General features: G+C 32.9%; 13 protein-coding genes and 1 long non-coding RNA gene across 27 annotated transcripts; 5 read left to right on the plus strand and 9 right to left on the minus strand.

Annotated features, from left to right (window-relative positions):
- Positions 1-514: 514 nt before the first annotated feature.
- Positions 515-5,447, minus strand: LOC112326643 (uncharacterized). The gene is made up of 2 exons (XR_002980504.2): positions 1,336-5,447; positions 515-1,244 (listed from the first exon to the last, which is right to left on the minus strand). It is a non-coding gene; the product is annotated as an uncharacterized LOC112326643 (long non-coding RNA).
- A 2,495-nt stretch (positions 5,448-7,942) lies between these two features.
- LOC7457351 (probable E3 ubiquitin-protein ligase RHB1A) lies at positions 7,943-12,153 on the minus strand. 5 transcript variants are annotated; one of them, XM_024595746.2, is made up of 7 exons: positions 12,002-12,153; positions 11,826-11,928; positions 10,770-10,982; positions 10,366-10,492; positions 9,074-9,443; positions 8,811-8,920; positions 8,164-8,528 (listed from the first exon to the last, which is right to left on the minus strand). In XM_024595746.2, exons 4-7 carry the CDS (start codon positions 10,426-10,428, stop codon positions 8,499-8,501), a joined length of 573 nt encoding a protein of 190 aa, XP_024451514.2. In that variant the 5' UTR covers positions 10,429-10,492; positions 10,770-10,982; positions 11,826-11,928; positions 12,002-12,153; the 3' UTR covers positions 8,164-8,498. The 5 variants fall into 5 exon arrangements, with proteins under 5 accessions (XP_052306526.1, XP_024451513.2, XP_024451514.2 ...); XM_024595747.2 differs by lacking the exon at positions 10,770-10,982; XM_052450566.1 differs by lacking the exons at positions 10,770-10,982; positions 11,826-11,928; positions 12,002-12,153 and having other exon boundaries at positions 7,943-8,452; positions 9,074-10,219.
- Positions 12,154-17,402: 5,249 nt separating this feature from the next.
- Positions 17,403-20,944, plus strand: LOC7497213 (calmodulin-binding receptor-like cytoplasmic kinase 2). Of its 2 annotated transcripts, none has more exons than XM_024594981.2 (6): positions 17,403-18,158; positions 18,794-19,035; positions 19,118-19,286; positions 19,408-19,497; positions 19,625-19,926; positions 20,014-20,229. In XM_024594981.2, the coding sequence occupies exons 1-6, from the start codon at positions 17,909-17,911 to the stop codon at positions 20,068-20,070; spliced, it is 1,110 nt and encodes a 369-aa protein (XP_024450749.2). In that variant the 5' UTR covers positions 17,403-17,908; the 3' UTR covers positions 20,071-20,229. The 2 variants fall into 2 exon arrangements, with proteins under 2 accessions (XP_024450749.2, XP_002301367.3); XM_002301331.4 differs by lacking the exon at positions 20,014-20,229 and adding an exon at positions 20,236-20,944 and having other exon boundaries at positions 17,411-18,158.
- Positions 20,945-30,300: 9,356 nt separating this feature from the next.
- Positions 30,301-32,147, minus strand: LOC7457352 (uncharacterized). The gene is made up of 3 exons (XM_002302560.4): positions 31,779-32,147; positions 31,447-31,511; positions 30,301-31,292 (listed from the first exon to the last, which is right to left on the minus strand). Exons 1-3 carry the CDS (start codon positions 31,935-31,937, stop codon positions 30,605-30,607), a joined length of 912 nt encoding a protein of 303 aa, XP_002302596.3. The 5' UTR covers positions 31,938-32,147; the 3' UTR covers positions 30,301-30,604.
- An 8,910-nt stretch (positions 32,148-41,057) lies between these two features.
- LOC18096361 (uncharacterized) lies at positions 41,058-42,433 on the plus strand. The gene is made up of 4 exons (XM_024594185.2): positions 41,058-41,095; positions 41,185-41,266; positions 41,780-41,872; positions 42,173-42,433. Exons 1-4 carry the CDS (start codon positions 41,058-41,060, stop codon positions 42,431-42,433), a joined length of 474 nt encoding a protein of 157 aa, XP_024449953.1.
- Positions 42,434-44,273: 1,840 nt separating this feature from the next.
- Positions 44,274-45,116, minus strand: LOC7457353 (brassinosteroid-responsive RING protein 1). The gene has a single exon (XM_002302561.4). It carries the CDS (start codon positions 44,967-44,969, stop codon positions 44,472-44,474), a length of 498 nt encoding a protein of 165 aa, XP_002302597.1. The 5' UTR covers positions 44,970-45,116; the 3' UTR covers positions 44,274-44,471.
- A 9,144-nt stretch (positions 45,117-54,260) lies between these two features.
- Positions 54,261-66,390, plus strand: LOC7497215 (uncharacterized). Of its 3 annotated transcripts, XM_024595113.2 has the most exons (23): positions 54,261-54,628; positions 54,751-54,858; positions 55,398-55,546; positions 55,824-55,905; positions 56,033-56,448; positions 56,812-57,241; positions 57,333-57,556; positions 58,384-58,579; positions 58,735-58,877; positions 58,953-59,127; positions 59,260-59,313; positions 59,825-60,004; positions 61,444-61,556; positions 61,932-62,114; positions 62,848-62,905; positions 63,653-63,712; positions 63,809-63,850; positions 63,940-64,067; positions 64,168-64,303; positions 64,380-64,457; positions 64,895-65,011; positions 65,837-65,899; positions 65,993-66,390. In XM_024595113.2, exons 1-23 carry the CDS (start codon positions 54,482-54,484, stop codon positions 66,077-66,079), a joined length of 3,369 nt encoding a protein of 1,122 aa, XP_024450881.2. In that variant the 5' UTR covers positions 54,261-54,481; the 3' UTR covers positions 66,080-66,390. The 3 variants fall into 3 exon arrangements, with proteins under 3 accessions (XP_024450881.2, XP_024450882.2, XP_024450883.2); XM_024595114.2 differs by lacking the exons at positions 54,261-54,628; positions 55,398-55,546; XM_024595115.2 differs by lacking the exons at positions 54,261-54,628; positions 54,751-54,858; positions 55,398-55,546 and having other exon boundaries at positions 55,859-55,905; positions 56,033-56,105; positions 56,186-56,448.
- A 176-nt stretch (positions 66,391-66,566) lies between these two features.
- Positions 66,567-71,335, plus strand: LOC7457354 (mechanosensitive ion channel protein 1, mitochondrial). Of its 4 annotated transcripts, XM_024595116.2 has the most exons (7): positions 66,567-66,889; positions 67,115-68,009; positions 68,116-68,384; positions 68,964-69,064; positions 69,599-69,706; positions 70,118-70,339; positions 70,963-71,335. In XM_024595116.2, exons 2-7 carry the CDS (start codon positions 67,219-67,221, stop codon positions 71,074-71,076), a joined length of 1,605 nt encoding a protein of 534 aa, XP_024450884.1. In that variant the 5' UTR covers positions 66,567-66,889; positions 67,115-67,218; the 3' UTR covers positions 71,077-71,335. The 4 variants fall into 4 exon arrangements, with proteins under 4 accessions (XP_024450884.1, XP_024450886.1, XP_024450887.1 ...); XM_024595118.2 differs by lacking the exons at positions 66,567-66,889; positions 70,963-71,335 and adding an exon at positions 69,912-70,031 and having other exon boundaries at positions 66,899-68,009; positions 70,118-70,266; XM_024595119.2 differs by lacking the exons at positions 66,567-66,889; positions 70,963-71,335 and adding an exon at positions 69,997-70,031 and having other exon boundaries at positions 66,899-68,009; positions 70,118-70,266.
- Positions 71,336-75,531: 4,196 nt separating this feature from the next.
- On the minus strand, positions 75,532-77,191 carry LOC7457355 (putative UDP-rhamnose:rhamnosyltransferase 1). The gene has a single exon (XM_002302562.4). It carries the CDS (start codon positions 77,068-77,070, stop codon positions 75,667-75,669), a length of 1,404 nt encoding a protein of 467 aa, XP_002302598.1. The 5' UTR covers positions 77,071-77,191; the 3' UTR covers positions 75,532-75,666.
- A 9,076-nt stretch (positions 77,192-86,267) lies between these two features.
- On the plus strand, positions 86,268-88,622 carry LOC7497216 (probable polygalacturonase). The gene is made up of 6 exons (XM_002301334.4): positions 86,268-86,433; positions 86,570-86,893; positions 87,013-87,133; positions 87,261-87,435; positions 87,598-87,668; positions 87,819-88,622. The coding sequence occupies exons 1-6, from the start codon at positions 86,422-86,424 to the stop codon at positions 88,526-88,528; spliced, it is 1,413 nt and encodes a 470-aa protein (XP_002301370.3). The 5' UTR covers positions 86,268-86,421; the 3' UTR covers positions 88,529-88,622.
- Positions 88,623-89,175: 553 nt separating this feature from the next.
- LOC7457356 (mitogen-activated protein kinase homolog MMK2) lies at positions 89,176-93,744 on the minus strand. 2 transcript variants are annotated; one of them, XM_002302563.4, is made up of 6 exons: positions 93,446-93,744; positions 92,813-92,942; positions 92,080-92,217; positions 91,039-91,371; positions 90,266-90,449; positions 89,176-89,835 (listed from the first exon to the last, which is right to left on the minus strand). In XM_002302563.4, exons 1-6 carry the CDS (start codon positions 93,610-93,612, stop codon positions 89,669-89,671), a joined length of 1,119 nt encoding a protein of 372 aa, XP_002302599.1. In that variant the 5' UTR covers positions 93,613-93,744; the 3' UTR covers positions 89,176-89,668. The 2 variants fall into 2 exon arrangements, with proteins under 2 accessions (XP_002302599.1, XP_024450205.1); XM_024594437.2 differs by having other exon boundaries at positions 92,813-92,970; positions 93,446-93,610.
- A 7,592-nt stretch (positions 93,745-101,336) lies between these two features.
- LOC7497217 (protein BPS1, chloroplastic) lies at positions 101,337-103,683 on the minus strand. Of its 2 annotated transcripts, XM_002302564.4 has the most exons (3): positions 103,507-103,683; positions 103,186-103,244; positions 101,337-102,571 (listed from the first exon to the last, which is right to left on the minus strand). In XM_002302564.4, the coding sequence occupies exon 3, from the start codon at positions 102,557-102,559 to the stop codon at positions 101,504-101,506; it is 1,056 nt and encodes a 351-aa protein (XP_002302600.2). In that variant the 5' UTR covers positions 102,560-102,571; positions 103,186-103,244; positions 103,507-103,683; the 3' UTR covers positions 101,337-101,503. The 2 variants fall into 2 exon arrangements, with proteins under 2 accessions (XP_002302600.2, XP_024451215.1); XM_024595447.2 differs by lacking the exon at positions 103,186-103,244.
- A 1,165-nt stretch (positions 103,684-104,848) lies between these two features.
- Positions 104,849-112,196, minus strand: LOC7497218 (CAAX prenyl protease 1 homolog). Of its 2 annotated transcripts, XM_002302565.4 has the most exons (14): positions 112,028-112,196; positions 111,115-111,262; positions 110,910-110,994; positions 110,736-110,831; positions 109,887-109,952; positions 109,591-109,689; positions 109,251-109,364; positions 109,041-109,151; positions 108,408-108,470; positions 106,713-106,805; positions 106,148-106,261; positions 105,928-105,999; positions 105,789-105,854; positions 104,849-105,291 (listed from the first exon to the last, which is right to left on the minus strand). In XM_002302565.4, the coding sequence occupies exons 1-14, from the start codon at positions 112,056-112,058 to the stop codon at positions 105,175-105,177; spliced, it is 1,275 nt and encodes a 424-aa protein (XP_002302601.1). In that variant the 5' UTR covers positions 112,059-112,196; the 3' UTR covers positions 104,849-105,174. The 2 variants fall into 2 exon arrangements, with proteins under 2 accessions (XP_002302601.1, XP_024449908.1); XM_024594140.2 differs by lacking the exons at positions 109,041-109,151; positions 109,251-109,364.
- A 2,832-nt stretch (positions 112,197-115,028) lies between these two features.
- Positions 115,029-117,137, minus strand: LOC7497219 (uncharacterized). Its single transcript, XM_002302566.4, has 5 exons — positions 116,657-117,137; positions 115,880-116,034; positions 115,616-115,682; positions 115,467-115,518; positions 115,029-115,381 (listed from the first exon to the last, which is right to left on the minus strand). The coding sequence occupies exons 1-5, from the start codon at positions 117,021-117,023 to the stop codon at positions 115,285-115,287; spliced, it is 738 nt and encodes a 245-aa protein (XP_002302602.4). The 5' UTR covers positions 117,024-117,137; the 3' UTR covers positions 115,029-115,284.
- Positions 117,138-121,896: the final 4,759 nt, after the last annotated feature.

Raw genomic sequence — 121,896 nt, forward strand, 5'->3', positions numbered from 1 at the left:
AATTAACCTACTAAGTTCAAAATTCTTATTAAAATTTAAATTGACCACAACTAACCTACTAAGAAACTTTATTAAAATTTAAATTGTTAACATAATTATTAATGAAAATACTAAGTTAAAAACAATTTGACTAGCTGCAACTAACCATTTTAATTAATAATTATCATAATTATTGAGAATAAAATAGCGTTAATAATCAATTATTTTGATTTGTAATGGATAAATATTATTTTAAATTTTAAATTAAACTAAAAATATAATATTTTAATAGGTTACGTGTTCCCGACAACATAATATATTGAATTTGTTGTTTAAATTTATCTATATGGTTGTGATGTTCTTCACAATACATCCATCAATGTCTTTTCTCTGATTATTTTTTGAAAAATTAACACTATCATTTTATAATTTGTTCAAAATTGCATTGCCTATTAAATTTTAAAAAATTACAATTTACATTCTAAAATTTAGTTCACTCATAATAATTGACATCTTGTAATGACACATCCAAAAAAAAAAATCAACAAAAATTATCTAATTATTTACATATATACTATTATTTTTTATTTAATATCTAAAAAGTCTTTCCATTAAATATTACAAATTTCACATTAATAAAAAAGACCTAGTCATCTTCCTTCACTCATCTTCCTCTAAGATACTGTTTATTTTTACGTTTTAAAAATGTTTTTGAAAAATTTTAAATTTTATTTTATTTTTTTCTTTGCTTCAAATTAATATTCTTTTATGTTTTTAAAATAATTTAATACGCTGATATCAAAAATAATTTTTTAAAAATAAAAAAAATTATTTTAATATATTTTTAAATAAAAAACATTTTAAAAATCAATCGAACCACACTTAAAATCTAACTGCCACCTTTCTTTTTCCTTTAATCCCTCACCAGCCACTCTCTCCAACCATAAACCCATATCCTCATCAAACCCACAATCCAGCCGAACTTCATAGCCACCACCTTCACTTCAAATAAACCAGGCGCACCCCACCACCAAGCGACCCAGGTCCCGGTGTCTGTCCTGCATTGACCTTATTAAACCAAATCATTCCAAAAATGGAAGTTTTGGTGATGAACAATTAACTGCTGTACCAAAATTCCTTGAAGCAAAAGGTGAAAATTTGACGGATTCCAGAGAAATTCACAAAATCTATTGGCATGCCTCCTGCATTGATCTTATTATCAACCTCCTGGGCCAGCAATGAACTTGGAGATTGCTTTTCATTAACTACAGTGGTGGAGAATTCATAATTAATTGAGCTGAACTTATAAAGCAAGCATGCAATTGAACAAAAGACAGGACAAAACAAAGTAATTACCATCTCCACTGTAATCAGGGTCCTTTCTACAGCTAAACAATTTTGGCTTTTTGGCAGGAGATTCCTGATTTTCACTCCCAGAAACAGATTTATCATCATTCTTCGCACCTGGTGCTTTACCGCATCGATCTTTTTCCTTGCTATTTTTCGAGTTATCATGTCATTATGAAAAGAAAGACAAAATGATAATTGAAGAGAGAGAAATTCTGTTCGGAGGAAAGAAAATTTCGTATTTCTCTTTTATTTGAGTTTCTAATGTATATTATATATGGGATAATTTGATTTTTTTTATTTGATTTCAGAGTTTATGTTAACCCGGAATGCAAGTTATAATTTTTTTAAACCTTGATACCGAATTATAGATATCAAAAGTAATTTTTTTAAAAAAAATTAACCCTACTATTTTGTAAAAAAGAAAGAAAAGAAAGTTGGCAAGTGTTCCCTAAAATTAAAAACACAGAATTTTATCAGTTCAAAAGTTCCTGAAGTCAACAATCTGCCACCTCGTTTGATCTTATAGTTTCATCCGACTTTAAATATTTGTGTTCAATCCAGAAGAATATCAGGATTTTATATAGTTCTAAAAATTATGACACTGCAATTCTAAGCAAAACATGTTTTCAAGTTATATTACCCACTGCCACTGTTGAAATATAAGAATCCAATAAACCTGCTACAGCAAAGACCATGAATGCTTTGATTGGGACAGTCACGACGAGAGAGGCGGCTATCTCTGAAAGCAGCCTCTCTAACAAGCTACAGCAAAGACCATGAATGCTTTGATTTGATCTATGTAGCAAATCCTTTTTCTTTTTTTGAAACGGATGTAGGAACTTCAGTTAGTAATAGCTAGTCTCTTACGGCTTTGTAGTCGATTGTGGTGTGGTGATTCAAAAGCAGCTGAGTGACTACCCCTGGAGATCAAATTACATTTAAAAAGAAAAGAAAAAACATTTTGTGATTTTATGGAATCATTGTTCACACATATAAATTTTTACTATGAATTATAATAATGCCATATTTTGTTTTGTCACTCAATTCTTTCGACTCTTGAATTTTATCATTTCAAATTACTTGATTGTTTCTGGGCAAGGTTCTCGTAATTTTGAAAAAAAAAAAAATGCTTGGTTGATACTTAGATTTGAAATAATTAAAGTAATGGGAACTGAATTTGAACATCATACAAATATTCAACTCTTTTTTCTTAAAAGAATCGAAGACTAAATTGCAAAAACATAGGAAAAATCAACCTTTTTTTTATCACTTAATTTTTTTAAAAAAACTTGGGCCTTTAGCATTGAATTTTATTTAGGATTGAACTTATCAATGTTTCTTGATTGCCTAGATATGGGGATACTACGATGTCGAGGAAAAATCTTAATGGCCGCTTGATGCTAGGTTTTGCAAAATAGAGCTCCATTTTATTGATCTAAAACAATTAAGGCTTGAGAAGCCAAATATAAAACTGAAAACAATTACATGGACTAAAGCCAATGAGTAGTGACAAAGTGGTTGGCGCTAGTGTATAAAAGACATCATGCTCAAACAATGCGTGTGACAACATATGGTATTAGAATGTTGCCTTCCTTGGTGGCTTTGAAAGCTTCTTAACAAGCCCTTATCGGTGGTGCGACACGTGTATATAATATTGGCACATGGAGTCTTGTTTTTTTTTCTTCTTCTCTCCTTAATTTCCGCATAAATTCTCTAAAAAAATACCAATGTGTTATGTTAAATTTAATCCTTGTTTTTTTCCCTTCAAATTCTTTCTTTTTTTCTCAATTACATCCTTCAATATTAGATTGATTGTTAATTACGCTTCATGATTTTTTTTAGTTTACCTTCTATGAGGTAATCTCATATTAATAATTCGAGTCACAAGTTTAAAAGTTAGTTTAGGTTGTCTTTTAGTCTTTCTCTAAGGTTCTTTTTTAAAATTGATTTTTTTTTCAATTTTATCCTTCAACATTATTTTTATTAGGAATTTGATTTCATAATTTATTTCTATTTTCATTCTAAAAGGTTATCTCAATTTCATTACATGGATCGCGGGTTTGATAAATTAACCGACCCGATTAATTTTTTTCATTGTTTTTTTAAATTGATTTTTCTTTTTAATTTTATGTATTGAGTTGGCTTGGAAATTGAACTCTATAATTTTTTCAAAGTTGCTTTTCACTAAGTTATTTATGAATTAAATTTTAATTTATAAATAACAAAAAAATCTTTTCTTTGATTTTGTTCATATATATAATTAGTTATTCTTACAATATTATGTTACAATCCTCGTAAAAACCAATATACGCTTCTAACTTTAAAATTTTAATTTATAATAATGGTATCAATTAAGAACATATAAACGCACTACCCAAAAGGAGAAATCCCCAGTGGAGTCGTCATTCTATCGCACGTCACTCACGTGATGTCGGTTGGCGATTTTTCGTTCGTTGGTTTGTTCTTTAGGAGTTGCCACCTAGTATTTGATTGAAGGCTACTAGAAAACCTGAATGTATTGGTCTTTATCAGAGATTCACGAGTAAGGGACAGGTTGTGGCTAGGGAAGGTATTAGCACCCCTAGTGCACCCTACCTAAAGTAAGCTGCTTCATGGGTTTTTTTTTTATGTGTTAAAGAAGTTTTTAAAAATTTTATCTTTTTATCAGATATTAGGAATATATCTTACATGTAAGTTCATAATTCTTAACCGTGAGCAAATCAAAACATTAAATTCTTCTTGTCTTTGCGGCTTTATCATAAAAAACATCCATAAAAAAAATACAACACACATTCACTTTTACTATGTTTTTTTTCTTTTTTTTTTCTACATCCACATTTGCAGGCTATAAATTATAAAAATTCAAAACTAAACAAAAAGTACATTAAACAACTTAAAATTTACAAAATAAACCCTCTAAAATTCAGAGCAATGCTGGGAAGACTTCTGGATCTTCAGGAACAGTGGCGGCACTTCTTCTCCACACGCCACCGCCACTGGCGGCGCCTGGGTTCACGCGCCGCCGCAGACAACGCTCAAGAAGCGTGTGGATCTAGCCTTAGCTTCCTCCCTTCTTCCTTCCCTCGCCGGTGGTGACAAGCAACGTCACCTGCGAAGCAAAGGAAACGCAACAAACAAACAATTTTGTTCGGTTTTAGATTTGTTCAAAGCCTTCTGTTCTCTTTTCCTCCCAGTTTGTTTTTTCCTTCTGCCGATGGCAGATCTGGTTGTTGCTGTTGTCCGGGGCCGCTAAAGCTGCGGTGGATATGGGAGGTGGTTGTCCGATCAGGGGGTTCGATTGGAAATGGATCTAGATCTACAAGTCCAGCCGTGTGCAGGTTGATGCTGGAGGGTCTACTTCGGGTCTTGACAAGCTGACTGGTGATGGTGTGAAGAAGAAACAAGAGGGGAGAGTGAAGGGGAACGACTCTGGGTCTGTCAGGTCTTTGTGGAGGTCGGTGTGTATAGAGGCTGAAGAAGGTAAGACCTGCTGGATGAGGGCAAAAGGAAATGGGGAAAAAATAGAGGTCGGTCTGTGGGGGGAAATGGAAAGGGAAACAGGGGGAAAGACTGCAATGGCAGAGAGGGCTAGAAGCTTTTGATCTCTGGTTCTCTTTGGCCGAAGGGAGGGGGGCGCTGGCTTTGGGAGGAAAGCCCGGTGAGCAAGGAAAGGCTTTGCTGGTGAGAGGGGGAGTGACTGTGAGAAGGAGATGGTGGCTGGAGAAAAGGAGCGACCAAGGAAGAAGAAAATCCCAAAACTAGAAGGGGTGCGGCTGCTTTTTTTGTTTTGCCAAGTGGGTGCAACCGGCTGGTTTGGAAGAGATGAGTTTTTAGGGTTAGGGTTTTTTTTGTGTTCTTTCCAAATGTGCAAAATTACCCCCCCTTGTGTATGTGTTGGAAACTTCTATTTATAGGAAAAAATGTTGTTAGGTCCCCAAACTTGGTCCCTCAACTTCTTTCTTTTTTTGTAAATTTGATTTTTCTTATCAACATCAACTCGAAAGAGAAAAATCATTGATTTCAAAAGGTTTTCTTATCAAAACGCATTTGACTTTTCATTTGTTATTTTTAAAATCAATGATTTTCCTCATTCGAGTTGATGTTGATAAAAAAAATCAAATTAACAAAAAAAAAGAAGAAGTTGAGGGACCAAGTTTGGGGACCTAACAACATTTTTACCTATAAATATAAGTTTCCAACACATACACAAGGGGGGGCAATTTTGCACATCTGGAGAGAATACAAAAAACCCTAACCCTAAAAATTCATCTCTTTCAAACCAGCCGGTCGCCCCCTCCTGGCCAAAAACAAAAAGTTGTCGCACTCCTGGCTTTGATTTTTCTCTCCCAAGCCCAGCACCTCTTTTCTTCATCCCCACACACGCCCGGCCACCACACATTTTCCTTTCCCAGTCGGCCACAATACAGCCCCTCACCAGACCTTCCCTCTCATGGCCAACACAGACAGAGACCATCTTCTACACCTCCCTTTCCCGGCCGGCTCACCTCAAGCCTCCCCTTTCCTACACACGGCTGAAACCGTCAACCCCACAACCATCCCCATCTTCAGACCAGCCAAGGCAGCCCTTCACTTTTCTCCTTCACCATCACCGGCTAGCTTGACAAGACCCGAATCAGACCCTCCAGTAACAGCCCGAACACAGCGGCGCCTGCCTTCCAGCCCGTAGCCAACAGATCTTCCCTCTTCTACCGGCCACAGATCCAGCTCCACTTCCAACCAAAATCACCGACCGAACCAGATCCCCCTTCATTCGGCCTCCGATAGCAATTGCCGACACCAACCCAAGATCAGACCAAACACAGCGGCGCATACAGACCCAGATTTGTCCGCCTTCTTCCCCCGCAGCAGCTCCCCCTCACAGCAAATCGAGGAAGAAAGAAGACCAAGAACAGATCTAAAAAGGGAAAGACAAACTAAAATCAACTAGTTGTTGCGATTTTGTTGTTTGTGCAGGTCACCGCCGGCGAGAAAAAGAAACCAAGAGGAAGCCTTTGCAGATCCCCCATGTCGCTTGTCTTTTACGGCCGCGCATGGAGAGAACGCGCCACCACGTTTCCTACAACCTCACAGGGCTGCCCGGCACTATTCTGAATTTTTTTTTGGTTTATTTTGTAAATTCCAAATTGTTTGATGTAATGTTTGTTTAGTTTTTTTTGAATTTTTATAATTTGTAACGTGCAAATGTGGATGTAAAAAAGGGAAAAGAAAAATGGTGAAAATGAGTTTTGTTTGTATTTTTTTTTTATTTATGGATGTTTTTTTATAATAAAATTGCAAAGAATAAAGAAGAATTTAATGTTTTGACTTACTCACGGTAAAAGATTATGAACTTACATGTAAGTCGTATTTCTAATATCCGATGAAAAGACAATTTTTAAACCTTTTTATCACATCAAATCGCGAAGCAGCTTACCTCAAGTAGGGTGTTAATACCTTCGTAAAGATGGGTTCTATTCATTATGTGAACATGGGTAGGTTTTCTACCTGGTCTCAAAAGGGTCTCATATCTGCCTAGTGACGATCTTCATAAAGATAGTGTAGGGGTGTTGCGAGAAATGGTTAAGGCATGTATACTCACCATTACCAAGCAGACACTCAGATATGAGTTGGGTGTTTCACGCATCTGAACCCTGACCAATAGTCATATGACAAATCGCTAGTTCTTCACCTAACTTAGAAGCTTGTGTGTGCTTTCAAAAATTAAAACATGTGATGCATGAGACAATTCTATAAAATGCACGGAAACAGAAACATTAACAAAAAGATAAAATTGCAAAAACTTAAACACATCAAATACACAAAGCTTAGTCCAATATTGTCATAAACAATACCTTCCCAAGTGGAGTCGTCATTCTGTCACGCATCACAGTGATATATGATTTTCCATATATTTTTTCAAAACACATGATATAAAGTTATTGATCAAATGATAAGCACATAACTAAACATTTTATAAACATAAAAGATATCTTGAATGGTTCATGTATACAATCATCCTGATTACTATTGATGTACTACTTATCATAAATCACTAATATATTTAATAACATAATTTATATTTTTATCACATGTATTAATTTTTAAATGTGATTTAAAAAAATAAAATTATTGGTCACATTTGTGAGATTCTTTGCATAAATTTTTTAGAATGTAATTTCATGATGTGCTAAAAAACATTAAAGAGATCATTTTTTTTAAAAAGTTCAAAAAAATAAAAAAGATTGTGTTGGGTACCTCAATAGGTGAAAAAAACACTTCAACTCCCCTGATTCGATCGGAAGTGAATGATGGTTATGGAGTTACCCAAGTCAGGTGCGAAAACATTAAAAAAAAAACACTGACCCAACCTGACCATTGACCATCCCTTCTACCAAATATCAAGGCCAATTCTTGAATTTCGGTTCAAAAAAATGTTGGAAAGAAGTTCCTAGAAATATGTTTCACTTAGTTTCCCAAAGAAGATCGTAGATAGAAAAGGTATTACAATTTTTATATAATACCAGAAACAAGGAATGGGAGGAGCTTATAAATTTGTGATCAGGCAATTGAAAGATACAAGGAATTGATATGCAGAAGCATGCATCTTAGGGGATGATACAAGATTTTTTCTTAAAATTAAACAGTAGACATACATCTAATGCCATGTCAATCTGAATTCACACAGTATACCTTTTTAAAAGAACAACTATACACAGCATACAACAAGCAAATAGAAAAGAATATGCAAAAGAAAGAGAAATATAGTATGCTAAAACAACATGGAAGACAGCACTGACCATTTGCTTTTTAACTTGAAGGTACATGGTTTGCATGTACTCCCTCCAACAACCGTGTAGTTATCTGCAGATCCATTTCATAACTAGCAACCGAGGTATTAACATGGTTATAGAGGCACAAACAGAGGAAAACCAGTTTCTATATAGTCCTAAAAGTTCATTCCTTTACTACCACTGAACTTCTCAAGAGGAGCCACACAAAATGATAATTTGACCCTTCAAACCAAGCAAGACCAAATTAAAAATGAACCTGTGGGCACTGTACCAGCCAGCAGTGAGACAGAATTGACACCATCCGCAGCCCACTAAAGTTGGCAAGCTGTTAACTGAAACAGCAAAAAAACCTCCATCTCAAAAAGCATTAGACAGCAACTAATTGTAGGTGTGGTCAATTATTACTTCCTGTAACATAAAAAAGCATAGTGCAAATAAATGTATAAAAAAACCATGAGTCAATAGCGAGTAGTAGAGTCATTCCACAAAAGCATGAAGAGTAAATTTTTTTCCCTCATATTTGCTTCTATCTTTTAAGTGAAACAACCAACTAAATAGCATATTCCTCAAGGGGATAACAAAGCGGCTATTTAGAAGGAATTCCAGATTACATCAATCATCTCATAGGTAATAAGAGAGCACTAAGATCATCCACTGACAGCACATAAGGTCATTTTACAAGAGGCAAACCTGGTCACATATGGGGCAGATGTCACTCCTTTCCATCCACTCTAGAATGCAGGAAAGGTGAAAATGATGTTCGCATTTCGTGATGTGTTTTGGATTCTCCAAGTCATACTCTGCAAATGCAAGCAGACAAAGCTGACTAATTACTTTTGGACAACTACACATCAATTCAGGAGACCTTGATTTACTTCTCTTTATCCAGAAAAACTGTAAAAACATAAATTGAAAACAGCATTTATCTCGTATGAGAAAAGGCACCACCACACCTTCAAGGCATATCGGACAAGCATCTTCTTCTGTTGCTGATGCAACAGGTTCATGGAATTTTTTCACGTCTGACTTCCTTGGGGAGAAAAGAAATGAACTAGCATGAGTTTTGCAGTCCAATTCTTCAAGATCTTCACATGTTGCCAAAGTTTCAAAACTACTGCGACTAATTATTTCCCTAACAGACTCAGAATCTGGTGATTGTGGACATCCCAAAACCACATCATATGGCAGAGGCACAGGAGGGGGGCGGAAAGTATCAGGCGTTGATGTATTCAAATTCAATTCAACAAGGAGACCTGCAGTGAATGCAGAGGCTGCAACATTGTGAGATGTTAAGGAGACATGCTCTTCCAAAGCTGGCGGACACTGCACAAGGATGTTATAAATTTCAAGATGATATTTTGTTAGCCAAAAGAACCTATATGAGCCCATTTTCAAGATATTTTGCTTGAAGTGGTAGTAGTTTTAGGCTATGTCATTGTAGAATGGAGTAGAAAAAAAGTGCAGAATACAAACTTTGAGTATCAGTCTGTTCTAAGAATTATTTATAATTGCATCTTACATCAGTTCTCTTACAGAATCTCAACAATAAAGCTCCCTCAAACCTATAGATTACAATTCAATTAAGCAATCATTCACAAAAATTGATCAATCAAATGGCACTTTTGAACAGCATCAAGGTTTTTCTCTATTTGGCTTGCTGTCATTCAAGGAACGGATTGTGAAATAGTGCAAGAATTAGAAAGCTAAAATTAGAGGCATGTTTTTAAGCTTATATTCATGGCTAAAACAACTGAGTTATAACATGTTCTGTCCCCTATATGTGCAACGTTGACCCTAAAATTCTCCCATTATCGCATAAAACATTCTCAAGAATAGCCTTTCCTTTCCCAATCCAAACTGATTGAACACCAAAGTGTAACATTTCACAGGTGTAACAGCCATTAAATAACCCCAGCTCCACTTCAAAACTATCTCTATAGCAGTGCATTTATATGAGGATAAACTGTAGCAAATGGGGAAAACCAAAAACGCCATCTTGTATGATAACAACCCCACCCAGTTTAAACCTCAAAGAGAGATCCTAAAACTCTAGCTAGTTCCGAATCCTATGCACAATTCCGAAAAGCACAACTTTCGCCCTGCAAGAACCCACATCCACTTCAACAGAAGCAAGAAACCATAATGACACAACATTAATGTCAACCAAAATCTACTAGAACAAACATGACCGGCAGATATCATATACATATACTTAGAGAGTAAGGATAAAGTAAATATTACTAACATAATAATAAACGGGCGTTCCGTTTAAATGAGGTTTCCTTGAAGAACAACAGCAACCTCCCATTCCCTGCAATCTTGTTTCTGTTATTCAATAAATGGTACCAATGGTTGTGGCATAGCTAAGCTACCTGTTATTTCCCATCAAAAGAACAGTATAGTTTATACGTGTCACTAATATCATCACCTTAAAAATCACAAAAACTAATAATACATAAGTTATTAGCAGACACTATCATGCGTCAAATTCGGAACCCAAATGGGCAAAGAGAAGAGATAAACCCTAATTTGAAAGGTCACAGAGATGCCTATATTAGAAAGAAAACTGTAATTTAAAAAGTTAAGAAAAAAAAGGAGAGGGAGAAGGAGAGTCTATCAGTACTAAAAGATGTGAAGGATGAAGCTTACCTGAAGAGAGACGCCGAAGCAAAATACGATTCGGTGAGAAGAAAGGGAGGGGAGGGGAGGGGAGGGGAGGGGAGGAGTGACTCTGCTTTTTGTAATTTTGTCTTTGTTGCTTTATACTTTTTTCTGTTGCTGCTTTCCTCACTGCGCACTCCACTCATTTTGATAATACAGACTCATTATCCCTGTGAGTCTGAGTTGAGTCGAGTCTTTTGCCTATTAATTAATTAATTAATGGAGTTAAGGTTGTAAAAAACATATTTTTAACACGGTATAAAAAATATAATATAAATAAAATAAATTGTAAAATCATAAGAAAATTTTATATGTATATAATATTCAAATATCTTAAAATAAATAATTTAAATAAAAATTTATACATGGTTCAAATACTTAAAAATATATAATTTAAATAAAAATAAATATATAATTTAAAAATACAATATAATTATCCATGTTGATAAATTTTCATTAGCTAACACTTAAAACTTCTGGAGATTTAAATTTTGCTTGATGATTTGAAATATAAAAAATTATATTACTTCTATGTTTTTGCACTCTCTATTCTCTCACAATTTACATTCCACATATCTAAGTTTCTTCCCATTTTCAAACTTCAACCAGAATTTAACTTTTATTGGATCTCCACCTTCTCCTAAAAAAATCACCTGCAAGTTTTCAAATGGCCTAAACCAAGAACGTGGAATATGGTCCCTGACTCCCTGGTATACACAGAATGTAAACTTTTTGACATTGCAGCAACAAAATCTATTTTTTCTTCAAGCATTTATGACAAGTTTTCTTTCCTCTGGAAAAGACACAAAATAACTGATAAATTTTCATGAGGACAAACTAAGTAGAATGTTGAATTAGTCCGTAGATAACAACTGGGATGCATAAAAGCTCAGATAACAACAACAAAAGTAAATGCATAAAGCTCATGGATCGACTGGCAGATCTCTCTTCATGATAATCTAGATCAGTTAATGTTTGTGAGGTTAGAAAGAAATGGAGTTATTATCTCAAAAGTCATAGGCTTTTGAAACCAGCCATTTAGACCTGCTTCCATGAAAGTTTGCTGTTGATCAGGAGCCTCAGCAGTACTCGAGGTGTAACCAATAATGTTGCTCTCCACACCCAAAGCTCGCAGTTCCCTTATTTCCTGTTTCAATTAAGAAGCAGGTGAATATGATGTTGATTGCTTCAGATGAGTAAAACTTGACAACTTGCATTACTTAGAAAAGTCGTTGATAATGGGAAAAAAAGAGAGTGTTGTTGATGAAGAGGAAGCCGCCGATCTCACAGTAGCTGGTTAATTGTTGAGAGAGCCTGAGACTGAGAGAAAGAGATTAGGGTAAATGTTGTATGTGGTGTGTGGCTATTGGCTGATGCTGATGTGGAGGGCTAGAATACTGCTATATATGTTTTATTTCGATGAAATCGTAAAATCGGTTTTAAACTCGTGATTTTATCAGATATTACCTGATTTTATTGATTTTATCTAATTTTAATTTAATTTTATTAATTTTTGAATTTCTAAAATAATTTAGCAACCTTAATATAAATTGACTTGTAAAAATATACGATTTTACAAGTTAACTAGTAAGTCTAACAACCTTGAATGGAGTATATTTTACAAAAATTACTACAACTTGATTATTATTAAATGGTTTAGCATTAACTGGATATATTGCATGTATTACACGTGTTAGTTAAAAAATTCAAAATAAAAAATATTAAGAATTTTAAAAAAAAATTCAAGTTATTAACTGAATTAATAATTTAAATAAAAATTACAACAACAATAAATAAACTAATAAAAAATAATAACAAAAATAAATTAGAAAACTCGATTTGAGTCCATCCGGAGTATAAAAAAATCTAATGTTAAAGGGTGAAACTAAAAAAAAAAATTAAAAAAAGCAAAAATCATCAATTAAAACAACCTAACACATTCAACTCAATTTTCCATAACTAAATCACAACATGCCAAGTTCCAAAACGCATGAGAATCATAATTAATCAATGTAGGAGTACGTAGTTCTTGCCTCTTACTAACAAGAATTCAAGAAGAAATTTGCAAAGAAAAACCATTTTTCTTCACCTTTTTTTTTCTCTTTCTCTTTCTAATTTCAACTTTCTCTTTCCAAGCATAAAAACTCTAGAAAAGCTTGAATCCCTCCTCTTAATCCATCGAAAACTCTCTTAACCACTTTAATTTAACTTATTTTTTGTGTTTTTCTTAAAGATTTATAGAAAGAAAATCAAAACCCTTATCTCCCCCCCTCTCTCTATTCTTGTTGTCGGTTATAAGGAGAAGAAAAAAACATGTATTTATAGGTTAGGATTTTCTTATTTACCACAATGCTTTTATGTCTAGTTCAGTATTTTTCATTTAACTCGATACCCGATCTCGACCCCTTTTTAAATTATCGAACATAAACATCTTTCTCCCTAAAGTTTTATTTCTAATTACTTAGAAATATTCCATTTATATTTCAAATTGACTTGTATCATTTCTGGGTTAAATGTTTTTTTTTTTAACTGGGGGTTTACAAAACAAATATGATGGGTTAGAGTAAACATGTAGTGCAGATTGGTTGGCGTGCGTGTTATTGATTACTTTTTATAAAAACTTGAGTTTAATTCATTGTAATCTTCTTATTAGTATAAGGTGTGATAAATATTTGTGAGATATTATCCATTATGAAAGTGTAAGTGACAATAAAACCACTTGAAAAAATCTTAGTTGTGAGCTATTGAAATGTTAAGATCTTAAGTCTTAAAAAAGATCATAAGTGTAGGGTTTTTTAATCTTAAACTCATGAAAAAATTAGATTATTTGTAAGGTCTCACTCACAAGTAGATCATGAGTGATTAGTGAATAATTGAACGATGACTCAATTAATGGAGTAGGCAAGATTGATCAAACCATCATAAATTTGATGTGTCTCTCTCACTCTTTATCTCTTTTACTTTATACACTTATACATTGAATAATTATACATGTGTATGATTGGTTATTTCAACAAAGTATAGGATATATATCAAGGAAAAATTTTAGCATACAACAAAAGAATATTGAACCTTAGTTTTGGCATTTTGAGGAGTTAAAGAATAAAAAAATTTAAGATATTAAATCTTAAATTAAGCTCCTAATTCACCTCTCTCGTAAGTGCTTTTAAAACTTTTGTTTTTCACCTTTCTAGTGATTATATAAAGGTTGTGGTTTATTGATCCAAAAGTCATACTCCCGCAACATCTTAATTGCAACTCAAACTTGTTATACAATAAATATTGTTTTTGTACTATATATTATTATGCATTTGCATTGTGGATGGAACTATTTGGTGAATTTTTGAACTATATATTACCATACATTTGCATTGTGGATGGAACTATTCGGTGAATAATGTTTTTTTTTTTCATTTTGATCATTGCACTTTATTATTTCTCAATTTCATCATTACATGTTATATTGGTATTTTTTTTTGTTCAGATTTTCTTTTCTTTGTATATTCTTATGAGTTCAAAATGTTTGATAAAAAAATCAAAACATAATTAGAGCTCAATTTAATGGAATCTAACTTTAATTTATAGTATAAAAAATAATACTATAAATCACTTTGATCCATAAAGATTGAACCTGTAAATGTTTGATCCTTTATATTTTTGTAATGTGTGTTTGACCTTAAACTTTATTTGTTTAACATTTTAATCTTTGTGTTTGACAAAAGATAGAGAAAGTCATTGGAAAAGGAAGGGTTAGAGAGAGGTCGGTTTGTCCCATTTCAAGAATAACAAAAGGATGATTTTGGTGTCAATAGGTTCATCTTGTTGAGAAGAGTGTCATTAAGATGTTTTAGAGTTTTTATCTCGCTAGTAAAAGTAGATTGGAGTTTGAGATATTTTTTAATTTGATTCAATTTTGGTTTTTTAAATTGATTGAAGAATGTTTTGATGTTAGACACAGGTTTAATAAGATTTTTAGAATGCCTATTATGTATTTTCGAGTGAAAGGGTTGAAAATAGTTTTATGAGGTTCCAAAACTTGGACTGAGAACTTCCCATCCATTGGTGGTGACTGGAATCTAAACTTGTAGACGATGCATCATACTACCAATATGAACTTGTCATTTACCTTTAAATAAATAAAAAAGGCCAAGCAAGGAAGGTTGTCTTTCTTTCCATTGGGCTAGTATGCATAGGCTCAACCTCTTAAGCCTGGACATTTAGCATTTGCTTGTAACCCTTTAGATCTTTTATTTTTCAAAAAAAAAATTAGATTTTAATTAAAATATATTATTAATAATTTGTAAAAAAAATGTTAAAACTCTTTCCATTCCTAACGTCTATTTTTTAATGTCAATTATTGATCCCACCATTCCATTCTCTTATAAGCCAAATATGCCATAAAAGATAACAACTCATTTCTGTTTTTCCTGATTGACTCAAATCATTAACAACCATTCATGAGTCAACCCACTTAACTAATTCTCACTCAGTCCATTATATCTACTCCAAAGTCCTAAAATTCACTACCAAAATGGGTTTTATTTACGAAGTAAAATGATTGCATTCATAAATTATAAATTTGAGATTTTATAATGTATCATATTTCCAAAATCATCTTGAATATTTATATGAAATGCAAGGAGATTAATAATACACATAGATTATTTGATGAAATGCTTGGGAGACATAATGTGGAATACTTTATTTACTAGCTTATTGATTACAAGCGTAATGATTATGAGTTAAGTATCTACATGGTCTTTTTTATTTTATAAAAATATTGTTTGATAAGATAGGTTATGATGTGATAACTATTAACAAGTTGCTTCACATTTCTTGAGTTAAATGATGTTAAGATTGGTAGAGAATTGCTTTGTTTTATAATGAAATTGGGTTTTGAGTTCAATTGTTTTATTAGTACTCTAGTTGATTTGTATGGAAAATATAGACCAATCAATGAAGTGAGGCATATTTTTGATGAAATATTATGTGAAGATTTGGTGCAATGATATGTGATATTTTTTAGCTACTGACAAATTGTAGTAAACCTCATGGATCTAAGCCTATCAATGAAGAAAATCAGGTTGTATGATTGAAGAAAAAGGATACTACCAGAGGCTCGCAAACACCTGTAGAAAAAGTCTGTTGTGTTGTTTAGGGGCCCTTCTAATACTTACAATAGTAAGATTATGAGGGAAATGAAACCTTAGAGACTACGTTTTATATTGAGCTTTTATGGGTATTTTTACATAGAATTATGAAGAAAAACAAGACTAAGAATGTAAGAAGAGTGTGTATAGTTACCTTGTGTTTCATGGATGCATATTTATATCTATCAACCATATCTACTTTCATGGTGATAAAGAAAAAAATAGTTACACATAGGCATATGGCAATCATTTGAGTTGATAGCTTCTAATGAATGGTAGTGTTTTATTTAAACAAAATGATCTTGTCATAAGGGTCATTAACTAAGCTTAAAACGATTCCAACATGATTGTCACAACTTGATGGGTCAATTGGTGATAAAATGACATGCATACCATAAAGATAAGTGGCTTTATTTAGGGTTGAGATACAAAGACCAAAATGCATGGCTTTAAAGGCAAAAAAAATCATAAAATCGTGATAACTTAATGGAAAGCGAATAAAAAAATCATAAATTCTAATTTTCAACCAACTAAACTCGTGATCCAAGTCATAAGAACATGATTACCCCAAAGAAAAAAAAAACATGAAGCTCATCTCTAAATCAATCTATTGTTGAAGGACAAAATCGAAAAATAAACAATTAAAAAAAAGAAAAAACAATTTGAGTCATCTCGAGTTAACCTGACAAACCACAACCCAATTCATGAGACTAAGATAACTTAATAAATAAATAAATAGAAAAAAAACATGAAGTCCAATTCTCAACAAACCAAACTCGCGACCCGAATCAAGAGAACGAGATTATCTCATAGAAAGTAAATAAAAAAAAATTACAAAGCTTAGCTCTAAACTAACTCATTGTTGAAAGAAGAAATCATAAAAGAAAAAAATAACTCGATTCAATCTAGGTTGAACCAATAAATTTATAACTTAGGTTGTGAGACCATAATAATTTAATAGAAAAAAAAATCATGAAACTCAATTTTCATCCAACTAAATGTTAAAGACTAAAATTAAAAAGAAAATGAATTAAAAAAAACCCAGAGAAATGAGAAGGAAAAAAAGCAGTATTAAGAGATAATAATAACCTTATAAAAAGTAAATTATAAAAAATTATAAAAATCAATTCTTAATCAACCTACTATTAAAAGATAAAAATAAAAAAATAATTCAATTATTTCGAGTTAACTCATAAAATTTAATCTTTAATTTCTACATGATTATTTCATTTGAATTTACTTTTTACAATATTATTATGTTTGGGTCATCGATTTTTAAAAGGTGTGTTTAGATAAGAGATGTAATGACTTTTTTTTTTAAAAATGTATAACTCTTTTAAAGCATACATCACATCTTCTAAAAAATAAAAAATACATATTTTTCATTAAAAAAAACCACGCTCCCACCCAACCACACATTTCGACTCTAGACACCACCACCACCAAGCAATTCGATAAGAACATTTGCCTTCTGGGATTTTTGTGGTTCAAGCAGACAAAATTTCCCACAGTACTTCCAGCTACCAACGCTTTCTTGATTTGACATCTTTTTCTATTTTTTGGAGTGTTGATAACGTCAATAGACAAACACCATGCTTTTTTTTCTTTTGGTGGAATATCATTGTGTGAAATTGGCAATTTCTCAAGCTGAGTTGAATCTTTCCACGCTGATTATTCCTGCCCTCTCTGCTTCTTTCTTTATCAAGTTATTTTCTGAATTGCCGAGTCTTCGAATAACGTATTAAAAAAAAAAAAAGAGGGTTTCCATGAGAGAAAAAGAGAGGTAGCTTGCTGGCCTTAATACATAATCACTGCTACTAATCTTAAATGTAACTGGTGCTATTGCCATTCATAACCTCAACGGCTCACGTAGCCACACCTACCTTTCAAAAACCGAAGTTTCCCTCTCTTTTTTTTTTTTTTTTTATTAACACAACTACTACCGGCCATTTCCACCGCGCTCTTGCTCTCTAAACAATGAAAAGCCCATGTTCTCCCTACGTTCGCCGGACCCCAGCCTCTGGCGTACGGTCTACGTCGGAACGTATTCCTTACTCCCCTACATCCTCCTCCTACTCAGGCAGCTCCGCCGTGAAGAAGCGGGACCCATTGTTTGCGGTAGCGAAATCGGTGGCCGGAGTGTTTGGTGCTTGTTTAATGCCCCCCGAGCCTGAGCCGAACGATTCAAAGGCCTTTGGTTCCTCTGAAGAGTTAAAAGCTCCCTCTGGTAAATTTCTTGCTTTTTTCTTTACCTTATTACTGTCTTGTAGTGAGTTTTTGCTAAGAGAAAAGGTTGGAAACTTGAGAGTTGTAGTTCTTGATTCATAAGATATATATAAAAGTCTTTTGGGGATTTTTTATTTTTGAATTTTGTGGACTGTAAAGTGTGATAATAATATAGAAATTGACATTATTATTATTATTATTTTAAAATATTATCTTTGCAAACAAATCACAACTTAAATATTTTGTTGGGAGCAAGTGATCAGATGCTTGTGTGTGTGTGTGTGTGTGTGTGTGTGTGTTTTGCTTGTTTATTCACACTAAAGTTTGATTAAAACGTCAATTTATTGCTATGGTAAAAACAAAATACATAAGCAGATTCGGTATTATTCCAAAGCATCAGAAACTAGGGTTCAGGTTATTGGCCCAGTTGAAAACTGTGTCATTAATCTAACAAAAAAAAGAAGGGAGACTTGCATATCTGATTTTTAAGTTTTTTTACTAAAGAAAATATAACAAAATGCTTAGTTTCAGGACATTGACGCATACTTGCAGTATTTGATGAGTTTTTCTTTTTTTGCCTTTCTATACGAAATGAATTTATAGTGTTAATGAACCGCTCATATTTGTTCCTGCCAGTTGTATCCAATACTTCTGGGAGCAGTGAAAGAAGGCAAGGTTCAAATCGAGGCATTTATAGCAGTCCGTTCAATTCAGTCCGTGAGAGAGAACCTGGGAGTGTAAATTTTACCATGGAGGAAATATATACAGCCACAAGGAACTTCTCCCCGACGTTCAAGATTGGACAAGGTGATTTTGGGACTGTTTACAAGGGGAGACTCCAAGATGGAACCGCTGTTGCCATCAAACGTGCCAAGAAGGTTGGTGAAAGTTGCAATTTATTTTTCTTTTTCGCTGAGTGTTCTGGGGTTTCACAGATTGCTTGGTTATCTGTGCCTGCAGAGTGTAAATGACAAGCATTTAGGTGAAGAATTTCAAAGTGAGATTCGAACACTGGCACAGGTGGAACATTTACATCTAGTAAAGTTCTATGGTTATTTGGAACATGAAGATGAAAGAATTGTTCTTATGGAGTATGTTCCCAATGGAACTCTCAGAGAACACTTGGATTGTGAGTTCTTAGCAACCATATATATATATATGTATGTATTGTGTTGGATGTGGCGGATGGAGATGTATATATGTTTGCAAATGTGGGAAATTTTGTTGATTCAAGAATGGCATTGATGCAGGCATGCATGGAAATGTTATTGACCTTGCTGTGCGCGTAGATATTGCAATTGATGTAGCTCATGCAGTCACCTACCTTCACATGTACACAGGTTTTCTTTAATGGCAGCCAACCTAATTTTACTTGTTTCAAAGTTAGAGCTTCTGCTATTTCTCTGCCACTTGCAGCAACGTTGTCAGAGATATCTTATAATTGGATCATTGTTGCTTTCCATGTAGATCACCCAATTATTCACAGGGACATAAAGTCCTCCAACATTCTCCTCACAGAAAACTTTCGAGCCAAGGTAGCAGATTTTGGTTTTGCTAGACTGGCAGCTGACAGGGATTCAGGTGCCACCCATGTGTCTACCCAAGTTAAAGGAACTGCTGGATACTTGGACCCAGAATACATGAGGACGTATCAATTAACTGAGAAGAGCGATGTTTATTCATTTGGTGTGTTGCTGGTTGAACTAATGACAGGTAGGCGTCCTGTTGAACCGGAAAGGGAAATAAAGGAACGTTTAACTGCAAAATGGGTACAATCCTCTTTCCCTCTGTTTCTCCACTCAATACTAGTATTGCTAAATTATTAATAATGTTCTGTAACTGCTATAAAACCACAGCTCTATAGTTATCCAACGCTTGCAATATCTGATGGAAGTCCTCCACCGAACCAATAAAGCAATCCCAGAGCTTCCATCTAATCTCAATATTATTGGAACTTGTCTACCAAGATGTCGAAGCAATTAATACTTTTGTCCAAGAGATCAAAGCGATCACATTTACCTGGAGTAATAGCAAAGGAAGGTTTCTCTCTGTTCTGATTTCAGTTGGTTTACATGCAGGCAATAAAGAAGTTTGCAGAAGGTAATGCCATTGTAATCTTGGACCCGAAGCTAGAGCGAACTGCTGCAAATAACTTGGCCCTAGAAAAGATTCTGGAACTAGCATTGCAATGTTTGGCTCCTGGCAGACAGAGCAGGCCGAGCATGAGGAAATGCGCAGAGGTTCTTTGGAGCATTCGTAAGGATTACAAGGAACAATCAACCTCAGATTTTTGTTATCTTATTTCTTCTAAATCACAGGGGAGTTTTTCAGTTATAACAGAAGAATAAACAAATAGCTGCCTAGTATTGTGGAAATCAACCCCACACCAGAAATGGTAATGTAAAGAGAAGCAAGCCAAAGCAGTTGCTTTTCAAGACGAACAAGTGATTTGAGAGTAACAGCGCAGGGTGGTCAGAAAGGATTAATAGTTTTCCATAGAGCATTGCCAAGATGACGCAATATTGCTTAATAAGATTCAGTGCTTGCAAGATCATAGGAGGAACACTACTTGCGACGTTATTAAAAAGCTGTAGGTTGGGGTCTGCATTTTTGCTGCATATTTAAAAATCTTAAATATATTTCTGGCGATCTTGAACTATCATTCTGGGAGAGCCATGTTCGAATGGTTTTGTTTTTTTTTTGGGTAAAACTTTGCGAATATTGTATATTGATAGGTTCGCAATATTTATCACCACTTTCTGAAGAATTACACAAACATTTCACTCATGATCTCCATTTGCATGCAAACTGCGTCTAACTTGGAAACTGGATGCCTGGTCCAATCTGTTTCCCGCGTCGTTTATTCAGATTGCCAAAAGCAGCTGGCACTAATTTTCCAGTTTGTTAATAGATTCAAACATTTCTGCGGCCAGCTACAACTCAAGATCTGATTTGCAAGTAGTAAAGAGGGAATAAATCCATTCACATATGTATTTCTATGATAAATAAGTTAAATCTTATTAATAATATGTATATATCAAATAACCAAAATAATCCTAAATGACTGGATACCCAAGAAATTCAATCTCAACGCTGGCTCTCCTCCCCCTAAATCTTTTCAACTACATTTATATCTTTCCTCAATCCACTAACCTGTTTATCCTACCTTTGCCTGTACATACACAATTACAGAAAGTCAAAAGAAAAAAAAATACTGCAGAAAAAAGGGGGAACAATAATGAGTAGAGAAGCAGCTCGTGGCTTTTGTTGCTATAGGACACAGTAGATTTGTGTCCATTATTTTTTTTTACATAAAAAAAATGTTAAGAAAAAAAATCTAAGATTCGAGATCCGAGTCATCGAACCAATTGATAATTTAAATAATATAAAAACAATAATGATATAAAAAAAGTAAAAAGAAAAACTAACATGAGCTTATTTGAAGTATATAAAAGGCTGATAAAATAACAAGGATGCAGAGACCTTTCAAATATTTTTTTTTAAAAGATGATGTTTAGTGACCGGATAGCTCCACACGCGCTGCTTAAACGATGCAGGGGGCATCCACATGCTGGCATGTGCCATGCACTCCCCAGCAAGATTTTTTTAATTATATTTAATAAATGTAATTTACAACAATGCTCTTGAGTACCCTTGAAATTTACAATTAAAACACTGTAAAATGACAAAAATAATCCTTGGATGAGAGTTTTGTTGGTTTTGTCTTTAAGAGCATCAAATAATTACATTATTATAAAAAAAAAATTAAAAATGCAAAAAAGTCCTTGAGTAATAAGCATTAGATTATTTTATTTTAGGGTTATATGGGTAATTTTACTATACAAAAAATAAAAATACCAATATAACCCCATATAATTTGTAAAAAACAATTATATCTCGGTAAAAAAATCATTTTGCATCCAATGCCTAGTTCAAAGGTTTTTTTTATCCAATGATGATTTTGTATCCAATAAATAGTAATTTGTATCTAGAGGAACAATAATTTCTCCTTTAGTTTTTTTAATTCAATTTAACTTAATGTTTTGCCTTAGTAAGAGCTGCTCTGGTAGATGCAATCAAAGAAGTCTTGTTTGGTATGGACAACTATATTTTCTCATATGTACTGGAGATAACTTATTTTCTTCCAGGAATAGAGAGCTAAATTCTGCCAAAATCTCTTCTCCCTCTAACTATGGTTCAACTCTTAAAAATGAATCATGTCGTGTTAACCTATAGTTTGCATCTGGAGTGGTTTGATTTTCACTATTTATGATGTCTACTTTTGAACATAACCTTACCCCTGTCTTCCCACTGCAAGACCACCCCCTCTTTCTCTCCACCCCGACAAGCCTCAGATATGTTTTTTTTATGAATTACGTTAATTAGCCATAAAATACATCGATTTGAGTTGTTAATTTTATTTTATTTTTTTAAGAAAATTAATGGTTTTAAGTTGTTGTTGATTGTTAATTAGGGTGAGGGTTAGGGTTCTTTTAGGTTAATTCAGAAATTTTGCCAAATTAGATATAAAATATGATAATTAGCTATGAAGTGTATCAATCATCAATTTGGGTTTTCACCACACATATATGTTATCGTTAGAGTTTTGTTGATAAATTATGTTATCCATGAAATGGAATGATTTTTATGCCAACCCTTACACGGGCACTACATGTCCGTCCTCGAGATGAACAAGTTGATGTGGTGCAGGCCCACCCATGAGCTCCAGACCCGTTCACTAGCTTGAGTGATTTTTAGATGTAGTTAGAATGTAGGCTTTAATGTTTTAAGAATTATGAATTTATTTTAAATTTATTTCATTGTGTTTAATTATGAATTGTTAAATTTGATGAATTGTTGTGTGTTGAGTTATTAATTGCGTTGGGAAGATGAATTGCGAATTGTGAATTGTGTTTCTAAATTTTGATGTATATGTTGGGTTGGTTTTTTGTTACAGGGAATTGAAAGTTGGAAAACATCCCTAAACATATTTTTTAACAAGTCTCATACCTTATATGTCAAACTTGTTGGGTTTCTCAAAACATATAAACACAGAGAAAACGATAAATTTTAATTTTATCTGGAGTCCCAAGAATCTCATTAGATAGATCTAGAATTAGTTAGGATTTATATGAAGATTACCTGAAAATCATATGTTATTTTTTGCTTTGAATAATTGCTTTAAGGTGAGGTTGTTACAAACCACAAGTCATCCAAGAGTCTGATCTCTAACGGTAATTCACACAAACGACTGGTGAGAATCTCCTAAATCTTTTTAGGAGAGAGAGATTACTATGCCTTTGAGTTCTAACTCTTTTCTTTTGTGTTTTTCAAGTTTTCTATGTAATGTTATATTATACAAAAAATAAGAGGCATGTCATTATATTTATAGAGAAACCTAAAAACTCTATAAATAACAAAATATTAATTTGTTCTTTAAATAGTATCACATACATTATTTTAGGATAATTTTATAAATTTATTCAATCAAGTCCCTACTTGATTTTTCTAGATCTAGAATTGTAATTCCTTATACAAATTGCATTCTAGTCCTAAATATCTAAAACTTATTTACAATCAAGTTACAATTGATTAATCATCTCATTTTAGTTTATAACTAATGATTCTTATATGTGTGACCCATTAGGTTCCCTAATAAGTTGACCCAAATATAAATCACAATCCTATAAAAATATGATTATTCAAATTAATTTATTATTAGTTTAACAATTGATTGATTTATATATGAAGATCAAGTACAATGTCTAGTAACTTGTCATGTTTCTCTAAATATTAGAAAAGTCATAAGTAGTTTGACTTAACTTTTTAGTAACTAGTTTTTCAGTGTAATTATTATCTCTTCATCAACAATATTTTGATTTAGACATTATAGCATGAAATGTGTCTATTCTGTCAAGTAATGTTTTTTTCAACACCATAGTCATTGATTTTTTGAATAAGATCTGAAACTCTTTCAAATCTCATTTCACCTTACACAAGGATTTACAATAAATATTATTTGATAACAAATGAAATATTTTTCTTAATTCACCTAAAATGGTGAATCCTTTCTTGATTACTCAAATACCTTTATATAATTCATGTTATACATAATATCTGCTTGTTCGTTACCCTTGATTAGAATAACGCGTAGCAAGATCAAAACATAGCATTCTCTCTATAATATAACTTAGTGATCTTAAGTCTAAGGATCACTTACATAACCATCACGTGAGTTTTTGCATATATACAGGTGATCTCTCCGTACAAATTTCTCACGCGGGTCAGTTCAGCGTATATGTCATTTGACAAGCACCTACATATTAGTTTTAGGTATCATTCATACCTCAACTTATAAAAACAATTGTTTTCTTTTGTAAAGAAAAGAATATAATATGTATAAGTTTTAATAGCTCTAAGTAATATACAATCTTAATAAAGTAGTTAATTTATATATAAATTATAATTTTCAGCAAATTGAAACTGAAACATACTCCCATTTTAATATGATTCCTCTTTATCATGGCAAGTTTCCATCGAGTCTCTTCGAAGTTAGCATATTCAATTCAATGCTGGTGCTTATCAATTTAAACTCATCTCTCTGTGCTCTCTCTGGAATCTTACCAATTAGTTAGTAGACGCCAAGCATTGCTGGTGAAATCTTTTAGGATGATCCTTTCTATCCTGTGTTATCTTTTTTCAGAGCACATTTGAAATTTTTTGATCCTGTTTTGTGATGAACACCTATTTGTTCATATTAATCGTTCGAGTTGGGGTTTTGTTTTCAAATTTTAAAAATACTATTCAAGTATATAAATAGTCTTAACTCTATCACTAAAAAAGAATTTATATTCAATTTTATTTTTAAGATCAGTTTGTTTTGGGTAAAATATTTTACAATTGAAAAATATTTTTCACATATAAAATGTTTTCTCGTAAAATATTTTTTAATGTTTGACTTGAAAAAAGTTTTACCTAAAATTTTACATGTAAAATATTTTTCAATGGTAATGATAAACAAGAAGATGATGGTGAGATGGTGGTCATGGTAGTGGTGAGATAATGTTGAGGTGATCGTATAGGTAATGGTGAAAGATGTGGAAGTTAAAATAGTTTGATGATATTGTAAGTAAATTACTATTTATAAAATATTTTACGGGACTTTGTTTACCGGTCACCTGGGATGTCTTTGGTCTGGCCAAGTTGATTGTGTCATATCAAGACAACTCTCACGCAATTTGATTTTAAACTCGGTTAAATAAAGAGTCGGACCAGAAGGTTTTAAGGTCGACCTGCTGAGCCAGTAAAATATTATAAATAGATTAATATTCGTAAAATATTTTACGAGATTTTATAAGTTAAAAATATTTTTCAATAAATAAATTAAGTTTGAATGCTGATTGTAAGAATATTTTTCAATTACTATTTTTCCTGTAAAATATTATACAATAAACAAACACAGAAAAATATTTTTCATAAACAAATATAAAAAAATCTTGAAAATATTTTTCTATAAAACATTTTATGCAAAACAAACAAACCCTTAGACCTCATTCAAAGTGTATTTTTGTCAAAGAACCATCTCAACCTAAAAGCTTAAGCTGTTAGGTGAGGTCCCAGGATATGATTTATATTATTCTCTAACACACCCCTTCAAGTGAAAGCCCTTTGGGCTTGAAACTTGCACAGACCCATTTTACCTTGTGCTTAATTTTTATCAAATAAATAGGGATGGTGAGATTTGAACTCGTGACCTCTTGGTCATCAAGGCTCTGATACCATGTCAAAGAACCATCTCAACCTAAAAGCTTAAGCTGTTAGGTGAGGTCTCAGAATATGATTTATATTATTCTCTAATAATTTTATATATATATAAACGATATCAGTTTATAAAAATTTAACGTTTTCTATTAAATGATTCTAACATAATTCTTTATTGAAAAATCAAAATATTATAATAAAAAAATTCATAAAAAGAGTAGTTGAAGTATAAAATCGAGACTATCACAATAATTTAGAGTTGTTTTTGAAATTTGCAAGGTAGTTTCAATAAAAAAAAGGAACGATTTTTAAAATTGTTTAGAGAAAAACTTAGTCTATGATAATATCTATTAACATTGAATGGAAAAATAAAAAAAAAATAATAGCAATTGAAACAACTTTCAAAGCATAATTTAAATTTATATTTAAAACATCTACTATAACAGCTCCTTGCTCTTATTATCCAGAAACCAAGAGCTCCCAGTTTCCCAATCGGAGCCCTATTGCAACCCTGATTTAAACGTGGGATTTTTCTTCTTCCTTTTTTTTTTTTTTTTTAACCTTTTCAGAAAGATTTTCAGATGATTAAAATGCTGTTACATTTATTTAACTGTCAATTAATCTACTGTGAAATAAAGATGAGCCATCTGATTGCAGCCTTTTGATGACATGAGCCATCCATTTATGCTCCTACGCGCGCATGAGGAGCGTGCTCGGCTTTTCAACTTTGGCCCGTTAAAAGAAAGGGATTTTATCCGTAAATTTTAAAGAAGAGAGTGGACGTCCCGTTTGGTGACTTGTCTGTCTTGTCCCCTTGAATGAAATTCAGTGATTCACAAAAGTTGGGTCCATAAATCGAGTATTTTACCGTATCTTAATTGTGTATTTTAAAAGTGATATTTTTTATGTTTAAAAATATTTTTTATTTAAAAATATATTAAAATAATATTTATATTTTTTAAAATTTATTTTTAATATTAAAATGATTTAAAAACATTAGAAAAAAATTAATTTTAAGTAAAAAACAAATTTTCTAATTTTAGACAAATAGTTTTTTGGCCGCACGTTAAATTTCCCTAGCAAAATTTAAAAAAGGTTTTGGGAAAATGATACAAGTTAAAAAAATATTATTAAAATAACAAAATGTAAACATGATTGCTATTGAAAATAACAATTTTTTTAAAATTCATATCTTATTTAAATTAATTAACATGTACAAATGTCAACTCAAAATTTGAGACACATAGGGACTTTATTTTTTACACATTTAGTATCACTAGAAAGATCTTGACGGAACGATTCTAACCATACCTTGAAAGACCACCAAATAAGGTTGTAATTGGTTAGGGATTTTATTCGGGATTAATTATGACCGAATTTGGTGGTCTGCTAAAGTGCAGTTAGAATCATCTCGTCGAAATCTTTTTAACAGTACCATGTGTATATAAAACAGAGCTCTAGTGTGTCCACGATAATTTATTCTTTCTTTTTCTTTTTTTATTCCTCTATTTTTTGGAAGACATACATTTTAAAATACTACTAAACAACTGCTATTAAAAATAATAATTATATACATAAATAATATTTAAAAATATAGTATACTACTTTCTAAATATTTTTCTAACGTGTGTCAATCTCTCAAAAATTTCACAACACTGTTAGTTTTCAAAAAAATTCCCATAAAGCCCTTTATCATCCCGAGTCTCGACATCCCAGGCAGTCGGTGGTGTGTGAACTCAGTTTCTTCTACTTGGCTACACATACCATTTCCATCATTTTATTTTAGGATTGATTCCAAATCTTTTTTTTTTCTTTCAAATTGATGAATAATAGCTTTCTGGGAAATTATTACACTACTTGACCTCGTTAGGTTTTTTTAATCAATTAATGAAATTATAAGTAACCATTAGGAAAGAAATTTTAGGTCTGAAATTCAATAGAAATTACAAAAAAATAATTTTTTTGGCAATTTACTAAGCAATTAATCTAATCAAACAACATCACCAATACTACAATGACATTCTCATAGAAATCACTAATATTATTCAAACAAAAGCTAAAAGAGATATGTCTTTTATCATGCATCAAAACATAGTTTATTATTAATTAGAGCAGTAAAATGATTATTTTTTAAAAAAAAAATCATTTCATTAGCTATTAGGAGCAAAATAGTTTTTTCCATATAATCTATTTGTCGTTCTCATATTGATTGATGACAAATCAGTCTTTTAATATTTTAAATGTACAATGAAATAATTTAAATACACTTAAGAACAAAAAAATTACAACTATTATCCAGGAGCTTTTTGGTCTTTTAACAATTTGATTGCACAATAAAATGATTATTTTTTCTTTAAAAACCAAAAAATTAAAACTTCATCTAGGGTTTTCTTGTATTTTCATCATGATTTTTTTTTTAATTATAATCGGTTTGAATGAGTGGCAATTCAATCTTTTAACAAAATATAAATATAATTAAAAAGAATAAAAATGTTTGGTGGTGCTCCGCATGCACCAACGAGTGGATGTTCACACTACCTGAGCAATGCGTTCAATGTCTCTTACCAATCAAACACTGTTTTCCATGACAACATTAGAAGTGTTGCATTGTCCTCTTCACAGTAGTCAGGTGTATGTTCACAATAAAGTAACGATTGGGCTCCAATTGACCTTTTTTTTCCTCCTTTTTTTTCTCTTCTTGCCTTGGATTTCATGACAGCCCCTTCAAAAATTAAACGTCTTGTCAATTTGTATTTGTATTAATTTTGATCATTATTTTTTTAATTACTATTTGTTTTTCTTTTAATGTTTTTTTAAATTGATTTTTTTTTTAATTTTTCTCTTCAATATTTTATTTCATTTAATTTTTGTATCCAATTTAATACTCATTATTTTGATTGCTATTTTTTTATCTCTTTCTTGATTTATTTTATTTTTCAATTTAGTCCATCATTGTTTTTTTTTTTTCATTTAGTTCTTATACCATATTTGATCTTTATTGTTTTGATTACTATTTATTTTGTTTTTTAATTTTTGAAGAATAGGAACTTTGCTTCGTAATTTTTTTGTTTTTGCCTTTTATAAAGTAATCTCAGTTTCATTACTTGAGTCACTAGTTTTTAAGATTAGCCTTATTTAACTTTGATATTTTTTTTTGTTTTTTTTTTCAATTCTATCATTTGACATTAGGTTATTGGACCTTGAATTTTATTTTTTTCTGCTTTTCTTTTAATAAGATTATTCCGATCTCATTTCTTGGGTCGAGTTAACTCAATTTTTTTCAATGTTTTTTTTTAATTTTATTTTTCATTATTTATTTTGCTTATGAGTTTACTTCCATTATTTTATTTATTTATTTATTAATGTGGTTATTCTAATCTCACAATTGAATCATGAATTTGACATTCTAACTTGAGTAAAGGTTTCTTTTATAATTTAAAAATTTGCCCAACAATATTTTCTTGTGATTGGGTAATTTTTTTTTTCAAAAATATAATACGCGGCTTTAGCAACGACATATTTACCGGGTTGAATGGCAAGGAGAACCCGTTGCGCCACATTCATTGTCAAGCTGAGTAAAAACGAGGTTAGGGGCAGAAGAACTGCATTGAAGACGAGGGGCCATGGAACCCAGATTTGGAAAACAAATTACGTTTCAGTTCTATATTTTTAATTTTTTTTTAATTATATCCTTAAAAAAAGAATTATACATGTTTCGCACCTAAAAATCATGTGTTATCCAATTGGCACTTCCTGAATTTCTAGTTTTGTCCCTGAATTAGGGTTTTTTTTTTTTTTATGGGGCGAGAAGAATCTGTTGCATTGTTAAATAGGTTAATTCACATCTAAAATTTAATCTCATATTTGATATTTTCTTAATCAATAAAGGTGACCTCAAAAGAAATAAGCAATGAATAATAATAATAATTCTCAAAAGTTTCCTTGGTTGATCATATCCTAGAGTTAAGGATTTGTTTTTTTAAAACGTGTGAGGTGGAGAGAGCCACAAAACTCAACCTTTAAGATTCGATCGAGACATAATTACCAAAAAAAAAAAAAATTCTTGTTTTTTTTTTAAAAAAATATCATGGAAACTTAACCACCTAAATTAGGGTTTTTAAGTCGTAAAGTAATGTCAACTCTTATTATTATTATTATTATTATTATTATTATTTATGATGAGAATTCAATTGTTTATAAAAATAGAAATGTTTACATGCTAAAAAAATAAAATTGAAATGAATGATTAATCGGGGACTGAAGATTGTTAACATGCATGGGAAAATTACAAAATATGAAGTCCATTTAATTTAATTCCTTAATCTATTCGATCATAAGATGCTCCGGATCTAAAAAGATCTGCGCACTCCACTCCACAGCTGTTGAAAAAGATAAAACGAGAGCTTGAAATTACATTACTACCCTTTCAATCAAATGACCTGCACAATCTCTAAAATTAAAGTCAGCTACTCACACACCCTACAACCCTCCCTACTGTCATGTTACAGAGAAAACATTAATTTCACACATAGCAAAACACAACAACACGTGCAACAAGATTATCACCAAAACCTCCCCTAACCCTAAACTAAATAAATAGATAACCCCCGATAATTTCAAAAAAAAATTTGGAACACCAGCAGCAGCCACAGCATCTTCTCTTCTCCTGCCTCTCCTCCAAACTCTTCACATAAAAGACTTTAGGGACCGCGCTTTCACGGGTTTCCGCATCCGTTTCTTGCCGCTATCCTCCTCTTTGTCGTCGTCGTCGTCCTCCTCCTCCTCGACATAATCAAACTGCCGATTATTTTCAATTGGCGAAGAACTTGAAAACGGTGTCGTATTTTGAGTCATGGAATCAATAATGGTACCGTTGTCAACATCTTTGTCCTCATTCTTGTTGACTGCATCTCTATCTCCTCTTCTCTTGCCCCACAACGGCCCAAACCCAGAATAGTAATAAAATTCATACGGATTTGAGTTGGATGATGACCCTTTTTTAGCTGACTTTGCCCGACCACGGCGTGCCCCGGTAATACAAGTACCCTTATCAGGTTTTTTTGTAGCAATGGCACTGCCATTAATGTTGCCGTTGTTACATGATGATGATTTGAGAGATGTCAAATGATGATGATGGTCGCACATAGGGAGCCCATTTCTAGTCTCATTCTTGCAATGCCAACCTTTGCCATCAGTCTTGTTGCAATTCTTTAGCTCGAATTCGCTATCTATTTTCATTCCTTCGTAATCGTCAAGCATCTCTGATCTCCTGTTACCTTCATTGTCATGATTATCGTCAATAATAACCATATTATCGACCTTCATTTTAATCATTCCCTTCTGTTCCGAATCTTCCATCATCATCGACGCCACGCTGCGCGTAATTATATAATCCAACAATATTCAACCACAAGCTCACCGTTCCATAAAAAAAGTCTCAACAATTGCTTCAAAAATATCGAGCTATTCCAAAAACCCTAATGCTAAACAATACGATATATCAAAATTGGCATTAACGATTAAATTACCTCTCAACAGCACCGATAGAATCGCCTAAGCTACCATTTCCATTAAGGCTATCTTCTCCTTCGAACTGATAGAGAGAAGAGCCACAGAGAAAGAAATGAGAAAGACCCATTAACCTAATCGGCTATTAGGGGAAGAACACACGACAAGACCAAGAAAATTTAGGGTTTTAAGGCAACCCTAATGTTTGATGTCAGAAAAACCCTAAGAAGAAGAAGAAGAAGAAGAAATGCAGGTAAAGAGAGGATAAATAGAGAAAGGGTTTAGATAGATCTGTCAAAAAAAGAAGAAAAATGAAAGAAATGAAGAGAGACATTCCATAATGAAAGCTTACCTGGCTGGGTGAAGAAGACGGGTAATAAGTTTCTTGAGAGAAAGAAATCACATCCCATGGTGACTGGTTAAGCTGGCAAACGTGCGTCTGTAGTGGCTGAGCTCCTGAACCGTGCGAGAACACGAGAGACGATAGCTTTGCGTTCTTTCGAATCCTCATATTTGAAGAAATAGTAATTTTGGGTTTATATGGTTACCAGGACAACTTGTTGTGTCTATATATTAGATCCAACGGAGAGCAGGTTTTTTGTTTCAGTGGGAAGAGGAAGGGGAAGAAGGAGAGGGGGCTGTCTTCGCTATTGTTTTTGCTTGCTGCAGATCTCACAGAACTCGATAATGAGGGTTTCTTATTAACTTTCTGTTGCTTTCTTGGCCCTTCATATGTTTCGATTTTTATTTGTATTTTTTATTTGGACATTTTTGTCCTTGGGCTGGGTTTTTATTTATTTATATATATATATTATTTACAGTGCAGTTTCAGAAAAAGGGGAAGAAGCCTGCCGCTATTACACGTCATGATACATGTCCAAAGCCTCTAAAGAAAATGATTTATAGGCGGTCACTTTATCTGATGAGGTTGTAAGTCCTTGCTAAGGTGTATCTGCCTTGCTCCTCCCTTGAGATTTCTTTCTTTTAACGACATAAGTTGGAAAAGGAAAAGTCAACATGGTACCTTGTCAAAATGGAGATCATACTCCGGTCATCTGAGAATCTTGCATGCAAATATATCGTAATTTAATTAGCACCATATCTCTGATATAATATATATATATATATGATAATAGATAAATCTAATTAATAATGACTCGATATTGCTACTATAAGTTTAGATAATTGCAGTGACACAGAGGGTAATATTATCAACCTTGTCACTCTCATTTATATAATGACCTTTCTCATCGGATGATTTCATAGAATGGCATGGAGCGTGCTCACGTGGTTATCACTCGGGATTTGAATAGGATCAAGGTGCGGTAGCTAGCTTGTTTTAAATAGTTTTTTTTAATTAATTTTTTTATGATTTTAGATTGTTTTGATGTATTATATTAAAAATAGATTTTAATAAATAAAAATATAATATATTTTCAAAAAATATATATTTTGAATCGTAATATTAACACAATTTCAAACACTATCCCAGTTATGTCAGAAGATTGACGGCTCTGATGCACAGGGAAGATGATGGAAACTACCAAGGCTTGATAACACACAATCCGATACCAGAGATTGGATTATGGGAATTGTTTGGAGGAGGCGGTCATACGTGTCACTTCGAGGTAGGTTTACAGAAAAAGCATGTTAGTGGAATACTTTTGAGAAGTGAAAGCATAAGAATTCCATTCTAGAATGCATAATGAGGAAAAAAGAAGAAGAGAGAGTTGTCAATGGAGCTTAAAAATAAAGACAATTACAGTAACAAAGTCATTGTAGATCTTGCAACTTAACTATAAATGAACTCAATTATATATATACTGGGTAGGTGTTTGGAAATACGTGACGGGCTAAATTTTTTTGGCATAAAAAATATCAAAGAAAAAGTTAAAATTCAAGAATATTGAGTTTATCTGCAAAGCTAAATTCAAGAGCTTTAGGTCTGGTTGACTGCAACGTCTGACGCAAGAATAATATTTATCATATTAATTATAATACCAATGGTAACATTCACAATACAAATAATAATAATATTAATATTAATATTAAACTTGTCTGACCCAAGTTTAAGTGGGTTTGGCTGCTACGTCATACCCAAAAGCCTTGAATGTGAGTTTAGCTGCAAGACCGTGTCATGAAAATATGATAACTAAATAGAAAAAAAATTAATATCAAAGAATTAAAATAAACAAAAAAAGATTAATTGAAAAGAAAAAAACAAAAAAAAAATCAAAGTACTATTCCAATGAATAGTGCTTTGAGAGGAGGGGTATAGACAACCCCCTCATGAGATCAGGTTAATCTAATGAAAAATAAACAAAACAAAATTATAAAGATTAATTATCAATAAAATCGATATTAAAAGATGAAATTGGAAGAAAAAAACTAATTAAGAAAAACATAAAAAATCTGAGTCAACTGGGTTAATCCGCCAAACCAAGTTAACCCGTCAAACCTGGGATCTGTGTCATGAGAGCATGAAAACTAAATAGAAAAAAATAATATTAAAAAACTAAATTAAACAAAAAAAGATTAATTGAAAAAAAAAACTTATAACTAAAAGGCATCTGCCTTTCACTGTGGATTTGAACAGTGAAATCTATAGTGAAAGGTTGATTTCTTTTAGTTATAATTAATTAATATATATACACTAACTATTTGTTATATATATATATTATTTTTTTTATTTAAAATAGATATTTATAAAATTAAAAACCAATAAAATATTAAAGTAATTGGAAAAAAAATCAAATCGAAACAAATTACATTGCCTAATTAATAATCAACCAGATATTAAATGATAAAATTGAAAAGAAAAAAAAACAAGAAAAAAAATGCAATTGTGATGAAGAAAAAAAACAAAAAAGGCTAAGTCTCTTGAGCTAGGAAGACCCAAAGATCTTGGGCCTCATGAAAATTGGATTGATCTGTTTTAAATTAAGAAAAACTCATTTTGGATCATGTTTCAACCCGAAAAATTTTATAAAACACCATTAACACCTTGTAGAACATGTTTATAGCCTTTATCAACTCAAAAATTGTCTCTATAACGTACAATCAACTCGAAAACAAAATTATTTTTAGGTTCAAATCCATAATTTCAGGCAAGTTTAAGAGAAAAGCAACACTTTGTATAAATTGTACGCATCTAAAGAAACTTATTAACACAAAAATCATCTATTTTAGTGGCCGAAATCATTCTCAATCTAGACTCTCTTTCTATCACCTAAATTCGGTCACTCTATTTCTCTCTCTCCTGTCTTTCAAATCCAGGACAAAAAATAAAAAAAAAATAAAGTTTGGAATCAAAATTGAACTTCATAAATTGTTAGGGACTAAAATCTTATAACATAAAAAGTTAAAGGATTAAAATATACGTCTAGCCACAATTTAAAAAAAAACCATTCATTTTTTTTTTGTGGTTTTCATTTTAGCCTCTTTTCTTTAATTTTTTTTTAATAAATATGCTTTAATTGCTCATTAATTTGACCTATAAAAATGAAATTAAAAAAAACAAAAAAAAAAACAAATCACTATCACAATCAACAATTATTTATCTCATGATGAACAATGAGTGTGTGTATTATATATATATACAGCAAAAATTAAAAGATGCCATGGAGGGTTTTGTTGCTTACCTTAATGTGTCGTTCCAAAAGAAAACCTTCATGTTAATGGCTAGATAGGATTCCAAGATCTAAATATATATAGCACAGAAAAATTACTCGCAATACGTACGGAAAGAGCTTGCTCGCATGACCCTATTCTTTCGTTTCCTTGCAGGCAATTCACACTATTATTTCCTTTACGGATCTTTCCATCCCGAGGCATTGGTCAAACTTCTAGCCATGATTATGACCGAACCTTCAGCCATGGCAGTAAATTTCTAACACAAGAAACACAGCACAAAATGGATTTTGCCGTTTCTAAATGGATCACTTGCAGAAAACTGTAAAATTCTAGTGCAAGAAATATGAATATGACCGCTAAAAATCACCACAAAAGTAACTACAAAAATCTCTATGATCAAAATCTAAACCAGTTAAGCGAAGGCATTCTAATAAAATACCTTTCTTTTTTATCCACAGCAAGAGCCATACCTAAAGCTCCAGACAGTGCAAAATAGAACTTGGATGGCTACACCATTTTGAACTGCTTTTGAGCATATTGTGTCCTAGAGAAAACGAGCGTTGCTTTTTTCAATCACTGGAAGAACCATGGCCAGAATACGCAACACGCATGCAGCTACGGATAAACCAATTAAGCATGTTGTCAGCAAACCTGAAGAGCTGCAACTCATGCTCCCCTGAGGCCTGAAGAGACTATGGGAAATGCAGAGTCTTTCCATGTAAAAATAAGAAAGATCCGGTACTACTAAAACACAAAAATAAGGTTAGCGATTTTGATCTTTTGTTAAAAGTTCTCTAGTAATTGAAAGCTCCACAGCGTAATTAAAAAATAGTTAATTTATCAAATATCTATTGGGATTGGCTGAATGGCATTTGTTTTGTATCTAATCTCCCATTAGAATTTGAAGAAAAATACTATGCCAAGAACCTAAAACCACAAGAGGAACCAGAGGACCGCCGTTTATTTTATCCTTACCTCTGTCTGTTCCTGTTTCAAGATGAAGATGTGCATATACATGGCCAAAAGGAAAAGGATGAAGATACGTTTCCAAGATCCCAAAAGCAACAGAACAATCTTCATATTGGCATTGGTAAAAAGTTTTTCTAAAATTGATTTTTGAAAGATCGTGTTATATATTAATAAATCAAAAACATCATAATCAAGCATTTAAAGCCAATGAACCTTACCACAGTCCATAATTCCTTTACCATATGCTTCCTGTTCATAAATATATTCATTAATCTTACGTTACCCGAGAATCTTACCGCAGTCTTGATCACTTTCGAGAGAAGTTGTATCTTTGTTGGTGAAACATCAATGAATATACAGTGGAAAGGTTCTGATGAAAGCCCTTTTCTTCGAGTATATATCCTTTCTTTTCTCTCTTTTTCTTTTTTTTTTCAGCACATGATATGACGGCTTAATCTTGCCTCGCAATATTATCGACCTCTTTCTTCAGGGAGCCAAAAAAAAGGCATTTACTCGAAGCATTTTACTGCAGAATCACTCTGTCATTGTCACCTGTTGATTTACCATATATACCAGAATAACTGAATCGCTTGCAGCAGATATCTGAAGATTTTATGACCTAATTCTGGTTTAGAGCGCTTATTCTTTCCTTTCCAGAAATTGAAAAGGAGATCTGCAGCAGAGTTATCTATTTTCTATATCACAGCATTCTTTTGTTGGTCATCCCTGTTTTCAATGCACGACTTCAATACCAAGTTCTTTTTATCTCTTGTTATTCTCGCAGAAATTTCCCTCCACTTAAAAATTACACAAGAACAATATCATTTGTCCTAGAACATGTATGTAGAGCCTTACTCTTATTTATTCTGTGAAGTATTATCCGATCCAATTTTTTTGTCATTCCTGCTCTTCATTGATATCCCTATCGAAACATGAGCACAGAAAATTAACAAATCAGCTCTTCCAAAATCCTGTAAAGAAAAAGGAAAGAAACCAGGTTGAACTGCCGAAAAGTAGCCCAGAGAAGAATGAAACATCTCTGAAGTTTGAAAAACGAGATCTCTTTCTTCATAAGTTGTTTGTTATAGCCTGTAAATGAAGGCAGATCTTATACAGTGAAATGAAAGGAAGCCTGATACTATCGACAAGATGGGCATGAAAGCTGCATTCCGATCGTATCCTGGAGAAAACAAAGTTATGCTATGTTGTATTTCTTTTTTATAAACATTCCCTGCTTCATATATACGTTCTCGCAAAAAGTAACTTAGACACTTCGTATAGTGTATGCTTCAGCTTTTCGCTACGCAGCATTCGTGTTTCTTGTAGCAATAATTTGCTAATGAAACTTCAATCTGATTTCTTCTCTTTCTCTTCACAGAAACCATTTAGGCTACTCTGTTAAATACATGTAACACTCACTATATCCTACTATTACTTTTATGAAAATAGTTCATGAATTGTATATTTTATGCTCCTCGTATTTTCAAATTTCTTGGGCACTGCCCAGATATATAGATCTTCGGCAGCTGCCAGTGACATATCTGATATCTATAACACAAGTACTATAATCATCAATCAACCACCCTACAATGATGAAAAAAGTAAAATTACAGGAGGTTTATATGGGGTTCATCATCAAAAGCGTAAGAAAATAGCCCAGGCAAGCAGGTAACCCTAGAACCTGAAAGCCTAATGAAGAATATAAGATGGTTGAAAAAGAGCCAAAGAAAAAATATGTAGATTCATGGAAGTACCAATATAGACAAAGGAGACCAGGAAAGGAGGTCAGGACAATTGGTTACTATCCCAAACATAAAAGATAGAAATAGTGGAAATTAAAAAAAATAAGAAAAAAAAAACAAAAATATAATTGTGTGGGGGTAGTGATGTAAAATACAAAGTAATTGTCTTTATATCTAGTTTGATTGTAGTGTACTAAACATAATAAATATTAAATAAATCTATTTTACTCGTATGTATTGTTATCAAATTTATATATTTTAAAAAATAATTAAATATTTTTTCACTTTAGTTTATATTGAATATTAAAATTAATAATATTATAATCACTTTGATTATAAAATCAAGATTAACTTGACATGTTGACCCGAGATCTGGACTGATACGAGTTAAAAAAATAAAGAAATGATTGATTTGACTTGACCCGGTCAAAAACCCAAATCAACCCGGGATAAAACACGGGTCAAAATCCGTTGACTTTTTTGAATTTTTTTGTCAAAAAAATTGCTTTAATTATTTTTTTAAAAAGGTTTTGGATCAGTCGGGTAGATCCTCTCAACTTATGAGATGAATTTTACCTTCATCAACTTTTAAATTAGATTTTAAAATTATTATAATAATTATTTTTATTTATATATTTACTGAGTAAATAGTTTAATCAGGAAAACATTATTGTTAACATAACAAGAAAAAAAATCTTAGAAAACCTTTTATTCCCGACATTTTTGAGGCATTGTTAAACTTTTTTTTCCGACATATTTGAGGCATTTTAAAGTTAATTTATGTGTTATTTGAAATTAAAATTTCTTTTATTGAATTACTTCTTTAACATTAACCCAGTGCATAGAGATAAAATTCCAACAATGTCGTTGTTCCAAAATTCAAACTCAATTTTTTAAAAATGAAACAAACTTTTTTTCACCGTCAGATCTTACTCTAGAAACAATGGAAGAACAGAAAATTATTAGATAAAATTTTTTTTGTGTTTTTTTAAAAACAATTTACCTATTATGATAAGTTTTTATATAAATAACTAAATTTCTAATAAAAAAGCATTGTTCATCGAAATAATAAAAAGCTGAATAAAACAAGAGTTATGTCTAAAAAATATATTTTTAAAAATTTAAATAATTTATATTTTTATGAATATCTATTTTAATTGTTTTAAGTTTGTACTAAAAAACAATCATGTTATTAATAAAAAAAAGTCATGAGTATGACAAATTAAAAAAAAAACATAAGAAAGACAAAGTTTTAACTAAACAAATATATTTTTTAATCTAGAATTTAAATTATTAAATTTTTTGAATATTTAGTTTAATAACTATAGAATTAAATAAAATGAGTCTTGAAAATGGTACCAGACATGCATATCACTATGTCCTTGAGATTCAACAGCGGTTAAGGGTCTTATATATTATAATAACTGTGTTATAGATTATATCAGCTGGGCTTTTAATGTTAAGCTTAGCGAGGTGCATGATACATATATATTAGCATGGGTTATTAAGGGGGCGTTGTAAGTATATTAATATCAGTGATTATTATTTTTTTTAAAAATAAAATATATAAAAATAATATTTTTTTTAAAAAAAGTTATTTTTAATATGAACACTTCAAAATAATTCAAAAATATATTTAAAAAAATAATAAAATTTTATTGAAACTCCTCCGTGCAAACACAGCACAAAAAAAAAAAAAATCGATCACCTCAATTGTTTCATTACAGCAAGGGCAATCGATCACCTATTGATGGTTTAAAATGGATGTAAATGAAGCTAAGTACAATATGCCCACATAAAACAACAATTGTTTCATTACAGCAAGGGGCAATAGCTCATCTTAATAAAAATCTAAACCCTAATGATCATGTAAATCTCCAGTAACTCTAAAATTTATGAGACTCGAATATGTAATTTTTAAGGAACACCTAATAAATAATTTATTTTTTTATTAACGTGGGTGTCCGAGCCAGCTTACGCGCACCTGGACTAATCTCACGAGCCCTAAAGGTAACAATCAGGTAAGCCTCTAGTAGCCCTGAGATTTGTGGGACTCGAACTGGTGACTTCTAGAGAGCAAATCTAGGGTCTGACCAGTTGAACTACACCTCTCAGGATTATTATCACATTATTTTTTATTTTAAAGGGTGTATAGTTTTGTTTATGTAAAACTTTTGTATATGCTATTGTGTTTTGTAAATAAATTTTATGTATGTAAAAATGATTAAATTTAAATTTTTTGAGATGTATTATTAATTATCATGTTTTAGTTTATATTGTGCCCATATGCATTTCCTACTATACTATACACAGGTTATGGGTAGCAATTGTTGGAGCGGTTTGCCTGAGGCCACCTAGTTGTTATTGTGATAATTGCGGATGGCAAGCCAGAGGCTGCTTTTATGTGAAGATGGATCATTGTTGTGTTTACATGTATTTTTTTAATGCATGATAAAATTTCAAGTAGTGGTCCTGTGAAGAGAAAATTATTGTGCTAAAATTTTATTAAATAAGATAGATTTATTAATTTAAACAGAAAATCCTTTGCATGTTGATACGAGCGTGTAATATATTTCAAGTGAAACAATATTAAGCTAGAAAAGAAAATTATCCCATTTTTTTCTTAAAGTGCTTATAAAAAAAATATGAAACTGCATTAAAAAAATTTAGGAATTGTTGATTATTATTTTTTTTAATTATTTTTTTATAATATCAAGTTATGGGTTTTTTTTTATTTTTTAAAATGCAATCACAGGCTTCACAGCGTTTCATCGTACACTAGAATAGACTGTTTAGAAAACACAAGCTACAACTTAATATACAAAGACTGAAATTGTTTGCTACTAAAATCAAGGAGACAATGAAGACATTATTGTTTGCATGCATGTTATAAGATTGGGAGCGCGATCAAAGGATGTTTTCAAATGGATATGGTTACAAGTCTGTTTTGTTTTGTTATTTAGTTTTTAAGCTAGTGGGATTTGGTGTTTATGAAGCTTTCAACTCCAAGAAACTGAGCATCTGATATGAACAGAAAATTTTTCCTCACTTGAGAAAAGATCGCTTCTTTATTGTATAAGAACACTCACCGGAAAAACCCCACTTTTCCACTAACGAAACTAAACTTGAATTGTCACTGACTCACGCTTACTCTTAAGGTACTATGTGATTACCACTGTTGCTTTTGCTGCATTTTAAAATTTTGAATTATGTGAAGGAAGTAAGCATATTTATCAGATAAAAAATCCATTTGTTTTATTTCTGGTAGTGGACCATGTGTCTCATACATGCTGCGCAAAGGAGCTCTTTACAATGATATGCCAAGGTAATTGCCGTTGCTTTCTCCTTGGGTTTCTACTCAGACAAGGAATGAAAGTGAGAACTAGCATAATTTTCACACCTGCTCTCCTGTAGGTATGTCTGCTGTGCTGGCAATCTTCCAAGTAGTGGGAAGTGTGGAGAAAGTCAATGCCCTGAACTTTGCCTTTGCACTGAGGTTTGACATTAATCTGATCTTTTTTCATCTTATCATGGTGTTCCCTGTATTCTTTTCACCGACCAGATGGACAGGCATAGAATCTCTTGTTTGGACTTCATGCATTATCAGAGTTTTTAACATGCTTTGTACTGGACATTCAGTATCTTTAATTGTTAATTTCTCTTCCTGATTCCTGTTTTCTTCAGGTAGTCTGCTGCTTTTGTAATTCAGTTTCCTCAACTCGCTTCCTATTGCAAGATGAGTTCAATATACAAACTACACAGTGTGACAACTGCATTTTTGTACTGTCTATCTCTCTCTCTCATGGATAATGTTTTGGCATGCGTAGATCTTGCATTTTTTAGACAGTGATCCCAACTATGCCATACTTCCTTTTGTAGGGATTTATGTTCTGCCTGCAGCAATAGGCATGTATATGTTCGTTAGTTGCTTGCATAACTGGAAATGATGAAATTGGAGACATTGCCCAGTTGTTGAGCTGTTTGTCTGATTTGGTTTAATGCACGTAAGGAATTAGTGCACTTATTCCAGCAGTTGAGACTTGAGAGCGATTACAATCTTGAACTAATACTTTTCTGTGGCAGGGTTTGCGCATGTATTCAGGTATGCTATAAATGAAACTTTAAGTGCATACTCAAAGGATTAGCAAATTACTGCTTCTTGGGTCTGCTTTAGATCGTCTGGGATTGTTGAAATAATTTATTTGTATAATCTATAAGCTTCTCTTCTATAAAAAGCAGGATTCAAAAGGTTACACATTACAAAAATCTCGATGTTCAAATTTTTCAGCCAGTTGCTTGTAATAGATCTAAATTGACGAATCTTACTCGTCTAATTCCTTGGTGGATTAAAAGAATCATTTTACAATCATGATGTTCTGCACATTCCTGGTTAATAATGCAGAGCCAGAGTAAGATTGAAATGGACAAGAGAGATGGTAAGTTTGGGCCACAGCCTGCTGTGGCTGTACCTCCAGTGCGGCAGATGTCACGTATTGATCAGCCAATTCCTCCACATGCCGGCTATGCACCTCAACAAACATGTGGGCAGCCTTATGGCTATCCTCCAGCCCCACAAGCTCAAGGTTACCCTCCTCCTGTTGGATATCCCCCTTCTGCCTATCCACAGCCTCATGCATATCCTCCACCTGGCCATTCAAGATGATCTGGTTGAATTAGTTCTTCAATGATCACGAGTTTGAGTTATCTCAGGGTTATTAGAGACTTATATAATCGTTAACTTTAGATCCGTGGGATTAGTCGAGGTACACAAAAGCTGGTCCGGAGAAGATGTTAATAAAAAAAAAAGATGATACGGTTGAAATGCAATCGCATGCCAGTGAAAATTGAATGTTCTTTCCAATCTCCCATGATTATGAGCCTTCCAGTTTCTTTTATGCTCATTATACAGATACTACTTATTGGTTCAGTCTGTCTCTGGGATTGTCCATTATCATATAACTTCATGAACATTTTGCCTGAGGATATATTGCTAGAGAAGTTTAGTCGTGAACTTCAAATACCTTTATTGATACTGTTCATACTTGTTCAGTGTTGGTTAAAAAAAAGTTGCTTGTTCCGTGTTGAATTTAGAGTAAGAAAGAAGGATCTGGGCTTTTCTAGTTGAATTTACTAGTAAATCTTACGCAAAAGCTTTTACATTATGCTTTCTGTTATTTAATTAATCTTGAGGGCTCATATTTTTTTGTGTTTAGTAGTGCGGTAATTTTTATAGTTATTGTTTGAAAAAAATTATTTTATAAAAAGTATTTTTTATTAAGATTAATTTGGTATTTATATATGTTTGGTTAAAACTATAATTAAAATTAAAGTTGAATAAAAAATAATTAAATGAATTTGATTAAGTGCCTATTTGACACTGGAGCTGCGGGTAAGGTTGATTATATATCATAAATATTAATGTTTGATTTAATTAAAAAACAAAGTTTTTTTTAGGTGGAACCACCACACTTTCATTTGTGACTCAAATTTAACAAAAATGAAAAATTATTGCTTCTGCCTGTGTTCCATCTTTATGTGCAGTGAATAATTCACTCGGCTGAAGCAATAATTTTTTGCTTTTATTAAATTTAAAGCACAGTCACAAGTCACAAGTATGGTGGGTTATATCAAAAAAAAAAAAAAACAAAAAAACTCTTTTTCTTAACTAAATCAAATATCAATATTTATAATACATAATCAATCTTACCCGGCAGCTGCAGTGCCAAACGGGTTAGACCTTGCTTCCTTATGATGTTTTTTTTAATGAAGACAAGAAAATAGAGATATGTAGGGTCTCCGTACAAAGTCTTGTCAATTATACTTGGTATTCGCACTGTATCAATGTCCTGTGCGTTGGAACCCACTGAACACGGACCAGTTTGAAGGGTGCTCGAAATGCAGTTATGGTACTATCATTTTCATCACCATTCATTCTGATATGCTGTGCTTCATTGTTAGCGATAGCTTCTGGAATTTCGGAATGGTGATCTTATAGAACATCTTTCTTTGCAAAAACGACACCAGCAGCTGCTGCTTTTGCTGAAACATGAAACCAGCACTGTCTACTGCAGATTTAAACGCCAATTTAGCTTGAGCGTGAATAATTGGAGACATCGAAGAAGTCTGATCTGGGATCATAGTCGCATCTGTGCTTTTGACCTTGGAGAGACTCCCAAGTTCTAACTGTTTTCCCAAGTCCTAATTCTTTTCCTTTCTATACCCATGAAATATAATTTACCATGAATATTGACCCGAACCGAGTAGGCAGGTTTGAGACCTTTCAGTTTACGCAAGCTATGTTTGCTGGCACAGCAACAGAGCCTCGAGCCTGAGAGAGAGATGGGTCGAGCACAGAATCCAATTTCATTATCATCACCAGACAAAAATATCAGCGCACCCCCACCAGCTTCCTTGCGGCCGGCCCTTTCTATATGTTACACATGTATGCACCCACACACAAAAGTTCATGGCCATTTTTAACAGATAAGCTTAAGAGGACAAAATTTGATGGACCCAGATCAATCATGTTCCATTAATCATACGAATTAAGGCTCATGTAACAGATATTCATAGTAAGTAAGAAAAAAAAAACCTTATATTTGGCTGAATTGCCAAATTTCCATGTATATGTACAAATGATACAACCACAATTAAAAATGAAAAAAAAAAAACCAAGCTCTCTGGAAAACTGATAGTGAACTCTACTCACAGTAAAAATCACTAACATCATTATTTGCAGCCCATAACCGTTGATTAAACTCTTCCTGCATCTCATCAGGCACAAACGAGTTCCTGCAAAGTGGACACGTTTTCCTATCATGATCCATCCAACGGTCCAAACAAGTCCTGTGAAAAATGTGCTTACAATTCTTCAACCACCTGATCTCATCCTCTCCCTCAAACTCATACAAACAAACAGCACAACTCTCCGGCAAGTCACAACAACCACCATCCCCAGTAACCAAATCCTCGAACTTGATGACAGGCAAGATTTCCCGGAGAAGGGCAGCTGATAGAGGCGGGTAGCAGGACATTCGGATCGGGTTGTCGGGCCAAATATTGTCTGTTTCAAGAAAACCTGACAACCCCAGATAGTTGAAAAGACACAGAATGAGGTTTCTGATAAAACCCAGAAAGGAAAGTATGTGTACAAACAACTTTGGTAAGAAAACCTCTGAATACCCAACTGGAAACCCCATCAGCGGGAAAAGGAGAGAGAGGGGGGGGGGGATAACAAAGAAAAAAGATTGTTTCTTTTCTGAGAGATAGTGAGAGAAAGCTGGGCCTTCAAGAATTTATAGAGTTTCTTTGAGAGAGAAGGGAAGAGAGAAGGGAAGCTTCTACTTCAGCGGCTTCAGTTTTGGGATGTAAGAAGTGCCTCTATCACTTTTAAATTTTTAATACAGAACATAGGGAGTGCAGTGAGAAAGGTGTAAAATTACGAGCTGTGATGCTCGGTGTTTCTAATATGGCCCATAGAAAAGGAGATGAGTGGGCCCTTTTGGTGGGTCCCAGCACTTGAATTGGATTCGATTGGTCTGTGATAATGGTGATTAGCGGTCGCTTGGTGATTTAGATTTGGTGGAAGGCTGCGTAAAAGTTAAAACCGTGAGTTATTATAAAATAGCCACCGGTGCTATCAGACAGAACGCGGACATTTAGCACACGTGCCACGTGCTGTTATTTGGGAAAGAGAGAGGAAACTATGCTGCTGGCCTGCACAGTAAGCACTAAGCAGCCATCTCTATCTCCTTTGCAATTTGCTCTCTTTGATTATTATAATTAATTTGGAGCTGCGAGCGGGTAAGATTAGGAAAAGGAATTTGAAAAATTTTCTAAAACAAGTTGAGAGAGTTAATTAATTTTAACGGAGACGGAAATGAACGCTAACGGAATTGTTATAAATAAAAATTCTAAAAAATTAAGGACGCACACGACATACAAAATATTTAATTTGTATTTATGCAATTCTCAATCACTATTACAGCTTTTTATATAAAAAAACTAAAACAATCTAATAATACTAAATAAAATAAATAAATAGGAAAATTATTAACTTTAATAGAAAAAAAACTAGAAAAATATAACAACACTGAATAAAAAAATAAAATTAGTTAGGAAAAATATTTACTTTCTCAAAAAAAAAACTTTTACATCAATCTCTTAGAGCTAGAAAGAACTTGTCATCAAGTTTAGATTTTAGTTAATAATTTTCTATCATAATTTTTTTTTTATATGTAGATCACCCGATCGTATGCCCCCAGAACCTTTGTCCAGGTCACCCTATCGTAAATCCCTGAAGCAACTTTATATGGGTCATTCTATTATAGGTCTCTACATACTACACCTTTGTGTGGGTTGTCCCATCTCAGGTTCCATCACCAGGTTTTTTATTTGTCCTCAAATTAATTCAAAAGCCAATCTAAACAAACTAAAAATCCAAAAATAAAAAAAAAGTAATAGAAGTCATAAGAAAATTAGAAAAATAAAATAAAATTATTAAGTATATTATTTCATTTCCTAAACTAAATAGAAGAGGATAAAAATAATTAAGAAAGACTATTTTTCCTAAAAATCCTCTTGTATCAGTCTTTCTTGGTTGAAAAAACTCATTCTTAAATTTAGATTGTTCTTACCTCTATATTATGGATGTACAATCCAAGCTCTTCAATCCTTTTTCTTTCTTTACTTCGAGTTTCATTAACTTTAATCCCTTCATTTTAAAATTTATATAAGAAACAACAATTAACAAATTATTTTTCTTCTATTAATTTCTAGAGTAATAAATTGCAAACCTCAAATCTATTTCATTAATATATGTTGTATCCACATAACTCTTGAACACATTTATCTTATCTATCTTTGTTAACCATTTTTAAATCTCTTTTTCTAAAGTTAACCATTTTCTAATAAAAAAAAAACTGCAGCGTTGTTGAAAAAAAATATCAAGCCCAACTTATAGCAGTCACGAGCAAATTGAAATCAAAGTCGTCAATTATGTTCATGTTGTTATTTTGTTTTTTTAATTGAAACAATATGTTTTAATTTCCGAGATTTCAACGTATTATTTCAAAAGTTGATTTGATATAACTCGATCAACTTAACGGGTTCAAAAACAACTTGAACAATTAATAAAAATATAGTTCGATTAAAAAATTCAAGGCAATATCTATTTTTTAAAATATTAAACAATAATATATTAAATCAATCTAAATCATAACATCATAAAACAACCTAAATTTACCTAAATTTACCCAAATTAGCTGGTAAAATTCATGATTCATATACTGATACTGAGATGATTTAAAATAGATGATGTGGGGGCAAAACCCACTTCAAAAGTCCATGCATGATAAGGGAGCAAGGCAAGAAGAATCCTGGGTCCATGAAAACTCGGGAGTGGTGGGTCAGTGGGATCAAAGGGGAAAGAGGGAGGACAAATATCGTCGGTGGTGCGAACCCTGGCCAACCACCAAACCCTCATGGCTGGATTAGGAGACCATCTTCTACCTCGAGTTTTTTTTTTAACATTCAGCTGATGAATGTGAGCACCATGAACATGAAATCCTACCTAACACTTGCAATTGCCAAGACTCTAAGCTGTGCCTGGCTAGGACAAGACACTCATGTCCCAAATGCTTCGATATCATTGTCCGTGTTTTTAACTATTGTTTTACGGACGGTAGTTGAAATGTCATAAAACTTGAAGGGAATACCAAAATCTACAAGTAATTAAACAAAGCATTCAAACTTCATATGGGTGCATATAAATTTTGATAGAATGGCAAAATGTATATATAGTTAACTGTTACAACTTACAACTAAAGTGAAACTAGTGCTTCACTGTTTATAAAACAGTAAATCACCTCTTTTTCCTTCATGATGTTTTTTCAATTTAATACTTTAACATCTAGTTGTTTTTTAATCGGTCTTTATAATTTATTTCGGTTTATTTTTTATTAAGTTATCACGATATCAAATAAACGTGCCAACATTTTGGTTTGTGCTCGATTTTGTATCATATAATTAAGTAAAAATAGTTTTTTTTTTAAAAAAAAATTATCAAAATCCAATGGAGTCCATGACCCAAGTGGGTTTGATGGGTTAAATCGCAAAGTCAAGGACAATTCAATATGTTGTCGTCTCAATATTAAAAAAAACATATATCCTTTTGAAATCTTTCTTAAAACCAAACCATACTTTTTAATGGTCATTGGATGTCTGTACACCCATCAAGTCGACTAGATCACATATAGACAACTTATACATTGTTTAATTTTAAAATCAGGCTAGACAATGAATTGAGCTGAGAGGTTTCATGGATGACCTGTGTCATAAGTTTGACAGATTAAATCATAAAGTCCGGAAATATTCAATATGTTGTCATCTCAATATTAAGAAAAAGATACTTTCTTAAAATCTTTTTTTAAAACCAAACCACGCTTTTTAATGCTCATCGGATGCCTTTTCAACCATTAAGTTGATCTAGTTATGTCAAGACAACTTTTACTTAATTTTAAAATCAGACTAGACAAGGAGTTGAGCTATGAGGTTTCAATGATGGCCTATTAAATCAAATTTAATAATAATATCAAATAATTTCATATGTTATAAATATTTTTTTTATTTAAAATCTTTTCGACCGGTACCACAACATAACATGGAAATATAATTTAGTTATATATAGTATCCAAGTAAATAGTTCACATTCATAAAACACTGTAGTAGTCATCCAATATTAATCACGAGAAGTATGGAGGAGAAAGGACTCAAGAATCTACTTCTTCTTTAGATATTAACTAGTTAAGGGCTCGCGTAATGATGTACGCCGACCCAAATTGTTTTCATTGTAAAGCATTCCTAAAATATAGGCCATTGAGCAGATTTATTTAACAACCTTGACTAATTTCAATAATACAATTAAAAAATATAATAAAAATAAATAAATAACAAAAAATATTAACAACCTAATAAAGGTAAATAAAATCCTAATTAAATTTATTCAGGTTAACTTGTCAAATCTGCAATATAATCATAATATCAAGATAACTCTGTTAAAAACAAATTAAATAAAATTATGAAACTCAATTATCAAATAACCCAATGTTAAAGGGAAAAACTAAAAAAAAAATTTAATTGAAAAAAATTAATGAAAAAAAAATTAAATCAACTCGGGTTAACTTACTAACTCCACAATCATGAGTATAGGATTAAGATAACCCCAAATAAAAGAAATTAAAAAAAAACACAAAGATCAATTTCCAATAAATCAAATATTAAAGACTAACATTGAGGTGCTTCCAACGTTGTCCTAAAAGGTAGTATCTGGAGGTGGTACAACGCCATATAAACCAATAATTTTTTTAATAATATTTATATTAATCAAAAAATCAAAATGCCCCATATCAACTTATTTATTACAATAATTTCAATATGAAAGGATAAAAATGCCCCTAAATATAAGTTTAATATTTTTTGCTTTTAAGTGTAATATAGTTTTTATATTGGGCTAATGTAAAAATATTAAATTACCCTCATGTAACTTTTTTTTAAAAAAATTATTTTTTAGAAAAATACAATCATTACACTATACATTTGAAAGATAACATCATTTGTTTATATTAATTTTTTATTTATACACAATTGATTTAAAATATATGTGTTGAATGATAATTTTCAATAAATCTTAACTTAAATTGTGAGGGATTCCATAATTAAATTTGCTTCAAATATATTTTTATTAGTAATTATATTTTAAACCAATTTTTCTAACCCAAAATCCCAAGATGAAAGAATTTTGAATTCTAAAGCAATTCAAATCATCTTCTGTTTTTTTTTCTAAAGGAAGATTTCCATGTGCATACTCTGCACATAATATTCAGCAATGCGCATGAATAGGGCAAAATCATACCTCCCAAAGTCTGGTTCGATTTTCTCATAATCTAGTTTGGTGCATGTCATGAATAAAGCTGTAAGTTAAATTTTCATAAGATGTTTTGATGTGAAGAATGGTTTGATTTTCCTGTGTGTCTTCGAAATTTACTGACAAGAGACCTCATGCAGAACCAAGATGTCTGATCTCTGTCTCCTATCTACCTGTCTATAGTGCATGAACACCTAGGGGTGAGCAAAAATACCGAAAAACCGATTAAACCGAGAAAACCGGAAAAAAAATAACCGAAAAAACCGAACCGAAAAAAAAACCGATTAAACCGATTAGAATTTTAAAAAAACCGGCCGGTTCGGTTCGGTTTCGGTTTGATAAGCCTGAAACCGAAAAAACCGAACCGAACCGAACCGGTTCAGTAAAAAAAAAAAAACTATAAAAGCCATTTCTAAACTTTTAAGTTGTAACCCTAGCATTCCCTTGCATCCAGCCGCCGCCCCCCCCCCCCCCCCCAGCCCTCAAATCTAAACCTCTCTCTCAAATCTCTCAAATCTTCTCACATCTAAACCTCTCTTCTCAAATTTTCTCAAATCTAAACTTTTAACCCTAGCATTCCCTTGCATCCAGCCGCCCCCCCAGCCCTCAAATCTAAACCTCTCTCTCAAATCTCTCAAATCTTCTCAAATCTAAACCTCTCTCACTCTCGACCTGATAAAAAATTAATTCTCCATCACTTTACAAAACTTCATGGCCAGATCTAGACTTCTAGTCATCTAACAAAACTTCAACAAGGCTTCAATCTTCATCTTCAAATCTAACAACCCAGGGACTGGTTTAGTGTATGCTTCAAATCTTCATCTTCACGGCTTCAATGTTCATTTCCTCTCATCGCGGTTTTGGGTCCCTTTTTTTTTTTTCTTTTTTAAGGTTGACGCAGCTCCTGATGTAATTCCTGCTAAGGTCGTTTAGTTTCTTTCATAACCATTTTGTAATGCGTGGAGACGATTTTATGGTTACTGAAGATGGATTTAGAATAATGGAATGGTTCTTTGCTGTATTTTATCTGCTTGCAGTTATTACATGTTTGAGATTTGTTGTTTGTTGAGTAATTGGACTTCTGAAATTGTAGGGTTTGTACTTTGTAGGGAAGAACAAGAGGGAAGCTGGAGAAGCTATAGAGAAGATTGTTAAAAAAAACCCGGTCGGTTTGAATATAGGTTTTTCCGGTTTTTATGTTAAAAAAACCGAACCGAACCGAACTGAAATTAATCGGTTTGAACCGGTTTTCGGTTCGGTTCGGTTCAAAAAATTAAAAAAAAATAAAATCGGTTTGGTTGTTTATTTTGGTTCAAAACCGGACCGAACCGGAAATGCTCAGCCCTATGAACACCCACAACCCAGAAGCTCAATTATTATGTTTTCTTCTCTGAATCCGTGGGCTTCGACTTTGACTCCTGATCGGGTTTTTTTATATATATATCCACGTAGTCTTTTATTCTTTTTTTTTTATATATATATATAACCTGGGGTATCCGGGTCAGCTTATGCGCACCACAACTAATTCCCGGATTCACTGAACACCCTATAAGCCCAGTGTACACGTAAAACATTGCGAGGATGACATACATGCACAAAGAGAATTGAATCTAAATACAGAAAAAGAAAACAAGTCCTTAATCTATTCTTCACTGTGGGTTTGGTATTTGAAAGTTATGTTGATTTTTGTGATTATGATTAAATTTTTTTTTTAATGATATCCATGCAAATTATAGCATATATTAATTAATTAAATATTTTTAAAATAATAATAATAATCATGGTAAAATATAATTTTAATTAGACCTCACAACACCACTAAACAAATCCCTAGTATCCATTTCACATCTTTCTTTTATCTTTTTGGTGATTTTCTCTTCTTTGGGTTGTTGGCTGTGGCTACTATAGTTGTAAAAATGCTTGGTAATAATAAGTGATGTTAAATTATTTTTACATCAAAAACTATAACTTCTAATTTTTAGCTTCCAAGTGACTTTTAAGTAGTTAATCCACATTCTCAACTAATATATTTTTTCCTTGGCTTTTGAAAAAAAAAATTAAAAAACTAAAAGTTAATAGTTTCCAGCTGTATTCCATGTACCTTTGGAGTTTTAAGTAGTTAATCCGCATTCTCAACTAATATATTTACAATAAATTATTTTATTATAGTTTTTTTTTTAATTCAAATCCTATATGAATTGATGACCATGGTTTGATTTGTTGGAGGGTTTTTTTTTTTTCACATTTATTTTGTTGCTCACGACAACGCTTCAAAATAAACGACTTTATTCCCAAGCATGCAGCCCAAACCATCGTGTTTTACACAAGGAAATGGGGGTACGAGATATTTTGGGGTTGTTTGAAAATATAATAATGGTTTTAATTTAAAATGTTTTTTTTGTTTGAAAATATATTAAAATAATATTTTTATTTTTATTTTTTTTATATTTGCATGTCAAAACAATCAGAAAATATTAAAAAATTAATTTTAAGTAAAAGACTATCTTTTTAATTTTTGAAAAACACGATTTCAACCGCATTACTAAACTCCATGTAAAGGCTGTGGTTAATCATAATTATTTGTTTGTGTGTGTTAGAGAATAATATAAATCATATCCTAGGACATCACCTATCAACTTAAGTTATTGGGTTAAGATGATTTTTTGACATGATATTATAGTCCTGATGATTAAATGGTCACAAGTTCGAATCTCACCTTCCCTATTTATTTGATAAAAATCAAGTCCAAAGGGCTTTCACTTGAGATGGTGTGTTAGAGAATAATATAAATCATATCATGGAACCTCACTTAATAGTTTAAGCTATTGGGTTGAGATAGTTCTTTGACAGTACGTCCATACGTCTATTGCAGTTATGTTTCTTTTTTTCTTTTTTTCTTAGTTTTTATGTTTTTAAAAGATTGAACTGGGAAGGTTTCATTTACGTGGAAACAGGATCCAACTCATGCAATTATGGTTCCATACAATATGATGTAAATATGAGATAAAGAACATGTACCTATCTAATCTTGGCCACCACAAAATGTTATGTTTCAAGAATAGCAAATTTAGTATTCATGTGGAGGACCAAATTGTAGAGAATGGGAATGGAAAACAACTAATAATAAATACTCTTTTGATGTGTAATCTAACATTTTAGGCATTATTGTAACATAAATGATCCCGGCTGTATCAAAATCTCTCCTTCCTCTTGGGGTCTTTTATATTTTTACATAGTCCGGTAATTTTTCAAAATACTTTTTATTTGAAAATATATTGAATTTTTTTATTTTAAAATTTATTTTTAATATTAGCACATCGAAACAATCTAATCGTAAAAATAAATAAATCTTAATTTACGGACTGCAATCTTCAGGGCTACGAAACATGCAGGCTCCTGAGTCATTGTTTAAGAATTAGCTCTGTGATTATGCTCGTATGCACAGTGAGTCCCATTGTTCTCAGAGGGCAGAAGAAGCCCGGATCTTATTGTCTGGTGATTTTCTTAATATGTGGTAAACTAGTAAACTGAACTGCATTAGACAATTGATTCAAAACTTTGGAAATGATCCCATGCTAATAACCCTTCTGCCTGTTCTTTCTATTAGATTAGAAAAAATGCCTTCTGTCGCCTTGTTTATATATGAAATCAATTGACCTAACAACATTTCTCAAGCCGGAGGTGGGGAAAAATAAACCAAGCTGCATTGCATCCAAGGGCTGGATCATAAGTGAACAGAAGACCGATACATCCATGGCTATTGAAGCGTGCTAGAGTTGGCTCGCAATGAGCTAGCCAGCGGACGGAGACAACTTGGCGGGATAGATCTTCCCCATAGGCCCACGGGTTAGCAATTTATCTTAGCGGTGGAATAGATCTTCCTCGGAGGCCCATGGGTGAGCATTCGAGCAAATCGAATGAAGAGTAACTGGATACGGTCCCGCGTGAATTTTTTTTTCTTCCAGAAATCACATTTAGAGGCTTGGGCTTTTGATAATCTAAGTTACAAGTCAGAAATTTGTGTTTAAGCGTATTTTTCACGGACGGGTTTGAGTCAGTCCATGGAGGCCTAGAACTCTTGTACTGCATTAAGAAACTCAAACATATTTTAATATTTTATAAATATTTTTTTTTAAAAGATGTTTGAGGTTTTGGTATATAATATTTTTTTAAATAAATTTTTATTTAAAAATATATTTAAATGAGTTTTTTCCATATTATTTTTATATTTGATAGTCCATCAAAACAATTATAATGTATTAAAAACCGAAAGCACTTTTAAAAAATATTTAAATCTCGGAGTGTGGCTAAACAGTTGTCGGTTAAAATTTATTTATTTTATTTAAAATTAATTCTTTTATATTTTTAAACAGTTTTAAAGTATTATATAAAAAAATAAAAAATATATTATTTTAATATATTTTGAAATCACTTTACAAAACGCTTACGGAAAGCGGAAATAGAATTGGAGAGAAACTCCCTCTGGTTGCGTGCAGGTGCGACGTCGTTTTTTCCATAAAGAGATCAAGACAAAAAATGATGGCATAGACCCGAAAAAACAATCATCATCACTTAAAATTAATGGATCTAGAGATCTTACCTGAATGGAATGAAAAAAATATAATGAAATGCTGCTGCATCACTCACTCTCCCTGGAAATGCTTCAGATCATCCTCTATCTCTCAAACCCTAACAACCTCTCCATCAAATTCTGCAAATCACTACCAGAGCGATCTCTCCGAATAAATAAATTAATAGACAAATCAAGGCACCAAGACCGAATCAAAGATGTATATGGCATACGGATGGCCGCAGGTGATCCCTCTAGAACAAGGACTCTGTCCTTCACAGCAGCGGATCATTTATTTCAAAGTCATCAATCGCCTCTTCCTTGTTGTCTCTCCTTCTCGCCTCGAGCTCTGGAGCTCCTCTCAGGTTCACAAGGAGCTTATGATCACTTTCATGTGCTTATTTTTGTTTCATCGTGGATAATTAGGGTTTTTAGATTTGTGAATTTTTGGTGGTCTTTATTTTTATTTTTTTGTGATTATGTGCAGCATAAAGTGAGGTTAGGCAAGTATAAGAGAGATGCGGAGTCGTTGGAGAGAGAAGGCGAAAATATACAGGCTGTGTGGAGTCCTGATACCAAACTGATAGCCATTCTTGTAAGTGTTTTTTAATTTTGATTTCTTTTTGTATGTTTGAGTTTGACGTGCCACTTCATTTGTGCTTTCTCGCCAATCTCGATAGTTTTCATGTAAGAAACTTTGCATGCATTTGACAATTACAGGAATAGGCAAATGCTTTTACGTAGATTCAGTCAACTCACACTATAGAAATAATGTGGTGCACCTATCCCTATTTGTCAAAATTCTATTGAAATTGGAAGACCAGTAGACGCTGAGACGACTGTAGCTAGTTAGCTTCACTAGATGCACAGTTGGAGCTAGAAGTTCGGGCTCAATTATTGTAATATTAAATCAGTTTTATGGGGACAATCTTCTGTTTTCTCTAAAATTTTTATATGGATAATGATATAGACAAAATGGCATGAAGAGTGGCTCGTCATTAAATTGTTTTAGTTGAACCCTTTTTTTTTTTTTTATGTCTGGTCTGGAAATAAAGCCTGGATGCGTTGAGTTTATGAAAAGTGAATTGTGATAGTTTTGCTTATATATATATATATGCTTTCTATTGTGTGCAGACAACATCTTTCTTTTTACATATATTCAAGGTTCAATTCTCTGAAAAAAGAATACAAATTGGAGGGAAGCAACCATCTGGCTTGTTTCTTGCTAATATAACTCTTGTTCTTAATGAGCAAGTGCCCTTTGCAGATAAGGAATTGACAGTGTAAGTAACCTTGGCTACTCTTTCCTATTTCAGGGGAGGGTGGGCTGATTCCTAACTGACTCTGGTTTTGAACATGTAAATGCAGATGTGGAATTCGCATTCCATACTGTTGTGTATATGTTTGCATTGTACATAATGCTAGTTTTTTATGTGTGTGTATGTGTGTGTGTGTTTTAATCTATATGATTCCTGTTTACTCTCATATACTCTCAGGTTTTTTATAAGCTTTTACTCTTGATTTTCATAGTAGTCCTCTAATATTTTTTTTTTGTGGCAGGAGCAATTTTGTAAGTGATAACAAACATATGTTACTAGGACTTTCCAATGGATCTCTATACAGTATCTCCTGGAAGGGAGAGGTAATCATAACAGACTAGGCATTGATTATAATAACTCACAATGTTTGTTTTATTTAGATGTTACAAGTCTATTTAAGATAAACTGTTGAGTGAATTCTTTTTTGATTGTATCTCAATTTCTTAACAGTTTTATGGAGCTTTTGAAATTAATCCCTATTCACGTGACAGCAGTGATACCTCCATCTCACCACATTCTTTAGGTAACGGTTTTGCTTCTGGAAGGGCTTCTTCAGGTTCTGTATCTAATCATAATATCACCAGGAAGACTGCTATTGTGCAGCTGGAACTTTGCTTGCCGATGAGGTTGCTGTTTGTCTTGTATTCTGATGGACAACTAGTATCATGCTCTGTAAGCAAGAGAGGTTTAAAGCAAGTTGAATATATCAAACCTGAAAAAAAGTTAGGTTCTGATGATGCTGTATGTACTTCAGTAGCTTCAGATCAACAAATCCTTGCTGTTGGTACCAGAAGAGGGGTTGTTGAGTTATACAACCTAGCAGAATCTGCATCTCTCATTCGTTCTGTGTCTTTGTCTGACTGGGGGTAAGTTTCTTGCATCCTGTCAGCAGGGTTATTGTAGGGGTGAGGTAGTTCAATATCACTGAGTGTTTTTTCTTTAGGCATTGAACTCATGGAAAAGTATGAAGTTGGACTAAGTTGGAAACTTTGGGAAATTTAAAATTTCTGAATTTCTGAAATGATCATTTGCTTCCACCTATTAACAACGTAAAATGAGGAATTCCTTAAAACTTATTCACCTCATTCAAGTTTTTCCTGACTAACCTCCTAACTTTTAGATGATCATTTCCTTCTGGTTTGTGACTTGATGCTATTCATGTACTTCTTGTGTTTGGACTTTGAGTTCATGAATTTCAAAAGCTTTGTCATGGTCTTATTATTTTGCAGCTATTCCATGGATGAAACTGGTCCTGTCAGTTGTATCGCGTGGACACCTGATAATTCTGCTTTTGCTGTTGGGTGGAAGTTAAGAGGACTTACAGTATGGTCTGTATCTGGGTGTCGTTTGATGTCAACAATTCGTCAAATTGGTTTATCTTTATCTTCTCCAAAGGTTAAGCCAAACCAAGAATGTAAATACGAGGCATTGATGAATGGCACCTCATTGATGCAGTGGGATGAATATGGTTATAAGCTTTATGTGATTGAAGAAGAGTCTCTTGAGAGAGTTATTGCATTTTCATTTGGCAAATGCTGCCTCTCCAGAGGAGTTTCAGGAATGACATATGTTCGTCAAGTTATTTATGGTGAAGATCGGTTGCTTGTTGTACAGTCCGAAGATACTGATGAACTCAGAATTCTACATCTAAACCTTCCAGTTATGTGTTCAAATAGCACAAGTTATTGACTGTCATCATTTACTTGTCTTTGTAATTTATTGAGGCTGATATGCACTTTCTTTTGCTTAGGTTTCCTATATCTCCCAAAACTGGCCAGTTCAACATGTTGCAGCTAGCAAGGACGGAATGCACTTAGCTGTTGCAGGCCTCCATGGGTTGATCTTATATGATATACAGCTGAAAAAGTGGCGAGTGTTTGGAGATATTACTCAGGAACAAAAGATTCAGTGTAAAGGGTTATTATGGCTAGGGAAGATTGTTGTTGTCTGCAACTACATTGATTCTTCTAACACGTGAGTTATCAATCTCTGTTTACAGACATGCTTGGTTATTCAAACTTCTAATTTGGTATATTTTTGTAGAAACAAAACCAGTACTTCATGAATCTATAGATTGCAGAGGGAACCATCTGATTTTGAGCCATTTGACTAATTTGCATCAGATGGTGCCCACTGCATATCTATTGATTCATGAAGTGTTAGTGTTTGGTGTTCTATGATACACTCCTGAATTATGATTAGGTAGATCAACCCTTTTAATTCACTGGGGTGGTAATTGGGACAGGTTCCGAGGTAGGGTAGCTGGTGAATATGGAAATTCTGAATTATTTTTTTCCTGTGATGTGGGACGAATTGGGATTTATATGATAGGTATGCAGGCACAGCACTTGACACATAGCTCTTTGAAATAAAATCAAATACCTGTAAGTCCATTATCAAAATTCTTAGGAAACAACTTTGATTGTATAGGCGTTTACGAACTCTAGATTCTTCCTTGTTGTTTAAGTACTCGGACCGGGTACTACCCAGAAAAAAAGACAGTAAAGATCAACTTCAAATAGAAGAATACTTGTTGAGAAGTTGAAATTTCACAAAGGTTTGACATGCCATCGCTTCAGGATTCCACTATAGAGAAGCCTCTCAAAAAGACCTCCAAAATGATTTTCCCTGTTTGTGCAACAAAGTGTTTAGGCAAGACTTGGTACAGGCTGGGCTGATTTCTTAAGCCATTCCTCTGTGGCACTTGTCAGTCTTGGTTTATGTATTTGGGTAGATTTACAATTTTTATCTTTTTTAACCCTGCAATATAGTTTATTATTCAAATAATTGGTTTTCTGCAGGTATGAATTACTTTTTTATCCAAGATACCACCTTGACCAGAGCTCCTTACTTTGTCGAAAGCCATTGCTTGCTAAACCAATGGTGATGGATGTCTATCAAGACCACATACTTGTCACATATCGCCCGTTTGATGTCCACATATTCCATGTGAGATTGTTAGGTGAACTGACTCCTTCTAGCACTCCAGATTTGCAGGTAAATGAATATTTTCCAGCTTCTTATTATTAAATATTATAACCAATATATGGGAATATTTTTGATAACCATGTCCTCTTGGAGTTTAATTTTGCACTTGAGTATTTTAGTGAAACTTTATTCTTCATACTTTGAAGTGATAAAATGACAAACAGCTTTCTACAGTACGAGAACTTTCTATCATGACTGCAAAGAGCCATCCTGCAGCTATGCGTTTCATCCCTGACCGGCTTCCAAGAGAGTTGGCCTCAGACAATCATATTTCATCGTCAGAGTTTTTGGACACAGAGCCTGCTAGGTATTCATCTTTGCAAATACTGATGCAATTTCTTTTGTGTACCATATGCCTCTGAATCGCTGCACACTTTGCTAGATGTTTGATACTGAGAACAAATGGGGAACTTTCGCTTTTGGATTTGGATGATGGACATGAAAGAGAGCTCACTGACTCTGTTGAATTATTTTGGGTTACTTGTGGTCAATCAGAGGAGAAGGCAAGTCTAATTGAGGAAGTCTCTTGGCTGGATTACGGCCACCGAGGCATGCAGGTAATTTAATGCTAAGCTTCATAATCTCTTTCCTGTACTCCTAGCTATTATTTGCTTCTATAATTGGTTACCTTTAGTGTCTGTCTACTGTACTTGTCTGATGTAGATCTTCTTGGAAGCTTTCTTTTACAGGTTTGGTATCCATGTCCAGGTGCTGATCCTTTTAAACAGGAAGACTTTTTGCAGGTATGCATACAATCAGTAACATTAAAGGTTCTTTATACCATGGTATTTGACAGATGATATGGAGCAGGACTTGTGAATTTTGTATACTTACTGGATGCAAATTCATTTTCTTTTTTTGTTGTGAAATTTCTACGCTTAATACTTAGAAGACGGAACTTGTCGGTGTAGCCCTCAAGTTAAATTTTAAGCATTCTTGATTAGCTTTGACCAATTCAGTTTCTTTTGAAGTCAGTAAAATGGACTTGGCTTTGTTTAAATTCTGGTTTGACTGTGATTTTAGCACTTTGGTTATATGTCTTTATTTATAAGGAAGCTATATCCTTTTCTCTGTCTATATCATTATTTGTTGCTACATGTATTTGGTTTAGCTTATTTTGTACTCTATCCATCTATGTCGGTTATATATATATATTCTTAACAGCAATCCTTTTGGTTTTCAGTGATTTCAGTCTGGTTCTTGATTGATGTTTCCTGAATAGTCTAACTTGACATGTTATGATTTATCTTTTAGTTGGATCCAGAACTAGAATTTGATCGTGAAGTGTATCCTCTAGGGCTTCTTCCAAATGCCGGGTTGGTTGTTGGTGTTTCCCAGAGAATGTCCTTTTCAGCTTGCACTGAATTTCCATGTTTTGAGCCATCTCCTCAAGCTCAAACCATACTGCATTGCTTACTCAGACACCTTCTTCAGGTATCACTGCTCTTTTATTTCTACTTCTCTTTCGTTTTGCTTTTGATTTTTACTTAGGTGGTGTTTGGTATGGGGTTAAAAAATGGGGGTGAATTATCAGAGTAATTATTACAAAAAGCAATTTTTAAGGGCGCAAGAGTTAGTTTTTAAGGATGTTTGGCATGTTAATAAAACGAAGAGTAAATCATTTACTTGGTAGAAAGATAGAATGTAATTAAGCTACTAGAAATGGTTGATGAGAGAGTAATAAAAACTTCATCTGATGTGTGTTTTGGGACAAAGAGGAGACTGAAAAAAAATGCATGGAGTTTAAATTTTACCATAAAAATTATACCACTTTAGGGTAACGAGTATCCCCGTAATAAGTTATCTTTTCCAAAACTAGAAACCAAACAAACTAAATTTCACCAGGGTAAATTATAACTCCCATCAACCTCCAATCAAACATAACCCCATAGTGGATGCAGAAGGGGAAACAATTGTTGGACTTGGTATTTGAAAACTTTGTAGGACGCCGCTTATGCTTTCTCCTTTTGGTATTAGAAGAAGGTTACTTCAGTTCACATGCAACCTAATTTCTGTGTATGAACCATCAATTTAGTTATTGCATGAGACTGTTTGGCATTGCGTTTGTAACTGTGTTTCGTTAAATTTTGAATTTTTTTTTTTTTTTGCTAAAATTGAGTGCGGTTTGTACTTTTTGGATTGTTTTGATGTGCTGATGTCAAAAATGATTTTTAAAAAATGAAAAAAATCATTGGCATGTATTTCGGCACGAAAAGTTATTTGAAAAGCACCCGCAACCACACTGCCAAACACGTTGTTAATTGATCAACTAAGCAGTTATGCTGTGAGCTGGGGCATATGGCAAGCCAGCACCTGGAATTCTCTCTGGTTTTGGCTTTTAGCACTTAGCTTCTGCAGTGTTTTTATCACTTTGGTGCTAGAAATAAATTGGTCCTGAGATGAGAAGTCTTTTTTTTTTCAATTAAGTTTTAGATTTCCATAGATTCACTGTTCACTGATAACCCTGAGCAAATAAAATGCTAGTTCCAATTTAGTGTTTCTGCTTTTTAGTCACCAATTGTCATGATCCAGGGTCTAGGCCAACATAACATGTCAAAATTATAGTACTGTTGATTATATGATGGTACATGCCATAGTGAAGTTGTAAATGCCATGAGGTGTTTACCATGTGGTAGTACAAGAAGTTTTTACCTTGTGGTGATTACCATGATGATGCAATTCCAAAATAGGCCCTTCGTGGGTTTTTCCATTATGGTAAAAAGGTTGCTTGTCTGTATGGAAGTCCTGTTTTTATCAGAAAAGAAATGCTAGTCCTGTTTTAAAGCAAACCAGCTGCTGAAAACACATGCTCACATTCCTTCTAGCTTTAAGGCATACTTTACTTATTCTGTTTGTGATTCTTTGTCTGCCAGAGAGACAAAACAGAGGAGGCTTTGCGGTTAGCACAATTATCAGCAGAAAAGCCTCACTTTTCCCATTGCCTGGAATTGCTCCTTTTTACTGTATTTGATGCAGAAATTTCAAGGTATGTGTATTTCATAAAGAGAGATGGAACCATGTCATGCATGATAACTAGAAGATCAATGCTTAGAATTGTTTTCTGGGAGCCAGATATTAATGAAATATGCAATCAATAAGCTTCTAAGCCAACTTTATTCCACATAACTGTTGTTTGAACGCAACGACCATAACCAAGAAACTTTGGGGTGACAGCTTCAATTGTATTTGTTTGTTCATGGGCACAATCACATGGCTGTTTGATTTGTCTCCTTGGTCAACTAAATCTTAGTTGTTTTCAATTTGGAATATATGTGGTTCATTGATATGTCTATATTCATTGATTCAAACAATTAGCACGGGCTCTGTTATTGGCTTTCTAAATTAAAGTACTCCCTTGCAGGCAAAATGTGATCAAGAACCAGGTATCTGTCCCTAAACATGCTGGCAACTGCTCTCTTTTGGAGAAGACCTGTGATTTGATAAGAAACTTCTCAGAGTATCTTGATGTAGTTGTGAGTGTTGCAAGAAAAACTGATGGTCGATATTGGGCAGATTTATTCTCTGCTGCTGGAAGATCAACAGAGTAATATTCTGCTCTTTGCAGAGATACCTCTTTTTGAGTTTTGTCTTATGTTTTTACCGTAATTCTCAAAGATATTTAGACAGGAACATTGTGCAATGAAGAAGGTTGGTATTTACACATGCATCAGTTTTTGAAATGTGGCTTTGAAGTCCTTTTTTTTTTCCTCCCTGTTGTTGCCTCCTACATTTTGGACAATTGTGTTGGTACTAGATAGGCATGGTTGGGTAATTTCCTGCAAAGTCTGTGCCCTTTTTAGCTCATAGTTTAGCCTTCACAAGAAAAACTAATTTATTACTTGGTATTCTATCAACACAATTGTGGCTTGATGCTCACTGCACCCTTTTATCCTTCATTTTTCTACGCATTATTCTTCATTGATTATTTGATATAATTAGGGATGAGCAGCATTCTCATTTGGGGAAAGGTTTAGCCCTCTGCTTACAATCAGGCTATGCATTGGGTTACTCTGACCCTTTATTAATTTATGAAAATCAGGGAGTTGGATGTTTTGACTTTTGATGTTAGTGAATGGAAAGCGTTGAAATATGGCTTTCTTCCATTTTGCCCTATCAGTTTGTGATGAAATTACAATCTTGATAGATATTTAGTGTCATTTGTAAGTTTGAAAGGTAATATGTAGTGGATTTCTCTTATTTTATCCCATTTTGCTCTGGGGTAGACAATGCTGTCATCATTTCATATTAATGCGTTTGTTATTGATTGTGTGTTTAAGGTTGTTTGAAGAATGCTTCCTAAGGAGATGGTATCGTACTGCAGCTTGCTATATACTTGTAAGAATTGCAATTTTCTCTTGTGAATATCTCTCTGTTATATTCTTTCTTTCTGTCTGTCCGTCCATCCGTCTGTCTTTTTTTTTTTGATGTATAGTAGCTCTTTGATATAAGGATTTAATGGTTTTTTTCTTTTTCTCATTTCACGTGTTAGCCAAGAAAGACACATTCTGATCAACTGACTGTAAACTTAAGCATAGTTTTATGCCATCGCTTGTAGTCAACACATACAGTCAGGTTTCTTTGATCTCATAGGGATTTTTTAGGGTGATGAATAATACTAGAGATATTAAAACTTCTGCAAACATTTTTTTTACTAATTGACGTGGTGGTTGATGATAGGTACTATATTATTTTTTTCTAATTTTGTAGTGATAAGTATCTGATTAAATACTTAAAAGTCAAATCACTATTATTTAAAACCTTTATCTTTATTGTATCATGGATGCCATGAGTTAGTAGAAGGGTGTTGGTATCCCTTGCATTACTCAATGTTTATAATCTTAAACTATCTTGTGTTCTTTAATATTGGATTTGTTGGTTGGGAGGACACATTCAAATCTTTGCCTGAGAGGTGCAATAATAATAAAAAGGATAAAAAGAAGCTTATCCATTCTTACAAGACCATGATTTATGAAGAGGATTCAAGAGCTACATTCTGCTTTTTATGCATGCAAATTGGTCGTGAGAATGCATTGTAGTTAAAATTGTGCTCACTTAAATTGTTCCTTTTCATGAATGTCATAGGTGATCGCGAAACTTGAAGGTCCTGCTGTCAGTCAATACTGCGCCTTACAATTATTGCAGGTAGGCAAATGCTAGTAGCTTACCATAGCCACTCTCCTCTTTGTTTGTTGTTTTCTTTATGGTTCATCTCTGACAATGTTTACCAACTTTATACAGGCAACACTTGACGAATCTTTGTATGACCTTGCTGGAGAACTGGTATTACTCCGGGCATGATTATTCTTCAGCAAATGATACTCAAACCTAACATGGGGCAGTACATTTATTTCCCTTTGTTTTGTTATTAGGTGCGCTTCTTGCTGAGGTCTGGAAAGGAATATGACCAGACATCGACTGATTCAGATATGCCATCTCCCAGATTTTTGGGTTATTTTCTTTTCCATTCCAGTTACAAGAAGCCATCATTGGACAAGAGGTTGATATATTCATCCTGTTCTCTTGTACATTTTTCAGACCCTTGTAATAGTTAACTTCCGAAAGTTACTAACAAATCAGGTGCCTTTTCTTTGGAGCAGTAATTCCTTGAAAGAGCAAAGTGCTCATATTGCTTCTGTGAAGAGCATCTTAGAAAGCCATGCTAGCTATTTGATGTCAGGGAAAGAACTTTCCAAGCTTGTGGCTTTTGTAAAAGGCACTCAGTTTGATTTAGTGGTAAGCAAAACCTACAGTTTTTTTGAAAGATGATCCGCTCCTTGTACAGTATTTTAAGATTGTGAATTAATTGCAGGAATACCTTCAACGAGAAAGATATGGTAGTGCTCGCTTAGAGAATTTTGCATCAGGGCTGGAATTGATTGGGCAGAAGGTGAACATCCTAAAATTCCTCAGTGCTCAACACTCTTAATAGATAAGCTGCATACTGACTGCTTAGCATGAATCTCTCTCTTTCATAAATAGCATACTGGATTTCCTATATAACCTCCTCCTCATTGCACATCTTTTGTGGAAAATTATATCACTTGTTAAAGCCTTTTGGTGGTGTACCTGCAGTAGTCTCTGTTTGAATCGCACTATTCTGAGCTGGTAACAAAATCTTTGAAATTAAAATCCTCATACATGTATCAGTAGTTAAGACTCTAACAAGACATCTCACATATCTTGCATCAGTACTGATATCATTTTCATATTTGCTATATTCCCTGAAGCAATATTGAACCATGATTAATATTTTAATCATTATTACTTGAAAATTTGCTTCGCCTTTTATTTTATTCTCGTAGAACCTTTATTGTATGTTTTCAGCTTCAAATGGGAATGTTGCAAAGCCGGTTGGACGCAGAGTTTCTATTGGCTCATATGTGTTCTGTGAAGTTCAAGGAATGGATAGTTGTTCTGGCCACACTTTTAAGACGAGCTGAGGTATAACCAGCTTTCTTTATATATATACACACACACACACACACACACTCTGGCATTTATTGTCGTCTCATGAGTATGCCATCTCACTCTGTATTGCTTGTGTTTCCTTCCATATTTAGGCAAACTTTTTTGAAGTCAGATTCTTGTGGTTTTGCTTGAAGCTTGTAACTTATACTTTTGGGGTTGTTTGGGAATTTGCTCAACCTTAAAAGGTTCAAAATGCTTGAGTTATTGGGACAATATCTCTGTAATGCTAGTTGTGCGTTGGAAGTTCAAACTTCTTTTCCTGTAATGTAATACTAATAATTAATTACTGAACTAAAGAGATACATTGATGCATTAGAGAGCATGCTGGGTGTTATTCCATTCGATTGACTGGGTTAAGACATCGCCAATTATTTGTTCTGTACTCACATGCTCATGATTTCTGTTAAGATTGTTTTATCTAGGCTTTGTTCTTGTAACTGGATAACCCTTTCCTCAATCTCCCTCCCTCCTGCCACACAACTAACCACACTTAGAAAGAGAGGCATAACTGCCACCTAGATTGCGTTTGGTTAATGTCCCGGGATAAAAGAGATAGAGACGAAGACATAAAATAAATTTATCCTTGGGATAGTTTTGGAGTTAATTTCTTTATTTTCAAAACAGGAAGTACAAAGAGACATAACTCCTTTGTGCTCACTATCTTCTTTTATGTCCCTATACAGTAACCAAACCCTATCTTATAGTTTCATATAATAGGCAGATGGACAGAAAAGGTCTCAGGCCAAGTTCGACACATGGTTTGTCTTCCAAGCTAATTTGTTGTGATGCTTTCAACAGGTTCTTTTTGATCTTTTCCAGCATGATATCAGGTTGTGGAAAGCATATAGCATCACCCTTCAGGTATTCATCTTTCAAAGCATTGCTGATTAATGAAATTAATAATGGTGGTGTTTTTATGGGAATCTTACCCCGCCTTCCTGATCTGTGCTCCAGTCACGCCCTGCATTTTCTGAATACCATGATCTGCTTGAAGGCTTGGAAGAGAGACTCTCATCTGTCTCAAATTTGCAAGAGAAATGAGGGTGGGTTTGCATCTCTAACCAGATTTCCTGGGAAAAAAGAGATGGTATTCAAAGTGACCCTTGTCATGGTTGAGGTGTTCTCGAGCATCGAGTTCCGTTCGAATCATGTTCCCAGTGGATAGATGAGAATGTGCGAGTTGATGTTCGGAGTGACCTTTTCATCATAATAACCATTTATCTCTTTGAATCACAAAATCTTTGTAGATATGAGTTCTTCTATAGTCTTCACCTGTGTATAATCATTTTTTCTATTGTATGACATGTAAATAAAGGAATTTGTCCAAATAAAATTACTCAAGTTATTGGGTCTCCTGCATAGTTACTGTTAATTTATATGTTCGAACCAGTTTGGTTTTGCCGTCAATTGTGCGAATCCTGATTGGATCATTCATTTCATCAATTTAATGATTTTTGTGTCAAAGTATTTAAAAAAAATATTCACTCAAGGATTTTTTTTTTGGTTTTAGTTTCAACTCATTTTGAAGAGCACTTTCAATTACATTTGAGCCGTGCTATCCAAAATCACTAGGTAGAACGGGGTGGTGCCTGCCTTGTAAATCTTGTCAGTCAACATGAGCTTATTCCCGAAAAAGAAAGAACGTACTTACACCTTTTGTGTGCGCTTTGGTTCCGAATTTCACCGTAGTTGAATAGCTATTTTATTCCGTCCCTCCACTGCATGGAGTCAAGGGTTGCTCTGAGAAGCAGGATCCGTTGGCTTTGAAAGCACGCTGGTTTTTCTCTGCTCACTTTGGAGAGCTTAATGGGCCATAGTAGCCAAAATATCTAAATCACCCTGCGCATCTTGGTAAGCTACTTCTCCTTTTGTAAAACTTCGAATTATTGAAACACGGGTTCTGGGTTACAGGATACTTTTGTTTTTTTGTGTTTTTTTAATATTTAATATTTTATTATTTGCTGTTTAAGTTAGTTTATTTTAGTTTTTAGACCCAGATTTCTCGGTACTGTTTCTTAAATTCTTGTAGTCAGTTTATCTGATTCCTATCCTTTTATGTTTCTCTGTGTTTTGCAGGTTGATACTTTTGACATGCTCTTACTTGCAAATTGGTATTAGATTTTATTTATTTATTCATGAATTGTTTTTATTGAATTCCTCTCGTGTTGTAAGTTGCTACAATGGCTGGACTTAGGCTTTCAATGCTAAAAAATTCGCTCTGTATTTCCATTAACTCCCTTTCATGGCAATCACTTCAGTTTTGTAATGTTCATGGAAGTACTCTAAGATCAGCATATGCTATCATAAATCGTGGTTATTACAAAGATGAATCAAGATTGGCTGGAAATCTGACAAATTTTAAAGTTGTGAGATCTGACACTTGTGTCAATAGCCAATCTTATAGGATTGAACCCGTGAGAGGATTTTCGTCAACTTCATCGAATGTGTTGTTTCGAAGTGCTGTTCCTTTCATTTCAATGAGACCCGAGCTGAGCTATCGATCATTCTCTTGGTCATCTGGTGCCAAAGTTGATAAACCTGTCGGTAATGAAGTTCCAGCTTCATCCGGTGGAAATGATGTGGATGTTAGTAACAGTGGTGCTATTGTAAGTGACTGGATTAATAAGGTTAAAGAAGCTTGGCAAAGTACAGTGGATGCAGTAACTTATTCTGGCCAAAAGGCTATAGAGACATCCGATGAACTGACCCCATATGCTCAGCAGTTGCTTGATTCACATCCGTATCTTAAAAATGTTGTTGTTCCAGTTGGTTCGACTTTGACTGGTACCGTAGTGGCTTGGGTGGTGATGCCTAGACTTTTGAGGCGATTTCACAAGTATTCATTGCAAACTCCTGCTGCTTTGCTATCTGGAGGCATATCTGGGGAGCAAATTCCATATGAGAAAAGCATATTGGGTGCTTTGGAAGATCCTTTGAGATATTTAATCACCTTCATGGCATTTTCTCAAATGTTAGTAGTTCCAACTATAATCTTTTCCGCTTTATGATATTTGAATGTTCATGTTTTTGTTATATTTTTCAATAGGCGACTAGTATATTTGGACTTTCACTTGCAGTGCTGTGATGGTGGCACCTACTACGATTGCTTCTCAATATATAGCACAAGTATGGAGGGGTGCTGCTATTCTTTCTTTTGTATGGTTTCTGCATCGGTGGAAGACAAATGTGTTTAATCGTGTGATAGCTTCAGCAACGGTAGATCAGGAAAAGCTGTTAACTCTTGATAGAGTTTCTTCTGTTGGTCTTTTTGTTATTGGACTGATGGCTTTAGCTGAGGCTTGTGGGGTAGCAGTGCAATCTTTTCTGACTGTGGGTGGCATTGGAGGTTTGTTAGTGAATGGCCTGTGCTTTTACTCCTATTGTAATTATGGTGATATGATTATTTGGCATGAAAATTCCCGTCAATGAACTAATCTTCTGATTTTTTTTCTCGTTCTATTTTATGCTCCAAACTCCTATTTATTTGTGGTCATGGTGCAATTTTAACATCCTAATTTGTATACTTTATCGTGTCTTGTCTTTCTTTTCTTTTTTTTTCGCTCTATGGGTTTCTTGAATGCATTTGTTAGCTCAAGAAGTTCTTAAATCAAAGCTATCTCTATTCTCTCTCTGTTTGTTTACTTCCTTTGTCATTTAGTTTGGGCTGCCACAACTTCTATACTCATAACATTGTTCTTTTTCTTCAAAAGCTCTCCATTTGTATGGAGAGCTGTTATTTAGTTATGTTGTCACGACTTCGACCTGCCATCTTAATTAGGTTTCTTTTACACTAGTGGTTAGAAAGACTTGAATTATGTTATTTGTTCACCTCAATATCCTCGTACCAGTTTTATTTTCATGTGAATACTATCTGCTGCTTTATATTTTTACAATTCTCATTGAAAACGAAATGCATCTTATGCAGGAGTTGCTACTGCTTTTGCTGCCAAAGATGTCCTTGGGAATGTTCTCAGTGGGTTGTCTATGCAATTTTCAAAGCCCTTTTCACTTGGAGATACAATAAAGGTGAGAACATGTCATTTGTCTATATTTGATTCAAGTTTTTGGCTTTCGATAGTGAAAAGTATCCATAAGGAAATAGTCTATGAGTTATGATCAGATTATGGTTTTCTCCAAAATGTTCTTTGAAGGTTCTTTTCACAATGTACAAAAGCATTGTTTCATTAGACATCCATTGCTTAGTTTATGCTTTTATTTGTTATTACTTTCCTGCTGTTGGTCTTGTGATAAATTACACTACCAAGCACCTTTCATCCAGTCCCTCATTACTAGAGGCCATGAGCATGATAGTTGTTTAGATAGTATCCCATCCAATAATCACTGTTATTATAAAAATGAGTATCCTATCCATTCTAGTTTTATTTGTCAATGCACGTGAAAAATGGAAAAGAAGCTATTCTTCCTGTGCTTTTGTTATGATTTCAACAAGTTTACGCAAGCTTGTGAAACTGAATGTAATGTATATACAATATATGCATTTGCTATTATTTTGTCTTGTCTCATTTTTCTTTAAAGAGACATTGAAATTCTCTGATGCAGGCTGGGTCTATAGAAGGTCAAGTGGTTGAAATGGGACTTACAACCACTTCCTTACTGAATGTTGAGCAATTCCCTGTACTCGTTCCAAATTCTTTGTTTTCCAGTCAGGTAGGCTGTTTTCTTTGCAAGTCATATTGTGTATTTTTAGGGAACCATGGTCGAAAGTTGTGTTACCATAGATTTCTATCTCTCTTTGTGCAAGGGTTATTGACATCACATGCTTAATTGGTGATGGTATCATATTCAAATCTTAATTGGTGTTTTATTTTTTATATATGTATTCACTCAAATACCTTACTTTATCCGCAAGAAGCTGCAGAAGCTTACCATCTCTATCTCTATGCTCACATGTATGTGCCTGTCATATGTGCACTGCACACGCGCGCTTGCGCACACAGACTATAGTCGTGTCTAATAATGAGCTGGCATCTTGGTAATGTATTTCAGTTAGCACCATCTGCTCTCTTGCTTTGCCACTGTTGACCGACTAACCTTTGATGCCTGCATGTAAAATTATAGGTAATTGTGAACAAGTCTCGTGCCCAATGGCGTGCAGTTGTCTCCAAAATTCCTGTGATAGTTGATGACATGGAGAAGATACCCCAGATATCAAATGACATCAAGAGCATGCTAAATTCAAACCCAAACGTTTTCTTGGGAAAGGAGGCTCCTTACTGTTACTTATCTAGAATAGAAAGTTCATTTGCCGAACTGACTCTTGGTTGCAATCTCAAGCAAATGGTAAGATCCAATCCCCCCCCCCCCCCCCCCCTCAATTTTTACTTTTGATGCAGGACAGAAAATCAACCATTTTGTTTGCAGATTAGCTGTGTTTTCACTAAATGATTTTCATCTGTACCAAGCATTTATTCTTTGAAATTTAAACATTAAATATCTAGCTTGCTGTTAATTGGAACTGTCTTTTGTGCTTGACTCCAGTTTGGAAATAAAGACAAGACAATACTATATTCTTATAGCTCTCTCTATTTGCTAATAAATGCGACTATAGTCATGCATAATCTACAATGATATCAGTCTAAATAAGAATTATGGCATCAAATTCAGTTAAGCTTTGTAGTCAAGAATTGTATTTCTAAAATGCCAAACAATTTCAAAATCTTGCCAGGAAAATGTAAGGCAATTGCAGAGAACAGTTTTCATCATTGATCTTCTTTTTTTTTCTTTTTTTTCTCATGAAGCTTTGTTTTGAATCTCAATACTGGGATACTTCGTCCTATCATAAAGTCCATTATAAATCAGCACAAAAGGATCAATATAGCCGACCACAACTAGTTTGGGAGTAAGGCTTGGTTGCTATTCTCGTTGTTCTTACTACTATTTGTTGTATTGCTATGTGAGTGCAGAGCAAAGATGAATTATACACTACGGAGGAAGACATTCTTCTGCAGTCAGTCAGGATAATAAAGGAGCGTGGTGCTAAATTAAGCAGCACATGGCAGGACAGTACCGGTCAGTGATACAGTGACAATGCTGATAAATGAGGTTCCGTATGATGGAGCTCGGACCCTTCTCTTCATACACTGAACTTTAACATCATACTGCGCAGAAATGTGAAGTGAAAATGGGTCTGTCCACAGTATCAGTTTCATCATGATTTTGATTCCTGTGTTGTTTTGGTCCATATGTAAAGAAGAAAAGAAAAGATATCATTTGTAAAGGTTGACAGGATGCTAACTCAAGTTGACAGAAAAACAGGTTTTTAACTTTCTTGACCAACAGGAGTTAGTTTTGAATCCATTTATGCAGCCGAAAAGGAACCATTTCCTATTTTTTTTCCTCAAGGAAAAAACCAAAAGGTGAAAACAGGTTTCATGCGAATTATTCTCATTTTGTGTAGCCATAGACTATTATAGCGTTTTTAAAGAGCAGCGACTTCAGATGCTGCTTATTGAACTGAAATAATGCATGATGATAGTGTACCATGCTTATTGAAGACAACATGGAATGCTTAACTAGCACACCTTAAAATAGGACGAGGGTCATAGATCACGCAATTTGGGAATGTTTACACTGTTTCAACCAGCTTTTGGGTTATCTAAAATATATACATAACGAAATTAATAAATTTAAAATTTTTCAAGAGTTGTAATATTTTATTAGACAAATTTGTTTAAGGTTTATATAAAAATTACCTGAAAATTAGATGTTCTTTCCGTTTTTGAATAATTGCTTCAAAGTTGGGTTGTTGTAAACTACAAGTTGTCTAAATGTTTAGCCTTGAATGGTAATTTACATGAATAATTAGTGAGAAATATTTTAAATTTTTTTAGGAGAGAGATTGTTATGTCTTTAAGTATTAACTTTTTTGTGTGTGTTATTCAGGTGTTCTGTACTGTGTATTACTACGTACTTCATAGAAAATAAAAGGAAAATCTGAAAGCTATATATATAGTAAAATATCAATTTTTCTCCTTAATAATATCTCATATATTATTTTACGATAATTTTATAAATTTATTCAATTAAGTCCTAAATTGATTTTTCTAGGTCTAGAATTGTAATTTTCTATATAAATTACTTTCTATTCCTTAATTTCTAAAACTTATTTACAATCAAGTCACATTTGATTAATCATCTTCTTTTAAATTCTAACTAATAATTCTTATGTGTATGACCCATTAGATTCCCTAATAAGTTGACCCAAATATAAATCATAATCCTAAATAAAATATGATTACATAAATTAAACAAATTAATTTATTATCAATTCAACAGTTAAATGATTTATATTTGAAGATCAAATACAACGTTTAGCAACCTTTCATAATCTCTAAAATATTAGAAAAGTTATAAGTGGTTTGAATTAACCTTTTAGCGACTAGTTACTCAATGTAATTATTATTCCTTCATCAATAATGTTCTGATTTAAATATCATAGCATGAAGTGTGTCTACTCTGTCAAATCATGTTTGTTCTCAACATCATAGTCATTGATTATTTAAAACTCTTTTCAAATCTCATTCCAACTTGCGCAGGGATTTATAATCAATACTGTTTGAGAACAGATATAATATTTTATCTAATTCATATAGGGTGATGAATATTTTCTTGATTACTCAAATACTTTCATATAGTTCATGTTATACCCAATATCTATTTATTTGTTACCCTTGATTAGAACAATGTGTAGCAGGTTCAAAACATAGCATTCCTTATATAAGATAACTTAGTAATCTCAAGTTTAAGAATCACTTACACAACCATCATATAAGTCTTTCTATAGACACATGATCTCTCCATATGAAATTCTTATGCAGGTCAGTTCAGTGTACATGTCATCTGACAAGCACCTTATATTAATTCTAAGTATCTCTCATACCTCAGTTTATGAGAAAATTTGTTTCCTTTCATAAAAAAAAAAGAACATAATATTTATTAGTCTCAATTTCTCTAATTAATGTTCAGTCCTAATAGATCATTGATCATGAACATTTAGAAATAGTGTTTCGATGCAATAAGAATCTCATAATTATAACAACTTTATAATTTTCTTTGCAAAACATTTTTGTCCTAATAACTTTATCCTTACTCTAGATTCATTAATCAAATTTTAGATTTAATAATCAAATATTTGATGAATCATAAAGATAAATAAGTCTTTATTAAAAAAAAAATATGTTTACATGAATAAAGTCAATGCTAAGTGTAACCAACTGATTGACTACAATTCATATACAATAACACTCCACCCTTCAAATATCTGACAAACCTATCGATTTAATCTCTGTGCAACTTTTTGTCATCGAATAAGTGAGAGACTTGTTTGTTCAAGCCCTTAATTGATTTTCTTCCTCTAAAAGCATAGCTATTCTCAAAGACTTTGCCATATCATGTCTAGTAAATGAACTATTCCCCTTCATGTCTATCTTAATAACCAAGTCTCTTTCCACCAAGAACCTAACATTTATTCCTTGGTATAACACTAATGGCAAAACAATCAAACAATGCCCATGATGCAGAGTTTTTATCACATAACTCCATCCAACATGGTTTATTAATCCTCCTATTAATAGATATGCTAGAACTTTCAGTTGTGGTGCCCACCTATGACGTCAATCCTTTTCTTGGATACCCTGTTATTGAATCCTAGGGGTTGAACATCAAGGTCTATTGTTGCCCAACTTGGTTTCTTAAATGCCTATAAAAATGTCAATCCTAAGAGCTCCAGTGCTAGTGAATATGTCATATAGCCAATTGATTGTTTATATGTAGCACTAATTTTATTCATGTAAAATATATTTATTATTAATAAATATTTTTTATATTTATTATTTATTTATATTTGATTAATGAATCTAGAGTAAAGAAAAAATGAGAAAACAATATTTTGTATAGAAAATTATAAAGTTATTATAATTATGAGATTTCTAATGCATCAAAACATTGTTTATAAATGTTTCTGATCAATATTCTATTAAGAATGAACATTAATTAGAGTTGTTGGGACTAATACATATTATATTTTTTTTTTATGAAAAGAAACAGTTGCTCTCATAAGTTCAGATGTGAGGGATATATAGAACTAATATGTAGGTACTTGTCGGATGACATGTATACTGAACTAACCCTTATAAGAATTTCATATGAAGAGATCATATATATATATATATATATATATATATATATATATATATATATATATATGAAAAGGCTCAAGTGACAGTTGTGTAAGTGATCCTTAGACTTGATATCACTAAGTTATCTTATATAGAAAGTGTTGTGTTTTGATCCTAACTATATATTATCATAATCAGGGTAATAAATAAATAAATAAATATTGGGTATACCATAAACTATATGAAGATGTTTAAGTAATCAAGAGAGGATTCATCACCATAGATGAATTAGAAAAAATGCTCCATATTTTCTCAAATATTATTAATTGTGAAATTCTTGGCCAAGATGGAATGAGATTTGAAAAGAGTTCAGATTTTATTCAAAGAAATAAATATTATAGTGTTGAGAACAAAAATAATTTAATAAAAAAGACATACTTCATGCTATAATGTCTAAATCAAAATATTCTTTAATAGATAAAAGACTTAATATTTGTTTATCAAAGTGATTTAAGTTATGCGACTTTAAAAATATTTGATTTTCATAAAACATATATGACACTTTAATAAAATCTCAACAACAAAAATACACTAATTTATAATTTATCAAAGTGCATTATATATAGAAAAAAATAGTCATTAAGTATTGAAAAAATAAATGATGAGAACCACGAAAATAACATGTTAAATACAAGTATAACAATATTTGGTAAAAGTTGTAATAATAAAGATAATTTATTAATATAATGTGTATGATTAAAAAATATATAATTTAGACTCGTAAACTATACATATATAAAATCATTTTGGGGTTATTTTTAGTTCAATCATGGAGCTTTCGATTCATTCCTTTATTTTCAATAAGTAATTATTGTTTTTCTTTCTTTCTTAATGCATCTTATAAAAACTAGTTATATAATTTAACTTTAATGCAACAAGTTTTAATATTTTTTTAAAAAATATTTTTAGATGCAATAATTAATAATATATCAATCTAATATCCATAATTTTTTAAAAAAAATACATTCTGTTCATTGAATAAAAAAAAAAGAAAAAACTAAAAAAAAATGAAACAACTTCTTTTAGCACAAATGTTCTCATGAAATGTGCCGAAGAACAATTAAGGATATGCTTTTAACATGTTATTGAAAGTAAATGGCCTAGCCATGAGATCACAATGTGCACGCGTCTAACACGTTTAATTTATGTAATTAAAAAATAATAATTTTTAAAAATCTTTTTAGGGCACTTTGAAAATGTTCTCAATAATAAAGACATCAACAATTTTATTCCAAATATTTTAATAGTGAGAGGTTTTCTTACTTCAATATTTTTTTTAACTCTAAAAATAAATACTTCTCACAATCAAATGAAGACTTTATTCCCAAAATAAGACACATTATTTATCATAGTTGCCCAAATATTTATCCTCGCGTAAGATGAGGATAAAGACAGTGAGAGATCGGACAATCGGGATACGTTTCGACAGTTTCAAGAAACTCCATCCTTCAGATACTTCACAAACCTATTGATGTAGTCCTGATGCAGCTTCCTATTCTGGAATATGGTAGCGGCATCTTTTGCTCGAGTCTTCAGCTGACTTCCTTCCTCCGAGACCATAGCTAGTCTCAAAGACTTGGCAATATCATGTCTGGTAAATGATCCATCTTCCTTCCTGTCTACCTCAACAGCCAAGCCCTTCTCCACAAGAAGCCTGGCATTCAGCCCTTGATCTGCGATAAATGGCAAAACAATTAAACAATGTCCATACTGCAGAGTTTCTATTACGGAACCCCACCCGGAGTGAAACAATGATCCCCCTATTGATGGATGCGATAGAAGTTCTAGTTGTGGTGCCCATCCTATGGAGACAATCCCTTTCTCGGAAGTCTTGTTATTGAATTCTGGGGGTAGAACATCGAGATCTGTTGCTGCCCAATTGGGTTTCCTAAGTGCCCAGAGAAATGGCAATTTTGATAGCTCCAGCCCATAAGCTATCTCATAAACTTCATCTTTGGTCAATTTACACTCACTGCCAAATCCAACAAATACCACAGATTCGTGTTCTTGATTGTCAAGCCACTCGAAGATCGTGTTCCATGTCCCATCAGTTATTTCTCTTTCCTCTGGTTTTTCTGGAGGGAGCAAACCTATTGGAATTACCTGCTTACTCATGATTTTCTGGTATACATCCATGTACTCACCTTCAAATTCAATGCAGCTACGGACAGCTATAGCTTGACATCCACTTACAGTCTTTGCTACCCGTTCGGCATCTCTTATGCCTGAGGCATTCTCCCCATATATCCCAGGATACATGTTTTTTGCCTCATAGCTTCGGAAAGCTACAGACGATGGGAAGGTTATCCACTCCGGTGGTGAAGTCAGAGATTCTGGGGATCCCCAATACCTCTTCTGGCCATCGCCAACAAAATATCCTGGATGCCCCATAAACGCTCCCATGACTCCAGAGAAAATCGACAAGTATATTAGCGGGATACCATATTCTTTTGCAATGTCAACAGCCCAGTGAGAACAAAAATCAACAATTATCCAATTCGGGGACTTCTCAGCGACAAACTGCTTGAAGGGGTGTTGTAAGAGATCATAGGCGATCTTCAAGTATTGGATTTTCTCAGCAGGAATGTCCGCTGTTGCCTCAGCTCCTTCTGGCAAGCCATACTTAACGTCCAAAGCTGGAAAAGGAAGCTCCACTAAGTTTATTAGCGGTGCTAAGGTTGGTGATATTGCAGGTAGTCGCTGTATATTCCTGGGAGTTGATACAAAGGAGACATGAACTCCAGCTTCGGCTAAAGCTTTGGAGAAATGGAAAAATGGCAATATGTGACCAAAGGCCGACCATGGAAATATTACTATATGCAAATCACTTGCCATAACTATGTCTGAATACTGAAATGATCTGTAGGGAAGTAATAAAAGGTCTATCCTGATTCCGAGAGTGCCACAGATATTTAAGAAATTGAAAGGAGGCAGTCCACTAATCGAAGCCCAAAGTTTTAGAGTTATTATTGTCAATTTTATTTTTGTTCCCATCTTCAAAGGTCTTTGCACTCCGTGTCACCTTTTTTGGACAATCCAGTAATTTAATACAAAAATCAGCCATTGCTTCTTCCAAGGTGAGGATAAATTATTTTCAGGTAATTCCAGCTTTTGACTTTATGACCAATTCAACCTGCTTTGCGGGCTGTATGTGTTGGAAAAGTTGGTTTTTTATATATAATTTATACTAGGAATTAGTCGAAGCACCCAAAGCTATCAAAATTTTCATAATTTTTATAGTGTAATTGCATTGTGGTAGTTTTTATGTTTGTTGTTTAAAAAAATTGTTTTATAAAAAATATTTTTAGTTGAGATTGGTTTGATAAAATATTTATTTGGTTAAAACTGTGATTGAAATTGAGATTGAACAAAAAGTAGTTTAATGTGTTTTGTTAAGAATATTTTTCAAATTGAGATTATAAAATAACTAAAAAAGACATCTATTAATATTGATAGTTTTTAATTGAAATATTATAGATTTACCTACTGCTATTACATTATGAAATAAAAAATACTTTATATAAAGTATTTTTTATTGTTCCATTAAACTATCTGCAATTCCATCACGTACGAAATCCATGCGACAAGGATTACAGTTTCCATGGCGTCCTGAGCGTGCAACAACATCAGGTAAAATATCATCAAGAATAAAATTGGGATTGCGATCAAATTCTGCAAATGCTATGTCATCATGCGATCTCCTTCTAATGTAATTATGTAGTGTCATTGAATAATGTTAAACACTAGTTTTTCAAATAAAACACAATATCTAAGCAAGTTTTTTGGATTTTTTTTATTTTACTGGGTTGGACTCGGTCCAATGCATTTAGGTTTGGGCCGAACCAGTCCGGCCCATGAACAGTGGAGACGCTCTCCACTGTTCACGTTGCAGAACAGTAAAGACAGGGAAATGCAGCAGAACAAGAAGAAGGAGAAGGAGAAGGGAAAGAGAAGGCTACCCTGCACGGCGGTGATGTCTGGCTGGCGGTTGCAATGGCGAAGGCCGGTGGTGAACTGAGGGAGTTGCTTGGCCGATGGACGGTGGTCCTTCTTATTTTTCCTCTGTTTCTGCTCTTCTTCCTTCTCTCTTTCTCTTCTACTTTCTAGTAAATCTGCATTGTCGGTGAAGAAAAGAGGAGAACACGCCCTCGAAAAGCAAATCCAAATTGCTTTTCAAGAAACTGAGTTTCAGCTTCAGTTTCGGGTGGGATCCACAACAATAAAAATATAGTTAATATCTAACCAAACATTTATAAACGGTGTTTTTCTGTAAACACAGTCGTAGCACCGAACACGCACTTAGTTGTGGGAAAGGCTGGTGTTTGCAAAGTGATTCTTTCGGAAGAGATTTCACTTTCAACTTGTGACTTATCGATTTGAGCATGTCCTTACTAATTTTTTATCTTTTATTTTATCTCTTAGTAATTTCCCTTTAATTGTGGATTTCAATCCTCACCCTCTTTATTAAAATAACTATTAATAGTTATATTGTCAAACATCAATTAAAATAAATTAGCTTTCATAATTGAAGAAAGAGAGATTAGAGCATTACTTTAGCTTTCATAATCGAAGAAAGAGAGATTAGAGCATTACTTTAGCTTTCATAATTGAAGAAAGAGAGATTAGAGCATTACTATAAGATAATATTAAAGTGTTTGAGAATGTAGTGATAATTGTTTTTTAAGATATTTTTTATTCAGAAATGTATCAAAATAATATTTTTTTTATTTTTTAAAAATTATTTTTAATATCAATATCGATTCAAAAATATAAAAAAAATTAATTTTAAGTGGCTAAATGCATTTATGTGGCTGTCGAACCTCAAGTTTGATTAATAAATAAGTCAAAATGAAATGGCTGCCAACCCCACTAATTAGTGATGGAATGCATGTATTTACTTTAAGCAGGACACGACTAAACTTGATTAATTTAGCGAATATCCTTTTCAAATGGTCCTTTGTTCCAATCGAGAATAAATTAATTAATTAAGATAACAGTTTCATTAATATATAATAATATTATGATTTTTTTTTTCTCACCTAAAGATGGCCCAGCACAGTATGGTCAAGATAAAACATTAAAAGAATCATTTAGGTGGTGGTCCAGTAGTAAGAGCTTGGGACCAAGAGATTTGCTCCCTCTGTGGTCTCAGGTTCGAGCCATGTGTTTGCTCATATGATGACCACTGAAAGTTTACATGGTCGTTAACTTCAGAGCCCGTGGGATTAGTCGAGGTGCACGCAAGCTGGCTCGAACATCCACGTTAAGCTAAAAAAAAGATAAAACATTAAAAGGATGTGTCATTGATGAAAGAATTGCTTATACGGAGAGCGTGCTTTTCTCAATATCAAAAGTTTATGCGACAAAAGTGTTTACTTTTCATTTTCCTTGTTTTTCTTGCGTACACAGGCTGTGAATATTTAAACAAAGATCGACGTCCGTCAGCCAGGTTTTTTTTTTAGAGTGCAGTGCAGCATATAAAAGTATTTAGAACATAGAATATTTTCACTTAATCGATAATGAAAATCATGGTTTTATTAATGAATTGTTAATATGAATAGCAATTGTATTAAACAATTATTACTGTCAATAGCGTCATAATTAAACAATAATTATTGTTAATAGCAGTTAATATTTTAACATCAATTTTATTTATTAATTATAATCTCAAATTAATACATGTTATTTTTAAATATTGTTTTTATTTATTAATTATAAATATAATTAAAAATGACAATAACAAAACATAATAATGTGCATTTTTTAACATGTAAATGGATAATTTAAAATTTTAAACAACATGTTCACCAGTTAATTAACAATTTTAAATCATGCTTATCTAAAATAAGTATAAAAATACATAATATGCAAGGCAACATTAAAATCAACATGATAATTAACTAAAACAATATTACATAAGTGATACAAATAAAAATAATTCTCAACTAAATAACACAACATAATAATACATCTGAGTCGATCTATGTTTTTTGCGATGATGAGTCGACGGGTCGGCTTCATCAATACCATAACTTTCACTTATCTATGTGGTATCATCATCTAAAACAACATCATCTAGGCTCAATATCTCTCATAACAAGTCAAGTGTAATACAGCATGTCTCGAACCAAGAAGATGCATAATAACAAGCTAGTCCATCATCATCTTCGAGATCACGAAGATCAGTAACAACACATCAACTATCATGTAACAATTATTCAACCTAATATGAAGCGAATTGAAATTATTAATCTAAAAATAAAATACAACGAGTTTGTCCAAGTTTGTAAAAAGTATTTATAGCATTCTGAATCCGACGTACATGTGGCTAATACTTCATCTCCTTGCGTGGAGAAACCTGCGCTGAGTTTGGTGTAATGATTCGACATGTTATGCTTAGGTATCAGCTCATACAACTCCATCATGTTCGTTCCACTTTGGACGAACAATTTCATCATATTTCTAAATTCCACATCACATGCAATCAATATCAAAAAAATATTAATGCTCCTTAACAAGAGACCTCCAAGTGATATTTATTTTAATATCATTATAATTCAGCCTAAGTCTTCCACGTATAACTTTTTTGATATCTTCAAATGACATATCTCTAGTAGCATTCAAGAACATAGTACTTCTATTAATATAAGTGAAATTATTATTTGTATCGGGAATAATAGTACCACCATAATAATACAACATAAAGACATATTATGTAAAATAAGAACATTCATTTCATCAAAATCAAATTATTTCACAATTCAATGCAAACTTTAATTGACATTACTTTGACCTTAATAATATCAATGAAAACATATATAATTGCACCAATTAAAAATTAAATGATCTCAATTAAACAAAATTAAACTCAGACTCTAGTTGTTATGATTTTGACCATAGTTTTATTAATAACATCAAAAAATCAATTATCTATCATCAATTCAAACAATATTTATCCCAAATCAAACATTTATATTAAATATAGCAAGCAACACAATAATCAATTTAAAATTTAATTTCTCTAATTCAAACATATTTGATTCAATAAATAACATCAATTATATTAAAAATACATAATTGCAACACTCAAAACCCAAGATTATCTCAACATTAACAAAATATCTAATTATCAAATACAACACAAATAGTCATAAATCAAAACTCAAAATTCATCAACTCAATAATGAAACCTATAAAACTAAGAGACAATGCAGTTGTTATACCTTGATTTTTTTTATGTTAAGTGACGGGGAGGTTGTCTAGGCTAATGGTTTGCAACAAAAACTTAGTAGAAAAACTTGTGGAGATAAGAGGAAGATGATTCTGGTGTTTTGATGGAGGATTAAAGATTGGTTTGGGCAAGGGATTTGCAATTCTTAGGGTTTTTCTCTTTGCAAGAATGGCAACCATGGAGAATATGTGGAGAATTATTTACTTGTCATAACTGCAATTCTAAACCATGATTGTATTATGTAACCTTTATTCAGAATCGCAGTTATAATAAACATACAATTTTAAATCGTGGTTTTTATTAAAGTCATGATTCTGAATAGCAGTTCTAATATAAAAACATGATTCTAAATAGCGGTTATGTAAAACCTCACTATTTTTCAAAAAAAATTCAAATTATATTATATCTCTAAAACTTTCTTATAATTGAATCAATTTTCAAAGATAAAAACCAACTATTCGCTATAGAACACCACCACATCATCAACAACAATATTAATAATAATTATGTGGATGAAAAACCGTAGCCTTTTTTTTTTTTCGTGGTCATTTGGTCAAAACAATGACTACGGGAAGCACATATTTCAAAATTCATTGAATATTCGTATTAGGTTTGTGTCTAACATCACGTTTGATCCAATAATTCATGATATGCTAAACAAATAAAATAGTTTTTTAATATATAAAAAATTATTAAAATAATAGAACTACATTTCAAATATTTGAAGCTATCTCAAAAATAATTCTTGATATCAATTTTAAGGGATGGTTTGTTGGTTAAAAAAATATGTTTTTTTTCTTCACTTTGTATATTTAAATCATGAGGTAGTATTTAGAGAAATTTATTAAATTTATTTGAATGCACTAGATTGATATAATTATTAAATTTAATATTTATAAATATTTATGCATGTTTTTTTTAATTTTACCTTATGATAAAATTTACATGGATAACAACCCATAAATATTGTTACAGAAAATTATAAATATGACTTCAATACTTGTATTACAGGTGTTAACGTAGTTTTGTTATAATTTGATTATTTTCATTTATATTTAATACTTGTTTTGATACTTATCAATTTAACACTTAAAAATGTAATATAATAAATACATATTTTTAATCGATACGTTTTATTCTAAATTTCCAAGAACTGGATAATCAACGTTTCTGCAGGCCCATCAGCATAAACATAATGTTGGCCCAACTAGATTTCCTAAAACCCCAGAGAAATGGGAATGATAGATCAAAGCCCATAAACTATCTCGTCTCTCCCTAGGACTAGCAAGCCCAATAGAGCGAAGCTTCTTTTCATAAATCCTATTCAATATCTTTCTCCATAAACATTGTAGTGGTGATTATTTTCATTTCGTTTTAATTTTTATATAAAAAAAAATTAAATTGATTTATTTTTTTAAAGAAATTGAACCGAAACCGGTTCAAACTAACCGGTTTTGGTTCGATTTTTTAGGACAAAAACTAGTTTGGCTCGGTTTTTCAGTTTTGAGCTCGGTTTTTTCCGGTTTGGCTCGATTTTTTTGGTTTGGCATGGTTTTCGCTCGGTTTGCCTCTGTTTTTTTTTTTGGTTTTTCGGTTTCGGTTTGGTTTGGTTTTTTGATTTCAAGCTTATAAAACCGAACCGAACCAGTCAATTTTTTAAAATTTTAATCAATTTAATCAGGTTTTTTTCACAGTTTAATTTTTCAGTTTTATCGGTTTAATCAATTTTTCTATTTTTTTCTCACTCTTAAATTTCTCTCTTTTCCCTGCTCGCTAGGGAACAGAACCTGCCGTAATCAATGGGTTTTGAGTCTTTTGACTCCTTTTCTCGTACAAAAGTAGTCATTTGTGGATTTCTTAGTCGGAGTAAAGGAGAAACGGAAAGATAACAATCACAATATTTGTATAATTGGTTGGTGCCTTTTACTATAATAGCCTACAATCACCTCCCTTTACATATTACTTTCTTGATGCGTATCGAATTTAAATTCTTAATTATTTCTTAAAGAAATACTTTTGTGTCACTTGATTTAGTAGTTTTATGGAGAGAAAAAAATTAATTAAAAAATAACATGGGATCAAACGATTATGCATAATTGAACTTCTATAAATTCATGAAGAATGTTGATGTGGGTTGATCTAGTATAAGAGATGGTCTTCTTGATTTTTCTCCCTTTATATCTTGCTTAAAAATATATTTAATATATGTATCTTAAGCTAAAGCTTATGATATGGGCTATCAATTTATTTAAATATAAATAATTTACAATAAACTTGTTTTAAAGAATCATGAAATTCTGTGGTCGGTAGTAATAGTATTTTTGAGCTAATTTTTATGTATAAAGATTTAATATCTCATGCTGAAACTTGAATTGTAAGAACATGAAGAGAACAGCTCGAAATTATTATTTTTAACTTCGAAAAATAACGTGTTCTATTGCAATTTAAGAGAGTAGATATTAAAATTAGTCATGATCGAGTGGCTGTTTCCGTCTTTTTCTCAAATCTCGAAATTCTTTAGCATTAACAAAATTGATTTTTTTTATAATACAAGCTCAAATATTAGTCGAAACAGCAACATTCGGACATGAGTTTGTTATACTTTTGTTGATTGAATATGGTCCTCTTACAGGAATGGATAATGATGATGTAGCAAGGTATTTAGGAACAAGACTCCTGCTGATGATGGGATAAATTAATTGATTTTTGCAATCTGCTTCACTTTCCTTAGCTTGTTTAATGTTAAAAGCCATATACCTGCAAATTAAAAGACTCATCTTTGTTGTGAAGAGATAACGCAATAATATTCTAGATAAAAATACTCTGGAAAAAAAATATATATATATATATATATTTATTTATTTATTGAGAACAAAAAAGTTATGAATCATTTGGCTACGAGCTTTTTTTTTTTACTAGAGTTGAGAAACTGGAAAATCATTTTACTTTTAAAAATTAATTTTGTATCTTAAGTCGTGTTCCACTAAGCCTATCCAAGACACCACAACCATATATCTATTTTCTACTAAATTTATTAAGCTAAGAGATAAAGATATGATATACTGCGAGATACTTTGTATAACTAGTGATATATGGGGAGAAGGGTGAGGGACACCAGACACAGAGACTAGGCCCAGTAAAAAAATCATGAAGACTAGGTGTTGGATTTAGGTTATAAATCCAAGCTCAAACAATACTCAAGATTGGGTCTGACATAGCTTCAGGATCATGGAGCTTCAAGCCTGACGAGGTGTCAGGATAATGAAGCCCATGGAACCTCAGGCTTAGCGAGGGGTTGGGATCAAGTGACGCAGGCATGGCAGGGTGCCATACCTAGATAGATAGGCCCAACAGTGTATGAGGTCTAAGGAATTGGATTTGACATAGTGCCAAAACTGTTGGACGTGGTAGTATACCGAAGCTCACGATGGTAAATCCAGAAAAATCCTATTCCATGAGATAAGTTTCCCGGCAATCTAAAGTGCCTTTTTTTCCCAAAAGAAAAAGAAACAACATCCAGAGTTGGTTCAGTCATGGGGAAGTTGTTTCTAGAACTAGATAAAGTGCTTACGAGGAAGAATGGACTCAAGGTAGTACATTTGATGAGAGGGGAGGGGGAAGGTAGGTCCATTAACAAGAATCTTGTGTGGACATTATTTGATTTGAAACGATTGATGTACAATGCTCTCGTGACTAACCAGTGGCTGATTAGCAAACAGAGCTCGGAAATATTTGCATGGTTTGCATTTTGATCCTCACTAAAAGTTTTTTTTTTCTTTTCGATATAACGCTTACGAGTTACTTTGTCTGTTAAAGTTTCATGTAGCCATATTAATAGTTGAATATTCGAGGGATGACTGTTAATGATGAGAACAAAGGTGGGCCTCATCATTTATATTTCACATTTTCACCCGTGAAGTGGGTCGGCAATAGTGGGGTGGTGGTGTGCTGTGAGAGGAGGAGGCTCACGAGATTGAAGACTTCGGTGCGAACCCCAAGAAAGCGAAGTCATATGGGACCCACTAACTACTTTCCAACAGAAGAGGCCAACGAGCAACCACCACACTCCAAATTCCCTCGGTCACATGCTCTCTGCTACAAGCTCGACAAGCTCACAAGCTCAGAAGCTATGGCACTGGTGGTGAGCCTATCCTAGTTTAGCACTATTCGAAAACATCACCCATTTAATCTCCTTCATAAAGTGGGGAAAAAACAAAGTTTCGGTGAAAAGTGATGCTTTAGAAAATGGTTAATGGGAAGGAGTGCAGTGGGAGGGTGGTGATAAGATGAATATAATGGTGAGTGGCATATAAACAATGGGTTCTCAAGGGATGCTAAGATCCTGTCAAGATAATTATGCTTAATTGGAACGTCTTTTTGTCAGATTATGATAATATTTTATTCGATGCTTCAAAGTAATGAAGTTTAGAGCATAAGCATATACCGATTAAGGTCGAAGAAAAATGTTTTAACTAAGCACCAGGTTTCCGACCCATCTTCTCAGCTATGTAACCATGTTTCAGGCTCTTTTGTCTACGAGATTTCATCTTTCGATTTTAAAAAAATAATAATAATAACATGAAGAGGAGCAAAACTGGACAAATGACTAGTGATTCCTTGTACTACAACACAAAATATTGGTAATTTGTCAAAGTTTTCTGCTTCAAGACAAGTCACAACATTTTTGTCCAATCAGACACTCGGATATTATCAAGATTTGTTATCAAGTGAATGGTGGAAATTATATTTCTGATGTGTATGATGCCAATACAATCAGCAATTTTAGAATGCAATCACGGAAAGCATTGCTTTACTTCAAAGAACGACAAGCAACCCTACAAGGAGAATCCAACAGCCTTAGCTTTTTCCCTATAAATACCTCATTTTTCATACGAATTCTCACAACAAATTCTGCATTTCCCTCTCCCGTGATAGAATTATTGTCGATAAGCGGCATGGAAACTCGAGTAAATAACTCTATACCCTTTTCCATTCTAGCAAACAAAAGAAACACTGCTTGTGTCTAGTATTTATCTTTTCTTGACAAGTATTAGTGCTAATTAATTAATTCTCTTTCTTCTTTGCCCCATTATGAGCTTGCAGGTGGTTCTAGCGTTACTTGTGGTTGCCTTCATTAGCTTCAGAGGTGCTGAGAGCAGAAAGGCGAGGATTTTGGACTCCTTTGAGTACAGTGCCATAAATTGCAGGGCTCACAGTGCATCATTAACTGATTTCGGAGGAGTTGGGGATGGAACAACATCGAACACTAAAGCATTTAAGGATGCAATTGATCATTTGAGTCAGTTTTCATCAGATGGTGGCTCTCAGCTCTTTGTTCCTGCTGGAAAATGGTTGACTGGTAGCTTCAGTCTTACCAGCCACTTCACACTCTACCTACACAAGGATGCTGTGCTTCTTGCCTCTCAGGTTTGCATGGTTACACCTACGCATAGACGTAGAAGTGCCAACTTTTTTTTCTTCCTTAAAAAATTTCTCGCGCGTCTTCTGTTTTGTTGATTAACCAAGTCAAGAATGGAATGGTTTAGGACATGCAAGAATGGCCAGTGATGAAACCTCTGCCATCATACGGCAGAGGGAGGGATGCAGCAGCTGGAAGGTACAGCAGTCTCATATTTGGAACGAACCTCACTGACGTTATTATTACAGGTAATGCAATGCAATTTAAGAAGTGATGAGCAAGATTTAAGAGCAATTTTACAAATTATAACAAAATCATGCGCTTTTACCTGCGGTCGATCTTACAAGTGAGTTGGTGACAAATTTGAAATGTCAGGGAACAATGGCACAATTGACGGCCAGGGAGCTTTCTGGTGGCAGAACTTCCACAAGGGCAAGCTAAAATACACCAGGCCTTACTTAATTGAGATCATGTTCTCAGATACTATCCAAATTTCAAATCTGACACTCCTGAATTCCCCGTCTTGGAATGTTCATCCTGTTTACAGCAGGTATTCTATACCCTGCTGTATGTCATCACATATATGATCACATCTCTCCACATTACACACACACACACACACACACACACACACACACATATATATTTAAGAGAGACTTTCATGACTATTTTTGTCCTCTTCTTAATTTTTTCTTTAATCATGGGATTGCAGAGATATTCTTGTGCAAGGCATTACCATCATCGCTCCAATCTCATCACCAAATACCGATGGAATTAATCCAGGTTTGTATTTCCCTGATTTCTGATTCGCTTATAATTGTTCAACCATCTTGAAGTTCAAGAACTTGAAAGCCGAATACCTTACATCCAATGTGCCTAATATTTTGCACGAACAACTTGGGCAGCATTTAATTCTGTGGTATGACGTTGCAGATTCCTGTACAAACACTAAAATTGAAGATTGTTACATAGTTTCTGGAGACGATTGTGTGGCAGTTAAAAGCGGTTGGGACGAGTACGGGATTGCGTTTGGAATGCCCACAAAGCAACTAGTCATCAGACGGCTCACGTGCATCTCTCCATACAGTGCCACGATTGCTCTAGGGAGTGAAATGTCGGGTGGGATAGAAGATGTTAGAGCAGAGGATATCACAGCCATCCACACAGAATCTGGGGTCAGGATCAAAACTGCTGTAGGGAGAGGAGGGTATGTGAAAGACATATACGTGAAGAGAATGACTATGCATACCATGAAATGGGTCTTTTGGATGACTGGAAATTATGGGTCACATGCTGATAAGAATTATGACCCAAATGCACTGCCATTGATTCAAGGCATTAATTACAGGGACATGGTTGCCGATAATGTGACAATGGCAGCTAGATTGGAGGGCATTGCAGGCGATCCATTCAAGGAAATTTGCATCTCTAATGTTACAATCGGATTGGCACCGAAGGCAAAGAAGGTGCCGTGGACCTGCACCGAAATTGAGGGGATGACAAGCGGGGTAAGTCCACGGCCATGTGATTTGCTACCGGATCAGGGGCCAGAGAAAATCACATCCTGTGATTTCCCTCCGGAGAATATACCAATCGACTTGGTGCAGTTCAAGACGTGCTCCTTCGGAATGAGTTACATGTGAACTTTGCTTCTCTACTACCATCAAGCAATGTATAAACACTGCTAGCTCCGAGCCAAAAATATATATAATCTACTAGTTTCTCTCAGTTTTATAACTTACAAGTGTTCATATCGCGCACACACAGCATGATCAGACTACCATATATTGACAAAATCTGTTCATTGCTTGGGATTGAAATGCTTTAAGCAGGTTCAAGCACAAACATAATCGAAACAAATACGCAACACGAAATTTGTTGTCAACAAATATAAGATTGAACAAGCAGAATTTGACACGAGCCATACAAGGCCTTGGATCGAAATGCATTAAGCACACAACAAATAATAGTAAAACATAGCGAAATGGAAGTGGTGGGTTTTTTAGAATCGATTTCTCAAGTCGTGATGAAATTATCCGATTCAACTTCAGTGTCCCATATAATCAACATAACCTTTGCCATGGTTCATGTTCCAGATGATAACACAATCTTCGTTCGTACCAGCAAGGGTCTGGAATTCTCTCCTCAACTACTGCAGCTGGCTGTTGAAAGATAAAAAGCCTATGAGATCTCTATAACAACAGTCAAGCCAAACACCAGCACCCATGTCCCAACATCTAAAGTCCAAATCACCATAAAGCATAACCATCTCACAATAACCCGCACAACAGTACCAGAAATAATATCTACAGATTTCATCTCTTCCAGGTCCACAATGAGAAACATGTTATTACCTAGCAATTCTTCACATTCAAAATCAACATTCAGAAACTGGAAAAAAAAACAGGGACCATCGAGCGTCCTCAAAACCATGAAGAGTTCACTCCATGACCAATAGAGTTCACTAGAGAACTCCTCATAAAGCTTAAGTGGCCCATGGCACGGGCCAAGGAAGAACCTACAACAACTAAAGATGGAATCTTTATGGAGATTCTGCTCAGCAAACTTTAGAATTACACTGCTTGTCCTCCATCTTACACTTTTTGATGTTGTAAAAAATCTGAAGTATCAGTTCATTGAAACCTACAGAAAATTCTATGCATCCAGTAAGTTTCTTATCTCTTCTTCTCTCAGAGAATCTGGTGGATATGTTATATTGTTGTCCATTGTAACCATGGGATAGCTTCCCAAATGTATACAACAACAAGTCAATCATATAATTCTCAAGGACCTGGATTGAAGTTTACAGATTCCATCCAGATGAGTTCCTTGATGTTTTCTTCAGTAAAAGATGGTTGCTCAAAATCAAAGAGGAAAGGCCTTGGGCAGACAGGCTCCTCGTTGATGTCATGAAGAGGTGCCAAGTATGGATGGCACAATGCCTCATCAACTGCAAAGAGAAAAGGTCAAATGTAATCACTGCCCAAATAAAAGCTTCATTGATCAGAAAATAAACTCAATTTTAATCAATTTGATATAATTTCCAATTGTTGGGACATACCATATTTTACTATACTACTACCAAGATATGCAATTTCACTTTATCGAATAATCGCCATTATCTCAAATATTATTTGGTGAATGCACTTACTTCCAGGTCAAATGCATAGCCAAGCTTACAGGAAAAGGTCCCATAAAGATAAAGCAACATGACACTATATCCGTATTAATTATTATTTTGATGCACTATCAATGCTACATATGACCCTGAATGTTCAACTGTACTCTATGTTTTTTTTATAGTCATCAATTTAAAAAAAATGTTCCCACAATGTCACAAACTAGTCCTTGAAATCACTATCATGCCTGCCTCATTTTACCTGTAATACGCCTATTTGGATCAAAGACCAGCATTTTCTCCAACAAATCAGCAGCACCAGCAGAAATATTAGGAAATCTAGCAGCAAAATTTTGCCTTGGGTATTGTGGAAGCTGCCTGACATATCTTCGTGCATTCTCACTTCGCAGGAAACCAAGACAGGAGTCATCAGGTGAACCTATGAGCTATTCAAAGATAAATGCACAAGGTGTTAAGCTCATAGTTGTGCCATGCACAACCAGCAAAAAAACAAAACAAATAAGAATGTGATGATAAAACAGGATAGAAGTGGAGATGCATCACTATCACATAAATGAAAAGGAAATAAAGAGAGGAGGGAATTTCTGATTCCTAATCACATCTCTTTGTTGCACTGTTGTTCCTAAGATATCATCATTACCAGGGACAAATTAAAAATTTCAACCCCCCCAAGTTTGAAATTTTTTTTAAAAGGTTCTTCTAAATAGACCCCTCAAAATAATAACTTTACGAACCTGCTCCCGGATGTGACATCCTAGATTAATCCATGATCATTACACAGTTACCAGATTGAGACTTAACAATAATGCAATTCCTGCCATTTGGACACAAGGGAGAGAAAAAAAGGCCAAAGGGTGCATAAATTATAATTATCAATGGCCACTAACAATCACATATAAGTGAATGAAAAGAGTTAGAGCCTCAGTCCTCAAACAATGAGCAAATACTTTGATAGAGAAAACACAGCAAGAATACTCCAGAACACGGCTGATGGACAATTGCAAAATGACATACCTCTGTAACAAGCCTCAGCTGATGAACATAGTCTTTCCCAGGAAATAAAGGTTGCCGAGTCAAGATTTCACCAAGTATACAACCCACTGACCATATATCAATTGCTGCAGTGTACTCGGAACAATTGAGGAGTAATTCTGGTGCCCGGTACCATCGAGTGACCACATACTCGGTCATGAAATCCGTTTCAGATGTTGTCCTTGCAAGTCCAAAGTCGCCAATTTTAAGGTCACAATTAGCATTCAAGAACAAATTGCTGGGTTTTAGATCACGATGCAAGACATTTGCGGAATGTACATATTTAAGCCCTCTTAGCAATTGATAGAGAAAATACTGCAAAGCAACAATTTAGATATCAATTAAAATCAAGCACCTAACACGGTATTTGTTAATTTATGCTATTCTTGCTCATAAAACAATGATAATTCCAACTATAGCATTCGTTAGAGAAAGCATTTTATTCATTAGCAGTCTCTTGGGCTGTGGCATGTGGCCATGGCTTGTCTCTCTTTTGTAAATTTGCCCCCTTGTGATAAAAAAGAGAGATAAAAAGGGGTGATTAACATGATGGGGTGATCTGTTGGGATTTGAGAAAAAAGGGGGCGAGGTAGAAAGAGCAGTGAAGCCCACTGATAACTGTGAATTATTAGAGACATGATACCATTAAATTACAAATGACAAGGTAGCCAACTAATAAACCTATTGGCTCAACAAAGACAAACAGATAATGAAAGTCATCATGCTATGCTTGTGATTTAGTTGAAAATATAGCATTTATTTATAGCTAAATGAGGAAGAATAGCTTATGCTGCTTATCATGACTAGTCAAACCATTTTGTCACAATTTCAACCAGTAAAGCTTGAGATTTGCAGCAAGTTAAAAGCTACAGTCAAAGATCACAATATTCTAGAGGATGGTAAAAAATAAGTAAAAATCAAATAAGCAACCACAAGAACAATAATGTCTTAGATAACCCGCTTGCTATGAGTATAGATTACTTATAGCAGAGACAAAACCCAAGAAGAATTAATGGAGCTAACCCGACAATGATCATCTGTCAATTGTTGGTTGGAGCGTATTATTTGATGAAGATCTGTATCCATTAATTCATAAACAATGTAGACATCATTGAAGTTTTCTGTCTGGGGAGGCCGAATGATGTCTTTGATAGCAATAACCTGAGGAGCGGGGAATGAGTAGTAAGATCATAATTATAACAAAACACCATAGAAACAATAAATACACAAGTTCTACAATAAAACATCAGCAAGCACTCATGATGTATAGGCTCCGATGCCATGCAATTAGAGTGTGTTGACAAACCAGTCTCAAATGTGGATGATGAAAAGTCAAATAGAACTTAAAAACTTAAGTAACATGATAAACCGGTCAATCCTGAGCTGCCAAAGAACATATCTACATGACGCAGTTGATTACAATAGAAAATTGTGAATCAAATGAATCCAAAGTAATATACTGTAGCCAATCTAGCAATTGACTTTTGAATCACCAAGATCGTCACGCTCTATGAAAGCAGAGCTTAAGTTCAATTTAACTAGGAATCACCCAATTGATGATAATAATAAAGTAAACAAAGGTCAGGTTTACAAAAATTCCACCCCTAAAAAGAAAACTATGATTGCAACAGATTTCAGGTTCTTGGTAGAATTATAACTGACCTGAGCAACAACTTGAATTGATCTATGAAATCATGAAACAATAACTTGAGTTGAGCTCGGAAATCATGAGAATAACAAGGGAATTCAAACTTACATTTTCATGATCCATGTGGCGAAGAAGCTTAATCTCTCGTAAAGTCCTCTTAGCATCGATTCTGTTGTCAAATGCATTACCAATCTTCTTAATGGCAACCTCTTCACGTGTCTCGGCATTCACAGCAGCACTGAAGGAAATAAAAAAACCACATCTTCCTTCACATAGATGATTACAGACAGAAATTAAGTCACACACAACGAAATCACAAAATACATTCACACTTCACCAGAAATAGCAGTTCTTAGAACTCCAACAACTAATAAAAAAGATTTACTTCTCTTGCAATAAATATTCCATAGCTCAAAAATTAAGAAATTCTTTAGCACCAGCTTTTCACGGTTTACACCAAGTAAATAAAAGCAAACTAGTATCTTCTGGAATCTTGCAAAAGAGCACTCATTTTTAAGAAAGATCAAGATCAAGATTTTATTCTTGAAATTTCACTTTGGAGAAAATCTTAATACAATCCAACACGGCATTAAAACCAGGCTACGAAAAACGAATAATAAAAAATTCATAACTTAACCTAAAACTAAAAGAACTGAAATCGAAAACTATAAAGTAACGAAAACCTACAGTTGAAACTTAACAACAGAGGAAAAGTAGTTTACAAATAAGAATCAGACGTACCAAACAATACCATAAGCGCCACGGCCAACAGGGCGAATAGGAGGGACGTACTTCATAGAAACTTCAAAGAGGTTACCGTACACGTTATACTGTACATAGCGTCCACCATGAGTAGGTATGCCTTTGATGTTAGGGTCACCACCTGAGCTTGACTCTAAGCTGGACATTTTTCAGTAGCAGCAACTAGTAAGGATCCGATTACAAGCTAGAGAGAGAGAGAGGTAATTAAGCAGTCCGTCCAGTACTAAAGTTGTTGATGAAGTAGAAAGCAGAGGGGAGGGGAGGAAGGGCTAATATTTGGGGCGGGCGTGTCGGTAGGCAGGTGTAAAGTTTTGTCGTTTTGACATTTCTTTTGATTTGCGCGTGGGAGTTTTTCTTTTTATTAATTAATTTATTTATTACTACTGTTACCATATATCTAGTATATTATAGGATTCAACCATATTTTTAAAGAAATTTAAATTTTTTATTTTTAAATTAATTTTTTATATTATTTTTTATTATTTTGATATGTTGGTATAAAAAAATAAAAAATATTTTATTTTAATATATTTTAAAAAAAAAATTAAAAAATTTTTATTATATTTTTAAACAGGTCATAAAATTTATTTATTTTTTTCCCAGCAATTTTTTTTAAAATTTGATAAAAAAACTTGCTTTATATTTTATTTATATATATATATATATATATATATATTTGGATTGCTTTTTATATACTAATATTAAAAATAAATATTTTAAAAAATATATTATTTTAATAAATAAATAAAAAACATTTGAACGTCTTTGAACCGTTTATGTGTAGGGTGAACCTTTGAACAGGTAAAGCTTTGCCCTCGTGCCTCGAGAATTGCTGACCTTTTTTATATTGTTTTTATGTTGGGTCTGTTTAGTAAAGAAAACTGTTTTTTTTGTTAATTAAAGAATGGTTAGGTTAGGTCCGGTGACAAGCCTTTTTGAATAGTAGCAGCAATTTTTTAAAAAAATATTTTTTATTTTTAAAATTTTATTTTTAACATAGATATATTAAAATATTTGAAAACAACAAAAAAATATTTTAAGCAAATAAATAAATAAATAAAATTTAATTTAAAAAAAAAATTAAAACACAAAAATAAATAACCTCGACATCTTTAATCATGATAATTTAATTATTCTAATACAAACTCTAGACTTTGAATGGTATGCCTTGCCTACTATTTTGATAAGTAGTTATTGTCATACATTAAGGATACCTTTATTTTTTAGGTAGAAACGTGTTTTATAAAATTTAAATTTTTTTTTGCTTGAAAATTAATTATTTTAGTATTTTTGAATGTTTTGAAGTAGTTGTGTGAAAAATAATTTTAAAAAAAATCATTTTAAAAAATTATTATTATTATAATTTCAAATACTACCTACTTATTAAAAGGATGTGTAGTTGAAAATTGAAGAAATGATGGGTAGCAAATTGATTTCATTTCAAAATCAGGGGTCCTATAGCCAGAGCAAGCGGACCCAATTTTTAAAACAATGTCTTTTATCCCAAACTTTTCAAGCTGGGAAGGCTGGAAGAGAAGATCCATAAAATCATTCCTTTCTTCGACGTACAAGAGAACACCTCAGCAAGATCATGATGATGGGTGTGGCTATGGTTCTCTACTCCCTCCATTTTCATTCAAACGAGCACTCAGCTGGATACTTTAGTCTTTAAATATCGTATTGCTTTTGTGAGAATTTCAAGAATTCAAGTATCCTTCTCCTCCTCGAACATCGCATTTCCATTTATTTTTAATATTAACATGTTAAAATTATTTAAAAAAATTAATTTTTTTTAAAAAGTAATTTTTAAAATAAACTCCACTTAAAATACAGGGCAAACACCTTTTTAAACTAACTTTTAACTTGCTAAAAAATTCACAAGACAACAGTAAGATTAAGGTCCCATTTGTTTTGTGGTGTAAACGTGTGTTTTTTTAAAAAATATTACTTTAAGTTATTGTTTTAGTGTATTAATATTAAAAATAAATTTTAAAAAATAAAAAATATATTATCTTAATATATTTTTAAGCAAAACATATTTTAAAAAAAAATTATTATTACAATATTAAACACTAGCGAAGCCCATGTTTAGCATTGTGATTGAACCATTACTTTTTAAATTTTTTTTGTTTTAAATTTTTTTAATATTTCTTTATTGTTTTGATACGTTGTAAAAAACAAATTTTAAAAAATAAAAAATATATATTTTAATTTATTTATATATAAAAAAAACATTTCAAAACACAAAACAAAACAACCTCCTCCAAGGAGGACGACACCTTAAGGCTCCAAGTCAAAGTCTACCTTATTTGCCACCAACCGGAAAATCCATCATTTTCTCCGTTTCCTTGGACATTTTATTAAGTGTACTTAACGTGTTCGTCTTTGTTGGTTTTATTATATTCAACTAAAATATCCTTTTGACTTTTCTTTTCTTTCTCTTTGCTACTTTTTTCCCTTTCCCCTTTCCCTGCACTCTCCATGAACTTCTCATCTCCTTTCCCCTCTTTCTTCATACTCTCTCTCTTCGTGTCTTATATTGTTTTTTTATTCGATAACAAGGATATATTGTCTGGATTCTATGCTCAATGGTGTTGGAACCAAACAGGGTGATTCCTTCCTATTCTACTAGTCAGAATCTGCTACAACGTCGTCATCGTGTGATCATGCCTGTAACAAACTTTAAGCCCTGAAGGGAGAACTGAAAAAAAAAATTATTTTCGTTTGAGCAATATAGCTGACAATGACGATAAGCAAGAAGCGCTTGGTGGTTTCATTTTCCCCTGCTATCTTCACGAGAACAACACGTGTAGTAAATTGAAAAAAAAAAGTTGAAAAAAAACAAAAAATAAATATGCCAACTTTTTGAATTTATTTTTTTAATTCTAATTATAAATCAAAAGTCAGCACTATTTGTGTCAATAAATATAAAAAACAAAGTGTCAGCGCGTCTATTCAACTCATCTAGCTGCAGGTCGAGTAATTTTTTTTCCAACACAAAAGAATTAACGTGTAGGTATTATTAATGTTTTTATTACATCAAGTAAAAAATATAATTGTGAATCACAAAGTTGACGCTTACATATAATAAAAATTATATGTATTAATAAAAATATATAAGATTTCAAGCTAATTTTTAACATAACTGAAAAAATAAACAATGTTACAATTGCTAAAGTGAAACATTATTTCCCCGGTCTTTATAGAATAAATTTCCAAAAACAGAAGAGTAGAGGAAAAAAATACAAAAGAATACAAAAATAAACAAAAAGAATAGTATAAATAAACCAAGTTTAAGGAATAAAAAAATAATATTTTTCAAAAAAAGATGCAAAGAAAAAAAAAGAACAAACTAAAAAATTAAAATCATGAATTCGGCATGCAGTTTATAATGTTTTTTAAAAAATATATCAAATGTGCAGGCTGATCTAATGTGTTTTTTTACATGAAAAATTAAAAGTGTCATTTGAAAAGTCTATGTAATCATCTAACTAAATAAATCGATAATAATTTATGTAAATGATAAAAAAAAAATTGTTAACAATAACCAAGAAAGAAACTGTAAAGATGAGATATTTATCCGATTATATTTACTAAAATTTTTTATTTAAATAAATAAAAATAAATCCACCATAAAAAACTTATGGCTTAAACAATAAATACAAACAAAAATGATTGAATAAACCCACATGGTAAAAATATTACGAAAGGCCAAACACACCAGAAAAATATAAGGAATGGAAACATATAAAAAAAGGATAAAAAAAACCCTCGAGTGAAGCCGGCAACCAATCTTGGTAAATAAATCAAACACATGACCTAGAACATGAAATTGAAATAACCCCACAAATAACAAAGCGTAAAAAATATTAGCAAAAAAAATATTTGAAAAAATGCTTTAAAAATGATCAAAGTCGACTCAAGCTAATTTTTCAGATCTATGACCCAAGCCATGAGACGATCCCATCAAAGGCAAATCTGAAAAAACAAAGAAGCGAAATTCTTAACTAAACAAATATTGAGGGATGAAATTGAGGGAAAAAAATCAATAATAAAAAAAACAATGCAAGGCTAAACAAATAGCATTTAAAAGAATTATGACTAAATTCAACATAAAAAACAATTGAAATTAAATGTCAAGGGAAAATTTAAATGAAATTAAATGTTTAAAGATGAAATTGAAAAAAAAAATCAATTAATTAAAAAATAACAATTAAAAGAATTAGGCACCAAACTTGACATAAAAATTCCATGAAATGAAATGCCCAATAATAGAATTGAAGAAAAACAAACAAATCAAGAAAAAAATTGAAAAAAATAGCAATTAAAAGAACGATGACTAGATTTAATAAAAAAAACTGACAAAATCAAACAACTAGGGATGAAATAAAAAATAAAATCCAGTTAGAAACAATCAATGTAAATAAAAAAATTACAATTAAAAAAAGAAAGAATGAATCAAAAGAAAAGAAAAATTAAAGGGCTGACATAATTTTTTGCATGGTCACTACACAATCCGAGTAAAAAAAAGAAAAAAACAGTCAATTAGCGTCAAACTAAATTTTACTATCATACACGCCCCTCTTAAAAAAGAAGAGGATGCTGAGATACATCAAATGATATTATGGAAATTTGATTTCAACCATTGTTATCAATCGTATGCATCGCTTGAAAACGACATAGCAGCTGACACGTGTTAATAGTTTTTTTTTATGTACAAAATTAAAAATGCCCCTATGACTAAAAAAAATAATAATAACAGAAAAAAAAACATTTATAAAAAAACTGACGTGATCCTTGGCAAGTGGGGTAGTAGCTCAGCCGATCGAGCGTCATACCCCCCAACTCTCTGGTCCAACGAAGGCAACGGGGGACCTTTCAACCCTTTCATTCAAGTTGCTCTAACTAATTACCAAGTTAATTAATTATCTTGGAATCACTGGAGGGGTTTCGTTCAAAGAGCACCACAAGTACAGAAATCAATTTGGAATGAGTCGTCGTGAATCTTCCCTGACATTTATTTCTTCCTTGAGAGAATGGACATGCCCTTCTTCTGTCCACATAAAATTATATTAAAAAAAACAAACAAAAATATCTCTAAAACTAAATAACAATAACAAAAAAAAAATTATTAGAAAATAACAATTAATTCCTTAAAACCAAGACTAATAAATTTAATACTTAATTAAATCAATTATTCATGACAAAATTAAAATTATCTTACAGCTCCCCTAGACAAAAGGTTCTAATTACTTACTTTTTATAGATAATACAGTAATTATATTATTATTAAAAAAATAAAAAGATAATATTACTCCAAACAAATCAAGAATGATAAATTCAACGTATACAAAGATCTTTCTACCCCTAATTAAAGCTTAAAGAATAAAGAGTAAAATAATAATTTCATTATATTTCTACATTCAATTTAATATTTTACTTAATTTTATGTTAACTGACACATAAAGTATATTTTTATTTAGCTAAAAAACTATGAAAAAAAATAAATTATATTGACTTCAATCAAATTCTTTTTTGTGTAGACTTCAGTGATATTCTTTGAAATTTCATGACAATTATATTGACTGGTCATATCTGCAAAACTTTATTGGCGAGTGCTAGTGCATTTAATAGATTCAACAAGTTTTATAAATCAACTTAATGCAACTGTGCTGTGCTGTAGATGTTATATTTTAATATTTTTTTAAAATAATTTGTTTTATATTAATATATCAAAATAATTTTAAAATATATAAAAAAATAATTTTAAATAAAAAAATTAAATCTTGAATAACAACCGCACGAAAAAGACAACATAAAACCAACCACCTATGTGTGGATTTCTTAAATGATCGAGCTGCTAATTTACCTAAAGGGCCCTGCTCAACCCCCCACCTTCCATGGATCACCAAGAGCACGTTTTATGACACGTGCCTTTGAATGGGTCACCAAATCTCAACCATTAAACAAGTCACAATTTTAAATACAATTTTGATCACTTTAATAAGCCATTCCCTTTTTAGGAGAGTAAATAATCCATAAAACCGAATTATTTCACGAGATAAATTTATATATTAATCTTAAATATGAAATAAAAAAATGGAACAAAATTTCTTTTTAAAATTTTCATCTTTTTTCCCCTTCAAGGATCAACATTCTGGCCCTATTGCGTTCCCAATTTAAAATGGTTTTCGCTTTGAAATTCACCATTCGTTGCTCAAAGATAAAAAATTTACTATTCAAATAGCCAATTTTTAGCCTCTGTTTTCCTCTTAATAAATTACTAGTAGAGATAAAACAAAAGTAGTAAATCGAAACACAAAATAGAAAAAGAATAAAAGCCCAGAACAAGATAATGTTTGTTTTTATAGCCCAACCTAATTATTATTTTTTTTAAAAAGTATCAAATTAATATTTTTTAAAAATATTTTTAATTGGTTTTGATGTATTAATATGAAAAATTAAAAAAAAGTATTTTAATTAAAAAAGTATTTTTATAAAAATATACTGCATATTTTTATATTTCTAACCATATGCTGTGCTCGTTGCTTTAGGGATTCTACAAAAAAGATTAATACCTATCAATGGAATCAAGGGAAGCTTCTTTGCTTTGCAAAGCATTCCCAGATTGTCCAGCTGCTTCCGGCAGAAACTTCCTATCTAGCTACAGCCAGAGCGCTAATTCATTCAACTGCTAAGAAGCATATAATAAAAATGTTCCCGAACTCCTCTCTCGCTGGTCGAGCTGCTACGTTTCTTGTCAGTCCCTATTCTTTCTGGCTCAGGAACTTCTATTTTGAATCTGAGTTTCTTCATGTAAGCTATTCCATGCGATATCTTTAACAAAGACATAAGGATTTGATAATTGATAGAGCTGTTGAAATTTTTTTTCCTCGTAGGATGCGATATCTTCACTCGTCTCCCTCTGGTCGAGTTGCTACGCTACTTAGCAATCAGTATCCACCTGACTCCATTCATTCTAGCTCAGCAACTTCTATTTTGAATTGAATTTTTTTCTTTTCCCATTCCATGCAAGCTATTCCATGTGATGTCTTTAACAAAGGTACAGGGATTTGATAATCGATAGAGCTAATGAATCTTTTCTTCCCTTGTAGGAAAAAGAAAGAAAGAAAAAAGAATTTCTATTTTTTTTTTAATTCAATTATGGAATTCTAACCATTGAAATAATACATCTTATCCAAAGTTCATGAAACGATGTTGATTCGTTCCAAACATGTTCCATAGTCACGAATTGGCACCCCCATAGAAATGATGCAAAAGCACACATGAAGTCAATATTAGTTGGATCTGGTATGCCAACAACTCTAGGTCAATTGAACACAAACACATTCAGGAACTTTTGGGCACACAACCGCTAAAGTGAAGGTTTCAAGTCTCCAAGCCGGCAAGGAGAGAACCGATTGGGTTGGTGTTCAGTCTACAAGGTGAGATTGAATATCAGGGGGGACGTTAACTAGGAATAACTTCATCCCTGAACAAAAACAGAATTGAGAAGGCGACACTCCCTCCCGCATCTCTAGTTAAGGAACATATAATTTTATGTGCAGTGAGAGTAATATATTCATACTTTGGAAAGAAATAACAGACCCGATTGAATTTCACACACAGTCGTTATGGTAACTACACAGTAAACCTCAGCTTCTTCAGCTTTCAAGCACAGCACAGGAAAAAAGCCCTGATGATACGCATCCTCCATGAGACCAATTAAGCATCAATGTCCTATCACAAACGACTCGAAGAATATCTGGGAAAAAAAAACCTAAGCTTTATAATATCAAAGAAAGCAGCATGCTATCAAAGTCTCCCTGGCTACACTGAAAAATGGGACAGGAAGTTGGGTTAAACATAATGAGTGAAATAGTGCAAAGCATTTTCATGTATTACTGACATTATATCATACAACATCCTTGTACAAACCAGTATGAAAGCACAACGTACTTCACACTTGACAATACTACTGAGGGAACATCTCATACCAAAACTATACATTCGAATAGCAAGCTTCACCATAACCATCTATCTTACAAACTGTTCCCCATTGCTCCCTGGGAATGGGTCAGCAACAGTATCAGACACTCTCAAGTTACAAAGCAAAGCATCACGCCCACTTAAAACTATTTTGAAAAAGCCATCTACTACCTTAGTAAGAAAATCTAGCCCTTGGGAAAGTTTTTCTGCTCTCCTCCCCAAATCTGAAAAAGAATTACTGAATGCTTCAGCTTCAATAGGCCTCGTACCATCTTGGATCATGGGATATAAATTCTTCACAGCAGTATCAACTTCATCTAATTCTTTCAAGGCAGTAAATTTCCTTTGAGAAAATATATCTCTAATTCCTCCATTTACATTAGTTTGCAAATCAGAAAAAGCTTGCACCCACATTGTTGTGTTGGCAACATCCAAATCTAACAGATTCTTTGAATTACCTGAAAACACAGTAGCTAAGACACTACATACAAACACTGTATGTATCTTAACTCCATACATAGCTTGCATCAACACCTTTCCTTTGGCTGAGTTCTTAACCTTTGGCAGACTCAGTGAATCCACAAGACCATCCAGGATGGATTTACAGTTTTCCAGTCTAGGGTTCTTTGAGCCAATGTGCTGTCTCCAGCTATCTATAGAAGAACGTGCCCGCACAAGCTTCTCTGAAGTGTTGGACTCCAAATTATGCAGGGCACATTGAAGCATGAGATGACCTTGGTTCAGGCGCAAGAGCTCAGAACTAAAAGCAACACAAATATCAAGCAATTTCACACTGATGTCCAAGTACACATCTATCCACTTCTCATCCCAGTCAGTCACAGGGAGATCAAGTTCGGTGGTGAGGGTTTTTATGTCAGTATGAGTCTCACAGAGTGACTCCATTGCCAATTTCATCCATGCCAAGCTAAGAACATCATACTTGTCTTTAGGATTAAGTTTCCGCAACCTTGCTGCCAAAGCATCCTCAAAAGCATTTAATAGAGAAAGAAGTCTTGGGGACAGTTGAGAACCCTTTGAAGATAGCATCCTGAAAGGATTTCCGAATGGGAAGAAAGGGCGGTGTGGCTCTTGTGGTCGACTCATTTCAACAATTTACTTCAAGAAGTTTGGAAAAATCAAAATCATTATTCTTATTGCACACAACAACAAAAGAAAATTAAACATCACCAGAATAACAAACTGAAAACACAAAAATCAGCCAAAACCACGCCAAACACAAGACATAGATCAATAGAAAGCAATTAGAAACCACACTCAACAAGACAAATGGCAAAACTCATCATCACAGGAGCTTCTTAAAAAAATGAAACAACTCAACAAGAGAGCAGGAGGCTGAACCAAATATCTAACAACGGTCTTTCTTTTTACCTCCGGGTCCTTCCTCAGAGAAAATGATGTAAAACTCTAACCAGAGACCCATAAAAAAAAATTCAATGCCCATTGACCTAAAAAACCTACATGGCATACAGATCTTAAAAAAAAATGGCTAGATAAAATAAAAACTACACAAAAAAAAGTTATGCATATCCTTATTGGCCACTCTTCATCTTTTCAAAATCAGTAACATCACATCGACAAAAAAAAGGCGCTAAATAAGTGCTTATTCTCTCTTTATCTCATTCAAAAAATAGTTTCAGGTTTAAATCAATTAAATTAAAGGAAAAAAAAAGAAAAAAAAGAAAGTAAATGTCAGCCAGGAATTTTCTTACCAGATAGCATCTAAAGCTTCGATCTATGGGTCTCCCATTTCAATTCATGCCTTCTATTCCTAAAATTAGAACACGACAAGACAAGCAGATTATTTTGTACCATCAAGGAGTACAAAATTAATAACTTGACCTTAGCAGCAGATCCTTAGATCAAAGTAACCATCAAGCCAAACTGAGACTCAAAAATCCCTATAAAAACTGAAACCCTAACCCTAATCGTTTTTAACAAAAAAAAAAGTACTGGTATAAGATCTAGAAAAGAGAAACCAAAACAGAGAAGACTGATTGCATGAAATAAAATAGTGAAAGGAGAAATTGTACCTGAAGGGGTTCTAGCAAAAGATGGGAAATTTCAGAGAAAAAGCTTCCAAGGGCGCTGCTTCGTCGAAAGTTTCCGGTTTAATCAATGGCAGGTAGATGAGGTCTTTGTTTTGCAGCTGAAGATGGGCAAAAGTGAGGAGATCAGATGTTGTACGTGGAAGGAAGTGAGTGGAGAAATGTGGTAACGGATAGATATATTCTTTGATTTTTTATTCTTTCGTTGAATTTTATTTTGTGAGGAAATGAACGGTCAGAGAAAAAGCAAGGAAAGTCAAGCTTGATTTTATTTAATGCATTTGATCCAACGGACAGAATCCTTCCTTCTTAGCACACGGAATTGCCCTATCCGGACCTCATTTGCCGACCAAAATATTATATTATATTTGGAGTTGTCTTTTTCTTATTTTATTTTAATATGGGACAAAGGATGCAAGAAAAATATTTATTTGTGGTCCCCAGTGGAAAAGGCTCGGCCCAGGTTCAAATGGCTAATGGCTAAGTTGTAGGAGTCGGCTAAAAAATACGGGTGCGATGCTCCTCTCCTCTCTTTACAGACCAGGCCTCCTTTACTTTTGACTCTTGAGAAAACTACTAGATTTGTGGCCTGTGGTTAACCGCAGGCCGGAAAAAAAATACTAAAAACTAATAATTAAGATTTTGAGGTATTGGTTTAATAGGCAATTTAAATAATATAAATAAAAGGAATACAATGACAATAAAAAAAATTAACAATAGAAAATTTGTAAAATATCCTGACTTGAGCATATCCAAATTACTAAATAATTCAAAGCTAACTAAAAAAAATAATTTTTTTTTAAAAAAACCAGTTAAAAATGACCAATTACGTTGCAATTTTTGACAACACAAGGCACGAACTCAATTTTAAGATGGAAGATAATCACAGGCATACCTGCAAGCACCCTCAACACAGATTCAAACAATGATGATGGTTTTTTTTTATAAAAAAAAATCAGTTTTTTTTAGTTAACAAGGTAAATTAAAAATATTGATGAAATCATATAGTTTTAAAAAAATTAAAAAAATAAAACAAATTTATAAATTTTATGATATCGAGATTATGAAATGCAACAACTTTAAATATTATGATTGTAAATTGTGATAAATCTTGTAATTTTATATAACTTATTGGGTCAGGCAAAAAAGTTGAAAAAATTACAACTTAATTTCAAGATTTGTCACAATTTACAATCACGATAAATTTTACGTAACTTATTTGCCACAACTTAATTTCTTGAGATTTTCATGGTTGTTTCGTGCCCAATGACAGAAGCGCTTTTCTTAAAACAATTCACGGCTCATTGCATTTAAAAGAAGAAGAAGCTGACTCAAAATTAGTAAGCATGTCATATCAGACTCAAAACTCATGAATCAACAGGTTCCGTGATCATTAGCTCATGCAAACATGATATATAACTAAAATTCCACTGTTTCCTGTTGCTTTTCTCCTGTCCCTTTCCTTCTATTCCCCTCTTCTCTGACCTGAGAAATGTGTTCTGACATGAGAAGGTGTGCTTGAACTATTAAGTGTTAAGCTCCAACAAAACTCATATAAGGTAATATTACAACTGCTGACTGACTATTCCAGCATTCTGTCAGTTGCAATGAAATGAATTAAATCCTCAGGTAGCCATCCACAGATTGCCCTTGTTAGTCAGCCTTCTTATCTGCTTCATCAATTGCTGCCAGTCTTTCAACAAGAGGAGGATGGGAATAGTGATATGCTGAGTACCAAGGATCTGTATTCATAGATGACAAATTTTCTTCCTGAAAAGAATTGACACATTGTTCAGTCTCTGTACATTTCCACCAATTCATTCTATCTATCTATCTATCTGCTAATAATCCCATTAAAAGCCAGGCATTAATAAGGCCTCATCTCTTGCTAAAAGCTTACACTATCATTATGGCTGATATGTGGAAAAACATGTCATTCTAATCATGCAGGCACACAATGAACTAATGAAATATTAACAACCAGGATAAAAGAGGACCCACAGTAACAAGAGCGGATTAAATCCAAATTCTGTATTAGAAAATAACATATTATCAACCAGAACTAAAACTTTCAGTGTTGCTGGCAGACCAACAGTCATCCAAAATGTGCTCTGTATAGTGGAAAAAACGGATTTGAAAAGAATACTCTGGCAATGTAGTACTTAGATCCCATAAACATCTGAATGCAAGAAATATGCAGGACTCCATGTCCACCACGGTTTGTCTGTTATAAGGGTACAGTAAAAAAGTAAAGTTCAATAGTTAACCTGTAGTTTCACAAGACCAGCCCGAAGAGCAGAGCCATAACCAAGCTTTTTTGCAAAAGCATCAGCCTACATTAAACAATTACATTAAGTGAGATCAAGACTTTGAGATACACACAAATGGAGGAGGGGGAGAGAGTACCTGAAATTCAAAAGCTCGACTCACTAGATTAAGACCAAAGCTTACAAGGTGTTGGAGAGGTATTACTGTATGCTGCAAATATGAAGCAAGCGACATAAACCCAACAGATTGTGACAAAAGCCAAAAATTTATATGGCATACAACTGCACCTCGCCCAGGAAAAAAAAAACACATGCATTTCCATTCCGCCATACAGTAATTGTTTTCATATCAGCAATACCTGAAATATGATAAGTCCAATGAGCACTGGCTGTGTATCAAACCCAAAACTTCGAAAGAGATCAGTTGAGTTCCTCACAAGAGTGTATCCTCCAAATTGTAAAAAAGTAAGAATCTGCAGAACATAAGAGTATACAACAACAAAAATAAATCATACACCAGTTAAAAAAGCTTGCAGATAAAGTCAAAGGACATCTAAAGGAGGATGGTTGGAAAATCCTCACACAAAACACCAAACTCCAATACCGAATACAAATTGAGATTCAGCAATATGTTTTAGAATTTTAGCATGTCTTAAATTTCTCACGTGCTTCAATCCAAGATTTGTTAGCACTATTTTCTCATCAGGCTTATGAACAAATCCTCTGTGGTTTGAATCTCAAATCAAAGGATTTAGAGTCTCAAAAGTGCAAGAGCATCCATGTCCAATTTTTCACCGAGCCTTTTCTCAATGATAGAATTCAGACAAATGCCTTTCGGATGGTATAAATGGTATTCAATGAGAATTTTGTGCACATATAGGAGCAAATTAAAAATCAATAAGCAAGAAAACAATTACTGCATACCTGCACAGCAATAAATGAGTACATTGTATGATTGAGTTTCCAGTGCCCCAGTTCATGGGCAATAACAGCTACAATTTCCTCATCATTTTTGCACTGCAAAGAATCAGAGAATCATATAGGTGTAAAGATACTTTCACGGCATAAGGAAAACCAAAGCCACATTTCAACCATAAATTCTAGATGAGGGCACAAACTAAATGGTTCAGCACAAAGTTGCCCAGACTTCCAGGAAGAGTAGGAGATTAAGAAACTGGTATATAGATTGCAAAATTAACCTAGTCCTTACATAAATCACAAAGAACATGCTTCTTGTGATGAATGATATGTCCACCAAACAGGTCCTCCCTGGATGAACAGCTACTGTGTGCTTGTTAAACAACACAATAATCTGTTTTTCTAGGACTACATGGATGTTGGTATTAATTTTTTTAAACAGGAAAAGAGCCACACCCACACACCTCCTCAGAACTACAGAAAAGTAAAATCCAAGACAAGCACCATGATTTTATCTATTTGAATTTGCCAGGGAGATGTATAAGATCTGAAAAGGCTCTAAATTGAGGCAGGACCACCAAAAATGACCACAGTCAGCAGACCACACCCGTTAGGTTCATAATCTGGCCAATTACAAGAAATTTCCAGTATTTCACTTCCCAGAAATAGAAAAATCCAACCTTTCATTCTTAGGTTTTGAGTTGATAATTTTGGAAGAAAAGTATCAGATAAGAGTTAAAAAAATTAGTTTAAGATCTGATCAAATCCAGACCTCAAGATCAGGAATTTAGAACTTCCAAAGATTGGTTTCAGTGGAGAAGGCTCGTTAAGAGATTAGATGAAACTGAGATCATGAAAGAAACGTAGCAAATGAGGAAGATGGGAAACCTGAAACCAGACTAAAATTCACCAGATCACTCACTATATAAGCTCATAGGCAAAACATGTGAGGAAAGAATGTATGGCATGCAATTTAGCATTGCATCCCAACACATGCAAGAAACTAAGGCTGAATATTTTTGTTCCCTTCCACCAAAAATAAAATGTTACAGGGCCATACATAGCCTATCTGGGAGGATATTTCCTAGAAAAATTATTCATAATTAAGTAACTAAAGGGGGTTCTTTTGAGGAGACACAAATGAGGAAGTCATCTAAGGAGGCAGCTTCCAAGTTGCTAAGCAGTAAAACACGAACAGATATGATATCCTTTTAGGGACCATTTGTCCAATCACCAAGAGGCTACTGATTCAGCAGCTTGACCAGAAACCACCAACTGGCATCTTAATGTTCAAACTTCTAGTATGTTGGACAAAGTTACATCAGAACCCTTATCCCTAAAACACAACGCTGTTTCTTCATGCTGTCATGTGAACCCGGCAATTACATTGACCAAATATCCATTCATTTTCATCATCCTGTATGTTTTTTAACTTCCAAGAAGGCAACCAACAACATGATTGAATTTAACAATTGTACTTGGTGCATAATACAATTAGGATAGTGTTAGCATTTCTAATAAAATGCTATTGTGATAATGAAACACCAGAGATGCCTATATTTCACAGATCTTGCTTCGAACTAAAGAAAGTTAACAAAATAAAATGGACATAGGAAAAATATATAAAGTCTTCATGAGAATGAACTCCAAGTGCGATAAAAGGTTAATATAGACAGAATCCAGAAAGAAAGGTCTCCTCACCTGCTGAATCAATGTGTCATAAAGGACAATACGCTTGTTCTTAAAGAATCCATACATATAGGCCTGCACATTGTTGATAGAATATGAATTTGATCCACAGCAGACTAGGAAAGCACATTGCCAAACACAATCTTATTATGACAGTACAGATTACTTGACAATAAAGAAAGCACCTGCAACCATGTATGATATCAACACTACAAGAAACAAGAGTCGACTACATACCATGCATCTATCTAATGCATTTTCTCTTCAACCTACAAAAACAATTACTCTTCAAGGTGGACAGGCAAACGCATGTTAACCCCCCCCCCCCCCACACACACACACACACAAACAAAAAAGACAGCAGATAGCCATGAACTTTCAATGCAAGCTCCCCTGCAATTCTGCTCTGAGTGTATACCAATACCATTAGATTACATTCACCTTAAAGAAAGGTGAATAGTTTGGCCAAGAAAAATCGATCATTCTTTTCATTAGAAAAACATAAATAGGGAGGAGAAGCATTAGTTTACTTCAAGTTGGAGAAACAGCAGGGATAAGAGCAAAAACAAAGCATTGTATACCGGAAGAAAAGGTTGCAGGTAATGCTAAGAAACCCCAACAAATATACTAAAGTAAGAATCTCACATTGCTATGGCTTGACCTTGTGGATCCATCTACAACAAACAACTTCTTTAAAGGAAACTTGAGAGAGAAAGCAAGTTTCTCGATTTTCTCCCTGAGCTCTCCTTCTGGAAGCTATTTGTCATAGCATGAGCAGGGGTAAGAACAGATTAATAATCAAGCAAGACATAGGCCTGAATGATTTTCACAGGGTAAGAAATTTCAAATACTCACAGGGGTAAACTTGTTGAAAAGTGGGGCTATTAAAACTGGGTAGAGTGTCATCATCACAAGAGAAAGCACAAACATGAATGCCCATAGATAAATGGCCAGGTAAGGGCCTCCTTTCTGCAACCACGCAAGTGAAAACTCAACATAGTGAGAGAAGACTTGAGCATTCAGGAAAGCAGATAATGGAGGTGTAACTTGCAAGAGCAATTTTAGAATAAAGGCTATCAATTATTCCAAAACAACATGATTATTCAAGAATGAAAATGACCAACTGCTGTAAACAGACAGCAGTTGAATGCCGCAATTAACCGGCCACTTTATCAACATTGGCAGATGAACATACCTGTACTATTAAAATAATTGCTGAAACAATTGGTGGACCAAGTAGAATGGAAAGGCAAATTCCCTTGAATAGGTCTCTAAAGAACAGCCATGTTGTTTGCTGTTAAGCAGATGGAAAATAAGTCAGAATCCTACAGGAGATGAGATATAAAATGGATAGGAATTCAAACAACTATAAGTTCTATACCAGTGCATGTACAAGTTAAAAAATTAAAAAAAGATCCACCAACACAGAATTAATACTCTAATAATTAGCGAGATGAGTAAAAATAACTGGTTATGAGAGTGAATACAAACCTTATTGAAACCATGGCGGGCCTCAATCACAAAAGTTGAATAGAGAGAGAATGGCAAATCTGTAATCTGCATGAACATATTTCAAAACAATCAATCAAATAATATCAGTTGAGGAACTTAAAAACATGTACTTGTAACATGCATTTGCTTCCAAGGGTACTGCAACCACAGTACTCCAAACAATTGGAACGAATGTTATAATTACCAGCAAAGATGGAAAAACACTGCATTTTTTGCTTAAGAAAATTAATCATATAATTACTGTTTAATTAATTCTATAAGCAAACCAAATTACAATATCCATGCAAACAAAAGGTGAGGCGATATGCATGATAAATAAGATACTTATTCTAGACTTTAAAGAACACCCTTTTGAAGAGGTAAAAAACTCAAATATTCTAAACCAAATATTGTTTGTATTAGGAAAATCATGTTGTGCCCATATTCTATTACATCAAAATTATTAGCCCTGTCTATGAACAGCATCATCAACCAGGGAGTCAGTATTATAGAGCTTAGCAAGATTCCATCAGCTCACCTCTATCAAGAAGTAGATTTGAAAGCCATTGATGTTAATGTGCACACTCTGAGCCCATATACCACAACTATTACATAAAATAAATCAACCTCACCTGTCTATGTTCTTGCTTAATAATCTTAAAAATAGCTGTAAACATTATGTGCTCATTTCACATGTGAAAAGCAACACCTAACTAATTGTGCATGAAAAAAAGAAAAGTAAAAGGAAACTGAAATCACAGAGCATCAGTCTAAACTGTTCCACAAAAGACAGGCAGCATAAATATGGTAGTTATTATCAACTACCGTAATTAGAAATCATGTGCATACCTGTGACCATATCATAACACCAGCCAAAAAAGCAAGGGTGTTGAATATTTCATTCTCCTCATCGAGACCAACCAACACCAGAAAGCTTCCAGATTTCTGCAGTTACAGAGAGAATTATATGGTGACAATACAACCACGGAGATGTCTCCACTAACACTGCAACAAAGCACCAACCTTCCAAAACCAAGGCAATATCGCATAGAACAAAATTGCGGAGTCCAAAAGTATAGTAACAAATTCATGAACAAAATTGAAGTAGCTGAAAGTTAAGAGATGCAAAGAAGAAAACATTAGTGAGAATCAAAGAGAACATAAACCAAGAATCAGATGAAGAAAAGCTAAAAGAATCAATGCCAGCTAGTTGTAGGAAACAACAAACCTTTTATCAAGACTATAAGCTCGAGATTTTTCAAACTTCTCTTGACTGATTACTCCTTCCAGAGTTTTTGGGAGAGATGGCAGTTTCAAAGCAGCATGTTGTCGCAAATCCAAATACGTTTCAAAGAAATACATGAGTATCATAAAACCTGGAAAATCAGGACAAACCATGCAGCAGTTAGAATCTCCATAACATAAAACATCCAAATGTCATAGAAGGTTTGAAGAAAGAGTAACAAATAAGCATCGAATTACAACTAATATGAATGGCATGGGCCTCAATTGCCTCTAACTGTCACATTCTCGGCTGATAAATATCAAAGATACTAACAGCAAAGGCGGATGTGAAAGTTCTTAATCAGTTTTGACAGCAGACCACAGCTTCACATATGGTGCATTCTCAATCATTTAGCCCTAAAATGGGTAGCACTACTTCAAATTTCTTGCTCCTTCTTTACCCTTAATTTGGTATCCCTAAAAAAACTCCGAAAATTCAAATATCGAAAGTCGTCTGTAACTTCAGGTTCCCAGAAATGAAAACCCCCCTAAAAGGTCTCCTTTTTCTTTTTGTTGACCTATGAGGGGGGAAAACACAGAAACTTTCACCCTTTAAACCTAAAATTATTCTGTTTCGCTAATAAAACGGAGACTTTTCTCCATAAATAAACCCCGGTTATCATAAAAACAAAAATCCCAAACATCCGCAATAAAACCTTTAATAGGTATCGGCGTCACACATATGTATAACAAACAGATTAAAATAAAATGAAGAAATGAATAAGAATGTAAGGCATGTAAAACCCTAATCGAAGGCAATCGCAAAATAATTGAAAATTTTGAAGAGAACAAACGAAGCGTTGAAAGAAAAAGAAGCAAGAATGTATTTAAGTTGAGGGGGGGGGGGGGGGACAAACCAACTACAGCTTCCATGTAAGGAAACGCCATGGTGGAGAGGAATCTGAGAGTAGCAGAGGGTGAGAACCAAAATGGAGAGGTTTTTGCTTTGCTTTCTTAAAGTGATGGTCATGTTTTTATTTTGGTATAAATTATCAAATTAGCTATCCGGTCGACCCGGATGTTTTTGTTTGGACTCCGATTGACCGGAATTTACATTTATATCGGCCCGTGGCTATGGCAAGAGTCAAGAGAGCCCTGTTTTGCTTTGAGTGTCACGTGCTGCGTGAAAGTTTCACATGGCAAGTTTATCACAAAAATTATTATTGTTTAGCTACTCTCACGAAACCTGTATTAGAATTCAAAGTCATTTTAGAATTGGTTTTTATATTCTCATTTCAAATAATTTTTTAAATGTTCTTGTATTTATTTATTATTATAAAAATTAATTAATAAAAAAAAATTCAGTTAACAATAAAATTTACTTGATTTTTAGATTTTTTTTTCTTATTTAAAAGAAAAATACTGAATAATCTAAAAAAATCTTATTAATTATTAATTATATTAAGCCTAGTCTTCAGCTTTTTTATTGTTGTATATTCTATTTTAAATCTTTTTTTTTAATTTCATCACTTATAATTTAATTTAATTTGGTTTTTATATCAATTTTGATATTTATTTTTGTAATTGTTATTTTTTTTTCTCTTATATTTTTCTTGATTTAATTTTTTTATCTATAAGATTTGATTTTTATTTTTTTATTTTTATTTTTTTATTTAAAATAATTTACGAAATTAATTTTTTTCAATTTTATTTTTTTAACTTTTTATCTATCGTCTCCATTCTTTTTTATTATTATTATTTTATTTAAAATAATTTATAAAATTATATTTTTTAATTTTTTTATCTCATTCTAACTTTTTATTTATCAAACTTGTTTCTTATTTTTTTAATAAATTTTTATTAGTGAAGTGATTAATGAATGTCAATAACATATTAACTACAAATAGACTTTGATTAAGGAAAAAAGACAATTAATTATATAAAATATGGTGTGGGTTTGCAATTTTAATTAGAAAATATGTCGCAACTCGCATAAAAATGTGTGGCTAAAAATGTGTGGCTGCAGTAAAAATCTTTCATTAAAAGTATAAAAAGTTTATGTGAGTACTCGTTAACTAATACTCCAAAATATATGGGGAAATTACTATAACTTTCTCTATATGTTTTTTTTCTTGTTTTTTTTATTTTTTTTTCATTCCCCGCGTGTTTATTTTTTCTTTTTCTTTTTTCCAAAAATATCTTTTTCTTTTTTTCATTTTTTTTGTTTTTGTGTTTTTTTTAAAATTATCTTTGTCGATTTTATTTTTTTTACTACTGAACTGATTGAAAATTTAGCTTTATAGTTTTTTTTTTTGAAACATTGTCGCTTGCTATAGTGTTTTTCTATATGATTTTTGTTTTGCTACAGTGTTTTTTCACATGTTTTCTTCTAAAATTATCTTTATTGAATTTATTTTTTTAATATTGAGATGATTAAGAATTTAGCTTTGTAGTTTTTTTCTTTAAAACATTGTGAATTGCTATAGTGTTTTTCCACATGGTTTTTATGTTTTTTTTTTATGATTTTTTTCAAAATTATTTTTGTCGATTTTATTTTTTTAATATTGAGCTGGTTGAGAATTACAACTGTAACTTTCCTCACAAAACATTGTGGATTGCTATAGTGTTTTCTTACATGAGTCTTTTTTTTCTTTTCTTTTTTTATGATTTTTGTTTTTTATATGATATTTTTCAAAATTATCTTTGTTGCTTCTATTTTTTTAATATTAAGCTGATTGAGAATTTAACTTTTTATTTTTTTCTTTAAAACACTGTGAATTGCTATAGTCATTACCCACATGGTTATTTTTGTTATGATTTTTTAAAAGAAATTATCTTTGTCAATTTTGTTTTTTAATATTGAGCTGGTTAATAATTACAACTGTATATTTCCTCACAAAACACTATAGATTGCTATAGTATTTTCCTACATAATTTTTTTTCCTTGTATTTTTTTTTATATTTTTTTTCTAAAATTATCTTTATAGTTTTTTTTAAAAAAAACTTTATAAATTACAATATTCTTTTGTTATATAATTTTTTATATATTTTTTTTATAAATTCACGATAATACACATACATATCACAAACCGGCGGCAGCACGTGAGCATGGGTTCTAGTTGTAACTCCAAAAAGTGTAGTGCGTGCAAACTGAACACCCGTGTAGTGAAAAAGGAGAGGAGGCAGAAGACGTGTAAGAGAGAAAATTTGATCGCTTGGGCCTTGGCTTAAATGGCGTGGAAGGGTGGCCAGAAACAGCGTGGAGTGACCAAATTGTTTGGGCTGAGCCCAAACAGCATGAGGGTATTTTTTTTTTAATGAAAATCTATGCAACATCACTTCTTAATACTTTTATCCTAATTTACTGATTTGCTGTTATTAATACACAAAAATCGTTTTAAACGAGATTTTAACGACGTTTTCCGTGTTTTTACTGTTGAATTAAAATTAAATCCAAAAGTTTGTCATTCTCGTGAACGTGTGGTGGTGGGCAACTGGCAATGAGCGAAAGAAGTTTGAAAGCACATGCATTTCGCAGAGTTTTAGACTCGAGAACACGATCTTGGCTGAGCCACGACCAAACTCCGTGCCATGACCGGACACTGAGCATGTCACCGAATTTGATATCGGAAATACCGAATCACTCTTCGATCCCAATGTCACTGAATTCGATAAAGGAAATACCGAATCACTCTTCGATCCCATGTTATAGCTTTTCAAAGGCATAGAGAAGCTGAGGCGCCCGTGAACAATTTTGTTGGATATGCCTGTCCCTAGAAGGAAGATGAGTTGCAATCCAGAGACACGGAGATGGAGCTTTCAAACCAACCGAGTGGACAAATAAAACCGGACGACAACATATTAAAACAATGCATAACATAGCTAAAGATTAGTAATTTTGAGACAAAAAAGAAGCTCTGACCATAACCACTTGATCTTTTCCTTTGATTCTCATTGAGTTGTTATTACATGTAACTTGTAACTATGTACATGGCTGGACTCTAAAAAAAGTACAAGTCATAACAACCTTTATTTTTCTTGCTAGGATTCTCCATCATGCACAGCGATCCCTGCTCATTCCACCCCCAACAATGCATGATCTGGGACACCATAATTATTAATCCATCTCCTGGAAACCCATATCAGTCACGAGGTCCAGTCATGCATTAATTCTTCAAGCACTTGTTTTTCTACCACCCCAAAAACCTTGGCTGGGCTTCAGAAGCTGCTTTAGCAGTGCCATTTTGGGAACATTCCAATGCTCCACATGCCTGAAAATATTTCGAAAGCTAAACCAATTGGAACAGTGCATTACAAAGTTATGGAGTACCATGTTTCGTTTCTGTTACCAGTTACCTGCATACTCTTCCAGATTGTTCGTCAAAGTAGTATTCTGTGTATCCAGTAGCTGCAACATATTACATAGAGAACTAATTAATTAACCTCCAATGAGGTAATCAGCATGTAGATATATACAATCTTGGCACGTAGAGCACGAAACATACCAGAAAGAATGGGCTTCCAAGGAAATGACATGACACAACTGAACCGCCAGTGTCCAATTCCCTTGTCCTGTATCAAAGTCAACTAGAATAAGAGTTCTGAAAGAATCCCTATTAAAATAAGATAAAATCATAGAAACACCCATGACATTAGTTGATCTTGAGCAGGCAGTTTCCATTAATCATAAAACCCAGACTGGCACGTGTTATAGAAAGAAATCAGAGCAACTGGATCATATTTGAATGTAGATTCCATGAGATGATTACCTCAAAGTCTTCCCACTTCGTAAGTTTCATATTTGACTTCTCTATAAGCAATCCAAAATTTGTACAGTTCCGTTTGAAACGTTGAAGTCCTTTAAAGGAACCAGCTGGATCGGCAAATTCACAATTCTCTTCATATGCCTCAAGCGTAAGGCTCCCTGATCATTAAAAAGATGGACCATGAAGTTCAACTATCACAAATGGACCGAGCAATATGTCTCATTATCAAGGACTAGACATATGTAGACGGATTAAGCTTAAACACAACACACGTGGAGAATAACTTCGCAAAACTCGTTTATTTGGTCAGTGTGTCCATGACCATGGCAAGATTCTTCTCTCTTCTCTTTGTTCTCTCTCTTTCTCTAAAGCTTGAGCCTCAGTTTTGGTGCTAGAAACCAAGAAGGGAAAGAGCAGGGTGACTTATTGAACATATTCGATGACATTTCAGGACATGGACGGTTACCATTTTCTTTCATACATGCAAATGTTTCAAGTGGTTATGTTTGGGGCTATAACTAGAATTTGAAGTTTGACTGAGCTGACTTTGATCCTACAACAGGGATTCCTAAGCTATTTGTATATACCAGTTAGTCTGAATGTAGCTACAACAGATTTTGAAACCAACAAATCCTCCGTGTAAATCACATGGTAAGCATAGATCCGTTTTCGTTATCTCGAGATGGATGTCGAAGCTTTCTCGTCAGGGAACAACTTGAATAAAAACTAAGCCAAAGGATAGAGAGAGAGAGATAGATCGAAAAGTAAATTTCAAGAAACCTGTGACAAAATACGATTTTTGGAAGTCCTCTTTGATGGTCTCCATTACAACAGCACGATCAATGACACCCGAAACATCTTTGCCAAGTTTGATATCCTTTTCAGAAGCTTCAGTGCTACTATTGGAAGGTGAACGGAAAAATGAAGCGGCAATTCCTAGAAGCTCGGAGCTATACCAAGCTACCTTGAGCAGTGCATTTTCTGGTTCGGATTCTTGTTTAGAGGACGAAGAATTGCTTGATGGGCGTTTTCCATTGCATCGAATTCTGTTGAGTTTGCCATTGTAATTTGGTGAAAAAATGATGCTGTGGTGGTGGTGGGATTTTAGACGGGGAGTGATGGAAGCAAAGGAGAGGGAGGTTGTCATTTAGAGAGAGACGGGAGGGATGCTCGAGAGAAATTGAACTTCCACGGTTCCTTTGAAATATCTAAAGCCTTCGACAAATGGTGGCCACGGGAAAACAGATGAGTGCTTGAAATTTTGTTTGACGACAAACTGTTAAAACGTAAAAGCTATCCGTTTATCTCAGCCAAGCCACTTTAATTCGATTGCACGAGATCATTGACCGGCATGGCGTTACGAATTTGATTATTATTTTTTTTTAGTAAAAATATATCCATGTTTTTTAATAAAAAAATTATAATTATAAACAAATCAAAATAGATTATGAAAGCTACTTCATAATCAATTTAACGTTAAATAAAAAAAAACCATTAAAGTTATCATGTGTTAACATGCTAAAATCACGATTCATGTCATGAGATCAAAATATATTCTCATATAAAGCACGTTGGAATATGAAGTCCAATTTCTAACTAATTCAGTGTTGAAAGATGAAATAAAAAAATCAGTTAAAAAACAACCCAAGATAACTCGAGTTAATATGTTAAACCTGCAACTTGGATCATAAGACGTAGATGACTTTATAAAAAACAAATAGAAAAAACTACAAAGCTCCATTTCCAACATATTCAATGTTGAGAATTGAAATTGAGAAACAAAAAATAAAATCCACAAAACCAGGATAGTTGCGCAAAATGCAAATAAAAAAAAATTGAAGCTCAATACTAAAATAACCTATTATTGAAAGATAAAATTAATAAAAAGAAAACGATTGAGTTGTTGGAAAGGTGAAATTAAAATAAAAAAAATTAATTGAGTCAATTTACCAAAACTATGACCTGAATCACAAGATCAGGATAACATTATATAAAACAAATTAAAAATAATAATTATGAAGTCCAATTAAAAAATATTAAATTAAAAAAGAATTCAAAAAATAAATAAAGTTAACATGGGTAATGAGATTGGAATAATCTTATAGAAAACAAATAAAAAAATTATAAAGTTTAATTTTCAATCAATCCAATATTAAATAATAATATTAAAAGAAAAAATTACGTTGAGCACCCTAAAGTTTGGTTTTTTTCTTTTTTGTATTTTGCAATCAATTTTTTAAATATTAAACTTTCCATCTTTGGTCATAACCGATTTTCAAAAAAAAAAAAACGAAATGACACTAATGCTCCCGTATATATTAAAGCATTCCACTTAACCATGATCACAAATCTCATTCTTTCTCCTTGTGTTCAGCTTCTCTCCCTTTTGTCTCTCTCTATCTCTATTTGAAATACACAATAAAAAAAACTTGAGCACAAATCGATCTTTGAAAACAAAATTAAAGAAAAATTCACTTTCTTTTAACATTCTCTCCTCTCCTATAAACTCTCCTTCTTGTTGACATCAATTTCTTCAAGAAATTCAATAACAAAAGATATATTCAAATTGTTTTTAACAAACAAATTTTGAAAACTATCAGTGCATTTTATTTTTGTTAAATCATTAGAATATAAGTTTTGTTTTCTTGATTTAACAAAAACTTAATATTATCAGTAGTTAAAAATAAAAAATAAGAATCCTGAAGGTACGACTCCTTATAAAATTTAGATTTTACTTATTTTTTACGTGCAATTGATCATTTTCATGCTCCTGAATACCTTATCTATAGTGGAAAAGCTCCAATATGTACTTATATGAAAAAAAAAACCCAATTAAAAATCAGGGTTATGTGAAAAATTAAAAAAATTAGGATTACTATTCACATAATCCTGATTTTTTAAAATTATTGTTCAATTCACGTGTGATTATTGTAGAGTTAGTGTGTAACCATTCTATAACTTGTACATACCATGCAAGAAATAAAAGGCCAGATGCATTCGCACGTCATAGGAGTTTCGCATGTCATAGGAGTTCATCGTATATTGACAAACATTAGGGCTTTGAATATATATTTTACATAGACATGCTATTCATATGCAAGAAAGTCTTTAATGTAGACTTGCATGACTTTTGCATAAGGGATGATAAATGCAATAAAATATATGATGATGATTTGACCTTAAATGTATTAAATATGCATGTGGGTGAATAGAAAGGTGCATCTATATATTGATGCCAATTTAACTGCCAATCATGTAATGATAGAAACATCGATGCATTATTTAGATGATCTTAAAGATAGCAAACCATCTTGAACCAAAAATTTTGTTACCTATAATCTTGAGATTGAAAAAGTAATATTGTATTTTAATGATTTTAGCCCCGATGAGAATGAAATAGGTTTTGAGACGAGTGTTGATGGTGGCGTTGTTAGATGTTCTAGTAGTGGTTCTAATATGGTTTTAAAATGGGTATTAATAATGATGTTTACGATGATACTAGAGCTTAAATGGATTCTGATGATGGTTATGATGATGATCATATCACAATAGCTCTAGTGGCATTTTATTTTTAACCTTAAGAGGTTTTTTTTAATATTTATTACAAATATAATGGCACACTTATGAATAGATATATATTTTTTTATTGATTTTTTTTTATAGCGTCAACTTATGTGGACGTAAAGTGTTACTCACCATCAAAATGCATGATGAAAAGTGTAATATTTAAAAAATTGTTTGCAAAGTGAAGAAAAAATGATCAAATATTAGGGTGCTTAGTGTAGTTTTATATATAAAAAAATCAATTACCAAAGTAGCAAATAAAATGACTTTAGTCAACTATGGACTATTAAACTCGCAATTTGTGTCAAGAGATCGAGATAAATACATAAAAAATATTGAAAAAAAAATACAATGCTCCATTTTCAATATATTTAATGTTTAAGGTTGGAATGAGAAAAAAAATATCACGAGACTAATATATAACCCAACAAAAAAATAAAATAAAAATTATGAATCACAATTCTTAAAACAATTTAACATTAAATGATGAAATTAAATAAATAAATAAATAAAATTAATTTAGTGAAGGTGAAATTAAAAAAACAACTAAAAAAACAAAATAAGGGTGTGGCTATAGTAATCTAGCCACTCCGTTTAGTGTTTTACTAGCTTTGATACCCGCGCGATGCCGCAGATTATTTTTTTTTATAAAAAATATTTTAAAAAATAAAAATTGAAAAATCTTGGATTTTTCTGCAAAGTTATACCCAAGAATCTTGGGTGGCTGCAACGTCTGACCTAAAAGTAATATTTATAATATTAATAATAAAATTAAACTTACATGACCCAGTAACACCAGACCCAAGAATATTGGATGTGGGTCTGGCTATAAGGTCATGTAATAAAAGTGTGATAATTAAATAGAGTAATTAAAAAAAACAAAGAAAAAAAATCAACAGAAAGAAAAAAACTAATGAAGAAAAAGAAAAAAAAATTGAATTAATTGGGTTAACCCTTTAAACCAGGTTACCCCGTAAAACCTGAGATTTGCGTCATGAAAGTTTGATAACTAAATAGAAAAAAAAATGACGGGTTTACCCTGAATTAACCGGGTTAACCCATCAAACCAAGTTAACCCGTCAAGCCCAGGATACATGTCATGAAAATCTGATAATTAAATAGAAAGAAAATTAACTTTAACAAACTAAACTAAATGAAAAAAATAACTCGTTAAATCAGGTTAACCTATCAAACCCGAGATTCGTATCATGAAAATATGATAATTAAATAAAAAAAAATTTAACATTAACAAAATAAATCAAACAAAAAAAATTCATTAAAAAAAATTAAAAAGAAAAAAGAAAAGAAAAAAACAGTCATATAATATAATACAATATAATAATAATTATAATGAAAAAACGTGGGGAAAGCTAAAGCTAAAGCTAAATTTTCAACCAACTCAATATTAAAAAAAAAAATTTAACAAAGATAATTTAAAAAATAAACATTTGGGGGAAACACTGCAGTCAAACAAAAATCATGCAAGAGAAACACTGTAGTAATCCATAGTATTTTTTTTTTCTTTTTGAAAAAAGCTACAAAGTTAAGTTCTCGACCAACTTAATATATAAAAAAAACCGAGATCTGTGTAATAAAAGTATGATAACTAAATTAAAAAAAAATTCACATTAACAAACTAAATTAAAAAAAAAATTCATTAAAAGAAAAAAAAACACAAAGAAAAAAGCAAAAAAAAAAAAACCCCATAGGCAAAACGAAAAAAAAATAAAAGAAAAAAAAATAAAAAAATCAAGTGTTTCACTGTGTGCACAGCGACACATTATATGTAAAAAATAAAAGAAACAAAAGCGAGGAAAAAAAAAACTGCTATAGTGAAAAACCCACGCGTTAAAAAAAAACATGTAAAAAAAACAAAAACAAAAAAAAGGAAAAACTGCTACAGAAAAACAAAACCAAAAACGAAAAAAAAATGCAACAGAAAAAAAAACGAAAAAAAAATTGCAAAAAAAAAATGAAAAAAATAAAATAAAATAAACATTTGGGGGAAACATTGCAACCAAACAAAAATCATGCAAGTGAAAGACTGTAGTAATCCATAATATTTTTTTTTTCTTTTTGAAAAAAGCTACAAAGTTAAGTTTTCAACCAGCTTAATATAGAAAAAAAACTGAGATTCGTGTAATGAAAATATGATAACTAAATTAAATTTTTTTTTACATTAACAAACTAAATTAAACAAAAAAAAATTCATTGAAAGAAAAAAAAACGCAAAAAAAGGCAAAAAAAAAACTCATAGGGAAAACGAAAAAAAAGAAAAAACAACAAAAAAATCAAGTGTTTCACTGTGTGCACAGCGATACATTATATATAAAAAAACAAAAGAAACAAAAGTGAGGAAAAAAAAAACTGCTACAATGAAAAACCTATGCGTTAAAAAAAAATGTAAAAAAAACAAAAAGAAAAAAACTGCTATAGAAAAACAAAACCAAAAACGA

Source organism: Populus trichocarpa, chromosome 2, assembly GCF_000002775.5.
Source record: "Populus trichocarpa isolate Nisqually-1 chromosome 2, P.trichocarpa_v4.1, whole genome shotgun sequence".
In the NCBI taxonomy this organism is placed as follows: Eukaryota; Viridiplantae; Streptophyta; class Magnoliopsida; order Malpighiales; family Salicaceae; genus Populus; species Populus trichocarpa.

Excerpts from the sequence above, each read along its gene's own strand:
- LOC7497213 (XM_002301331.4), top strand. The coding sequence starts at position 17,909 with ATGAAAAGCCCATGTTCTCCCTACGTTCGCCGGACCCCAGCCTCTGGC. Across the intron at positions 19,287-19,407 it reads TCTCAGAGAACACTTGGATT|GCATGCATGGAAATGTTATT; the intron begins GTGAGTTCTTAG and ends GCATTGATGCAG. Across the intron at positions 19,927-20,235 it reads AACGTTTAACTGCAAAATGG|GCAATAAAGAAGTTTGCAGA; the intron begins GTACAATCCTCT and ends GTTTACATGCAG.
- LOC7457353 (XM_002302561.4), bottom strand. The coding sequence starts at position 44,969 with ATGGGGTTTCCAGTTGGGTATTCAGAGGTTTTCTTACCAAAGTTGTTT.
- LOC7457355 (XM_002302562.4), bottom strand. The coding sequence starts at position 77,070 with ATGGCAAGTGATTTGCATATAGTAATATTTCCATGGTCGGCCTTTGGT.
- LOC7457356 (XM_002302563.4), bottom strand. The coding sequence starts at position 93,612 with ATGTCCAGCTTAGAGTCAAGCTCAGGTGGTGACCCTAACATCAAAGGC. Across the intron at positions 92,943-93,445 it reads GGCGCTTATGGTATTGTTTG|TGCTGCTGTGAATGCCGAGA; the intron begins GTACGTCTGATT and ends TATTTCCTTCAG. Across the intron at positions 92,218-92,812 it reads GCCACATGGATCATGAAAAT|GTTATTGCTATCAAAGACAT; the intron begins GTAAGTTTGAAT and ends CCCGCTCCTCAG.
- LOC7457351 (XM_024595745.2), bottom strand. The coding sequence starts at position 9,509 with ATGGGCTCATATAGGTTCTTTTGGCTAACAAAATATCATCTTGAAATT. Across the intron at positions 8,921-9,073 it reads TTGTCCGATATGCCTTGAAG|AGTATGACTTGGAGAATCCA; the intron begins GTGTGGTGGTGC and ends TTGCATTTGCAG. Across the intron at positions 8,529-8,810 it reads TCTGCCCCATATGTGACCAG|GAAGTAATAATTGACCACAC; the intron begins GTTTGCCTCTTG and ends TTTATGTTACAG.
- LOC7497218 (XM_002302565.4), bottom strand. The coding sequence starts at position 112,058 with ATGGCGTTTCCTTACATGGAAGCTGTAGTTG. Across the intron at positions 109,953-110,735 it reads GTGTTATGATATGGTCACAG|ATTACAGATTTGCCATTCTC; the intron begins GTATGCACATGA and ends ATGTTCATGCAG. Across the intron at positions 109,152-109,250 it reads TTTTCAACAAGTTTACCCCT|CTTCCAGAAGGAGAGCTCAG; the intron begins GTGAGTATTTGA and ends TATGACAAATAG.
- LOC7457352 (XM_002302560.4), bottom strand. The coding sequence starts at position 31,937 with ATGAGGATTCGAAAGAACGCAAAGCTATCGTCTCTCGTGTTCTCGCAC. Across the intron at positions 31,512-31,778 it reads CGTCTTCTTCACCCAGCCAG|TTCGAAGGAGAAGATAGCCT; the intron begins GTAAGCTTTCAT and ends TCTCTCTATCAG. Across the intron at positions 31,293-31,446 it reads TCTATCGGTGCTGTTGAGAG|CGTGGCGTCGATGATGATGG; the intron begins GTAATTTAATCG and ends AATTACGCGCAG.
- LOC18096361 (XM_024594185.2), top strand. The coding sequence starts at position 41,058 with ATGCTGCGCAAAGGAGCTCTTTACAATGATATGCCAAG. Across the intron at positions 41,096-41,184 it reads CTTTACAATGATATGCCAAG|GTATGTCTGCTGTGCTGGCA; the intron begins GTAATTGCCGTT and ends GCTCTCCTGTAG. Across the intron at positions 41,267-41,779 it reads AACTTTGCCTTTGCACTGAG|GAATTAGTGCACTTATTCCA; the intron begins GTTTGACATTAA and ends AATGCACGTAAG.
- LOC7497217 (XM_024595447.2), bottom strand. The coding sequence starts at position 102,559 with ATGAGTCGACCACAAGAGCCACACCGCCCTTTCTTCCCATTCGGAAAT.
- LOC7497215 (XM_024595113.2), top strand. The coding sequence starts at position 54,482 with ATGTATATGGCATACGGATGGCCGCAGGTGATCCCTCTAGAACAAGGA. Across the intron at positions 58,580-58,734 it reads CTAGCACTCCAGATTTGCAG|CTTTCTACAGTACGAGAACT; the intron begins GTAAATGAATAT and ends AATGACAAACAG. Across the intron at positions 65,900-65,992 it reads CATATAGCATCACCCTTCAG|TCACGCCCTGCATTTTCTGA; the intron begins GTATTCATCTTT and ends TCTGTGCTCCAG.
- LOC7497216 (XM_002301334.4), top strand. Across the intron at positions 87,134-87,260 it reads CACTGACGTTATTATTACAG|GGAACAATGGCACAATTGAC; the intron begins GTAATGCAATGC and ends TTGAAATGTCAG. Across the intron at positions 87,669-87,818 it reads TACCGATGGAATTAATCCAG|ATTCCTGTACAAACACTAAA; the intron begins GTTTGTATTTCC and ends ATGACGTTGCAG.
- LOC7497219 (XM_002302566.4), bottom strand. The coding sequence starts at position 117,023 with ATGACAACCTCCCTCTCCTTTGCTTCCATCACTCCCCGTCTAAAATCC. Across the intron at positions 115,519-115,615 it reads TTGGAAGCCCATTCTTTCTG|CTACTGGATACACAGAATAC; the intron begins GTATGTTTCGTG and ends AATATGTTGCAG. Across the intron at positions 115,382-115,466 it reads CAATCTGGAAGAGTATGCAG|GCATGTGGAGCATTGGAATG; the intron begins GTAACTGGTAAC and ends AAATATTTTCAG.
- LOC7457354 (XM_024595116.2), top strand. The coding sequence starts at position 67,219 with ATGGCTGGACTTAGGCTTTCAATGCTAAAAAATTCGCTCTGTATTTCC. Across the intron at positions 68,385-68,963 it reads GACTGTGGGTGGCATTGGAG|GAGTTGCTACTGCTTTTGCT; the intron begins GTTTGTTAGTGA and ends CATCTTATGCAG. Across the intron at positions 69,707-70,117 it reads ATTCTTTGTTTTCCAGTCAG|GTAATTGTGAACAAGTCTCG; the intron begins GTAGGCTGTTTT and ends GTAAAATTATAG.